Source organism: Heteronotia binoei, chromosome 16 (genome assembly GCF_032191835.1).
Source record: "Heteronotia binoei isolate CCM8104 ecotype False Entrance Well chromosome 16, APGP_CSIRO_Hbin_v1, whole genome shotgun sequence".
Taxonomy (NCBI): Eukaryota; Metazoa; Chordata; class Lepidosauria; order Squamata; family Gekkonidae; genus Heteronotia; species Heteronotia binoei.
The window spans coordinates 26,882,856-27,027,034 of NC_083238.1; the positions used below are offsets into that span (position 1 = coordinate 26,882,856).

At 41.9% G+C, this 144,179-nt stretch overlaps 2 protein-coding genes and 1 non-coding gene across 5 annotated transcripts; all 3 read right to left on the minus strand.

Annotated features, from left to right (window-relative positions):
• Positions 1–1,129: 1,129 nt before the first annotated feature.
• LOC132585515 (sodium channel protein type 2 subunit alpha-like) lies at positions 1,130–80,594 on the minus strand. Of its 3 annotated transcripts, none has more exons than XM_060257459.1 (24): positions 80,505–80,594; positions 76,591–76,719; positions 75,800–75,891; positions 74,538–74,810; positions 73,533–73,596; positions 69,738–69,879; positions 68,818–69,024; positions 67,395–67,664; positions 57,140–57,490; positions 55,061–55,193; positions 46,833–47,071; positions 43,760–43,933; positions 42,583–42,939; positions 38,234–38,719; positions 24,380–24,500; positions 22,757–22,911; positions 22,250–22,423; positions 13,063–13,185; positions 9,698–9,979; positions 8,129–8,182; positions 6,708–6,845; positions 5,081–5,185; positions 4,345–4,615; positions 1,130–2,304 (listed from the first exon to the last, which is right to left on the minus strand). In XM_060257459.1, the coding sequence occupies exons 1-24, from the start codon at positions 80,582–80,584 to the stop codon at positions 1,130–1,132; spliced, it is 5,595 nt and encodes a 1,864-aa protein (XP_060113442.1). In that variant the 5' UTR covers positions 80,585–80,594. The 3 variants fall into 3 exon arrangements, with proteins under 3 accessions (XP_060113442.1, XP_060113443.1, XP_060113444.1); XM_060257460.1 differs by lacking the exon at positions 75,800–75,891 and adding an exon at positions 75,989–76,080; XM_060257461.1 differs by lacking the exons at positions 75,800–75,891; positions 80,505–80,594.
• On the minus strand, positions 14,274–14,345 carry TRNAM-CAU (transfer RNA methionine (anticodon CAU)). The gene has a single exon. It is a non-coding gene; the product is annotated as a tRNA-Met (tRNA).
• Positions 80,595–83,258: 2,664 nt separating the features above from the next.
• LOC132585203 (sodium channel protein type 2 subunit alpha-like) lies at positions 83,259–120,026 on the minus strand. Its single transcript, XM_060257010.1, has 6 exons — positions 119,845–120,026; positions 118,748–118,840; positions 91,984–92,184; positions 90,597–90,914; positions 83,586–83,717; positions 83,259–83,288 (listed from the first exon to the last, which is right to left on the minus strand). The coding sequence occupies exons 4-6, from the start codon at positions 90,861–90,863 to the stop codon at positions 83,259–83,261; spliced, it is 429 nt and encodes a 142-aa protein (XP_060112993.1). The 5' UTR covers positions 90,864–90,914; positions 91,984–92,184; positions 118,748–118,840; positions 119,845–120,026.
• Positions 120,027–144,179: the final 24,153 nt, after the last annotated feature.

Here is a 144,179-nt window from a genome sequence, read left to right on the forward strand (position 1 = left end):
AAGCAGATACATAAGCAGCACTTTAAGACAAAGTAGAAATTTTAAGACCCTACCTTCTGGCCCCTTTTCTTCAGGGCACATTATGTACTAATTTAGTGCCCCACGCCATTTGACCAGTGTCTTGGTTTGCCATTCAGTTCTGGAATGTAGGTCACCTCCTCTGTACTTCTCTTCTGCTTCATGGCTCACTAGAACTGTGCTGCTGTAAATTTAATCTGTTTTGGAAATCAACCTGTGGCATAGGAGATAGCCAGTGCAGAGAAGACCCTACCTTTAGTAAAGGGCTGGATCAAGATGGATCCCTAGGACAACTGGAGTTTTTTACATGCTTGAATTTAGTGATCGGCATAAGAAAAATAACACATTTTGGAATTTTTATAAATTGCAGGCACAAGAAGATTTGCCCATCACAAAGGTGTAAAAATTTCTTTTTTAAAAAAAAGAAAAGAAAAAGAGCCAACTTGACGTACAGAAGTATTGAAAACTCTCGCTGCTTGGCCTGATGATGTCACGCTGTTTCTATGCAGGGCGTATAGGTGCAGCATGCCGTCACGCAAATTGCTTCTCCGTCTGTACGTTATAGAGAATCAGAGAGTAGAACGCCTGGTCCTAATAAATCCCCCCCTCCCTTCCATTGCAACATAAAACCCGTTTACAAAAATAGTCACATATAATAATAAACACCCTGCGAATTTTAAAAAAATGATAAATTCACCAACACTTTTTTTTTTGTAAAAATATGGCAAATGTGGCAGTTGAAATACACACAGTGGATACACTTACTGAACTAAGTGTCTTGCAATATATTAAAACACACCAGTTATAGCCTCACACGACTTACTCCCTGTGATTCAGGCACCCATACTGTCTCTCTTCTACAACATCGGTGGCAGCAAGAGCAGTAATTCGCTGTCAAGGCTGTTACCCTGTTTTATAGAGTTACAGTCCGATGCCAGGGGAACACTGTCGTGTTATAGGCACTGACCTTTAGAGATTTTTTTTAAAATATATATTTGTTAAAAGTGAAAGTTTGGCATAAATCTCCTATCAGAGTCCAGCAGATGAATACATCCTTTCCAAAGGTTGTAAACTCCTGCCCCCACATCAACAGAGTTCAAAAAAGTTTGTTTCACTTGACATCTTTACCTCCGTAGTCTCTCTCTGTGTTGCTTTTTTCATAGCTGTCTGGCTTTGTAACGCTATCATAGGAAGGTGGGGAGGTGGTAGAGGAGCTCTCATCCGTTTTCTCTGGAGTGGTGTTTCCATTAAGCTTATCAGTAATCCTGTCTTTGATGGGCAGGAGATCGCCATCTTTGCACTTACCTTTATTATACAAAGAAGTCACTTTTTTAACTTTTTGTTTTAAGAGGAACCGCCTGAAGGCTCGCTGTATGATGGTAGCAGATACTTCCTCCTGCTTTCGTTTCAATGTGGTTGTAATTGGTTCGTACGAAACTTTTGAAGGATTTGCTTGCATAAACCGATCTTCCATTTGTACTCTAAGCAAATCCATTTCTTCACTTTCTCCCAAAACACGCTTTGTAAAGGCAAACAAGATGTCAAGGCAGTGAATTCTGTCACCACTTACCATGGGCAGATCCATTGCAATAAGCGGAACATGGTTTGGTTTTGGAATCAGAAGAGGAGGATCCAGTGAAGCAGCGAAGTCGGAGAGTTTACTGTATTCTATAAACTGGGATGCAACCGGATCAAACTTTTCCCAGACCTCATAGAACATTTCAAAGTCATCCTCGCTCAAAGGCTCAGCACTTTCTTCCGTTGCAACACTGAAGTTCTCCAGAATAACAGCAATGTACATGTTTACGACAACTAGAAAGGATATGATAATGTAGCTGACAAAGAAAAAAATCCCAACAGAAGGATTGCCGCAGTCTCCTTTGACTGAACTTCCTGGATGATCTATCTCAGGGTCACAGTCTGGAGGCCCACTGTTAAGAATGGGTGCTAGCAAACCATCCCAGCCAGCAGAGGTGGTAATTTGAAAGAGGCAGATCATGCTGTTTCCAAAAGTTTCAAAGTTGAACATGTCATCAATCCCAACTTCTCTCTTGACGTAGGCAAAGTTGGACATTCCAAATATAGCGTAGATGAACATGACGAGGAAAAGCAGGAGACCGATGTTAAACAAGGCAGGGAGAGACATCATCAAGGCGAAAAGCAGAGTGCGGATCCCTTTGGCGCCCTTGATAAGCCGCAGGATTCGACCTATCCTGGCAAGGCGGATAACTCGGAACAAGGTGGGGGACACAAAGTATTTCTCAATAATCTCTGCTAGAAACATACCTGTAAAAGAAAAAAAAAATATTGAAATGCAGCATGAGTTTTACAGCACTGTCATTTATCATTTTTTGGAACGTGATTTGGCCATTAAACTCAGGATTCCATGTACAAGTGTCAGATAGCTAAAGTTAAATTAAGTCTGCACATCGGTGTCAGTGCAATATTCTTGTTCCTTCTGATTAATGTGATGATATACAAGTAATCATTACAAAAAACACTTCATGTACAGGAAACTAAGCAATTAACAAAAACAAGAATGTGCTTGATCAATTTTCAATTATTCTGAGGACATTTTAAAGCTATTGACTGATAGCATAGCAAAATCTGTAAAACACTCTGGTTCTCTGAACTGTAATGGGGTTTGTACACTAGAAAGCACTACAGAAAGTAGTAAAAGAACATTAAAATAAATTGGTTTGAGTGATGTGAGAGTGTCAGTCTACAGCAGAAGGAAAGGGATCACTGACTTCACAGAACTGCAATCACAGTTTGAATGATGCGACAGGATTTTCCTGCATCTTCTTACCTGCTGCAGCTCCCCATCCAATAAAAGCTGCATTGGAGGGTCGAGAGACCCTCTCTTTAGGGCCACTTTACCCCTGACAATTTTTCTACACAAGTAATTAATTGCATGTAGGAATAAAGAGGCCTTCTGGTCATATGCAATGATATATTCATATATTTTGTAGCTGTAGATAGTGGGGGATCCCCTGGATTTGGGGACTTCCCCTGACTGTGGACCAGCTGACCCATCCCTTCCCTAGGGTTGCCAATCTCCAGGTGGGGGCAGGGGATCCCCCGGTTTGGAGCCCCCCCCCCCCGCTTCAGGGTCATCAGAAAGCAGGGGGAGGGGAGGGAAATATCTGCTGGGAACTTTATTATAATGGAGAATGGATCCGCGGGTATCTGGGGCTCTGGGGGGGGGCTGTTTTTTGAGGTAGAGGCCCCAAATTTGCAGCTTGGCATCTGGTGCCTCTCCCCAAAATACCCTCCAAGTTTCCAAAAGATTGGACAAGGGGGTCCAATTCTATGTGCCCCAAAAGAAGGTGCCCCTATCCTTCATTATTTCCTATGGAAGGAAGGCATTTTAAAAGTGTTCAGTTCCTTGAAATATGATGGTCAGAACTCTCTTTGGAGTTCAATTATGCTTGTCACACCCTTGTTCCTGGCTTCGCCCCCAATGTCTCCTGGCTCCACCACCGAAGTCTCCTGTCTCCACCCCCAAAGTCCCCAGATATTTCTTGAATTGGACTTCGCAACCCTACCCTTCCCTCTGCCAGAGACCATTTTTTGAGCTGAAGCCCGGGCTAAGCCAGTCAAAACTGCGTTCCTGTGTGTTCCTGCTCAAAAAAAAAGCCCTGCATGTTATAAAAAGTCTGCAGAAGGATTTTATGAAATCAAATACTTATCAAGAGGCCACTTCCTCACCTTTGTCAATGGAAATTTTATATTTTGTGAAGCTTGCTTGAAGTCATGAGTTTACTAGCCTTTTTCATTGTGCTTCACTGCTAGATAAAACCTCCTTCAAACTAAAGGTATGGCATATCTACAAACGCTTTAAGTTACTATATGGCCCCACAAAATGATAAATGGGGGGGAGGGGAAAAATAAGGACAAAATTATATAAATCAGTGCCTGAGTCCATCAAGGCACATGCATATTTGGATCCCCTTGGTATATTGGGCGGTGGGGGGATACGTGCAGACAGATATGGGCATGCTTCTGCATGGGATGCCTTTAATGTCCTTCTCATTTGCACTAGACAGTCTGGATAAGGATGCACACGGCCAACTGCATTATAACGCACAAGGAAACGTGTGGCTACATCCTGTCTTGGGCAGCACATGTATTTATTTAAAGCATTTGAATCCCGTCTTATTTTCTCAGACTCAAAGCAGCTAACAGTGTAACATTACAAGCCTGCAAGGACGCAAAATTTATATCTTGATCAGGGATCGTACAAGGACTATATAGAGTTTCTCTTCTGTGTAATTCCTTTGAAATGTTTCTTTAAAAAAAATTCTCAGAAACAAACATTCTTACCTACAATTGACAGAATGACAACCACAAAATCAAAAATGTTCCAACCAATGGTGAAGTAATAATGACGGAGGGAAGTCAATTTGAGGACACATTCTCCAGTAAAAAGGATAATGAACACGAAGTTAATTCTATACAAAATGGTTTCCATTTCTTTACTTTGGTCATCTGTTTCCACCATCATGGTGACCATGTTAAGGCAGATAAGAATCATGATGCTGATATCAAAGGCTTGTTTTGTTACAAAATCAAAAACCATGCCTTGGAATTTATTCTGCAAAATCCAAAACAAAATGTTAAGATCATTAAAACTTTTACGAATGTGCCAATGAGCCCACTTTCCTATTACCAAAGTTTCATTCTTTCCCTCTGATGCCCTAGGATCACATCCTTTAAAGATGGCACATTTAAAATCTACTTTCAGTCACCCACTTTTCTGTGAAACTATGATTATTATAGCTATTATTCCACTGCAAAACAATCAAAAACGAAATCAACAATTCCAATCTTGTCTAAGCTGCAGTAGGATTCAGGCAAATCATAAAACTAAAATATCACTATCACTATTATCCGTTATTTCATGTATCTAATTGCCCTGCTATGGGCTATATTAACTATTTGAATTATAATGTTAGGAAATATATGATTTGGGCACATTTAAGTATAAATACAGAGAGCAAGAAGCAAACAGAGAAAGCAATACATTCAAAATACCAAGTAGAAAGGGATTAATTCTTACCCCTGGTCTGGGGATAGGTTTCTGGGGCTTTTTGGAGCCTAACTTTTTCATTGCATTATAGTATTTCTTCTGTTCCTCTGTCATAAAGATGTCTTGCCCTCCAAAGTAAAGGGACAAAACCAAAACCAGTTACAACCATGCTTATGGATGCTCTCTTATATCAGTGGGCGTTTTCGCACTGACCTTCAAGTGGTGCGACCACCCTCCTCACGCCGGCGGATCTGCAGGGATTTCGCACCAGAAGCGCCGGCGCACCCAAAAGAGCCGGCGACTTCCGTCGCGAAACCAGCTCAAATGGAAACCGCCAAGAAGCAGGAAAACGTTCTCACCACTCACCACTTGAAGGTGAGTGCGAAAATGCCCACTATGTTATTATCTGGAAATGTATCAACACTCTGGTAATACATGCAATTTCAGGCCTGCATTCAAGGAAATCGATTGCAGCCATGAAGCAATGTTGCACAAGGGCATGGTTCAGATTATCAATATTCTGGTAAAACGTGCAATTTTAGGTCTGTACCCAAGAAAAGCAATGAAGCAATTTTGCAGAAAACCATGGTTCAGCTGTTCCTCAGACTATGGTTTGGAGGATTAAAGGAAACTGCAGGCTCATATGCTCCTCTGCACCTTTTACACATAGTTTTTACTTTCAGTTTGCACTTTTCTGTAAACCACAGCTTCTCATAATGTCTAAACTGGCCAGCTGTGGATTGGCTTCCTTTAAAATTCCCATTGATGAAAGGATTTCTGCAATGTTGAATTGTATATGAAAAGCTTGTGCGCTCCTCTTCTGCTTTGATTTATATTTGTTCATGCAACATTGTTAGTGTTACCATGCTATTTTGAGAGCTGCTTGCATGCTAGGGTTACCAGCCTCCAGGTGGGGCCTGGAGCTCTCCTGTTTTTACAACTTATCTCCAGCTAGCAGAGATCAGCTCCCTTGGAGAAAATGGCTGCTTTGAAGGTAGACTCTATATAGCTGTTGTATTTGTGCTTAGAATTGTATCTATAAGCTGGAGTTCTTGCCTGGCTCACTGGGGCCTGAAGGACAGAGCTTGGGGGACTCGGGAACAATAGGCAGCTGCTGCCCTGCTCCAATCAAGAGCCCCCGACTGGTTTGAATGGTCCAATCACAGGCAGTGCGGGAAATTTGGGTGTGTATATATAGGGGGCCCTGCGGCCCTAGTTTTCAGCCTTTGTAGGCAGCGCTATACCATGCTGTATTCAATAAAAGAGCTATGTTCACTACCACCTTGCCGCATTAATGTATAGAACCCACTATATATAATAGCATTATACCATGCTGAGGCCCCTCCCATCCCCAAACCCTGCACTCTCCTGGGTATTTTCCAACCCAGACCTGGCAACCCTATTGCATGCCAAAACGTAGGATAACAAGGTAAAAATGAATAACTGAATAACTGATGTTAAAGTTACCACAGGATAAACTCAGGATAAAATGAATGATAACCTTTTGTTTAACTATTTGAAATATATGGAAAATGCATTCAGATTACTATGCTAGACAAAACTTAGATTTGGCAGTTTTAAGGCATATGTAATTTTACTTCTAAAAGCAATCTGAAGAGAAACCAGCAAGGGGGGGGGGAACCCTTCCAATACTTATCTTCTTTTTTTGCTGATTGAAGTTATCTATGATGACACCAATAAAAAGGTTTAAGGTAAAAAACGATCCAAATATGATGAAGATAACAAAATAAAGGTACATGTATAGGTTCTCTTCATACATCGGCTGATCTTCCACCTACAAACCATTTAAAAATGTATAATATTTTAGAATAGACACTAAACACGAAACGATTTGCTTCACAACATAGTCATTTAATTTAAGGGGAGAGGGAGAACCTGGAATGTTTACTCATCTTTACGCAAGCATTTTGTTCTGTTGTAAATGACAAACCAATGGGTTTTCATTCAGTAGCTTAACAAGACTAGGGATGGTTTTTAGAAGGTAGCCTTGTTGGTCTGCAGTGGAACAGTTAGATTCAAGTCCAGTAGCATTTCAGAGACAAAAAAGATTTTCAGGGTATGAAGCTTTTGAGAGTCAAAACTCCCTTTGTCAGACACAGGTAGGAATGGAGATCTGAGGCTTTTTATCCCACTCAGAAGGTGGAAGGGAAGGGAAGAATGTTTGTAAAGGATGCAAAAGTACCATGCATATTGTTATCGGCTTGATTAGAGCACAGGGGAAACGCTTGGGGGAAGAAAATCAGCATCTATAGTGAAATAAGAATCCTATATCCCTATTCAGCCCTGGGGGTCCATTGTTCTGAACTTGTGAATGAAATCACAATCAGCAGTCTCACATCTCCTTTGTTTGAGGATTGCTACTCTTAGGTCAGCAATGTTCACCTATAACTTAACCCAGGGGTGGCCAAACTGTGGCTCTTTCACACATGTTGTGTGGCTCTCGAACGCCTACCATCCTGTCCGCCAGCTTGGGGAATGCAATTAAAGTTGCTTTCTTTCCACCACTTTCTTACTTCTCCCTCCCGCCATTCATTTGCCTGCCTATCTGCCTGCCATCCTTCTGGCTCTCAAACATCTGATGTTCATGTCTTACAGCTCTCAAACAGCTGGTGTTTATTCTACGTGGCTCTTACATTAAGCAGTTTTGGCCACCCTTGACCTAACCTGAAGAAGAAGATGGGATTTACATCTTGCCTTTCACTACCCAAAGGAGTCTTAGAGCGGCTTACAATCTCCTTTCCCTTCCCCACAACAGATACCCTGTGAGGTAGGTGGGACTGAAAGAGCTCTAAGAGAAACTGCTCTTGCTAGGAACAGCTTTGTGAGAACTTGTGACTGACTCAAGGACACATCAGCAGGTACATGTAGAGGAGTGCGGTATCAAACTCAGTTCACCCAGATTAGAGTCTGCACGCTTAACAACTACACCAAAGACGAACTGACCATGACTTGACTATAGGTATTGCTTTGTGGATTCCCCCGTCTCGTAAAAAGCAATCTACAAAAATATACCCAGGCTGTATGGTTCACATCCACAATGTATAAAATGGTACTTACATCCCGTGAATCAACAGCTGCATACATAATATCCATCCAACCTTTAAAAGTGGCCTATGTAGAATGCAAATATTGATTATTGTTGTAGAAGTAATGGTCACAAAGCATTGATAGACACAAAGCATTCAGTGTAGCAAACCTATCTTTATTGCATGCATGCAGGAAATTTTCACGGTAAATTCTGTAAAGAAAGTTGCTTCCAGTGCTTTATAACCCAGGCCTATGCTTCGCTATGTTTTCATCCTGTTTGTACTGCCTCAACTTCAAATTCTTGTTACCCAGTTGCTGCATTGTTTATGGTATGTCTTATAATGTTTTCATTATTCCATTGTTTATTTTAAGGTTGTAATCCACTTTGAGGCTCTACAAAAAGGGCAGACTATAAATACAGGGGAAACAACAGGAATGCAAATACAGTAGGGGACCAAATTCCTACTCTAGTGATGCAGGTCACTTATATTCCTTCCACAAGGGTGGGCTTTTTTTGTAGCAGGAACTCCTTTGCATATCAGTCTATACACCCCTGATGTAGCCAATCCTCCTGGAGCTTACAGCAGGCCTTGTACTAAGAGCCCTCTAAGCTCTTCTTAATTCTTCATACTCATTTAGGAAAATGAGGATTGACTTGGAGGACTGGCTCTATCAGGGGTGTGTGGCCTAATATGCAAAGGAGCTCCTGCTACAAAAAAAGCCCTGGCCACCAGTATCGTTGCAGTAATATATTAGTTCTTCTGGCATGTCACAATGTTTCTGAAGAAAAGGAAAGCAAGAGAGCGCTAGGTGGAATTTTCAGCACTAATGGGTGCATCTTAAAAGTTTTGAGAATAGGCCCAACTTCCTTCCTGTGCCAGCAGCAAATTGCATTAAGCAGCTTCTGGGCTTTTAAAAACTGTAACAGTTGGTCAGCTCAAGCCCACTTACCAAGGGACTGCATGTCTCTTCTAAATAGCCACAACCCTCAAGACAGTAGCACTGGAATAAGCTGCCCTGTCCGCCCCTGTAATGCCCCTCCAATACTTCTGCTGGATGGGCAACAGGACCTGGCAACCTATTTCCTTCTCACCCTTTAACTTCCTGGTTTTAAAAAAGCAGTGTCTAGTCTGTTATAATGCAACAACTATCACACCACATATTTTCATAACATGGCGGACAAAAAGGTTAGTCCACAGGTATTTTTTAATTGCAGAATTTTGGCATGAGCACTGCTAATGTAACATACAACCAGATCCAGATTGACCAAGTGGCCAGAAGGGCTTTCCCACTAACAGCAATCTTGCAGAGAGGAACATTACAGGAGGTGGCGGCGGCCACAAGTATAGCCACCTTCAAGAGGGGTTTAGATAAAGATATGGAGCACAGGTCCATCAGTGGCTATTAGCCACAGTGTGTGTGTATATATAAAAATTTTTGCCACTGTGTGACACAGAGTGTTGGACTGGATGGGCCGTTGGCCTGATCCAACATGGCTTCTCTTATGTTCTTATGTTCTTAACCGACTTTTTTTTTTTTACAGTGGTGTAATTTTCTTGTATTTCCCTAAATGGGAACATAGAATAAAGAATTACTTACAACTTGAAGCAAAGCAAGATAGCCAGCTCCAACATTGTCAAAGTTGACCTTCACATTTTTCCATCGGGCAGGTTGATTGTTTTGTATAAGCTCTTCACACTGGGTTTTATTGTTGACTTCGCTGGCATTAAACATCTCGCCTGTTGTGGTATTAACGCAGTGGTAGAACTTGCCAGCAAAAAGGTTCACACCCATGATGCTAAAGATCAGCCAGAATATGAGACAAACGAGAAGCACGTTCATGATGGAGGGGATTGCACCTATCAGGGCGTTAACAACCACCTAGTGTGCAAATTGAAGAAGAAAAGAAAAGAAAACTTAGCTTTTATAGCTGAAAAACAGAACTTCATAACTGTAATATGCTTCTCTATAATTTGGCATTCAAGATATTTTGATCTCTGTACATGAGAAAACATAATCCACATTCACAGAAAATCTTCTAATTAATGGCAATGCATTAAAAACAGAAAGACTTAAACTCTATAAACAAAGCAAGTAAGTGCAAAAAAGTAAAAGAAAACCTGGTAGTGGTAAGATGGAATCAAAAAACTGTGTGTCCTCTATGAAGGGAAAAGAGAGAAAAAAGTTAAACACAAAGAACAGAAACCAAAGAATAATACAATAAAGCTATGACTTGAAATAAAGAATGACTGCAGAGGTAAGAACCCCAAATGAGCAAAATATGCTTGCACATGAACCAAGTCGCAACCAGGGCTTCAAGATATAAGCTATGCAACAGGAGCAGTTGTAATCATGCCAACAAATTTTCACAAAACAATCAAGAAAAGTATATCTCAATTTCCTACTATAGTCATTTAAAAAAAACCCTCATCCTTAAATATCCTTTAAATCCTTTATAGTTTTATAGGAGGAAGAAAGCAATGACTTTGCCTCTTCTGAAGCAGGTGGCAGGATTTGCCAGCTCCCCCCCACACACACATCTCCTCAAAGGAAGCATGAGGCTGGGGAGAACCAATTGGGGCTCAGCGTGGGAGTGCTGGCCAATGAGAGGTTGGCTCACCAGCCAGGTGGTTTGGCCCAGCGCAAGCTCCCCACCCTCTTTTAAGACCATGTGGGATCAGCTAGTTGCTGGTTTTGGGGGCTGAGCAGGAATTTTTTTGGCCTCACTCAGATTGGCAGAGAGGGAGGTCTTCTTTCGTCTGCTCCGCATGGTTAGAAGGGGTGAGGGATAAATAGGCCTTGCAAAGCTGGTTAGGCCCTAACTGGGAAAGTGAGAAAAGCACAGGTTGAAGGGATTTTGAGTTGGCAAGCACCCGAGATATCAGCAATGGGGGGGTCCTCAAACTGGGTACCTATGGACTTTGCAGTCAGGGTGTCGCAGTTGGGGGCCTCTTCGGGTTGGGGGAGCGTATTACAAGCCTTAAGGCTTGGCAGTCATGGGCCGCCGGAATGTGCACTCCCTCCCCTCTAAGCACTATTGTGTGGGCTGTGATGACGAGTAAGGTCTGGAGGGATCCCAGACCTGGCTCTGAGCTGGGGTGGGTTTGCCCTGTTAGGAAGCTTGCTCTGCAAGTACAATACAACCGGTGCTTTAATGTGTTGCAGATCAGCTTATGTTTAAATAAAATTCCCAGTTTAACCCTTAACCTGTGTCGTGTTTCATTTGAGGGGCAGGCGGGCACAACTTTATGTGTTGATCAACTTTATCTGTTGATCTATTGTTTCTTGGCTGCATCTAATTAATGAAATAACTACACTCCTTTTGTGTAATATCCAAGGTAACTGGTATAATAATTTCAATGCATACACTGCATTAGGTGAGAGTAATCCTGATGGAGAGACATAATACAGCATGCAATGTTTTTGAAAAGAGTACAGCAAAGCCTGGGTGGTTGCTATCTGTTCAATAAAGTTCAGATTTTCCCAGTTCCACCTATATGACATTTATTTCCCTACCCTATCCCAGCAGTGGGCATTTCCTCTCCCCTCCCCCCCACCACAGTGGAGCTTTTGGGTTTTTTGTTTTAACTGATAACCAGGGCTTTTTTTGGTAGAAAAAAAGCTCAGCAGGAACTAATTTGCATATTTGGGAACACCCCCTGATGTCACCATTGTTCCACAAAGGGCTTTTTTGTAGGAAAAAGCTCAGCAGGAACTCATTTGCATATCCGGCCACACCCCCTGATGCCATGCCAGCTGGAACTGCGTTCCTGTGTGTTCCTGCCCAAGAAAAGCCCTTATAACATTGTAACAATCCTTGTTGTATCTGTTTCTCCAAATCCCCAGGTTTCATTTAAAAAAAAAAAGTCTCTTGTGTTTTTTGCTGAAGAGCTATCAGAGGAAACACATATTTGGAGTGAGCTGCAGGTCTCAGCCAAGTTTTTCTTACTGCTGCTCTCTCACTCCTGGGCAAAAGCTTTGTTAGCTAGCATACTCTGTAACTAGCAACCCCCATTTTCCCATTAATGCTGGTTAACAGAGCTTTTACTGCACTCATGTTCACTGGACTATTAAAGTGACCAGGGCTTGGTTTCAGCAGGAACTCACAGGAGTACAGTTCCTGAACCTCCAGCCAGGGTCTCCATGCAGTGCGGAGTTCTCTCTCCAGTGCGCACAGATCCCAGGGATATGCAAACGAGATATGCTACTGAGCTCCTGCACCTTTTTTCCTACAAAATGACCCCTGAAAGTGACACTCTTCACTGGATGAATTGACCTCTTGCTATTTTCGGAGGATACACTGACATCATGCAGCCTGTGAAGAATGTATTTGTACAGTTTGTGCAAAATGTATATATATGAGAATATTGTGCTTCTAAAGGAGCACAGAAAAAAATGCAAAGCATGCCATCCAGCATATAATTAAAAGTCCTGATCTTCCCAAATGAAAGAAAGGAAATTTTTTAGCACTTCTGACTCCAAAATGTCTTTGAAAGCATGGGATGATTTTTGTGCTGAATATGATTCTACTGGGACTTTAGTTCAGATCTTTGCCCCTCCCCTTGTATGACCACCAATAAATTATGCAAAATAGTAAAAAATGGCAATTACATAAGTGAAATTATGCACGACTCAGCTATTTTCAGTGCAAACTTTGGACTGCCAGTCTTCAAAAAATTATACTTCTCAAAATACACAGCCTGTAGCAGGTCTTTCATATCTGTGCAATCCCGAAACCACTTTAACCAACATACATTCAAGGAGCCCAGAAAGTTTAAGAGGTCTGAAGATTAACTGAGAAGGTTTGGATAACTCAACACTTTGTAGGAGACCTGACAACAGTGGCATGCCCTAGAAAAGAAAATGGTGAAATCTTTCAAAATGGACTTCTTATTCCTTAAAGCACACGAACAGCTTCATTTCATGCAGACATTATTCCTGGCTCATTCATCACTGTTGCTCACCCTCATTCCTTCAAATCGTGACAGGGCTCTTAAAGGCCTCAAAGCTCTTAGCGTTCGAAGTGATTTAATGGCACCAAGTTCGGAATAGCCCAGAGCATTGGCTACTAAACTAACCAGTGAAACCTGCAGGGGGGAAAGTAAAACATGTTACTGGTATTTCATTGTAACATAGATGTAAAGAACAATGCCTTGTTATATCTAGGTATTGTGAGCCAATAGATTAAATAGAATTCACCCCAGAATTTGTTGGGGGAGGGAGCTGAGAACAAACATATAAACATATGAAGCTGCCTTATACTGAATCAGACCCTCGGTCCATCAAAGTCAGTATTGTCTTCTCAGACTGGCAGCGGCTCTCCAGGGTCTCAAGCTGAGGTTTTTCACACCTATTTGCCTGGACCCTTTTTTGGAGATGCCGGGGATTGAACCTGGGACCTTCTGCTTCCCAAGCAGATGCTCTACCACTGAGCCACAGCCCCATTCATGGCTCTCTAGGGTCTCAAGCTGAGGATTTTCATGCTTATTTGCCTGGACCCTTTTTTGGAGATGCCGGGGATTGAACCTGGGACCTTCTGCTTCCCAAGCAGATGCTCTACCACTGAGCCACAGCCCCATTCATGGCTCTCCAGGGTCTCAAGCTGAGGTTTTTCACGCCTATTTGCCTGGACCCTTTTTTGGAGATGCCGGGGATTGAACCTGGGACCTTCTGCTTCCCAAGCAGATGCTCTACCACTGAGCCACAGCCCCATTCATGGCTCTCTAGGGTCTCAAGCTGAGGATTTTCACGCTTATTTGCCTGGACCCTTTTTTGGAGATGCCGGGGATTGAACCTGGGACCTTCTGCTTCCCAAGCAGATGCTCTACCACTGAGCCACAGCCCCATTCATGGCTCTCCAGGGTCTCAAGCTGAGGTTTTTCACGCCTATTTGCCTGGACCCTTTTTTGGAGATGCCGGGGATTGAACCTGGGACCTTCTGCTTCCCAAGCAGATGCTCTACCACTGAGCCACAGCCCCATTCATGGCTCTCTAGGGTCTCAAGCTGAGGATTTTCACGCTTATTTGCCTGGACCCTTTTTTGGAGATGCCGGGGATTGAACCTGGGACCTTCTGCTTCCCAAGCAGATGCTCTACCACTGAGCCACAGCCCCATTCATGGCTCTCTAGGGTCTCAAGCTGAGGATTTTCACGCTTATTTGCCTGGACCCTTTTTGGGAGATGCCGGGGATTGAACCTGGGACCTTCTGCTTATGAAGCAGATGCTCTACCACTGAGCCACAGCCCCATTCATGGCTCTCCCGGGTCTCAAGCTGAGGTTTTTCACGCCTATTTGCCTGGACCCTTTTTTGGAGATGCCGGGGATTGAACCTGGGACCTTCTGCTTCCCAAGCAGATGCTCTACCACTGAGCCACAGCCCCATTCATGGCTCTCCAGGGTCTCAAGCTGAGGTTTTTCACGCCTATTTGCCTGGACCCTTTTTTGGAGATGCCGGGGATTGAACCTGGGACCTTCTGCTTCCCAAGCAGATGCTCTACCACTGAGCCACCATCCCTACTCAAATAAATGCAAAACTTATGATACATTAATCATGTGTAGCAGTTTGTCAGGTGCTTGACAACCTTCGTGTTTTAATATTCCTGAGCAGACAGCAAAATCAGAAAGTGTATGGGGTCCCTGGAAGGTCTCTGGACATGGTTAATGGCAGTGCCAGATGAAACCCTCTGGAGGCCTTTAGGCAATCGAAATCTTGAGCCCCTCGCAAATTATCTCACAGTAAGTGCCCACAGCCCCTGTTGCAGCTTGCAGGCACCTTCTCAAAAGCCCCTTTGGCTAAGCTTTGGGGGAGAGGCAGAGAGAGGCAAACTTGGCAACAACCCCCGCCAGCAGCCGCACCAGCCAAGTTGGGCAAAGATAAGCCCAGTTGCTGGCTGTGCGTGCAGACCGGGAGGGCTATCAGAGGGGGAGGGGAAGCTGGCCTGGGGCCCCTAAAGTGGAGGCCCATAGACCAGTGCCTACTTGGCCTAATTGTTAATCCAGCTCTGGTTAATGGGTAGGGATGCCAGTCCCCAGGTTGGGACTGGGGATCCCCCAGTTTCTGGTGCTCCCCCCAGACACCAGCCAGCTGGCTGGTGGCGGGGAAGCCCTGCTCCAACAGTCCTCCATGACTCCACAGAAGCTGTACATGGGAGCTGCATGCACCTGCCCCGCAAGCAGCAAATTCTCTGAGCAGGGGCTACCAGCTCCTGCCTTGCAAGCCTCAATTTCATGCCCGCTCTTTTCAAGTGGAGACCATGTACGCCTGCCCTGCAAGTGGTGAATTTGTGACGAACAGAGCAGGTGCGTGGGGTGCCCACTCCCCCCCTCCAACCATTTAAAGGGAAGAAGAAGAAGATATTGGATTTATATCCCGCCCTCCACTCCGAAGAGTCTCAGAGCGGCTCACAATCTCCTTTACCTTCCTCCCCCACAACAGACACCCTGTGAGGTGGGTGGGGCTGGAGAGGGCTCTCACAGCAGCTGCCCTTTCAAGGACAGCCTCTGCCAGAGCTATGGCTGACCCAAGGCCATGCCAGCAGGTGCAAGTGGAGGAGTGGGGAATCAAACCCGGTTCTCCCAGATAAGAGTCCGCACACTTAACCACTACACCAAACTGGCTCTCTCAGGAAGGTCTCCAGGAAGGTCCTGGAACACCCCCAATGCCCCTCCCCAGTGAGAAGATGGGACTTGGCAACCCTATTTGTGGTGCATGTTTTGGGCATGTTACTTGTCTCCTTGCAGTTTCCTTGCTGTTTTCTTCTAGAAATGAATGCAAAATGCAGAAAATGAGGGAAAATGTTGGGGAAAGTTATACAGCAGGGGTGGCCAATGGTAGCTCTCCAGATGTTTTTGCCTACTACTCCCATCAGCCCCAGCCATTGGCCATGCTGGCTGGGGCTGATGGGAGTTGTAGGCAAAACAACCATCTGAAGAGCTGCCGTTGGCCACCCCTGTTATACAGCACTGAGAGTTGGAGCTTTAAGAGTATTTGCTGACTGTTATACTGATATAGCAAGTGTAAGAAGCTTAAGGTATGTTTGCACCCAAGACAGGGAGCTAAGCTACTTTTTCCTCTTGTACAAACAACACACAGAAGTGGTTGCTTAGCTCCCCAATTGCTCAGGATGAAGCAGTGTGAAAGTTAAGCCTGCCTCTCATCCCTACTGGATAACAGAGATCCCTATTTCATAATATAAATAAATTTCCATTTCAGGTCATCCCAAAATGGCAATCTAAAAACATGAGTTTTTTATTATTACCTGTTTAGCTCAATGAGTCAATCTAAATGAAAAGATGTCATTTAGTCCTACTTTTCAGTTGAACTGAACACATGTAAAGAATTTCCACTTTTTATTCAAATAAAATGAAGCTGCCTTAAAGAACATGCAAGAAACTTTGTCCTATAAGCATATTAAGAAGACAGTCTTATTGCTAACTCTTCAGTAATGTGATTAAGTATTATTATGATACGCAAGGAGGATTTAATTGTCAGGGGAAAAGAATGTTTATACTATATCATGGTTACCAGATTACTCGTGAGACACAATGCCGAAGGCAGAATACTTAAGAGAAACATTCTACAGTCTAAGTCTGTTGACAAATGCTATCAGAATCATGTAAATATATGCTAAGAAATATACAGTTCTTTTGACACAGAATCTTCAAAACGCTCAGAAATATAAAAGGGATGGAATTTATCTGTAGTTTGGAAGACACAAATTTGCAGATTTTCCTATATGCTTAGGTTTGTCAAAAATATTACACTCATCTTTGACTATTCTTTCCTTCATTTGTGTTTCTTCTTTATTTGAAATTGATGTTTTGCATCTATATTCACATGCAAATGAAATTACAGCATTTTAAAGTGCTGCAAAGTACATCTACCTTATATACACTTTTTCTTTTTACCTGCCTCCCTTCATAAGTTAGCTTTGAAGCCAAAGTTACTGCGTAGATTCCAGGCAAAAATTTGCCCATCTCTACAGAACATGGTCCTACTACATCCCCCTGCCACACTTGCTGAAGTCACTGCTTCCAATATGGCAGGATTCACACTCACAACATGAAAACACCACTCCCTCCCAAATTTAAATTCCTCTAAGATTCTGAAAGCCTGTCTTTTTTTTTTTTTCCTAAATTGATGTTTATTTATTTGCCACATTTCCAGGCACTTCAAAGTTAAGTTCTTTTGGTCTTCATCTTTTCTGTCCCTTTCATTCCTCTCTCCTCTTTCCAGATTTGTCCTTTTGTGAAGTGCTTAGTGATTAACAGTTGTGTAAATAATGCTGTATTATTTAGCAACTGCTGCCAAATGGGAAGACACTCATGGCCAAGGTTTACTCTTGTGCCAGTATGCATTCTACTTTCTGTTCATTTGAAGTATAATTTGGAGTATAATCCTGACAACATTTTTGTGGGTGTAAACCATATTGATTAGGCCTACATAGGATTCTCAGCAGGATACAGGTCTCTGTTAAACTGTTTTATGAACTGCTGTGAGCTGCTCTGCATAAAGCTCTTACCACATAATCACAGCAAGCATGTGAAGCCACTTAAAAAGCCTCCACATTGCAGATACAGCATAGTAACATCTGCTCTTGAAAGCTCAAACAAATCCGCTCCAGTGAAGCTTTGATGATTCTGGCAGAGAGCACTAAAGGTATGGAAGGCAGCAGTGCTACAACAGGAGACATTTAGTTAGCCATAATATTTATCAAGTTGTGGAACCTGTTTGGAACTTCTTCTGTAGTGTTTTTTCGAGTAATTAATTTGATTTGAGGAAATCAAGTTGTGGACAATATTGATTATCTAGTGCCTGTACCTTCACATACACTCAGTTCCCACAGTAGTTCTGCAACTGACTAATATTGTTTGTGCAATATTTAAAAAGATCATGGAAAAGAATTTGAATAAATAAGCATATGTAAAATGCTTTAAAAAAAACTGAAAAAAGAAGCCTAGTCACCCAAAGCCTACAGAGGTGGGCAAGTCTGACAGATGAACCAGCATTTGATTTGCTAATACCAGTCTTTACCAGATCTGGAAGGATACTGCCAAACAATAGAAAAGAATCTATTGTGACTGATGTTTTATTTATTTATTTATTTTATTTATTTGGGATTTATATCCCGCCCTTCCCACAAGTGGCTCAGTGGTTTAAATGTTCAGCCTCCCAACTCTACTCCTCATGTTCTCTAATACTGTTGGATACTTAAACTAGTTATTAATATTTTACCTAGATTTAAGGTTTGTTGTACAAAGAAGTTGACAGGATTATGATAACAAAATAGGGTTGCCAGGTCCAATTCAGGAAATTTCTGGGGACTTAGGGGGTGGAGCCGGGAGACTTCCCCATTTCAAATAAATAAAAATACAGCAGTGCATTCTCCCTGAATACAGTCTTCATTTCTTCCTCCTCTTTTTTGCCTTCGAAGGGTTCCCCAGAAGCTGCACTTCCACTAAATGAAAGTGAACACACACACACTCACAAAGCTGCCAAAATAAACAGTTTGCAAACCCACACTTTTGTGATCTCACTGGGGCAATGTCCTCATGAGAGTTGCTGGATTTCAACCAACTTCTTCAAAGTAACACAGAAAAACAAAAGTACTGAAGAGCAGTTTAGGGGTAGAGTTTTCTTCCATCCCATAATCGGGTTCTAGTTAATTATTTACTATCCCTTTTACTACGCAAATTACTTCAAAAAGGAATGCAAAACAAAGAGAGGGACTGGGATCTCTCTCTTCCTTTCTCACACCAGGAAGAGCCACGTGGCTCTGCCTGCTTGCCCCCCCACTGCAGCTTTAGTCTCACTGAGATTTAAAGGCATGCACACCCCTTCCAAAACACAAACGGTTTGCACATTTCTAATCCTGCTGAGATGGAAAGTATGCTTTATTGCATACTACTCTAAAGGATCTCTGCACTACATAATCCTGTGGAAAGCTGATTCCTAGTATTTATAGACCTTCAGTTCTAAAATACTCAACTTCATCTGTAAAGAATTTCTGAAGGCTTGAGCCACTGAACCTTAATCTTAAAGGTATACAGTACTAAAGCTGAGCAATTGAAAGATAGGTACTAAATACAAGTGTGTTCAGTTTCTTTGTTTAGGGAAACAGAACAAGCGAAATGCTTAATAATGACAAGCACTGACAATAAATATATTCAGATAACGTTTCTATTTAGTATCCATACTGCTGTCTTTATGCTTTGTGTTATTTTTAATTAGCCATACCTGACTCTTTAAAGTTAAGTATCTCATAAAGATACATATATCTTGGTTATGGTGGCTGGCTCACACAAGCTCTGCAAGGGCAGCCAGTCTTTCAGGAAACCAAGGGTTCTAGGAAGGGCTACCAAGAGCCATCAGTGGTCAACAGACGAAGATTTGCTCTGGACACCCCTCATATCACTCAGACCCAACCACCAAATCATATGGAAAGAAGCAATATGACTTTTTGTGTGTGTGATAAACCAATTTTTATTGTTTTTGGCAATATATTGAAAAGTATTCATCAAACATATACTTAAAGATATTAACCAATACACTACAAAATTTCCTCCTTCCCCCCACCTCCTCTATTTCATGACCTCCGCCGGTGTTTAAAATAATTTTTTTTAAAGGTAAAATTCACAGGGGGACTTCCGGGGGGGTGGACCTTGGAGGCGGCTGCTTCTTCTCTGCTCTCCGTGAGATTTTATTTTGCCTTTTGTTTTTCTCTCTTTTACTCTCCCTCAAGTCTGTTTTGCCAGTGAGGACTTGTTAAATGTTAAATGGTAAAATTCACAATTATAGAATCTTCACTAAAAGTTATAGTTACCTTAACACAAGATGAACCAAGACTATATAATAATTATTATTATAACTGACCCTCTACTTATCTCATGATCTAACCCTTTGCTAAATTACATATTAAATCAAAAGTCAACGTTTGCAGCTTTATCTTCTCAATAAGAATTCAATTAATCTTATCAAAAATCACTAAGTGTCTCATCACCTTCCATTGTTTTTCAATGTATTTTTGAAATTTCTCCCGATCATCTTTAAATTTTCCTGAATTACAGTCTTTTAAAAGTCTAGTAAGTTTTTTTTTTTTTTTTGGCTTGATGGGTGCCCAAAATAGCAACACCTCCCAGAATTTGGTCCTCCTACTCCCCCAGGCTTTCAGCAAACCTTTTTAAAAAATAGTTTAAACCTCCCCCCCCCCCAAAGTTGTCAGAGATTCCTAAATATAAGGAGAGATCACTGTCATGGGTGCTGGGGGCCCTGCAGAAGAAGCCGAGCCTGCCAAAGAAACTGTGCCCCTGCCACCTGCACCAGTGCCCCTGCCTCCTGCTGGAGAAGATCCAAGCCCCCCTGCCTCGCCCTCTCGGGTGGCTCGTGTGCGTGACCGCCTCTGTCAGGACCTCAGGGATCGGAGGAGGGCGGCACGCTCACGAGCAAGACGCTCCCTGAGCCCTGAGTTTTGAAAGGATTCTGGCCCTCCTAGGAGCGAGGGTGCTTGAGTCTCAGCAGGATCCTGGCCGCCCTCTGAGTCAGCAATTAGCCCAAATGGGCAACAGACAGCAGAGGGCTATATAGCTGTGGGCTTTGGGAGGAGGCTTTGTGGAAGCAACTAGTCACTTACCTGACGTCCTAGCATCCACTTCGGCTTCTGACTTCGGCTTCTGAACCTCTGACCTGCGATACCTGGACGGTGATTCGGTTTTGGCGCTTTGGACCTTCCTTGCTACCCAGCTACAGACCTTGGACTGCCCCTGGACTTCGCCTGGCCTGGCCCCAGCTCGTGACAATCACACACACACACAAACTGCTAGACAACCCAAGATCCCATGCAAAGACATAAAAGGGCAGAATTTCAGTCAGGGAAGAAGAATAGCATGAGGATGAAAAAGGGGGGAAAATGTATTATTTACTCATCTGTATCCCACCACAATGGGGGCCCAAAGCAGCTTGCATCATTCTCCTCTCCTGTTTTATCATCACAGCAACTCTGTGAGGTAGGTTAGTCTGAGAGTGTGTGATCTGCCCAAGATCACTCTGCAAGCATACATGCCAGAGTCAGAATTCGAATCTGGTTCTCCCACATCCCAGTCCAGCATGCTACTACAGCACTATGCTGGCTTGCAGTGAGACTGGGACAGGTTTTGAAGTGGGTGGGGGGGAAGATGACTGGACACATGGCAACTGGGCGGGTAGATAAGGGAGAGAGAAGCAGATCCACAGCAAGAAGGAAACAAGTGGGGCCACAGAAGCTGGATGTCCCCTCCTCAGCAAGTTCTTTCAGTAGGGAATATCTAGACTTGAAAGACAATGGGGAGGGGTGGTGGCTCAGTGGTAGAGCATCTGCTCAGTAAGCAGAAGGTCCCAGGTTCAATCCCCAGCATCTCGAACTAAAAGGGTCCAGGCAAATAGGTGTGAAAAACCTCAGCTTGAGACCCTGGAGAGCCGCTGCCAGTCTGAGTAGACAATACTGACTTTGATGGACCAAGGGTCTAATTCAGTATAAGGCAGCTTCATATGTTCAAACTGTGAAAGCGCTGATGTTTTTTCCCTACCAAAGACACTATTATGGTAAAGACACTATTATGGTCAACCAGCAAGCCATACTCTATATACTCTTCCAGCCTTTTATTTTTGGAAAGTAAAAGTGCAGGTGTGGGGATGGAAAGAAGAGAATGAGGGGGTCCCTGGGCACTGTCTGCCCAGAACCCCCCCCCCCCAAAAAACACCTGGAACTGGCCCTGCTGTGTAAATTAAAGTAATATAACCAGTGTATACAATAGACTAAAGGATCTCTATAAGTAGTGTTCTAGGTTTTCATGTGCAGGGGATGCTCTTCACATGGGCAGAGAAGGACTCTACAATCCCTGGAGGTGGAGCAGGCAGCAGGAACTCATTAGAGGAGAGCACTGCACATTATTTCTTTATAGTTTATATCAGCTATATCAGCACTGTTGTCATCACAGGAGAAAGAACACTGTTGGAAAATAATGATTTCCCATTCTATTTATGCTTAATTCCATTGACGAGACTATATTTATCAGAAAGATGCTTAATAATATCAAATTTTTGTACCCTGGTAAAATACAAAAAAGTGTGAGGGGGGGGGAGGAACCAAAACAAAACATAGGTTTCAAGTACTTACATCAACAATGAGGAAATCCAGCCAGCACCAGGCGTTAGTGAAATATACTTGAAAACCGTAGGCCACCCACTTCAGAAGCATTTCCAGGATGAAGATGTACGTGAAGACCTTGTCAGCATACTCCAGCATGGTCTTAATAGTCTTGCGCTGCTCAATATATATGTCTTCGAAGGCCTGTGAAGGGAGGGGGGGGCGAGAATCACTGTATTCCAATTCAAAAATTTAAATAATATTTTTAAAAGTGCAGAAATTCACTTTTGCTTCATTTCCTGGTAACATATTACCAAAGAATTACAGAGAGAGCGAAACGTTTCATTTTCTGACTCTCCACACACACGTACTATTCTTTTGAACAGTTGGAAATGCCTGTTACTAGAATGATTATTAAGCAAAACATTTTCAAAACTGGAATGATAGTCTATCATATCTAACACAATGTACGTTTTAAAATCTTTTGATGATGTAAAATTTTCCAGAAAATGTTAAAAAACTTTTTGTTTTGCTCACCAGAGCACCACTGCTGAGAAGAATCATAAACACAATGAACGTCTCAAACCAGTTGTGTTCAACTATGCTGTAGCAGGTTTTCCTAAAATTCCACCAGGTTTTTCCTTTGCCATCTTCTATACTTACTTGACAACATGAAAACTTCTGCACACAACCTGTCGATAATGACAACAGATGGTTAAATAATGAAATAATATTTTGTTTTCCTTTGACATTTTTATCTTGCCTTTCCTTCAAAGGTGTCATACAAGGTGTCCAGAAGAGGGAATTACCAACAGTCAGTATGGTATAGTAGTCAGAGTACCAAACTAAGATCTGGGAGACCCAGATTCAAATTCCACACAGTCATAAAGTAGGGTTGCCTGGGAATCTCCTAGAATTACAAATGATCTCGACTATCATGAGGTTCGCTGGGTGACTTTAAACCAGTCCCTCATTCTCAGCCTAACCTGACTCACAGAGTTGCTGTGAGGATACAATGGTGAAGGAGAATAATTGAAGAGATAAAATTGATCTACAAGAGAACTCGCTCTGTTGAGCTGGGAGGTGGGGGACTGAACAGGCAAATGGCAAGAAGGGAAGACTGAACAACATTAAAGAAAAAAAGGAAACTGGTCTGGAGGACTACAGCTGTATATAGGATACTGTGTATTTTTGCTGCTGCTCAGGCTGAAATTTCAACAGCCAAATCTACAATCTGATTAAAATGAAGGACATGTGTTGAGAACTGTATTTCTCAAACACCACCCCCACTCTCTCTCTGTCTTCCTCATGCCTCAATTTTTGGAACTGAGGTGGTTTTCAAAAGCCCTTCACAATATAGCAGGACATTCTGTGTTCAAATTAAAATAAAATTTAAAAAGTAAAAAAACTCCCACCTCACAGGGTATGGCTAAATGTAGAATTTTGTATCCTAGTCTTAATTTTGCATAAAACATTCCTAATTAGGGCCAAACTGCACCATATATGAAAAAGTGGGTTTCCCCAATGTCCTGCAGAGCGTTTATTTTTAATTAAGACAAGCAGCATTGAAGGGTTTACTATCTGAAGCAGAAGAGCAATGAAGCAGGAGCTGTTTCAACTAGTTACTACACCTGAGTTCAAAATTACCACCCCATGCCATTTTCCCACTCATGATTATCCGTGACAGCCACAGAAGACGAGGGGAGGAGAGGGTTACCAGCCTCCAGATGGTGGCTGTTGATCTCATGGGATTACAACTGATCTCCAAGTGACAGAGATCTGCACATATGGAGAAGATGGGCACTTTGGAAGGTGGACTCTACAGCATTATACCCCACTGAAATCCCTCCACTCCCCAAACCCTGCACCCTCAGGCTACACTCTCAAAATCTCCAGATAATTCCCAAATCGGAGCTGACAACCCTAGAGTAGGTGAGATGGGGAAGGAATTTCAGCAGACAGGTGGCAGGAAAGCCAAGGCTTAAACTGCTCCTGCCCCACGTTGATCCTTTGTTCCAGATGGCCACCTCTGTAACTGATTCCAGGCAAAATAGATCAGGAAGCAACATGGAGTTTGGCCCCAAATTGGTCTGACGTTGTAGCATCTGAAAGCATATAATACGTAATTGGTTAAATACCGGTCTTGTCTGTCCCTGTTACCTTCTGTAAAACAGGCTTCTGGTTCAAGAGCCTCTTCAGGTTCAATTTCTGCTTGTTCACCCTCTCCCGGTGGGGCAATATCAACAGTACTGCCTTCAGATGAGCTGGTTGCATTTAGTTTCTGAAAATAAAATCCCACAAAAGAAGGTGTGTTTTTTTTCTTCCTCCTGTACGTATAACACTCAAAAGGAGAGTATTCTTCAGCTTAATATTAGTAATATAGAGCAGTGCGTTGTTTTAACTGTGAATGAAATCATAGCATGAAAAGCACCTGAGGGTTCTTATTATTCTCTTGCTTTTGTTTATTTTCTTTTAACAATGTTGTAGGGAAAAAACGTATTCCTAGTACTCTAGTCCTATCTGTGAGCAGCAGGAAACCTGTATATGCTGTTTAACTCTATTAAATGAAATTTAAAGTCTGCTTTTAATTTTCCTTCCAAGCACTAAATAAACCAAATGAAAAATACATACAAATTGGTATCTTTATATGTTTTCATCTAAATTTATCTGGGGATATGCAGAGAAAATGGTAGAGAATGGCTTGTTGTCCAAATGTTCCTCAGCTAATTTCAGATGGGCCAACAATAAATTAAAAAAATATATTTTTATAGTAAACACTATTATGTACCATAGTGATTTTTACCATCTGTCCTTCTGCATAGCAAGTTGACAGAACTGAAGAATGCAATTCAGAATTATTTTTTTTAATCCAGTAGAGCTGTTGTTGATATTAAGGTACGTGTGTGAAATATCATACCAGATACTTTAAAGGCATGGTTTTGGGACGGAGTGGGAGGGGGGAGCAGTGCAACTGTATTTGTAGTAATATGCCTGGTCTACACATCCAGTGAGATGTGGAAACGAGTTGGTAAAACATCCAGGTGATAAGGATAGATGGACATTTCAGGGCTAGGGTTGCAAACTCCAGTTTGGGAAATTCCTGGAGATTTAGGGGAGGAGCTTGGGGAAAGAGCCCAGTGGATATGTAATTCCATAAAGGTAGTCCTCTAAATCTGCCATTTTCTCCTGGGAAAATGATCTCCGTAGTTTAGAGATCAGTTGGAATTCCTAGAGAACTCCTGGCCCACCTGGAGGGCAGCAGCCCTGCTTCCCACTGCAAATAGAGGCATTTTTAAAAGTTCCTAATGTGTTGGGGATTTTAAAACAATCTTCAAATAGAAAGCTAGCACCACAGGGAGCAGGCTGGGCCATCCTTTTTCTTCCTGATTTGTTAGTGTTTTTACTTGCAGGGAGCTTTTACCTGGGGAAGCATTAAAAAACCAGCAATGTGCTGTGGTGTTGTCTACCATTGAGGATTACAGCACCATCCTCTGTTGCATGAGTACACCAAGCCTAATCAGAGTTGCTGGTTCTTGGAAGACACAAATCTGGCAGGGGTTGAGTCCCACCAAGGGGCAGGCAGGCCCCTGGTCAAGGCTTGGCTATCCACAATGTGGTCAAGGGATGGAGCTCAGTGAAGTCAACGGGCAGACAGCAATAATAAATTATTCATGTTTCTTGGTTTTACTACATACTCTGACATGTATAATTTAATATTACCAATTTTAATAGAGATTGGTATTAGTTTATGAAAATATTTGACAGCAACACTAGAGGTTAATACAGGCGGAAAACTATATATACATTTTTCTGTCATGCTAAAATTTCAGAATTGTTTTAACTGGAAAATGTCAGCATAAAGGAATTATTTGTGTCCTTCTTGAAGGCACTTAGAAGTTAATGGCTCAGCTCCTTGGGTCATAGATAAGAGGATGCAACTTCAGTGGTTTTGTGTTGAGCCAAACTAAACATTTAGTTTTTAAGAGTTGGGTCTGGGTTCCAAAAAAAAAGAGTCCAAACAGATACTCATGCACGATACAGGAGCACTTCGAGGCACTGTTCTGAGCTCCTTGTGCTCCCCTTTTTAAATGAGTTGTTTCCCACAGCTGATGTGTAGCTGTGGAGAACTCAAGGTGAGTCCAAGGAACCCAAACCTAACTCTTTAAAAACTGTAATTTTTACTTTTGCCCAGAGAATCTGAATTAAATTGTCTGAACATTTGAACTTAGTACCTTTATTAACTTTGACACATGTGTCTGTTAGATTAACAAAATGACAAGCAGAAATCTCTAAAAAGAATAAATACAAAATATTAGAATGAAGGACATAGGAAGCAAGATGATGGATTACGTATTTTATGAATGGCTGTATTAGTCAGAACTGCATGCATACAGATATACCACAAATAAGCAAGTACCATATAGCTTTTAAACTCTGTGTCCAGGCCTCAGTATTAATGACTGTATTACTGATGTTTTAAATATATCTTGGTGGAATTTTATGTCTCAGTGCATTTTATTGAAAAGAAAAGAAAAGAAAAGAAAAGAAAAGAAAAGAAAAGAAAAGAAAAGAAAAGAAAAGAAAAGAAAAGAAAAGCAGGCTGTTCTTTTGCAAATCAATGTGTTAGAATTTTTTTTTTTTGCAAGGGAGCAAAAATATGAGGAATATAAGAGGAGAAAGTAAATGAAAGCAATAGTGCACTGCATACTATGCATTAATACCAGTTCTACACTGGTTTTACTGTCACTTGGGATAAGGCCATGACTTAGTGGTAAAACATCTGCTTTGCATGCAGAAGGTCCCAGCCGGGTTCAGTTCCTGACATTTCAAGTTAAAAGCATCAAGTAGTGGGAGATGTGAAAGACCTCCACCTAAGACTTTGGAGAGCTGCTGCCAATTGTAGCCGGTGAGATTGCCATGAGGTCTTAGCTAGAGATAATTCTCCCCACATATAAAATGCCAGAACTACCTAGGAGGAAGAAATGACTCTCAAATTCAGTATGTCAGGAGAATAAATATGCCATGAGAAAGACAGGGAGAGAAAGCAAAAGAGGGGCATATTAAATTGGCTTGTATGACCCAAACAAGATTCTGAGTGATTTTTTAAAAAAATGCTAGTTTCTCTCATCACTTGTGCTCCTGCACTGATATATTTTATCCATGGCCATAAATATTTTACCAAACAACCAACTGAACAGAATTAGAACTGAGTAGTTCAAGCAGGTTACATGGATCAGAGCCATTTTATTCTCAGATAGATGTGGTTTAATACAGAAACAACTCACTGTTTATGCTTACTTTACCATTATCATGTTCCCAGTTCATTATGTTAATCAGGAATGGGGGAACTGTGCAGCACCAAGGTTCACTGTTTCCATCCTAAACTCATATAACCATGTTATAAAGATGTCTTTCTTTTAAGAAGAAGAAGAAGATATTGGATTTCTATCCCGCCCTCCACTCCGAAGAGTCTCAGAGCGGCTCACAATCTCCTTTATCTCCCTCCCCCACAACAGACACCCTGTGAGGTGGGTGGGGCTGGAGAGGGCTCTCACAGCAGCTGCCCTTTCAAGGACAACCTCTGCCAGAGCTATGGCTGACCCAAGGCCATTCCAGCAGGTGCAAGTGGAGGAGTGGGGAATCAAACCCGGTTCTCCCAGATTAGAGTCCACACACTTAACCACTACACCAAATGTACAAGTGTTTATACAACTATGATGAACTAGCATATTACCCAAAATAATCTAGCATTACAGCATAGCATTACATCTTTTAACTGTGAATTATAGCAACAATAGCAGATGGTATTATTTCCTGACATACAGAAAAGAACATACCTTGAGCGCAAGCATACTGACCCGAGTTTATACAAAGAAAGAAGTCTTGGCAGCTTATTTCTTGTTACACTGTATTTTTAATTTTTTTTAAAGGTTTTTAAGATTTCATTCCTTCTTGTCATTACAACATTGAGCTGCGTTTTCAATGAATAAATTTGCCACTTAAACTCTAATGAAGAGATATTTAACTGACCAGAGTAAGGGGTTGGCTCCAAATAAGAATGTAAATATTTGCCTCAAGTGATGTCATTAAAATCAATCAGAATTTAACTACTGACTTGCAGTGATATTTATAACCGCTAAATTCAGTGGGACGTTTCTCACTGGTTTCAGTAAGAAGAGTCTGCACCCTTAACAGCAGCAAAATCAGACCCATGACTACATTCGAACATGAGTATCATGGATTGTAGCCATTTATACAAACCCTAGTACCTTTAAAAATTAAAATCCTTACTAACATATTTTAAAAATGCGGTTTGAAACTCTTAGAAAGTGACTGATTTTTAAAAAAAAAAACTGACGAGTATTCTTATTTCACAAGGAGTGATTTGTTAGGAACAGGGTAGTGTTGTGTCACTTATAGCACCATCTCTCCTTTACAGAAAGAGTTGTTTGACAAACTTTATCAGACCATTTTCTATTAGACACTACTATATACTCATGGGGTTAGATCCCACCAGGTTTTTTTCCCTCTCAATCTTGTCCAATTCCCCTCCTTATTACAGTTGTCATCTCACATTGTCAGGTCTTGAATTATTAGCATAGCTTTTTTTGTGGACAAAGGTGATTCCCTCCTCCCTTTTCCAGTGGCGGAAAAGCTGGTTGGATCCAACCCGTAGAGAACAAATATCTTATTATCTGCAGGGAACACACTGGAAAGCAATTGTTGATGATGCAGCATTCCCAAGGCCTGAATCAGCAAAACAACATGCTTGACTAGAGCAGAAGCCTGTGCAATACCAGTGAAACCACACCAAGGAAAAAAACCCCATCATTATATTTTAAAAAGAAGATCTGGGGGGAGGGGTAATTTGAGTTATAACCATTAAATAGTATAAAATGATAATCTAGATTGGCATAGATGGAAATAGAGTAAGCACCCTCACACGTAGTCTCTTTTTGACCACAGTGCATCTCTTGAATTAGCCAGCATAATAAACAACACAAGCTTTGCCCAACAGCATGTTAATGGGCTCATTTCCATTGTTTAAGCATTCACTTAAGGCCAAGTCTTGCTCTCATTTGATTTTGTGTAACCTTTTCAATGGGAGCAGGAGCAGGCCAAAAATAAAGATGTTAAGCATTACAAACTGCTTCATGATTAAATAAACAAAGGGATTCAGCCATTATAAATTATTGTGAACAACACAGCTTAATATATCTAAGGTTGACCATTCTAAATTGCCTCAGAGCTTGACAAAATCTGAAATAATAATTCCCTTACATGTCTGAATTTAACTGTGACATGTCTGAGTTTAACTGTTAAGCCATATACAGAATAAGGGGGGAAATGTTTCTGCCTTTTCTCAGCTTGTTAAAATTTTGCTCTTCTATTTTGGACCAGTTGGAAAATATCTCTGTTTACAGAACCCCAATATTTACGGACCTTAACAACAGAACCAGCTTAAAATCCATAAACTTAAGGGTTTTAATACAGACAATACTAGCAATTAACATTTTAGATCTTTGAGTAAGAAGAAGAAGAAGAAGATATTGGATTTATATCCCGCCCTCCACTCCGAAGAGTCTCAGAGCGGCTCACAATCTCCTTTACCTTCCTCCCCCACAACAAACACCCTGTGAGGTGGGTGGGGCTGGAGAGGGCTCTCACAGCAGCTGCCCTTTCAAGGACAACTTCTGCCAGAGCTATGGCTGACCCAAGGCCATTCCAGCAGGTGCAAGTGGAGGAGTGGGGAATCAAACCCGGTTCTCCCAGATAAGAGTCCGCACATTTAACCACTACACCAAACTGGCTCTCCTCTGGCAAATTTTTCAACTGTATACTAGCTCACTTAGATATTTCAATAATCACAGAACATACCACACAACCTTCCCACCAAGCCCTTGCACCATCTATTACAACTCAAAAGGTAGATCACAATGTGATAGGCAGCACACAGAAATGTACTCCAGCAACACTGAAGCCAGTCAGAGCAGTACTCTGAATCAGACAATAGGAGCTGGGTACTGGAGAAACATTAAGATCTGATAGGGAAGACTAATGGTGCATTCACACTACACTAAATAATGTGTTTTACATCTGGATTTTTGCTATTCTTCCACAGCAAAAATCCGGATGTAAAATGCCTTATTTAGTGTAGTGTGAACACACCATAAGTCAGTCAAAAGTTAGGCTTCTTGAGGGATGAGAGAGAGGGGTTACCCTAACAGGAGTGTGAATTAAAGATCTGAGGAGATATCAAATCTTTGGTTAAGGTCTGGGGAATTGTATATAAAAAGGTTAAAGTGGGCCAGCAAAGCTTGCTGAGCCTGGTATCCAGGGCTTTTTTTGACCAGGAACGAACAGGAAAGCAGTACCGGCCGGCTTGGTGTCAGAGGTGTATGACTAAACATGCAAATAAGTTCCTGTTGGGCTTTTTCTACAAAAAAGTCCTGTGTGAAACAATGGTGCTGTTAGGGGTGTGACCTAATATGCAAATGAGTTCCTGCTGAGCTTTTTCTACACCCCCCCCCCACCACTGATATTTAACTGAAGTGCAACAAGAGTCCTTTATTTAGTTTTGAGAGGGTTTTTCCTTGGGCATGTACTCCTGGTTAAGTGTTATTATTTGCTTCAGTTTGGTGTCTTTTTTTCTGGATTTCTGAATTTTTAAAACATTGTTTACTTTTAAAAGAAAATCATCTTGGGCATGTCAATTTACCTCAGACATCAGTCCAGGCTTGGGCGGGATTGCAATTCCCAGGCCCAGATTCCATCCCCTAAAATCTTTTTAAAATTCCTGCTGGAAACCCGAGTGTGGTGGAGTAGATGGGAAACTGTGTAGTGGAGGGGAAAATCCTGAGGGCCAGTGTCTAGCTGCCAGGAAATCTATCACATAGAACTATTCTAAAACATATCCAGCTTTTTTCCTCAGTGAAAGGTATGGAGAAGTTCATTTTGTAACATAGGAGGCACACAGAGACATTTTGAGAGATGCTGACCTGTTAGCTGGGGGTTGTGTCAAAGCTGCAGCAACAAAACATTTTACAATGTTTTAATTTCAGGAGGATGCTAACAGACAGCCAGTAGTAAATTTAACATGTAATGATCCAGAGTAGGCTTTTGTGATCAGGCAATGATGTATCTTAACCTTCCCAATGGAAAAAAACCCAACTGTACTACTTTCACATAGGGGGTCAAAGTGACCCCACTTTACAGCAAAAAGCAATAGAAACCTGATAACTTTCTCAGTCATGGGCATTATCTATTAAGAAAAAAACCAGGTCTCAGGAATAATTTCCTTCAGAAATGTAGGACAAAGGAGAGTAAAATTTGGAATTGGGGTCTAAAGTACCCTCATTGAAAATGCCAAAGCTCCACAAAAAATGTAAATGGGGTCAAACTGACCCTACCATTTTTAAAGTAGAAGACACAGCTGACAATCTATAAAACTATTTATTTTTAAGAAAACAATAATTTTAAATGTTACAACATTGAAGCTTAATGTGATAAAATAGTGAACAACAAATAAGGACAAAGGGAAGCAATTAGCTCAGAAAACAGGTGGCTAGGGGTCACAGGTGAACAGGTCAGTGCAGAGATGGCTATGGGTCATCTAGAGTGACTTCCCCCTGTAAAGTTGAGATGATCAGATCAGAGGTTTGGAAAATTTAAAAGTGAACAGTTCAGTGCAATGGTCAGCTCAGTGGACAAGCAGCTGGGGTCATCTGAAGTACTTCCCCCACCCCAGATATGTAAAACTGAGACAATCATTCTGAAAATTTGAAGGACAGGGGAAGCAATTAGCTCAGAAAACCAGTGGCTGGGGTCATTTAGGGTTCCAGGCTTCATGGTTCCTTCAAGTCTGGAAAATGTGAGGTTCAGGGTATGTCTTCAAACATGTCCAGGCTTATCCTGCTGGGGGATAGAACAACCTCATTTCCAAAACTGCAGTACAGTTCAATTTGAGTTTTTCCATGTGGCTACGGGCATGAGGGAAGCTTTGACAGAGCACAAACACAAGACTTTTACTTGCTCCTACCAGGGCTCTTTTTGAGCAGGAACGCACAGGAATGCAGTTCCATCTGGCTTGGCATCGGGGTGTGTCCTAATACGCAAATGAGTTCCTGCTGGGCTTTCTCTACAAAAAAGCCCTGTGTAAAACAATGGTGATGTCAGGGGGTGTGGCCTAATATGCAAAGGAGTTCCTGCTGGGCCTTTTCTATTAAAAAAACCCTGGCTCCTACTATATACTCAAGAATTCAGGTTGCAAAAACTGGTTTCCCTGGGGGTCGTTGCAACTCCCCATTCCAAAAGTGGTGTAAAACCTCAAAGCCAAAAAATGTCTATAGATATAAGTTATGAAAAAAAAATGTTTTTTGTTTTCACTGCTTCTTCCATCTTTCAATAAAATGGAGATAATAGGTGTTGGTCCATCTATTTAAACATGGGGACATTTTTTCGGTATTTGTTGGGGAAAACAGAGACCCCAGTAACAATTATGCATAGTGCTTTCATTTTCAAGCCAAGTCTATTAGGGGCCAGCTGGACCCCTTTTACCATTTTAATAAAAAGTAAAAATTAAAAAAAAAGGGCAGTGGGGAGGGGACAGAGGAACTTCAGGGCACTGCAGTTTATTGAGGAGAAGGCTCAACAGGAGTTTGGTGTCTGTAGAAAGTTATAGATGGGTAAACCAATTCCCCCCATCACTTCCTGGGTCAACCCCCCCCCCCCCAGATTGCTTGGAAGGGTTAACACTGGTTACTCATTTGTGAACATCAAAAGATTAGTAAAGTACTAGTAAAAACGCTCAGTTAAAATTCCTTACAGATTATTTATCATGCCTTTTGTTCCTTATTGCTAAAAGTTAAGACCCAAAGAGCCATAGGTTTGCATCCTATCAGTTTTTCTGCTGATTCATGAGAAAGGTGAAGCCTCTGCAAACAACCCAAAAGGGCTATCTGGGACAAAAAAAGTCATACTGCAGTGAGAAGAATAATCAAGTAAGATTATTCCCCATCTCGTGCCAGTGGAAAAACTCACAGGGTACAACCCAAAGTACAAACCCTAGCTTGCTGTTTTTGCCCAGCAGGTCCCACCAATGAAAGAGTTCCTTTTTGAAACTCCTCAGCTGTGAAAACGTCTGCAACATATTTGACTAGGCTGTAAACAAGTGGTTAGTTTTAAAAATGAAGGTACAAGTACTGGAACTTCTAAAAGCATAACACCAACTAAAGCACATGTTTATACTTGTCAGTTGTTGATACTTCATTTTGACATTCATCCTGGGTAACTACCAGTAATATTCATATTATTTTGGTACATACCCGAACTATCTCAGAGATCCGAAATCTACTCTATAGTACGTTTGTTTGTTTTGGGAATATGATTCTGCACACCAGTCAAATACATTTTTTAAAAAAGAGGATACCCCTCCACCAAATTCATAATATGTGAAAATCCCAAACTACCTATTGTTCAAATGAACAATAGACGAATGGTCCAACATGGGAGAATTTGCACAACACCTCCAAAACATCTGGCAATTTAAAACCTAAGCAAACACAGAAGCATAGAAAGTAACTAAATGTTCAAATTATGTTATCTAAAATTCCTGGAAAGACAACATTCATTCTATTAAACATTGTATACCACATTTATAAGGGCTGAATCAAAAAGGGTTGTTTTTATTACTTTTAAAAACTGTGCATGCTCCCTTTTTCCCCCTTGGCCTTTTGAGTGTTCAACATTCTCATAATTTGATTATCCATCATATAAAACCTATAGGTCATGCAGTAGCTGTTAAGGGATTTGATAATAAAGTATGTATCTAAAAAATTCACTAGCAGAATCAAAATGTATGTTGGGGTTGCCAACCTCGCCTGACCATGCTGTGATGTGAGTCACAGGACTCGGCAGAGAGCAGCTGTGCATGTCTGGACTGTCTTGCAATGGACAGGGAAGGAAACAGCTCAGTAGCATGCAGGCCAGTCAATATCCATTGGAAAGTGATTATATATGTATAATTTGCTTAGGTAACCTGTGTAATAGTGGTGGTGCGTTGAATCTACCTGGTTAAAAAGCACCAGAGCTGCATTTCTTGATTGCTCCAGCTTGATTTTACCCCTGTGAGAAGTAAGAATGGTAGGCAATGAAGTTCATGACACATTATCGCTAGTCTTTTGTGCTCTGGAGACTAGCATTCACACATGATTTCAAAACATTTTCAGAAACAAAAAGAGTTAAAGACACAATTACCTAACTGCCAAAAAAAAGGAAGATACATACTGGTTGATTTTAGAATAGAATACAAATTCCTAACCATCTTTTGCAAGGTCCGTCATAAACCAGAGGTAACAATTATTAGGGCTGTTCACTCATCTACTTTTCTTCTTGTATGGGCTAATGCTGTCAAGGGGGTGTGAGACACAGTATTATCTCCTCCACCTCTTTGTTCTGAAACATTCAAGCCCTCTGAAAGTGGATTAAATGGATTTGTTCCCTAGTAAGTATGCACAGGATTGCACCTGTTAAGTCGAAAATTTCATTCTAGAACATGGAAGACAAATTTTGTTTCAGAAAAACAAACATATTCCTATCACTCTGTTAAAGATCCACATCTCTACCATATTCCCCCTGCTGCCCAAATCATTTTGGCTGTTCTGAACTGCCTAAACTTCCCTTTTAATGGGATTCTACTATCAGCATTTCCCATTTCTTGAATTTTGTTTTGAATTCTGAAATGCCTTCCTATTCTAAATCCCATTAATTATTCAGAATAAACATCCCCAAAATTTTACTGAGATGCAGCTGGTTCTGGTTTGATCATCAATGCCATGCCAGCAATATCCAGTATCAGTACCCCACCCCATTCCAATTTTGATTACTAGCACAATTCTATACAAAGTTACTAAATTCTAAGCCCGTATCAGTGGGTTTAGATTGGGGTAACTCTTGCACTTAACAGCAAACTGTCAGAAGCCTCAACAGTCTACATTTTCCACATCAGCAGAGACTGATTGCAGAGAGAGAGAAATAACTAGAAAGTTTTCTGCTTCTTAGTGGTTTTCTTTTCATTGTGAACAACACACATACAAACAGAAGAAGAAGAAGAAGAAGATATTGGATTTATATCCTGCCCTCCACTCCAAAGAGTCTCAGAGCGGCTCACAATCTCCTTTCCCTTCCTCCCCCACAACAGACACCCTGTGAGGTGGGTGGGGCTGGAGAGGGCTCTCACAGCAGCTGCCCTTTCAAGGACAACCTCTGCCAGAGCTATGGCTGACCCAAGGCCATTCCAGCAGGTGCAAATGGAGGAGTGGGTCTGGAAGAGGATTACCTACACTGTTTAAAACTTTAAGAATTCATTAAGAGTAGCAGGCTTGGACAGAGGCAACAGGGTTATTTGCCCAGATACAATTCTGCAATGACTGACAAATTAATTCGTGCTGTTTTTAGTTTCCGAGTAAAATTAAACATGTTTACTAAAGTGATTGATCATTCAAGGTTAAAATTGGTTAAACATAAATATCATAACTGTGATTCAGAGAAGAAAATCTGATGTCTGACACATAAGCATAATAAAACGTCAATTGCTCCTAAGAAAGAACATTTTAATTTGCAAGGGACACAGTTATGTGCAGAATAAAAATAACTTTATCAACAAAGTAAAAGCCAGACAAAGCTAAATATGAAAACACAATAAATTATACAGGATATGTTCTCTCATTATTTAGTTTCACTGAAATGAATGATCCCGATGGAATGATGTATCAGTGGTTAAAGTGAATGAAGCGAACACTCAACCCAAGAGTGTGCTAATCACAATCTCCTAAACAAAAATATATTAAAAATGTTGGTCCTTTTGAAAAAAATCCCAAAGCAACAGCTAAACGGTTAGGGCCCAACTAAAATATTAATTACAGGGCAGTGAACAAAATTTTAAGTTCAGTAGAGCTCTTCTAGAACAAGATGCAGTTGGGCATCATAAAACAACCTCAGTCTGCCATTGATGAGATAAAGCAGATCAGACATTATGCAAAAGCAGATCAGACATTACCCAAAACCAAGGCCTCTCTCCCTTTGAAAATAACCAAGACCAGCAGTTATTTGGATCTGTCTCCACTATTTGGAACAAAACTCATTACTCCAAAGCCTTAACCTCAAATGTTTCCCAGGTCCTAACAGAAGATAATATAGGGGGTTCCAATAAATGAATCATAGAGATGTTATTCTTACAAAATTAAGCAACTACAGTTTTCCTAGCATCAAAAAAGGGAGAACACTAAGAGCCTACATTATATAGCACACAAATACTAGAAAACATTCTGATTCTTTTAAAGGAGTCCCATAAAAATGTAAAGTGTTTCCAGCCCTCTATAAAGAATGCTGAAGATGCCAAGTCTTCATGTAGGAATCTACTGAATAATGCCAGCCACCAAGTTTATGATAATTTAAACTGGGTAATTTTTTGCCCTGTCTGAATTATAGAAGAATCTTAAAGATCACAAGCAAGAAAGATTATGATGTCAAGATGACTCATGCTAGATACAGTCCTTATGGAAATTTAAAATAAATAGCTGCTCAAAAATAGTGCATGTAGTTAAATAACCAAGTATGAAACCATGTGATATGTAATAAAAGACAAAAAACCCAGATACTAAAATCTAACAAAGTGATTAACAGTAACAAAATTTCTACCTAAATTCCAAAAGGCAAAACATTTTAGGATTACAAATCTTCAAGCTTATGCATACAAAATTAGTTTATAGAAGTGATTTTTACTATCTCCCCTCCACCCAGACATTGCTGAGACTTGATGGCCCCTTGTCTAGAACAACATATCATACAGAACACAGCAGGTTGTAAAAAGAAATGGAAATCAGCTCAAACAGCCCTCGTAATTCTTGTAATTGTGCAAATGCACAGTCTAGTGTTACCCAAGGATTCCCCAACCCTCCCCATTGTTTTATTTAAGGGGTGTAGAGAGCTCCTGTGGGAAGGTTCTATTACTGGTTTCTGCTGCTTCCCATCATTGCAGAGATTTTATCCCTAGATTTGGGTTGATTGCTGCTATTCAGCAGAAGAGGGAGGCAGTCCATAAAATGGAAATTTTGTATACACAGACATAGTTTTGATCAGGGTCATATGGGAAGGGAAGAATAGAGTTATTCCTCCTACCTTCATTTGGTTTTTTAAATCAAGACCAAGTTCTATGTATCGTTATTAGCATGTCCTTTAAGAATGTCTCCTCCCCAATCTTTTCACAGCACAGAGAGAGTTAGGGCTGCCAAGTTCCTGGGCTGGGCGGGGGTTCTCCCACCCTGGAGGTTCCCGGCCCACATTGGGCTGTTGGGGAGGATCCTCCCTCGATGTCATTGGCATGATGATGCCACTCAGAAGTGACATCACCATGCCGGCTGCTCTAGGAGCTTCTGGGGAAACTCTATGGTTTTCCCAGACGCTTTAGCAATTTTGGAGAAAAAGTGGAGGGTGAAGATTAATTCCCAATTCCTTTGTGGCCCCAATCCAAATCATACCTGTGCATACAATTTACCTTCTATAAACTGATGGAGATCTCTGATCTTCAGCATATCTGCTTTGGCCCTCAGCTTCCAGTACTAAAACATGGTATGCCCTTCTGCAAGTGGTAGAAGCCCAAATAGCCTTAATCTATAATGCTGCTGCCACTGTAGCACAATAAATATGAAATATAATGCCATTTACAAGACTCCATGTGAAACAAAAGATTAATAATTCTTATGGATCGTAGGCATTCACCACTCATCCTTTCAAAAGAGCACTCACAAGTATAAATCAAACATTTTAGCAATAAGAAACTAGCTGACACTAAAAAGTTTGCTATTAATAAAAGACAGCCACCCTGCTATCTCCCAGTATGAAGAATGCGAAGAACCATAAGCAACTTTGACATATTATATTCCATATTATATGTTTCAAAAGTAAATAATATTTCAATTTACTTTTATAAATTTATATATTCACATAAAGTCCTACCTGTTTGCTTTCTTCAAGATCGGATTCACTGCTAAATTCTTCTGTGTTAATATTTTCAAAATCTGATTCGCCAGCAGCAATTGGTACAGTCACAGTAAGGCCCGGATTATTTATAAATGACATATAATCATTGCCATCAATAATATATTTTTCCACACTGCTGCCTGTTCCTACACCACTTGTAGTTCCATTCCCATCTCTTAGACAATTAACATCTCTGTTTATATCAACCACAGTATGGTTGAAAATGCAGCTGTCCTTCTTGTTGTTCAGTTCTTCGAGTGCTTTGATATCCTCTATAGCTTTTTGTTCTTTAGCAAAGCCTTTTAGAACAATTTCTCTTAATTTTTTCTTAACATAATCTATTCCCTTCTGAATCCTCGCTACTGCAACCTGAAGATTGTTCATTTCGTTGTCATCATCTGTAGCGGCAAGATTATCTGAACTAAAGGAGCTCAGCAACAAGGCTAGAAAAAGGTTCAATACCTACAAGAAAAAGAAATAGCACAATAAATTAGGTATCTTATATTAAAAGTAGATTAACAACACTTACATACAAAAGAACAGGTCTACCATATCAGTTCAAACACTCCAGCAGCTAGACACAGTGGTTAAGAGGATGTTCCAGTTCTGCCATCCGCTACCAGCCTACTTCTGTTTGATTGATTGGTGATATCCTCGGAATTAAAATGGATAACTTAAACACTATGCTACATACTGTATGTCCTGATGTCCCTATATGCTATGAAGAAAAACTTCACACATTTGATTATTCTCTTAGTGCTGAAGCCCTGACCTGAAAAGCCCAGATTACCCCTATCTAGTCAGATCTTGGAAGCTAAGCAGGGTTTGCCATGGTTAGTACTTCGATGGGAGAACACCAAGGAAGTTTTGATTTTGCGACCCATAACCAATCATATTTAAGCAATCTATTCTAAGGATTTCTAAAGATTTAATTAAGAAAATAAGAAAAGCCCAGCTGAATAAGACCAGTAGTCTACTAGCATCCTGCTCTACACTCAGGTTTGATCCAGATTTTGTGAGCACTCAATCTGCCTGCTTTTTCTGTTTTTAAAAATTTGCGTCACACCTTTTCAAATGAAACATCGTTATCTGTAAATTTTTATTTCTGTATTTGTATCGTTTAGTATGATTCTGGGCTATATTTTTCTTTTAAAACTAGCATTTTGTGGTTCTGTAGGTTGTGCACTAGATGGTGGAGCCTCTGCAATATTCTCCTTAAGCTTGATATGTTTGACAAAACTAACTTTGCCTTAGTTTAAAAGTGACAACTGTTTTAACTCATCAAAAACCTCTACAGATTCTTTCATTGGGTTAAAGATGGGACCATGTCATCACTGAACTGCAATCCCCATACAAATTAAAATTAGAAGCTGGATTGCTATGGAACAGACACTGAGATCTAAATTAACACAACTATCTTACATTTAAAATGCAAACTATGGAGGTTTGGGGAGGAGTTTGGAAACCTGGAGGAAAAGTTCTACAATTAAAACTTAGATCCAGATCTGGAGAAACCTTCAGGCCAAAACAAGTTTTGCGAACCCCAGCACAACAGCAGGGTAAAAGTGGTGTTGGTACACATTTGCACAAACAAATGTAGAAGCTAGAAGAAATCACGAGGCAAGACAGAACTGAAGGCAATATATAATGTAGAAAGTAACTTGGAATGTGCACAAAGAAAGGATCAAATGGCTAGTGTAGAAAAGGCCAATGATTGACTAGTTTCCCTGGAGGGCCAAAAATTAGGGCATTAAAGGCCAAGGCCTGATGTTGCCTGCCAGCGCTGGTATTCAGAGATTAACTTAATGTAGAGTTTCCTGCTAGTTACCAAGGGTAGTAGCCAGTGCTAAAGCTATCTTCCATGAATCTGTCTAGTCTGCTTTTATCTGAATGACTACCTCTCCTGATATGTTCCGCTGTGACAGCTTCACTTATACTTATCAGAGCAAAGCCTCCTGGAGGTACCACCCTGTGAATGGGCAAGATCAACAGCTGCTTGTACAAGGCTTCCATAATTCTGTCTTTCTGCAGACTGTGTAAAGCAGAATTATTCAGGAGGAAATTTTTATTAAGGGAATAGGGCTGTAGTATAATGGACTGGTTCAGAAGGACACACTTTATAAAAGGAATAGAATTCCAAGGTTTATTGTATGTTTCAATTGCTCTGAACTGCATTGTCTTCTGCTTTTATAATTCCAGTTTCTGCAGATGTCATGTCTGATACCTTTTTATTTTTTTCCTTTTTTTGTAACTTGCAATCCTAGACCTACTGCATTGTTTATTGGGTGTCTTTGAGTGGTATGATCACATTGTTTTATATCTTGTGATCCACATTGGCAAGGAAGTTTGGCTATCAATCAATCAATCAATCAATCAATCAATCAATCGTGTTTAAGTCATATGTGGGGTTGCCAATCCCCAGTTGGGGGCAGGGGAATCCCATGGTTTGGAAGCCCTCCTTCTGTTTCATTGTCATCAGAAAATGAGAGGGAGAGAAATGTCTGCTGGGCACTCCATTATACCCTATGGAGACCGATTCCCATAGGATATAATGGAGAATTAATCCACAGGTATCTAGGACTCCAGAAGGAGATCCTCTGGAGACTATGGCAACTTCAGGGGTATCACATCCAGGCTGAGCTTCCTCCCCTTCCCAAATGCCACTGTTCACAGCCTAGGACCTCCAAATCTCCACGAATTTCCCATCACAGAGTTGGTAACCCTATAGTATTTACTTTGGATTTATATGTCGCTCACTCCACGTGGACTCTGGGTGACTAACAGTCATTGTAAAAAACAACCTGAATTACAGTTTTAAAATGATAAAAACATGTGCAAACAATTTAAAAACTAGATATTTGGTGCTATAGAAGGTTCATGGTGCTATATAGTAGGTTCATGAAAAGGCCAGTGGAGCCAGTATTGAATGTTATCAGTTCAGTTCAGCACCTTTAATGGCATATAGAATGTTATCCTTCTATCCATAGTGTTACCCTAAGGGGGTTGTGAGGGTCTCCTGAGTTTGTTGGGGGAAATTAGCTAGGAGGCCCAGACAATGCGAGAGGGGGTAACAAGCAGAATCTCCACCTATGTTTACTGGGATTTTTCCCTCAGTAGAACTCTCAAATGAACCAGGCCTTAATTAATGAAATGATTTGCATTAATAAAAGTTAAAGAAATAAAATAAAAACTTATCAGTTGAAGAGCACTCTAAACACACATACAGGTTCAGAAAATAAATATAGAGACAAAAAGGAACTTATTCTATGGGACTATATTACCTGTTCAGAGAACACAGATCTAAGTAGAAGGATGAGCAAAATGAACTAGCGTTCCACTCAAGTTTACCCAACCTTGTGGCTGAGTGTGTAAGTCAGTGGACGTCCAAACACACACTCGTGGACAGCGGGTGGTTGATATAATTTTGAGCAATAACATGATTGTTCCTAGAACAATGCTGTGATGCTGTGAATGATACAATGTATTTGAATCAGAGAAGCTGCATAGCTTTCCCATGGTTGTGAATGCAATGTAACATTCATGTGAAAATGTCTATTGTGCTGGGTGACCTCTAGAAGACAGGGCAAGAGAACTATTACAAAGGAGTGTTATGAGATTAAAATGGTTTTGACTACAGACTCACATAGGATGAACCAGGTAGGGGGAAATCAGGCAAGGTGAGGGAATAGGTTCGTTGTACTGTCTTTTCTGGAAATTAATCTTTGACACTGTTGGATTTAAAAGAGGGAGAGAACTGCCAAAAGCCAGACTTTTGCACCTTTAGGATCACTTCCCCAAACAAACCTCTGGCCAGTATTTGATGACACATATTCCATGTTATTGTAGGACCTGTTTTGATCCTATTTGCAGACTAGGTAACAGTCTAGAGGAGTGACCCTGTGAGATGTTGAGAAAGAAGGTTGCCTGTGTCACCTTGTCCAAGGTACCAGACTAGCCATTCGAGGGGGAAGGGGGTCCAGGCATAACAATAGAGAGTAAGTTTAGACTAGTATAGTGCCAAGGAATGAGTGCACCCAACCCCCTTGAATAAAGGTCATATGAACAGGGTCCAAAGTAGCACCTTTGACAAAATAGTTCCCCCTTATTTTCTTATGACCAAGAATGATTCCATTTTCCTCAATTATTAATTTATCCTTCCAAGAACTGAACATGCAAAACCCCTCCACATTAAATTGTAGAGTTTGTAGTAATGATTCCAAGTCAAACTTTAACCATTTTTCTACAAAATAATAATTTAAACACCTTCAATTGACATTATAATAGGAAAAATTGTAATGTATTTTTCAAAAATACTGATTACATACCACTAGATTTCCAATCACCATGACCAACATGAAAACAATAAGGCACATGGCTTGGCCAGCGACCTCCATACAATCCCACATGGTTTCTATCCATTCCCCACAAAGCACTCGGAACACGATCAAGAAGGAGTGGAAAAAGTCATGCATGTGCCAGCGTGGAAGTATACAATCTGTGGCAATTTTGCAGACACATTCCCTATAGCTTTTACCAAACAGCTGCATGCCAACCACGGCAAAGATGAAGACAATGATGGCCAGCACCAAGGTCAAATTTCCCAAAGCGCCAACTGAGTTGCCAATAATTTTGATCAGCATATTTAATGTCGGCCATGATTTTGCTAACTTGAAAACTCTGAGCTGGAAAAAAAAATAGCAAGGATATATTATTACTGTTCACAATTATTATTAAAGTATACTGCACTCTTATTTAGAACATTATTTGTTCAGATTAGATGTACATTCTGTGAAATGTATAATAATGTCAAGAACAAGCAATGTTTTAATTATGTAAATATATTATAGGCAAAATTCACATAGTACAATTCACATCTGTATGGGGGGCATTAGAACATACCTAGTAGATGTCAAACATGGGTGCAGTCAGGGCTGTAGCCCGGATTTCATGTTTGGTGAGGCCTGCAGCAGCATTTTTTGTTGGGGAAGGACCAGGAGGCCACCCGGTTTGACCCTAAACATTTTCTCTGCTTCTCAAGTAAAGCTACAGGACCTCCCCCCTCATTTGTCTAACTCAGTAAACCTTCCAGGGGGATCTGACTGCAAGTAGGCTTCTCCCTCCCTCTCCCCACCCCCCGTGCCAATCTGAAGCCCCTACAGTAGCAACGCTGCACTTGTTCAGAGCAGTAGCAAGTGGTGGCGAGCAAAGGAGGCAGATTGGATGGCCTCCAATGAAGGGGCCATACAGATGGAAGGGGGGGTGGGGTTGAATGGAGTGGCCTGTGCCCCCTGGGCCTCACTGTAGCTATGGGCCTTGGTGGGGGGGGGGGTTGATGCTGACTAGGAACATAAACTCTCAGATCAGTGTAGGCTTACCAATTAAATAATTTCTCAGTAAATACTTATTCAACAATGCAAATGTTTGCACTAATATATAGAAGCAGCTTTTATAACAAATATACAACCCCGCCCCAAAACATTTTTCCAGATTTCTTATATTTACCAATCTGAAGGATCTTAGAACTGACAATCCTTCCACATTTGCCAGACCCAGCTCCATTAAACTGAGGCTGACGATAATGCCATCAAAAATATTCCATCCTTCTTGGAAATAATAATAAGGATCCATAGCTATTATCTTGAGCACCATTTCGGCAGTGAAGATCCCAGTGAAGACCTACATGCAAGTATAATTGAATTAATTTTATTTAGGTTCGCTGACATTGAAAAATTCTAACAAATTTTCAGGGATCCAATTCAAGGTCTCCTATCTTTCTCGAGATATGTCAGTTTCTTAAGGGCAAAATATAGACAGGATATAGGGAAACGGTATGTTTAAGGCATAATATGTACACTTTTAAACTTGCAGTCATCAGAGGATAGTGCATTGTTACCTTCAAACTGTGTAATTCCTTTAAAAAGTATAAGTTTTTTTTAAAGGAGTTCATTATTTTAATGTGGAAATTTTGGAGGTGGCTTTTTATCACCCTGCCATTCTGTGGAATCAATACCATGACACTATTCATTTTCAGGGTACATAATGGCTCCCTACTCCTTTAACATTCTAAAATTTTTGAAACAAAAATCAGTGCAGATTTTTTCAGATAATGTAGTATATGTTTTCCACCTTCATGCGTATCACTTTAACAGTTTTTTCAGGGACTTTAATTTCTGCAGAGATGTACTTTTATTTCTGATGCTGAAGTAATTTCTCTTTTTTGAGTTAAAAATATACTTAATTTGATATGACTAATATGTAGAACTGAATCATTGCTTTTCATCATAATTTCCCTTTGACTCAAAAAGAAAGCTTCTTATTGCTAGATCATAATCAATTCTGAAGCAACAAAATATGTCAGAAAAATAGCATATTAACTTTCTTTGAGTAGAAACCAACGAAATGAGGTTAACAAATTAAGAGGGTAAAAGACCTGGAGTCTTAAATTATTACCAGCAGGGAAGACATTATGAACCTGCCCTCATAATTAAAGCTAATATGGTATGAAGACTACTTCATATATTATACTGAGCAAACAATAATATGTTCATTTCTCCAGTGCTCTGCAGGAAGCTAAAGCCAGTCTCTGCGTGTGTACCTGTCTTGCAAATGTATTTTAATAAAACCAGAAACTGGAAACAAAAATATTAGTTTTAATATGATATAAATATAACACATGCTGAAAGCATAATGGGATGAATCCTTCCAGCAATGGCATAAGAAATTTGGAGAAACAGATTTTCTGTTTTCCCCTTAGTCCAGCAACCTCCCCTGCACAGCTGATGCTGAAGGACCTGCAAAATAACAGGGTGTCAACAAGGAGGGGAAATAGAACAAAACTGTATCCTTCCTCTTGCACTGCTAGAGAACTTGATATTGTTCTGCTATTGCAACTGGGAGCTGGGCAATTTCACCCAGTTCTCCCTTGCTACAGCCCCCTGTACGTCACAGAACTTTTCCTACACAAGTCTTCCAACACTTAACATTAGCCTTTGGGAGGTCACTGGAAGTTTCAGGAGGAGGGAAATGACCCCCTACTGTAGGAGTTAACCTGCTGTACAAAAAAACCCACCACTAAATGTTTATGAATCACAGTAACCATGTGTAGACTCCCCAAGTATTGACTGATAACAAACCGTACATGTGGAATCATATCCTGAACATGAACTCAGTATGTGGAGTCTTTGGCTACTGTAAACTGGTCCTAGAAAAGGTGGGGGAAAGAATGCTTGCTGGATTGAAGACATACTTCTCATGTTTTATCATGGTCTCATTGTACCCATCATTGTACTGAGGGGTACAACTTATTTAAAAGGGACAGACAGATAAGAAAGAGTGGAGGTGCAGCATTATATGTGAAGGAGGTATATACTTGTGAGAAAATTTGTGAATCTGAACATGGAAGTTTAATTGAGAGTCTCTGGGTAAAAATAAAAGGACAACCAAGTCAGGCAGATAACATATTCCTACAACAGATTGCAGAATTCTCAAAGAGAAGGGACACAGCGGTCATGGGAGATTTCAATTACCCAGACATCTGTTGGAAGTCCAACTCTGCTAAAAATGAAACATCAAAAAAATTCCTAACTTGCCTTGCTGATAACTTCATTTTCCAGAAAGAGGAGAAAGAAACAAGGAGATCTGCCATCTTGGACTTGATTCTTACCAACAAGGAAGAATTAGTTGATGAGGCAGAAGTAATGGGCACCCTGGGTTGCAGTGAATATGTGATTTTAGAATTTAAAGTCTTACTTCAGGAAAGCAAATTTTGACAAACTTAGAGTCATGCTGTGTTAGAAATGGTCCCATGGTCAGAAATACTGAAGAAGCTAAAGAGGGGTGGAAATTCCTTAGAAGCAAAATATTGAAGACACAATCACAAATGATTCCTATGAGAAGGAAAAATGGAAGGAGCTTAAAGAAGCCAAGGTGGCTCCATAAACAGCTCTCTAAAGATTTGAGAAATTAAAAAAAAGACTACTTTAGGAAATGGAATGAGGGTCCAGAATGTGAGACAGTGGGTGGGATCAGATGAGCCAGTTACTGCTGCAGCCTCTCGGCTTTAAAAAAAGCTGATCCAGGTTGAGGTGCACTGTGGTAATCAGATGACACCTGCCCAGTGGCCAAGACAGGCATGGGTTGCACCCACACAGGGCAGAGCATCCACACGGTTCCTACATGCGCATGCTGTCCCTGGGCCAATCACATGGCTGGAAATGTACCATGGAGGCACAGCAAGGGAAGTTCTCAGTAGCTCTTTAACACATGTGTGAACCATCCTACCATGAGGTAAGAATGAGAGGACCAAAGGGAACAAATGTGTGTGTGTGTGTGATTGCACACATTAAATCTGGGGATGGAGATTTCTATGGCAAGCCAAAACGACTCTCTGATTACAAACCAGTGTTGTGTCTGTGGGCTGGGAATGTTCTACTATTGAAATTGTATTGGCTTCTAATTTTAATGGTTTTAAACAATAAAAATCTGTGACATTTTTCACCACACATTAAATTAAAAAGATGACCCATATTTTTTTTAAAAAAATAAGTAAATAAGTTATTACTTGCCACATACATACCAGGTTTCCAACCAAAAGCACGTGGTTGAAATAGGGAGTCATCGGATAATGCTCCATGGCCATAAATAGTGTATTTAAAACAATGCAGATAGTAATAGCAAGATCAACAAATGGATCCATCACTATTAAGCTGACAACGCGTTTTACTTTTAACCAAGGAGGCCAGCAGTCCCAGATCAAGAAAACATTTGCAAATCTATACCAACATGGTGGACATTTCTGCCTGGATTCTTCAAGTTCTGGAGGAAAACAAAAGTAAGATATCAGAGGCAATAACATCATAACTGCAGATCCTAAAAGTTCATCATCAGTATTTAACGATAGGATTGAGAAATGAGTATTGTACAAATGCCTATTTAAAATAAATATATGTTCATAAGCACCACACTCTTGTGCATGGGATACCTCTAGTTTTTATTGGACACTTCATTACACCTCATACATTTATTTTTTTTATGTGTTATCGTTAAAAAACCAGTATAGTCCAATGTATCTGCTTCAGCTTTAGGGTACAAAAAAGAGCCATCCATGTTGTAATTCATCTGATGGACAGCTTTCCTACTCTTTTCCTACTCTTTTCCCCATGCCTATATAAAGCTATTAGCACCATCCCCAGTTACCAGTGCCTGCTGTCCTGATGATAGACCAAACCAGATATGCACTAGATATTGGCCAAGTTGGAAAGAATGGTTTCATCTGGTGTGTTAGAAAGAACTGCCACTATGGCAGGTTGGCTGATAAAGCTGATGATAGTGTCATAGGATATATAGGTCTCTGTTGGTTGGATTAAAAACAACCAGAACCTTGGTTGGATCTTCTTGGTCTAATGCTGATCATCATAACAGAGCTGTGCCCACTATCATTCAGCACTGCTCTCAGTGTAATAAGAGATGTAACAAAAATTACTTAGGTACGCTATATGAAGTATTTTCAGCATTTAGGAAAAATACCCTATATACTCGAGTATAAGCCTAGTTTTTCTGCCCAAATTTTGGGCAGAAAAAACCCCTCCTCGGCTTATACTCGAGTCACTATTCCGCCCGCATCCCCGGAATTCCAAGGACAGCTAAAGCTGCCCCCTGCTCTCCTCTCCTCAGTGAAGGGGGAGGGGTCGTGCTGGGACTGGTGTTTTCAGTCTGACCAGAAATGACTTCTGCCTTGGTATTGTTGATTTGTGTTCTGCACCACCATTCTCCTCATCTTTCATTGCAAGCAGCATTGTGGCCTTACCTGCCACAGGAATAGTAACTGCTGCGTTTCCCACCCTCGGCTTATACTCGAGTCAATAAGTTTTCCCAGATTTTTGGGGTAAAATTAGAAGCCTCGGCTTATATTCGGGTCGACTTATACTCGAGTATATACGGTACCACAGAAATATATTAACTGTCTTTCAATGTTTCAGCCATGGAATATTAAATGTAAGTTATGTACATTAGAAGCCAATGATCTTCTGTTCGTTGTCTCTCTCCAGAATTACTTAGGACAAATAGTTATTCTAAAGCAAGGGTGTCAAACATGTGACCTGGGAGCTAAATCAGACCCCCAGAGGGCTTCTATCAGGCCCACGAGCAAGTCTACTTCCTTCTCCCTCTCTCTTGCTTCCTTCAGTTATCAGAGATTGTTAAATCAAATATTGCAAGATTGCTAATCTTTTAAGCATGTTTTATTTAGAGCTTTTTTTAAAAAAAATCTTTAATTGTGTTTGTCTAAGTCCTTTTATAAAGTTTATGTCTCTCCTTACATTTTACGACACACGTGGCCCAGCCCGACAAGGTCTCATTTAAGTCAGATCCAGTCCTCATAACAAATGAGTTTGACACCCCCTGCTCTAAAGGCATCAGCTAATCTAGTAAGAAAACACTATTAATAAAACAGTTAATATGATTATTTGCTTCAATTTGTTCAATACATAAGAATCTGAAGCAAGCATTTGCTTAATAACTTGACTGTATCCACCCTCTTATGGATTGCTGCCTTGTCGTGGTGAGAGGGCTTGCGCGGTTCAATGAGGTTGTGGGCTATGCCATGCAGGGCCACCCCAGATGGACAGGCCACAGCTGAGAATCCAGACTAAATGTGATCCACTGGAGAAGGAAATGGCAAACCACCCCAGTATCCTTGCCAAGAAAACCCCATGAACAGAAACAAAAGGCTAAAAGATATGGCACTGGAAGATGAGCCCCTCAGGTCAGAAGGTGCCCAATATGCTATTGGAGAAGAGCGTTCAAGTAATCACAGAAAGAGTGAAGTGGCTGGGCCAAAGCCGAAAGGACGCTCAGCTGTGGATGTGTCTGATGGTGAAAGAACAGTCTGATGCTGCAAAGAACAATACTGCATCGGAATGTGGAATGTAAGATCTATGAATCAAGGTAAGCTAGATGTGGTCAAACAAGAGATGGCAAGACTGAACATCGACATTTTGGGAATCAGTGAACTAAAATGGACAGGAATGGGTGAATTTAACTCAGAGGATCACTACATCTATTATTGTGGGCAAGAGTCCCGTAGAAGAAATGGTGTGGCCTTTATAGTTAACAAGAGAGTGAGGAAGGCAGTAATGGGATACAATATCAAAAATGACAGAATGATCTCAGTCTGTATCCAAGGCAAACCATTCAATATCACAGTAATACAAGTCTATGCCCCAACCACTGATGCAGAAGAGGCTGAAGTGGACCAGTTCTATGGAGATCTACAATACCAAAAAAAGATGTCCTCCTCATCATAGGGAACTGGAATGCCAAAGCAGGAAGTCAAAAGGTGACCAGAATAACTGACAAGTTTGGCCTTGGAGAACAAAATGAAGCCGGGCAAAGGCTAATAGAGTTTTGTCAAGAGAACAAGCTGGTCATAGCGAGCACCCTCTTCCAACAACCTAAAAGGCAACTCTACACATGGACATCACCTTATGGGCAACACAGAAATCAGATTGATTATATACTCTGCAGTCAAAGATGGAGAAACTCCTTACAGTCAGCAAAAACAAACCTGAAGCTGACTGCGGCTCAGATCATGAGCTACTCATCGCAAAATTGAGGCTTTAACTGAAGAAAACTGGGGAAGCCATTAGGCCATTCAGGTTTGACCTTGATCACATCCCTTATGAATATACAGTGGAGGTGAAGAATAGGTTTAAGGAATTAGAGTGCCTGAAGAACTATGGATGGAGGTTCATGACATTGTACAGAAGGCAGCAATCAGCACCATCCCAAATAAAAAGAAATGCAAGAAAGCGAAGTGGCTGTCTGATGAAGCTTTACAAATAACTGAGGAAAGAAGGAAAGCAAAAGGCAAAGGTAAAAAGGAAAGATTCACCCAACTGAATGCAGATTTCCAGAGAACAGCAAGGAGAGATAAGGAGGCCTTCCTGAAGGGACAATGCAAAGCAATAGAGGAAAATAATAGAATGAGAAGGACAAGAGATGTCTTCAAGAAAATTGGAGAAATCAAGGGAACGTTTCGTGCAAAGATGGCCATGATAAAGGACAAAAATGGTAGGGATCTAACAGAAGCAGAAGAGATCAGAAAGAGGTGGCAAGAATACACAGAAGAATTATACAAGAAGGATCTCAACGTCCTGGACAACCATGACAGTGAAATCGATGACCTTGAGCCAGACATCCTGGAGAGTGAAGTCAAATGCACTTTAGAAAGCATTACTAACAACAAAGCAAGCGGAGATGATGGTATCCCAGTTGAGCTATTCAAAGTCCTAAAAGATGATGCTGTTAAAGTGATGCACACATTATGTCAACAAATTTGGAAAACACAACAGTGGCCACAAGATTGGAAAAGATCAGTTTATATTCCAGTCTCAAAGAAGGGTAATACCACGGAATGTTCAAACTATCGCACCAAGGTCATTTTAAAGGTCCTACAAGCTAGGCTTCAGCAGTATGTAGATCGGGAACTACCAGAAGTTCAAGCTGGGTTTCGGAGAGGTAGAGGAACTAGAGATCAAATTGCCAACATTCAATGGATTATGGAGAAAGCATGGGAGTATCAGAAAAATGCCTATTTCTGCTTCATTGACTATGCTAAAGCCTTTGATTGTGTGGATCACAACAAACTGTGGCAAGTCCTTAAAGAGATGGGAGTACCACCACTTCACATGTCTCCTGAGAAGCCTGTATAAGGGTCAAGAAGCAACTGTCAGAATGGCATATGGAATGACAGATTGGTTTAGAATAGGAAAAGGAGTTCAACAAGGATGTATAGGCACCCTGCTTATTTAATTTATATGCAGAGTACATCATGTGGAATGCTAGCCTGGAAGAAGCACAAGCCGTAATTAAGATTGCCAGGAAAAACATCAACAACCTCAGATATGCAGATGACACTACTCTAATGGCAGAAAATGAGGAGGACCTAAAGAACCTCTTGTTGAGGGTGAAAGAGGAGAGCACAAAAGTAGGCTTGAAACTCAACATCAAAAATACTAAGATCATGGCATCTGGCCCCATCACACCTTGGCAAATAGAAGGGGAAGACATGGAAGTAGTGACAGACGTCACATTTCTAGGATCCAAGATCGCTGCAGATGGTGACTGTAGCCATGAAATTAAAAGACGTTTACTCCTTGGAAGGACAGCTGTGGCAAACCTGGCCAGTATAATAAAAAGTAGAGACATCACTCTGCCAATAAAAGTCCATATAGTTAAAGCGATAGTATTCCCAGTAGTAATGTATGGCTGTGAGAGCTGGACCATAAGGAAGGCCGAGTGCAGAAGAATAGATGCTTTTGAGCTGTGGTGCTGGAGAAGACTCTCAAGAGTCCCTTGGACTGCAAGAAGATCAAATCAGTCAGTCCTAAGGGAAATCAACCCAGACTGTTCACTGGAAGGTCAGATGCTGAAGCTGAAGCTCAAATACTTTGGCCACCAAATGAGAAGGGAGCACTCCCTGGAGAAGATCCTGATGCTAGGAAATACAGAAGGCAAAAGAAGAAGGGGATGGCAAAAGATGAGATGGCCGGACAGTGTTACTGATGTAACAAACACGAATTTGAGCAGACTTTGGAGGATGGTGGAAGACAGGAGGGCCTGGCGTGTCTTTGTCCACGGGGTTGCAAAGAGTCGGACTCGACTGTGCGACTGAACAACAACAGTCCACCAGACCACAGGCACAGAACCACCCAATCAGGAATCCTGCCTTTTCATGATTCCTGATTGCACAGAGAATCCTACACACTTTCCCTTCTGTACTCTTTTTTATTTTATTTATTTATTTATTTATGATTTATATTCCGCCCTTCCCACAAAAGTGGCTCAGGGCGGCTCACAACAGATAATAAGACATAAAATTAGATTAGCGTTTAAATATATAAGCAGTTAAAACAATCAAAACATTTAAAACCTTAAAACCTTAAAACATCAAACCTTATAACAATATAAATAGCAAGAATCTGATAAAGCTACATTAGTTCCGGTATCAGTTAGGTGTAGGCTAACCGGAAGAGGGTTGTCTTACAGGCCCTGCGGAACTGAGTAAGGTCCCGCAGGGCCCTCGCCTCCTCCGGTAGCTGGTTCCACCATATAGGGGCCATAACAGAGAAGGCCTTATCCCTAGTAGACTTAAGGCGGGCTTCTTTTGGCCCAGGGATAGCGAGAAGGTTTTGGCGAGAAGGTTTATGCATACTATGTGTATATAGGCTAGAGGTGGAACTTGCCAGCCATGATCCTATTCCCACCCCCCACCTCCCCCACAATACACATGGAAAACAGGATTCCTGACTGCATGGAGAGAGCGATATTCACTCAAGTTCTATGCCTGTGGTTCAATGAACACGCATAGACTGATGGATTAACTTGCTGCCATGGTTCTGCAGTACTGTCGTCCCATGAAGATAGATCCAGGTGGGCAGCCATGTTAGTCTGAAGCAATAGAACAAAGTTGGAGTCCAGTAGCACCTCTAAAACCAACAAAGTTTAATTCAAAACATAAGCTTTTGTTTGCTAAAAACGCACTTCATCAGACAAGCTTAAATTCTAAATAAAACACTGTTGGTCTTAAAGGTGCTTCCGGGCTCCAACTTTGTCCTTCCATGAATTCACTGTAGATGGTTAGAAAGAGACTAATCGTCTTTATCTTAATGGATATACTGAGGGAAGCGGGGGAAGGTACTAATATCTTCCATGTGGAGAGCCAGTTTGGTGTAGTGGATAAGTGTGCGGACTCTTATCTGGGAGAACCGGGTTTGGTTCCCCACTCCTCCACTTGCACCTGCTGGAATGGCCTTGGGTCAGCCATAGCTCTGGCAGAGGCTGTCCTTGAAAGGGCAGCTGCTGTGAGAGCCCTCTCCAGCCCCACCCACCTCACAGGGTGTCTGTTGTGGGAGAGGAAGGTAAAGGAGATTGTGAGCCGCTCTGAGACTCTTCCGAGTGGAGGGTGGGATATAAATCCAATATCTTCTTCTTCATTGTAAAGACAAAATGATTCATTCCCAGTAATTATTTATACCGGGATATTCTTTGTCTGATTTCCGAGAGCTAGTGACTTATATCCTATCACCCTGCTCCGCAAAGTCTGAAGCCTTCACCAATATAAGGAGCCTTCTTTTGGCAGAAGTGGGTTGTATTCCAGCAGAAGAGCCACTTTCACTGGATAAGGTTTCTTAGGCCACAAGAAGGCTTCCTATTTTGCTGAGTGGAATGGCAGGATATACATCAGTGTGGCGTAGTGTCAAAATCCCTATACTGCCTTGAAGCGCACACAGTCACTTTGAGCCAATCACAGAGGAACAGGAAAACCATGTACCCTACACCCTTTGCTCCTTAGGGAAACACCAGGATAAAAATAAGCTAAAATAAACCAACAACCCTCTTAAACCTTTCTGAAGGCTGTAGTTATGTGCCATTCTGCACAGGACATTTGTTAAAAATCCTTGAAGATCTATAGTATTAAGTTGAAAACTACCAGCTAAATGTTAGAAATGTGCAACAGAAGAAGAAGGGAGTCATAGCTCAGTGTCAGAACATTTACTTTGCGTGCAGAGGGTCCCAGTTTCAATCCCTGGCATCTCCAGCTAAAAGTGTAGTAGGAAGTAAAATGAAAGAGCCATACATGAGATACTGAAGAGCCACTGACCTTGATGGACCAATGAGACTTCACGCACACATGTGTGTGACACTGTCGGGTGCGAAGAGAGGAACTAAGCCACCAGATGCCCCTAGCCCTGTATATATGACCTCTCCACATGCTGACTGCACATATGGAGATGCAGAATTGGCACAAGCCCTGTAGCCTGCCACCCACCTCTGCATGATCACCAGCTCATGAGTATGGTACTTACATATAGAAGCAGTGTGCACATGCATGTTCCTTCACTGTGATCATGTGGGGAGGAAGAATACATGTGGGCACTGACCCTGGATGGTGGCACCATGTGCACATTCCAGATCATGCAGAAGCAAGGTAAGTGCAGTCATGCCCACACTCTGTCTGCATGTTTAGTCCACACATGGAGGGGTCATGTGTATGCTGTTGATCAAGCATCGCTTAGTGTCAGCACAGAAGGGCCACTTCACACAGTATTTGAAATTAAAAATAACAACAAAACATTCCTCCCCCTCCCCCAATATATAGTACAAGTACATGATGCAAGCAGTAAGAGCCAATCACAGCTCCTCATAGCATATAAGCAAAACATACATGTGGATAAGAAAAAAAAAAAAGCCTGGTTCTTCCTATATGACCTCTACTAAGACATTTGTAAATGACTTGTAAATCAGCCAGAAATACCACCATCAGGAACTTCATAGAGATCCAGTTGAAAACTGCTTAAAGCCAAAAAGGTTGAGGAATTTTGCACAATAGCTATATATATATTGGGGGGGGGGGCACACAGAATAATGGTCTGGGTCTGACTCGGGTGGATCCCACCAATTTTTCAAGCTCCTCCAATTCACTTTCTTTTTACAGATTCCATCCTGTATGGTTTTCGTCCATGCGGGTTGCATGATCTCCAGCACAGCCCTTTTGATTGTCAAATGGTATCCCCTCTTTCCTTTTTCTCCAGAGAAAAGTTGTGGGTGAGTATAAAGAGTTCGGGGTGTGGTGGTTTCTCTGGCTTCCCTCCTGCTGCATCTGAAACTCCTTATATTTGCAGAGGTTGGGCCTTAGTCAGTGCATCGGTATCAAGAATTTTTACATCTTAGAAAACAAAGCGACAATATCTTAGAACAGAACTTCACATAACATGTGGTGAAACAAGTTGTACCGCGTTATACCTTCCATTGTGTTTGTGAGTATGCTGGCAATACTCATGGCCCTTTGTCTTGCTGCAGATTCTTCCATTAATTCCAGAGAAATCTGGTAAGAGCTCAATCTCCTCTTTCTTATTTCTGTTTCAGTGGTTGTACCCTGCAAATACAAGGATGTTGAATAATTCCTAAAACTTATCATAAAGTACAAGATAGATCTTACTGCTAATTTTTTCACTGGTTGTTTAGTTTTTACTAAGCATTTGTAAATTTTATAGGTGATGGATTAATGCATTTGAAAACCCACTTGACTTTTTGTTTGTTTAAAAGGCTGTCTATGTCAGTTGGGGACCTGCTATTCAAACACACAACCTTCTTTGTATGCACAATTAGTTGCAAGATTCTTCAGATCCACTCAATGTTATGTTGAACAAAACTAATAATTAGCAATATGACGATCTCTAGTGAAAGAAGAAATCCTCCAAAAGGATATCAAGAAAGAGGTTTCACTTTCCTCCTCTTGTAATCAGCCCAGCCCGCTTTCTATATGAGTCAATGGACTACAAATATTAGGAATTAGAATACCCAGAACTATAACACTTGTAATTATTAATAATTTTTCTAAATATATTACTTGGTGCTTCCAAATATTTCTGAATCCAACTTGCATATCCCTAAGTTCCATAATGGAAGGTACTTCTGTTAGTGGAACAGAAAGTCTATAGTAGGAAGGGTGAAATTTATTTTCCCTCCTTCATTAGCAAAAATTATTCTCAGGATCCAGCCCACACATTTGTTAAATTCACATTTATATTCTGCATACATTCTCTTAACATTTTAAGGGTCCTCTTAAAAATGTAATGTGTTATGTGAATCTCAACAACTATAGGAATGCAAGAAAACAATGCCACAATAAAGATACTTGGATATAGCCAGGGTGTTAAATAACAAAGTCACAAGGTAAAAATAGAACAGACAAATAGATCACACGGAAGGGCAAAGAACAAACAGAAGGTAAAGGAAAGTTCTCTCTCGAAAAAAGATCTTTGTCACTGTGTTGTAGGTTTGCTACTTGGTTTTGTCACTTCAGTTAAATTTATTGGGTGTTAATATACACTTGAAAACTACTTTAACAGCCTACATGAGTTAGAAATGTACAAATAAAGGAAGATGAACTGCAGCATAATTCTATGAATGTTTATTCATAAATGACACCACATTCTACTGGGCTTACCCCCAGGTAAGCAAGTAGCTTTAATGTAGCAACTCTGTCCACAAGATGAACAGAATGGCAAAGGATCAGTGTTCTTCTACTCAGACTTGTGCTCCTCAAGTGTGAGCCAAAAGAGAAAATAGTATGGGTGCATACAACACAGTAGGTTAGATCCGGTATAATATTTCTTTGGGCATATGCCCTTAGAGTGTGATTTTTCCTGCCTCTTTCCTCCAGCAGCCCAGCATGCCCCCTGAAATATTGGAAAGGATTTTAGGAGCTGCCACAAGAAGGGGTGAGGCAGAAAAACTGCGCTCTGCAGGTGGAAGTCCTAGAGCTTGTGAAAACTTTAGTCTGCTTCTAAGTTGTTAAGAGCACTTTCAAGAATGGCTTTATCCTTTAAACGCTGCGCACACACACTTATTCTATTGCTTGTTCTTTTGAAATTACAGCACCTTTCCCTTACTATATCCTGTACCAAAAATAAGCACATAAGCAGAACTGACATGTAAGCATTTAAGCAGAACGGCTTGGTAAACTTGAGATTTCTCTCCAGATATTAAACACACACACACACACAGGGGTAGGATTGCCATCCTCCAGGCGGCACATGGAGATCTCTCGCTATTACAATTGATCTCCAGATAACCAAGATCACCTTCCCTGGAGAAAATGGCTGCTTCGGAGGGTGGGTTCTGTGGCATCATACCCTGCCGAGCCCCCTCCCATTCCCAAACCCTGCCGTCCCCAGGCTCCACCCCCAAATTTTCAGGTATTTCCCCACCCAGAGCTGGCAGCCATGGGGACAGTCACAAAGATCAAGGACTTCACTGTAAAACTTATGACAATCGTGGCCACACATGTGATCTGTAAAAAAGAGGACCATTTATCACCTCTGGTAGAAACTGTCCAGGGAGTGAGGTGAGTGTAGGAGGCCCGCCAACTAAGGAGACCACCCCATTGCAATCCACCGTGCTGTGCATCTTCCCATTTGCTGGAAGCGGTGGTATCATCCTTGATGATAAACTCGTCTGACTGACAGTACTGTTGCGGCGGTCACTGTTGTGTCTGTTTGGCACAAAGAGAGAATCCCTCCTGCTTTCGTTGTCCTCAAGGGTGCTGTGCTCATCGTCAGCAAAGTCATTTTCTGATCCTATATCCTTTGCTCTTCCTCTGAAGCTGAAGATACTCGCTCTGCTGCTGCGCCTTGGGGAAAACAGGGAGCCGTGAAGGCTCAGCAAAGACTGGGCAGGGAAAGGAAAACAAGAATAGTTAGCATTCAGGGGTTTGGGGTTTTTTTTAAAGTTAATGATTCATGTCAGATATGGCCAAAAATATAGGAGAACCAGGGCTTTTTTTTGTAGCAGGAACTCCTTTGCATAGTAGGCCACACTCCCCTGATGTAGCCAATCCTCCTGGAACTTATAGTATGCCCTGTACTAAGAGCCCTGTAAGTTCTTGGACGATTGGCTACATCCGGGGTGTGTGGCCTAATATGCAAAGGAGTTCCTGCTACAAAAAAAGCCCTGAGGGGAATAGTTGTTGGCAGGGCTTTTTTTTTTGTAGAAAAAGCCAGCATGGACTCATTTGCATATTAGGCCACACACCCTGATGCCACCATTGATTCACACAGGGTTGGTTTTTTGTAGAAAAAGCCCTGCATACCCTCATTTGCATATTAGGCCACACCTCCTGACTCCAAGCCAGTCGGAACTGTGTTCCTGTGCGTTCCTGCTAAAAAAAAAAGTCCTGGTTGCTGAACACAGCCAAAAAGATCTCAGAGAATGCTGCTGCACACATAAATGGAATAAGCCTGGCCACTCAGGGAAGTCTGCCAAGAAGGGAGTCTAGAGATCCCGAATAGAATAGCCTTGAGGATAAGTACAGAGCAGCAACAATTATATGGTCTAGTGTAGATTAAAAGCCATCTAACTCCTTATCAATTGATGCACTTTATTTAGGCCCAGGAGTAGAAGCATCTGAGAACTGCAAGAATGTCCAGCTTCACATAAGTGAAGATATGATTCAAGGATAGGAGTTTTGATTGAAGGCCAGAAGATATTTATATGTATGAGAAACCTGTAATCATTATTTTTAAATAAAGTTTGTTAAGATTAAAAACTAGCAAGAATGAACTAATATTTTTATATATTCTAAAAAGTCTTTTTTAAAAAATTAAAGATAACCTTGTATGATTTTTGAAGTTATAAGCCAAGAATGTGTGCCCTTATAGTTAGCTATCGTTAGGAGATGATTCTGAAATCCTATAAATAGGGGAAGTTGTATTGATCAAGAGCTTCTTCTCAGAGGGGGATTCTTGCCTGTGACCTACCTACTTTGGGGTATAAGAAATCTTTATGGAATTATGTAATCACTCTCCTTTAATTAGCTATGTAACGATGATGGATGGATGATATAATGCTTTGTTGATTTAGCTTGTATTAAGAATGCAATGGTTATGCTTTCATAAACAAGCTTAGAATGGAAGCAGAGACTCTCTGACAGTCATTACTTGTGTACTATACCCAGTGCCAGTGTCCAGTGATATCAAATTATTCATTTACAGTTGCAAGCATAGTGTCTCTTGCTTGACATTGTTCTGCAAGACCTGGTGCAAACCTTATGCAATACAGAATTAAAAGTCTCAGTACACAATGTCAGTTCAGTTTATTGACCCAAACTCTGTCTGGAAGTTCATGAAACCACTTTGTATCTTCATGATATTCCAGCAGTTTCCATTGTGGGGGGTTGGTGGGGAATGAAGGGTATTATGCTGCTAACTTCATAGTCCAGTTTAGAGAATTGCACAACTCAAGATGCTTCATTCTTTTCTTACCCTTCCAACAAGACAACATCCTCTGGAAATGAATGACACTTTTGCAAAATATCCCTTAACTACCTATCCATAGTCCCATGACCACCCTACAGTACCCTCACGGGGAATGCTTCCAAAATAGGGGATGGCGGAGGTGCATCCTGAGACAACAAGGGGGCAAAAAATCTAGCCAACTGTTGCAGTCATTGGTCAAAAGCCCAATGCTAGATCCATTTAACTAAAAGTTGTATCATTAATCTGCCATCTATCAATCAATTTGTTTCATCAATTAATGCTTTCACCAATATTCACTCTCAGGAGACTGAAAGATGTTGATTTTGCCATTGAGAAAAATAGGGGGGGGGGTCAATTTGTTGTTTTTCTAATCTTGCATGACCAAGAAACTCCTTAATGGAATTCTTTCCTCCCTCTCTGCATATTTCATTAGCAGCGCTCATGAATAAGTAAAGCTATCACCAGAGCTGGAGGAAACAACTCTTACATTACATTTTACTAACTTCTGCCTTTTGCAATTCTTAGCTTTCAGATCAGGATACTTTAAACCTGCAATACTCACTCTCTATTCTTTTCTTTTTTAAAAAAACACGTAAGTATATTTTAAAAATTCCAAGTTATACAGAACTTTGATGGATGAAGTAGTATCAAGTAGATTAATTCCACACATAAAAAAATTCTACTGTGCATAAAGTACTATGATATATATAACTTTGTAGAACATCTCATTTAGCAGTTCACCAATCGATCAATCAATCAATCAATATATAAATAAATGCATATATAAATAAATATTAAGGATAAATTAACTGATAATTGGGCTATAATTTTTCTCTTAAGCTAAGAATAATACCTTGATTTTCTTTTCTTTTCTTTTTTTTAGCTTAAGAAACAAAGTAGTTTACTTTACTAATGAGGAAAAGGTATGACTGGGATCTAGAAAACAAAGAAGGACTCAATATCCTATCTAGCGTCTAGGCTACATCTTGACTCTCCCGAGTCCTAACTTCAACTGCACAGAGATCTAAGGGCTTAACACAAAGGGCAATAAAACTGACCAAATGCTTTCCCCTAGACCACCACCCAAATATATGAATTAGCCTATTAGGGCTCTCCCTCAGTGGTTACTATGCATATTGACACCTAGCCTTGGCGGGAAGTACGTGCAAACATTCTCATTGGCTCTACCTACTCATTGGCTAAACGAGCATGCATATACAAACAATAAATACATATATAAATAAATATTAAGGATAAATTAACTGATAATTGGGCTATAATTTTTCTCTTAAGCTAAGAATAATACCTTGATTTTCTATTGGTTCAAAAGGATTTTCAGTTTAACCCAGCCTTGCCAGCAATAGAGCAATTAACAGACTGCATTTATTGCCTTATGACACTCTCACCATCATTCTCCCATTCTGACATGCTATTATTTGGTGTAGTGCTAGTTTGGTGTAGTGGTTAAGTGTGCGGACTCTTATCTGGGAGAACCGGGTTTGATTCCCCACTCCTCCACTTGCACCTGCTGGAATGGCCTTGGGTCAGCCATAGCTCTGACAGAGGTTGTCCTTGAAAGGGCAGCTGCTGTGAGAGCCCTCTCCAGCCCCACCCACCTCACAGGGTGTCTGTTGTGGGGGAGGAAGGTAAAGGAGATTGTGAGCCGCTCTGAGACTCTTCGGAGTGGAGGGCGGGATATAAATCCAATTTCTTCTTCTTCTTCTTCTTCTTCTTCTTCTTCTTCTTCTTCTTCTTCTTCTTCTTCTTCTTCTTCTTCTTCTTCTTCTTCTTCTTCTTCTTCTATTTTATTGGTTTCCCACACAAATGCTATCCAGACTAAATGTTCTTTCAATTTGTTAATTTCACTATTTTGCCATTGGATTCTAACTTTGCATTCTTAGCCACTGCCCACCAGCTATATGTAGCTCTGCTTACTGTACTTCATTCCTCATCTGAAGAAGTATGCATGCATATGAAAGCTTACATTCTGAATAAAACCTTGTTGGTCTTAAATGTGGTACTGGACTCTTACTTTGCTCTATTGCTTCAGACTAACACGGCTGCCCACCTGGATCTATTCAAATTATATCAGTTTTTTCTCAGCCTCATAGGGTTATATGTTAGACACATTGACATGTAATTCATGTAATCAGAATTACAATAACAGTCTAAGCTCTCTATTTATTTACACAATGCAGTTATAAGATGCCTGTTCTAGAGATCTGCTCAAGGCAGCTTGCAATAAAATCACAATTAAAAGGCTCAGCATAGTAATACTTGATAAAAATTATGTAGAATATAACAAAAACTAACATCCCTAGAGCTGGTTTGGTGTAGTGGTTAAGTGTGCAAACTCTTATCTGGGAGAACCGGGTTTGATTCTCCACTCCTCCACTTGCACCTGCTGGGATGGCCTTGGGTCAGCCATAGCTCTCGCAGAGGTTGTCCTTGAAAGGGCAGCTGCTGTGAGAGCCCTCTCCAGCCCCACCCACCTCACAGGGTGTTTGTTGTGGGGGAGGAAGGTAAAGGAGATTGTGAGCCGCTCTGAGACTCTTCGGAATGGAGGGCGGGATATAAATCCAATATCTTCTTCTATCTTCTTCTTCTTCCACTATATTTTAATGCACCCTGTTTTTCTAATGGCTAACTAATATGTATCTTTTAGAACAGTGCATCAGAATATTGGGGGGGGGGGTTGTTTTAGTTTTTTGGGGGTTTTGTATTGACATATCAAATAAGGGATATTGGCTGCTTATCTTATTACATATACTAACCCATCCTCCACTGTATTTTAATGTATTCCTTTTTTTCTAATGGCAAATTATAATAGATGTTATAACCTCTTGAGGAACCATAAAGGTAAAGGTAGTCCCCTGTGCAAGCACCAGTTATTTTCGACTCCGGGGTGACGTTGCTTTCACAACGTTTTCACGGCAGACTTTTTACGTGCTGGTTTGCCATTTCCTTCCCCAGTCATCTACACTTTCCCCCCAGCAAGCTAGGTACTCATTTTACCGACCTCGGAAGGATGGAAGGCTGAGTCAACTTGGAGCTGGCTACCTGAACCAGCTTCCGCTGGGATCGAACTCAGGTCGTGAGCAGAGGGCTCCGACTGTAGTATTGAAGCTTTACCACTCTGTGCCATGGGGCTCATGTCCTTTATTTAAACTAACAAAGCCAGAACGTTATCCAGATTTATGGCAATTCACACCTACGGCATCAGTCTGCTTTTTATCACCCTCCAATGTTGTTTCAGCCCTGCTTTGTTCTAACACTAACTAACAAACACAGACCCCAATTTGTGATTCTTTTAATCTGCTAAAAACATTCCCATGATTCTATATACCAGCTCACTCCCCACTTATATTAAGAATTGCTGCTTGCCATTCCCATTTTGTCTGATGAAGTCTGCTTAGAGCAGGGGTCCTCAACCTTTTTAAATAGGGGGCCAGTTCACTGTCCCTCAGACTGTTGGAGGGCCGGACTGCCATTACTGTACAAGGCCGCGGGCCGTCAGTTCTCCGTCTTCTGCATCTCTCTCCCTTCCCCACACCACACACCCTGGCCTGGGAACTCCCCTCACCTCGGTATCGCCTCACACTCTGTCTCCGCCGCCTCAGCCCAGTGCCGGAAGTGTGCGTTGCTAACGCGAGTTTAGGTCGAACGTCACTTCCGGTCTGATTTTGCCATAACCCGGAGGGCCGGATAAACGTCCTCAGCGGGCCGCATCTGGCCCGCGGGCCGTAGGTTGAGGACCCCTGGCTTAGAGCATCCGAAACCTTACATTCTGAATAAAACTTAGTTGGTCTTAAAGGTGCAACGTGTCTACTGCTTTGTTCTATCCCTAGACTTAAAAAACCCTAGCTCAGTTTAGCATTTATAAAAGCATGAAAAAGCTACAGCAGAACAGAACAATCCTAAAAGTATAATAAAGCACCAATGAGGCCATAACATATTGCCACCAATGGGATAACAGTTCAGTTAAAAGTCTGGGGTAAGACTGCATCACCTAGCCTGGCAGCCAATGGTGGGGCAGGGACATGGTGGGGCATGCGACATTGCCAACGTCACTATGACACTTCCAGGATGTGACAACAGATTGCTTTAGGAATTGCTAGGAAATACAGTTTCTGGGGACTCCTAGAGCTAACTGTTGTAACTTCTGGGTTGTACTTGGAAGTGATGTGCTAGCAGCATTAGACCAGCAGCATTTTTATGGTTCTCCCAGTATTGCTTAGATCTGGGGTGTCAAACATGCGGCCCGGGGGGCAAAATCAGGCCCCCAGAGGGTTCCTATCAGGCCCCTGAGCAACTGACTGTCATCTGCTTCCTTCTCCCTCTCTCTTGCTTCCTTCTGCATAACAGCTTGCAAGGTTTGCTCAATTGCACAGGAGCTACAGAGTGAAGCCTCTGTTTTCTCCACTGGCTGAGACTCCTCCCTTGGGGAGAAAGTGGGGGAAGGAGAGCTAGCTTTGCCAGGCTCTCTCAATTGCACAGCAGAGCTACTGAGCCAAGCCTCCCTTCCTTCCCTTGGCTGAGGCTCCTCCCCCTTCTGGCTCCCTGGGGAAAGAAGGAAAGAGTCAGAGCTTCCTTTGTCCAGTTCCCTGGATCGCATGGGAGAGATACAAAGAAAGCACCTTTAAGACCAACGAGTGCTAATGTTTTAAGCATGTTTTAAGGTTTTTTTTTTAAAGAAAATCTTTAATTGTGTTTGTCTGTGTCCTTTATAAAGTATATATCTCTGCTACCTAATCTTAAATAGGTACACACATGGCCCGGCCTGACATGATCTGGTCCAACAAGAACATGGTCCAACATAAATGTCAGATCCAGTCCTCATAACAAATGAGTTTGACACTCCAGGCTTAGAGTGACCAGGGCTATTTTTGTAGCAGGAACTCCTTTGCATATTAGGACACACATCCCTGATGTAGCCAATCCTCCTGGAGCTTACAGTAGGCCCTGTACCAACAGCCCTGTAAACTCCAGGAGGATTGGCTACATCAGGGGTGTGTGACCTAATATTCAAAGGAGTGCCTGCTACAAAAAAAAGAGTGACAGTGGGAAGCTAGTAATTAGCAGGAGGCCAACCCTAGCTTGAGTTAACATTTTAGTTCAAAAGTTCTCACAGTCCCACAACTGTTAAAAATAAAGGTTGTGTCATGCACATACTGGTGGCAACTCATTCCAAACCCACAGATAGGGATCCCTGACATATCATGCAGATTTTAAATCACATGGAAAGACAAGGTCAATCCCTTGAACATATATTGAACATATGAAGCTGCCTTACACTGAATCAGACCCTCGGTCCATCAAAGTCAGTATTGTCTTCTCAGACTGGCAGCGGCTCTCCAGGGTCTCAAGCTGAGGTTTTTCACACCTATTTGCCTGGACCTGTTTTTGTGAGATGCCGGGGGATCCCTATGGGAACCCATGGTATAGATGCCACATAAAGGAGAAGCAATATGTCTGTAGCCCTAACTATAATCAATTCTGACAAAGACTGCTGGAAAGCATCTGGATTGTGCCTACATTTTGCTGCATTTTCTGATAATACATTATGTTCCTAGCATTTGTTTTATATAAATAATACGCTTTAGTGGTTAAAAAAAATCATTTCAAATGAATTTGGCATTGTTCGGAAGTGGGGTTCATTTTTTATTATGCTGTAGTGGAAATACACATAATCAGTCCATTTATTAGATGTTTTGACAGTTTTGGAACACTGACAAAAGTGAAGTTTTTTTAGGAGTTACTTTTTATCCATTACCATTGTTTCAGATGCACACTCATTTCACTGGGATTAAATCCATACATCATGAGGATTGATGCAAATCACTGCTGTTTTTTCAAAAGTATCCATTTTGTGTTTCTGTATCGCAATAGTCTTGATGCAACTTGTAACCTGTTTTGTACAGAACTCCAAATAATTGACTTTTTTCTACAGCAGCTCTGAACTCCATTTTAAGGTTGCTATAAATAGCAGATATGCTTGGGACATTTTATCATGCCTTGAAACATTTTTTCTTCCCTTCCCCCTTCCTTCTTTTCTATACTGAACCTCCACACAACCTGGAGAAGAATTTGGGGAGCTGAATTAGTGTGAGCTAGCTCACTGTTTTTTTTACCTCTGGCTCACACGTTTTTTGTCTTAGCTCAAGAAAGATGGCCCCAGAGCAAGCTAATTTATGCAGTAGCTCACAACTTTAATGCCAGTAGCTCTTGAAGTAAAATTTTGCTCACACAGCTCCATAGCTTAGAGGGGATATTGGAGGGAATGTGATAAAACCTTTCTTACTGCTTTCTAAAATTTTAGTTGGTCCTAATAAAAAGGAGGACCTCTAGATCTCCAAAACTAGAGTCCCAATGGATGAAGCAGTTCTAATATTCTGCCTGTCTCTCAAGTTTCTTCCCCTACACTTCAGTGTCTCTGGTCGTTTTCGCACTTACCTTATTCCGGAGCGACGTCCCTCTTCACCGCGCAGCGTCTGCGCGGATTTCGCACTACTTGCTCCGCAGAAGGCAGAAGTCCCGTGGCTTTTGTGTCGCAAATGTAAACCGCCAAAAACCAGTTTACATTTGCAATGCAAAAGCCACGGAACTTCCAGCTTCTGCGGAGCAAGTAGTGCGAAATTCGCGCAGACGCTGCGCGGTGAAGAGGGACGTCGCTCCGGAATAAGGTAAGTGCAAAAACGACCTCTGTTTTCACTAAGCATGCTTTTGCTTTAGGTCAGCATAAAACATTATGCCATATCTAGAAGAGGCATTTGGTACAAGACTCTAGTGGCTATAAACCTGAGCTCCTGCAGAGGGGCTAGGGTCAAAGGCCATGCCACAGTCCTATTTAAAGGAGAAGGAAGAGGAGGAGGAGGAATTGGTTTTATACTCCATCCTTTACCACTTCTAGTAGTCTCAATGTGGCTTACAATCACCTTCCCTTCCTCTCCCTACAAAAGACACCCTGTGAGATAGGTGGGGCTGTGAGAGTTCTGAGAGAACTGTGACTGGCCCAAGATCACCCAGCTGACTTCTTGTGGAGGAGTGGGGAATCAAATCTGGTCCTCCAGATTAGAGTCAGCCACTCTTAACCACTACACCAAACTGGCCAAAGGGGATGGAAGGCATGGAAAAGCTGTGACACAGCAAGAACCATTTAAGAACCATAAGCCTGCAAAAACTTGCATTTAATGAACTACAGGCTCCCATACTTCATGACAACTAATGACAGGAGGGGTTTGTTGTTGTTGTTTTTATAAAAATTATGATGTGCCACAAAATCTTCACAGAGAAGGGAAAAAGTAAATACTTTTACCCCAAATGAGCTGCATGTTAAACTAGCTTACCAACCATCATGTGGAGCCTGGAAGTCTCTCAGAATTATAACTAAATTCTAGACAACAGAGATCAGTTCCCCTAAAGAAAAAAGAGGTTTTGGAGGGTGGACTCTATGCCATCACATCCCTGTTGAGGTACCTCCCTCTCCAAACTCCACTCTCCCCTGACTCTGCTCCCAAATCTGCAAGAATTTCCGAACCTAGAACAGGCAACTCTAGTCGTTGGGTGGGAGAACCTGCAGCTCCCACCAACACCACTGATGTCACTGCATCAGACAGAACAAAGGTGAGGCCAAGGTCACTCTGTCAAACTTCATTCTACCTCTAGCCAAGCTTTCAAGACAAATCTGGTCTCCACACCATGAGAAGGAAAGGAAAGTTTATTAACCTTCCCACCATCTTCATTAAATGCGGGAACACAGCAGAAGCACTAAGACACAAACCTTGAGTTGCACTAACGAGGGGAGGAATGACATTGCTTCTCCAACAGAGCCACTGAGAGCAAAGGGACTTTGCCCTCCACCACCATATGGACCCCAGATTCAATCATTCATTCCCCATCTATAGTCAAGAATGGCAGCAGTTCATGTACAGGAGAAAATAAAAGGTGTGCACTCAGGGACACCACTGGGGTTTATGCTAAACTTGTGGTCTCCCTGTCATTGCTCATCTCATAGACTGAAGCAAAAAGGTACATTTTGTTCTCTCTCAAAAGTATCTTAAGTCACACAAATAATTGACATCAACTACAAACGAAGCCAAACTCTGTGTGGCTCCATAAGAAACACCTCATTAGTTTTCTAAAAGTCTGTAAGAACATGGCTTAGCAGGCTTTTAGCAGAAGACAATTCCACAGATATGCAATCAGTAAACATACAAACGTCCCATTTCTTGCAACATACATTATCTAGCTATAGTAACCTGCAGTGAAGTCTACCACTACACTAGAACACTACAGCTGAAACTGGAATTGTACTGTACCTGGTGAGGTGAAGTCCTCTTTTCATAGGAGAGGCGACTTCTTCGGATACTGTCTTCTGATTCAGACTTAGGAAATTTGTCAACATCTTCTCTGTCTTCGGCTTCTGAGAGCTCTTTCTGCCGCCTTTTTTTCCTTTTGTTTCTTCTTTCTTTAGCACTCTTGGAGCTTAATTTAGATGCCTCTGAAGAACTTTCCAAGAGCTCCCCCAATCCGCCCACGCCGCTGAAATCTCTTGAGGCAACTGATGCTGCAGCCACAGCTGCTGTTGTCTGTTGTGTTACAGTGTCAGGGAATTAGCATTAGTGAGATTACCACATTAATAATCTCAAAGAAATTCATCATTACTTTCCAAAATTACATAACCGTAAAGTCAAGAAGTACAAATGCCAATGATTAGTGCACTCTCATTTAGTGTCAACAAACAGGTAAGTATAGTTCCTTGAAAATAGGTCCCCAGATTTAATAGCAAGGTTGTCAACAATGGAATTTTGCTTTTTTTCTTTTGGGACTTGCCTGCATGTCCTACACTCTGACCTAGAGGATACCTCCTCTCTGACATCTTGCAAAGCATCGCCCTTAACAGCCAAATGGTTCCTAAGATGCACTAACCAATTCAAGCTTACTGTGTAGAAATCACTGGGGTGACAGTATGCAGCTCCATAGAGCTTTCATTGAGTTCTTTTTTAGAAATGCTCACATGCTTACAGATATCATGGTACAAAAGTAAGAGTTAATACTTGGGACAGTTTTAAAGACACAGAAACAGTCTCATGTCTTTCTGGTAGACTACCTAAAAAAAAAAGTAGGGAAGGCAAGTGACTTGTGGCTCGTCCACCCAGGCGACAGAACTCTAGGCGGACTGTCAGACCAATGGAGCTCCCCTTGGTGAGGAACAAACACCAATGCCTCAATCAGTCTGAGCTTTTTTCAAGTATACAAGGGACCAGTGTAACCCTCCATGGTAAGGGAGAGACACCAACATCTCAATCAGTCTGAGCTTTCTTCAAGTATACAAGGGACCAGTGTAACCCTCCATGGTGAGGGAGAGACACCAACATCTCAATCAGTCTGAGCTTTCTTCAGGTATACAAGGGTCCAGTGTAACCCTCCATGGTGAGGGAGAGACACCAGCATCTCAATCAGTTTGAGCTTTCTTCAAGTATCCAAGAGAAGAGGAGCCATGAAGGAGAACTGCATGCTGAAATATGCCCCATGACCAGCCCACATTTGGTGATTAATAAATATTTAAAACACTAGCAATAGAAGCTCCTCCTCCATCTGTTGTTTTTTGTTAGCTTTACAGAAGTTTTAATTGTGTTTATTTTGCTTGGGGCAACGTATAGCAAATACGATTTAGTAAGGCGTAACTTACGGCAGTGCATTTTAGCAAAGTCGCAGCTACGCTTTCTAAAAGAAAGCTACCTGAGCGTCTTCTTGTTGTTTTTTCAACTGCTCAAGCATCTGCTGGAACTCTGCCTCTTTCCGCTCTGCTTCTTCTATGGTGGCTTGATTCTGTTCTTCGTAGGCCATGGCGACGACAGCCAGGATCAAGTTGATCAGATAGAAAGAGCCCAGGAAGATCACCAGAACAAAAAAGATCATGTACGTTTTGCCAGCCGCTCGCAATGTCTGGTGGGGGAGGGAGACAAAACAACAAGGTCTCATCCATTTGATTTCCATTAGCTGTTGATCTTTGCCAGTTCATCATTTTTAGAGTTCAGCAACACAGCAAATCTGAATTATTGTATAAAGTTTTTAGCAGAAAATAGAAAAGGCAAATTTTAAAAGGACTTATAAACAAACTGCTTATAGCAACAGAAAATAACAAGAAACATCTAACGGATTATGGATGACAATGGTCCCTCTTGAAATAATCCATAAAACAATAACCAGAACATCAGGAAAACCTTTCTCTTTAACTAATTTATGTTTGTTTTAAAAAATCCATAGTCATCTATACTTTTTCTCCCAGACTACGAGTTTGCACTCAGAACCAGAGACGAGTGTGACAGAGTTGTTAAAGTGTTGGCAGCAGACCCAGGAGACCAGGATCAAATCCCCAATTAACCTTGAAGCTCCACATGTAACCTTGAGCCAAGCACTTTCTTTCAGCTTAAGCTTTTCACAGGATTACTGTGAGGACAAAAGGTGTGTGGTGGGGGGAGAACCATAAAAGCTCCAAGAGTGGGTTAAAATGTACTGAATAACACATTGGGCATCTTAATGTTTGCAGTTCCTTAAATAAACTATTCACAGCATCTTTGAGTCAGCTGCCTCTGGACAAAAAGTGTACCTCTGTTTTACTATGACAAGACTAAGCTTGCCTCACAACACAGCCTTACCAACTGATAAAGATTCTCCCAGTAGTCCTGAGTCATCAGCCGAAAGAGAGACAAGAAGGCCCAGCTGAAGGTATCAAAGCTTGTGTAGCCATAGTTGGGATTTCTTCCAGCTTTTACACACATAAATCCTTCTGGGCATTGGCTATGGAATAGAAGAGCATATTAAACATAATTCTACATCACTTTTCACTTGGATTTTGGGATTTTTTCAAATTTATATGTTTTGGTCAGAGCTGTTACCCCCCCCCCCCCAAGCAATTATGTTTCAATTGTTGTCTACAAAATTAGAATAATAATACAACAATAAAACGTTGTTTGCATTGAATGCACTGTACCAACCCACTAGAGCTGTGACAGAAACATTGGCCTACTGTTCATCCTAGTTATTACAGTGGTTATTTTGTGTGCAGAAAAATGGAGCCAGTTAAAAAAAACCCTCACAAAGTAGTTTATTTAGAAAGTAAGGGATTAGTAAGCAACCTATCTACATGGCTGGTGAGAAGAGAGAACAAAAACTGAGACGCATGAAATGAGATTGAAAATTGCATTTGGGGGACAAACAAGAAAGTGACATTTAGCACAAGAAACGAACAACCCGCACCCCTATCTGATCCGCTTTTCCATATGTTGCCCCCTGTAGTAGCATCTCTTGTACACAAGACGTCACATATGCCAACACATCTCTGGGAGCCTATTCCACTAGAAACCTGTGATTGGGAACAGCTGATCTAACAGTCTTGGATGGATGAACAACAGGAAGAGACTGCTGGGGGAATCAAAGTTGGCACACAGGTCCATTTTGCAGCTAGAACTATGTTTTGTAAGGCCACTTCAAAACTAGAAGTTGCTTTTATGTTTTTGGAGGTAGTTTACGAGTGACCAAAAATGTCTGAGTTCTTTACACATTCAATTAGCTTGCAAGAATAATCTGTATTTCTGCTTAAAGAGAACAGTCGAACTGTAAGGGTGGATTCCAAACAACATTTTCAAAGGTGAAAAGGGGCAGCACAAATCCAAAAAGACTATACTGGCAATCATGGAACTTGCCTAGACAAATGCCATGTGGGATGGGGGTTGCAATATTCAAGGGAATTGCGTGAGATTACGTAAAAAACTGGCCAGAACCATCCCATAATATTCCAGCTGTAATCTAGATTCACACATGAGGAGCACATTGCCAATTTATGCCATAGGGCAGGGGTGGCCAACAGTAGCTCTCCAGATGTTTTTTTTGCTTACAACTCCCATCAGCCCCAGCCACCATGGCTGATGGCTGGGGCTGATGGGAGTTGTAGGCAAAGAACATCTGGAGAGCTACCGTTGACCACCCCCTACCATAGGGTTTATTAGCCCGGAAGGCACCATATGAGTTTTCAGGGCTGGCTCTGCCACTAGGCAAACCAGGCAATTGCCTAGGGTATCAGCCATCTGGGGGCACCAGATTGGGTGCCCCCAAGTGACTTGGTGACATTATCAGTGCGGGGGGGGGGTGCCAGGCAGTCTAGACCTGGCCCAGTGAGTCTCAGTCTCACTAACACTGCTACACTTCCAGACTAATAATAAGACAGGATAGCATTCAAAGCTAAATATGCATGAAACAATTAAATGCAAAGCAAATATTGGTTAGAAGGCAAATATTGTTTACTTGAGAATAATTACTCCATTATTTCCAACTGGCCCTGGCACAAATATTTTGTTACACCGATGATTTTTCACAAAGGTAAAGGACAAACTTAACTGAGGATTCAAATTTGACCATGGTGCTTCTGCAATAGCTTCCTGCAGTGTATGCCATTTTCATCCTTCGTCCTCACAATGTAATCCTTAACAGAGTTACAAGTCCACAGAAATCAATGGACTTAGAAGGGAGCAACTATACTGGCTTGCTGGCTCTGAGTATCAGGTGCCAGAAGTCAGGCAAGGCAGAATTGTTCAGTCCAAGATGAGGGGTCCAGAAGTTAGGCAAGGTAGAGTCAGTGGCTTAGCATCTATCATACTCATTGCATCTACACCTAACAGCCTCTCTTGTCTGGTTTTTATAGCCCCATGCCTAAGGGTCATGCTTGTGACCTAGATAGCCCCAGGATAGCTGAACAGGGCCAACATGGAGGCAGATTTCAGAAGCTAAACAGGGCCAACATGGAGGCAGGCAATAGCAAACCACCTCTGAATGTTTCTTGGCTTGAAAACCCTACAGCATCACCATAACTCAGCTGTGACTTGAAGGGAGAAAAAATCCATCACACCGCTTGTGTTCTTAGGAGGTACTTGGGAGGGCTTCTGTTCTCCATTTTGAAGCTCAAGAGCTGACCACTCCAAACATCTACAAGACATTTTTGAGAACTAGTAGTCTGCCTCTGTACTAACTTTTACTAACACTAGCCAAAGCTTCACCAGACAGGATGTTAAGAAACACACTACCCCCCAATGAAGCTGCCCTCATCCTCCATTATTTCCAAAGGACTAAAGTCGAACCAGAGAATCTCTGCTGAAGAAACTGAAGGGGCATTTTTGCAAGCCCAACAGAACCAGTGCAATGTACAGTGTACTCAGCAGTACCAACGCAACCACAAAGTGCCCAGCAGAACACAGTGCCATTGTGGCAATGCCAACTGATGCCAAGCACCAAATCACAGTCTAAGCAAGGGGGGAAAGGTGGAAGTCCAACAGAACCAGTGCAATGTAAGGTGCCTAGTAAATCCAGTGCCTTCTGTTCATAATAGTAAAAAAGATTTGCTACTATACTATTCTTAAATACATTCTGTCCCCAAGCAGGATAAGGATGAGAAGGTCTTTAGACCAGTAAGTGAAAATAAGAAGGGGGGCCGAGCAGGGAGACACAGAAGAATAGGTGAATGGAGACAGAAATGAATGAGAAATGTGTGGGGAAAAGGGAGAGAAACTAAGAAAGGGAAAAGTTGTTTTATCTTGCAGCAGCATCCTAACTAGGAGTCCCGTAGTACAAAGTGGTAACCTGCAGTACTGCAGTCCAAGCTGTGCTCATGACCTGAGTTTGATCCCAGCAAAAGCTGGGTTCAGGTAGCTGACTCAAGGTTGACTCAGCCTTCCATCCTTCTGAGGTCAGTAAAATGAGTACCCAGCTTGCTGGGGGTAAAGTGTAAATGACAGGGAATGGGAGGCAATGGCAAACCACCCCGTAAAAAGTCTGCCATTAAAATGTTGTGATGCGACGTCACCCTAGAGTTGGAAACAACTGGTGCTCGCACAGAGGACTACCTTTACCTTTAGCATCCTAACTACTGCTCTGCCAGATTGGGCTGAGCTGGGTGCAAGGTAAGGAAGAGAGAAAGGCTAGACTATTGGAGAAAATGACCTGCAGGCTGACAATTACTAACCGCTATCAGAGTGCTAGCTTGGTTATGCAATCTGTTAAGCAAGTCTAGGAGAAAAAGAAGTTTAGAGTGCTTTTTGCTATGCTCAGACTTCTCCGCACCCTTAAGTGGCTGCAGTCAGAACTGCATTTTAAATATATATATATATATATATATATATATATATATATATTAAAAAAGATGTTCTGCTGGATGCAGCATGACACTGGATTCAAGGACCCTTCTTCAAGGACCTTCCTCAGGCTACGCCCTTGCCCGTGGCACATCACTGCCCAGTAGTCATGCAAAGGAATATACAGGTGGAGCTGAGGCTGCAGAATTGCACGAAAGAGTCATGCACACATGAAAGATTGTGTAATTGCACTTGCGCTGAAGAGTCATGTGAACATGAAAGCTTTTATGGGATATATGCAGAATACGGTGGGTTAATAAAAATGTTTACCCAGCATCTGAACTGTTGCCACAAAGAAGAGCATCTCGTTGCCCATCCAAAATGTAAAAATGACCTAATTGTGGAAAGAAAAGAAGAAATCATTGTAGCTAACCATAACCAAGCACTATCCAGGCAATATTATATTAATATGTTATAGTTAGATTACATTGGGGAGGGACGGTGGCTCAGTGGTAGAGCATCTGCTTGGGAAGCAGAAGGTCCCAGGTTCAATCCCTGGCATCTCCAAAAAAGGGTCCAGGCAAATAGGTGTGAAAAACCTCAGCTTGAGACCCTGGAGAGCCGCTGCCAGTCTGAGAAGACAATACTGACTTTGATGGACCAAAGGTCTGATTCAGTATAAGGCAGCTTCATATGTTCATATGTTCATATAATTATAATATTATACTACTACCATATTAGTATTATATAATATACAATATCCCAGAACTGCAAAAAATGAAAAGAATGGATATTGCGAATAATTATTATCCTGTTTATTTAAATCACATTTAGCCTAGCTGGTGGCGATTGATTAATATAGAATAATATTAATTTGAGTGGGAAGACAATGAAAGAAATCTTAGACAATTCATTCAAACCCTCCTGTTCATGGATGTGCAGTGTACATTCATAGCTGATGGAATCTGCATATATTTGCATATGAATAAACACAGTTCTGAAGGAAAAAATATTTTATTTGTAGATGATGAATGTACTTGTCATAGCAGGTATGGATTCAGAAGTGATATTCCCTCCTGAGTGTGAGAACTTTTCTGACAGAACTTGTTGCTCATGGATTTTGAAGGAAATTTAATTAAAACAATATGAAATTAGCAAAAAAGAACCTGTTACTTTATTAGCTACATAACTTTTTCAACTGAGCAAATCAACAGATTACTTGAGTTAAAGACTGCAGTGTTGACTTAATGCTCTTTTAACTGGATGCATTTATCCCAACATGACAAACTCATGTAACAACTTTTTGAACATACTGGTTATATCACTTGTTCTTACTTTCATCCTCAACGTACTCCTCCCAGTCAAATGTGGTCACAGTTGTATTAACAAATGAACCATTTTCTCCCATTGTGCTATTGAAGTAGGAGGTAACATTTATCTGAAAAGTAGAATTGTCTGGAGGCCAAAGCAAACATTTATGCCTCAAGTTGCCCATGAACAGCTGCAACCCTATTAGTGCAAATACACTCAGACAAAATACTGTCAGGATCATTACGTCCGAGAGCTTCTTCACTGACTGAATTAGGGCTCCCACAATAGTCTTCAGGCCTGCAAACAGAGGTGACCCAAAGAGGTATTTAAAGGTATCAGGTATTCTTTCAAACATTTTTAAAAGACTGCATGCAGAAAACACATTTTACTGTAGAACACCCAAGCTTCATGAACAACACTTGTGAAAATGCACGAGGAGCAAAAACCCGCCTGTTCATGAATGTGCAGTGTACATTTCACTAAATATACATACTTTATCTTAAAACAGTAAGCTTTATCAGTCATCAGTTGCTTGTACTGTTTGGTAAGATTTTCCTATACTTATTTTCTCTTAATTTAAAAACTGAATTTTCATTGATCACAATGTATTGGTTTAGGATGATTTTCAAGAAGGCTTTCAGGTAGTTACATATTTGTTACAAATATGTATTTAAACATATGTTGAATATGTTTATTGTGATACTGTGTTCTATTATTCTTTATTTGTAATTCACCTACAGGTCATTTTATAGTCAAAACCAGAACACAACCGTCTAAATTAAAAAAAACCAAAACAGTTTACTTAAAATAGCTGGAGAAGAAAAGCTACGTAAATAGTATGATGTTCATCTGGACATTCATCAATATGCTCCCAAGCAATAATAGCTTTCAAAACTTAATTCAAAATTGAGCTGAAGCAGTAAAGTGCTAAAATATATGTTGACAAATAAAAGCCATAGTAACAAAAGCTTTTCAGGACAAAAGTGAAAAAACCTGCCACCTTTAAATGCGAAACACAAAAAAGAATAGGAAAAAAGCAACCCCCCCCCCAAACAAGATATAATGCATAGACTGCACATTCTGTAGATATCTCATGCAATCTTTTTGTTAAACTCAAAGGCTGAATTTGCAAAATAAAAAATAATGTTACATTTGAAAAGACAAGGAATCTCCTGATGTTTTTGATTCCTGCCTTTTAGTAACATAAGCGATGACAGACAAGGCTTAAGCTTGTGAACTCAACTTCAATGGAACTAGTCAGCCTTCGTGTTTAACCTAGCTCTCACCTGGAATGACTGATATTGTTTTCAATGCCCGGAGAACTCTGAATGTTCTCAACGCTGAGACATTACCCAGGTCCACAAACTCTGTCACATATCTGTAATAGGGGAGTTCACACACAAACACAATGACAGCACGCAAAGAACAGTTGGAGATACAAAGGGGCCTAGCGCTTCATACCGCTCACTTCTTACCTGGGATTACAGAAATAGTTTTCAAAGCTCTCAATACTCTGAAAGTTCGAAGAGCTGAAACATTGCCTAGGTTTACAAATTCTGTTACATACCTGTAGAATTAAATCACAGTTATTCAGAATTGAGGCAGAACTTAGGCTAACTATCTGGGGGCGGGGGGTCTTTCATTAAGACCATTTCGGCGATTTCGCTTTTGTGACAGTTCACCTCATCTCAGAGGCTTACATTTATGAACCGTCATCTACATTTTAAGTTTCATTGAAGTGAAACTCACATTTTGTATTGGAAAAGCTAAGCTAAAATAATTTAATAAAGTGGCATGAAGTCAAAATGATAAGTTTCCATTCTAGTATGCAAAAAGAACACAGGACATGAAATTAGCATCTCTAAAAAGCAAGTCAATAATGGATCACACACCTTAAATGCTTCTGTGGGGTTCTTTCGTAAAGTGAACTAAAAATAGGATAACACATAGTGAAGCGACTTCACTGCTGGCAGGACTTTTGCCTAAGTTAATGCATGCAAGCCTTCTGGTATGGTACATGCTGACACTAATTTCATGCCCTTAGAAGTTGGGTTTTTTCAACTGGCAAACCACTTACGCCATCACAATGACACTGAAGTCGAGCCAATTCCATGGGTCTCGAAGAAAAGTGAAGCCTTCTAAACAGAAGCCCCTTGCGAGAATTTTTATAAGTGATTCAAAGGTATAAATTCCAGTGAATGTGTACCTAGCAAGAAAAAAAAATATGGCATGGCTAATGTGAGACACTCAGTATGGGTCTTCCCCACAGGTTCAAAATGTAACAACAAATACATCTTTTCATATGCTAGATCTTCTACTGCTACTTGGAGCACAATGTGGTTCAAATAATCACTCAGATAAATAATCGTTTTCTACTGGGCCCCAAGATGTTTTACTAAGCAATTTTGTTTTCATTGAACACTACTGTGAATTCATTTTATCCTCTACAATAAATGAATGATCAATGTAGGACCTTCAGACAGGGCTTTTTTTTGTAGCAGGAACTCCTTTGCATATTAGGCCACATACCCCTGATGTAGCCAATACTCCAAGAGCTTACAGAGCTCTTAGTACAGGGCCTACTTTAAGCTCCAGAAGGATTGGCTACATCAGGGGTGTGTGGCCTAATATGCAAAGGAGTTCCTGCTACAAAAAAAGCCCTGTCTGAAGGTCCTACATTGATCATTCATTTATTGTAGAGGATAAAATGGATTGGCTACATCAGGGGTGTGTGGCCTAATATGCAAAGGAGTTCCTGCTACAAAAAAAGCCCTGCCTTCAGATATACTAGATGCCTCCCTTCAGTGTCTTTTATAATTGGATCTCCTGCTATCCAGCTTTCTCTTCCCTGCTTCTCATACTGTCTCCCTCTTTCGCAACAAGACACTGAGACAATGAGACAATGAGAACCAATTGTGCAGACAGATTCATTAAGCAATGCATGAGAACTGTTGCCTGAGTATGGGTTCCCAGATACGTTTTTTGTGGCCAGAGGAAGTAGTGTATGAAACACAAGCTATACCTAGGAATCGTGTAGCCATACCGGTTGAATAGAGGTCTGCTGCCTCAAGATTAAGTCAAGTTCTGTTTCGGTACTGCCTGCCTCTGCCAGTAGAGGACATCCAGATTCAGCAGAATTACTGTACCAACATGTATTTTCAACATCTAGGATATGGACTTTTGCTTTAAGTCGTTTACATAAGATGGATATTGGACTTTGAGAAGCAGTATAAATAATGTATTTTATGAATGCAAATGAGCAAGTGTATAAGAAATATATTTGCATGATTATTTGAAGCGTATATCACACAGTGTAATTTGTATTTGTATCTTAGCTACCTCCAGGTGGTGGCTGGAGATCTCCTGCTATTGTGATCTCTAGGCAACAGAGATCAGCTCACCTGGAGAAAGCAGACGCTTTGGAAGGTGGACCCTATGCATTATAGCCTACCAAAATCCTTTCCCTCCCCAAACCCAACCCTCCTCAGTCTCCACCCCCCCAAATCTCCAAGTATTTCCCAACTTAGAGCAGGCAACCCCACCAATGTATCCACTGCCCATCCCACTTAACGCAGAATGGAAGCTCCTTTGGGAACGGAATGCATGATTATGGAACTGCCTCCCCTGGAAAGTTTGCCTGGTTCCCTCACTCTCTATTTTTAGGAGGCAGCTGAAGGCAGTTTTATTTATTTATGATGGCATTTGATTAATTCTTCTGCCTACCAGAAGCTTTAAATTACTTGTTTTACTAGCATTTTAACTTAACATTGCGGGGTTTTTTATTAAGGATTATTATTTACATTGGAAGTCACCTTGATTCCCTGTAAGAAAGAAAGATGGCTAATTAATGTTTTAAATAAATCAATAAAATAACTTTCATGTTTTGTTCAGTGCCGCTAAAAGTCTCCTTCCCATGTATGTTACTTGGAATAAACTGCACTTAGTGTTGTGTTTAAAAAAACTCTTGTTGCCTCTAAGGTTTACGAACGACCTTCTTAAATAAGGAAGGCTGGAAAGAAAATGGATACCCTGACAGAGTGGGTAGACTAAAACAAGTACAAATAGCCTGTTAATCATGAATTGCAGGGTCAGAGCAGTCAAGATGCTAGGAATTCCCTGATTGCAATTAAAAGGACACAGGGAGGGTGCAATTATAGCCATGTGGGAGCCTGATTCAGATTGGAGATGTGTGGAGGAGGGGGTTTAGCCAAAGCGCGCAAGAGTGGGAGGGTTAATCAAAGTCACACTTTCCTCCCTCCACGTGGCCCCAGCTTGAACAGGACTGTCATTTCCCTTTAAAAAAGCTCTGTGATCTCTATTAGGTCAAGTTTGACCTTCAGACTGAATCATCCTCTCCTCTCACTATTCCAGACAGCACACTATAGTAAACTGCCAAACAATTTAGCCAGAAACAAATCCAGATTTCAGCTGTGCCACATATTACAGGGGGATTGGAAACATATAGAAGAAGAAGAAGATATTGGATTTATATCCCGCCCTCCCCTCCGAAGAGTCTCAGAGCGGCTCACAATCTCCTTTACCTTCCTCCCCCACAAGAGACACCCTGTGAGGTGGGTGGGGCTGGAGAGGGCTCTCACAGCAGATGCCCTTTCAAGGACAACCTCTGCGAGAGCTATGGCTGACCCAAGGCCATTCCAGCAGGTGCAAGTGGAGGAGTGGGGAATCAAACCCGGTTCTCCCAGATAAGAGTCTGCACACTTCACCACTACACCAAACTGGCTCTCTATACTGGCTATAGTTGTTAGAGTGATATCAGGATTGGAAAGCCTGGGTTCAAATTTCCTATTGTGCCATGAAGCTCCTTGTTGGCTTTGGGCCAGTCCCTACATCTCAGCGTAACTTACATTGCAGGGTTGTTATGAGGCAAAAGGGGGGGTGTGGACTCAACCATGTATGCTGCCCTGAACTTCTTCAACAAAAAGCAAAATGAAAATTTAGAAGGGGAGGATTTTGAGTCAGTTAACTCATAGGGTTGGTTCTGATGGAAGAGACGGAAAAAAAAAAAAGGCTATCTCACCCCTTTCCGCTCCCCACTGAACACTCTCAAGGCCAGGGCTTTTTTTGTAGCAAGAACTCATTTGCATATTAGGCCAGACTAGGGTTGCCAATCCCCAGGTGGGGGCAGGGGATCCCCCGATTTAGAGGCCCTCCCCCCGCTTCAGGGTCATCAGAAAGCGGGGGGAGGGAAGGGAAATGTCTGCTGGGAACTCTGTTATTCCCTATGGAGATTTATTCCCATAGAAAATAATGGGGAATTGATCTGCGGGTATCTGGGGCTCTGGGGGGGGCTGTTTTTTGAGGTAGAGGCACCAAATTTTCAGTACAGCATCTAGTGCCTCTCCCCAAAATACCCTCAAAATTTCAAAACGATTGGACCAGGGGGTCCAATTCTATGAGCCCCCAAAGAAGGTGTCCTTATCCTTCATTATTACCTATGGAAGGAAGGCATTGAAAAAGGTGTGCTGTCCCTTTAAATGTGATGGCCAGAACTCACTTGGAGTTCAATTATGCTTGTCACACCCTTGTTCCTGGCTCCACCCCTAATGTCTCCTGGCTCCACCCCCAAAGTCCCCAGATATTTCTAGAATTGGATTTGGCAACCCTAGGCCAGACACCCCTGATGTAGCTAATCCTCCTTGAGCTTACAATAGGCCCTATACTAAGAGCCCTGTAAGCTCTTGGATGATTGGCTACCTCAGGGGTGTGTGGCCTAATATGCAAAGGATTTCCTGCTACAAAAAAAGGCCACACAAATCTTGCAGCCTCTGAAATAAACCTTCCCATGACTAGAAGGTACTACCAGGCAAGGAGAATTCAGGAAAGATCCACAACCACTGGAGTCTTCTGCTGATGGATCATGAGATCCAACCCATATTTGTGGAAAATATTATGGAGACAATTGGAAAAAATTCACAACTCCAACAACATCAAACCACGATAGATTACAACTTGTCAAAGGTAATGACTTACTCTACATTCTTTGTCCAGTCCGGAGGGTTACTCATCGTCATAAATACACAATTGGTCAAAATAGTGCACATAATGAGCATGCTGAATAATGTAAAATGCAGTCAAGGAAGACTGTCATTAAATGCGACGCCCTGTAGCACAAAGTGAAATCACAGCACCCACCCGAATAAGTCCTACATACGTTGGGTTCTAATACAATAATTGAACATAAGAATGCTGAAGGACAGCTGTATTATATCTATTGCAGCAAGACAGGCAAAGATTTGTGGTACTGTTAACAGCAAATTTATTGTAGCATGAACTAGAAATGATCCTGTGGAAACTGTGGAAGTTGCTGCCAGGTCTCTGTGGCTCTAGAAGTCAAAAGGTTATGCCAGACCTTTTTTTTTCTGGAAAAGGAGGTGCGAAAACGCTCAAGTGGAAAAACACATGGGTGCCCCTCATGAACTTTTAAACATTTTTTGTGAATTTTGTTTCCACAAAGAGGTTCTGGAACTAGGCTTGCCAATCCTCAGGTCCCAGCGGGGGTTCTCCCACTTTCCCAGGCTCCTTCCCACCCCCGCCCCTACAGCCATCATGTGCCTTTCCTCCTTCAGAGGCTTCAGTCTCTACTTGAGAAAGCCTTCCTCTTTGGATGGTGTGTCTGCGTCTTTAAGGCTGAAGGGGAGGGGGGGAGGAGGCAGAACAACATGGCTGTGAAAGGAGCCCAGACCCTCCATTTGTTGCGCAATCCTTGCAGAGGTTATTTGCATAGTGTGAAGGTAAACTTGAACCTTTGGTTGCCTTGTGTTACTGTGAAAAGCTTGAAAGTTCAGCAACTTGTGAGTAGAGGTGCCAATCCCCAGGTGGAGGCAAGGGAGCCCCAGTTTGGAGGCCCTCTGGAGCTTCAAGGTCATCAGAAACCGGCTGGGAGGGAGAGAGAGATATGTCTGCTGGACCATAGGGTATAATGGAGAATTAATCCCAGGGTATCTGGGGCTCTGGAAGGGCGTTTTTTTGAAGTAGAGGTACCAAATTTTCAGCGTAGCATCTGATGAGTCTCCTCAAAATGGTCTCCAAGTTTCAAAAAGATTGGACCAGGAGGTCCAATTCTATGAACCCCAAAAGAAGGTGCCCCTATCTTTCATTATTTCTAATGTAGGGAAGGCATTAAAAAGGTATGGGGTCCCCTTAAATGCGATGGTCAGAACTTCCTTTGGAGTTCAATTGTGCTTGTCACAACTTTGCTTATGGCTCCACCCCCAAAGTCTCCTGGCTCTGCCCTCAAAGTCCCGAGATATTTCTTGAATTGGACTTGGCAACCCTATCTGGAACTCTGTTCCACGGTGTTCCCCTGGATTATGCTTTCCACATGCCTGTAAATGCATACAATTGAATTGAAGATAACTTAGTATACCTTGTGTGCAGACTAGTCCTGACTTTGTAACAGAAGTATTTCCCCAAAAAAAATATCAGTTAGACACACAAGTTTGTTTGTTTGTTTGAAGTCAAGTTGCAGCTGACTTTTGGTGACCCTGTAGGGTTTTCAGTGCAAGAGACATTCAGAGGTGGTTTCTCATTGCCCATTTCTGTATAGCACCCCTGGTATCCCTTGGTGGTTTCCCATGCAAATATTGCTCTATTCTCTCAAGAGCCATTCTCTGAGAGCTCTCTCAGCCCCAGCTACCTCACAGAGTGTCTGTTGTAGGGAGAGGAAGGAAAAGGAGATTGTAAACCACTCTGAGACCTCAAGTGAAGGGCGGGATATAAATCTAATCACTTTCCTCTTCTTCTTCTTAACCAGGGCCAACTCTGCTTATCTTCTGAGATCTGACAAGACCCAGATCAAGGCAAATCAGGGCAAATTTTTCTTACATTCTTTGGGCTTCTTACAGGATTATTATGGATTATTGCAGAGGTATTGGCTTCCTATGCTTTAGTCAATCTTTTATTTTTCCAGACACTTTTGTCATCCATATTCACAACAGAATAACACAAAGAGCCATGTTATGTATTGGCTAAAGCAATGAACTAATATCTGGGAGACGCAGGTTTAAATTTCAACTCTGTCACGAAGCTTGCTGGGTGACTTTGGGCCAACCACTCAGCCTAACCTACCTCAAAGGGTAGTAATGAGAATAAAACCAGGAAGGATCATATAAGCTATCCTTAGGATCTTTATGAGGAAGGCCAGGATTTTAAAAAATGTACCAATAAAAGAAAAAACATTGACATTAACAAGCATAGTGTGCATAACAAATTTCCCCACTTAACTTTACTGTTTCCTTCATGGTTTCCACTTCCACAACCTTCCCTCATATACTCCACACCAACAATCATAGGCCGTTTTCCCCCTGACCTTACTCCGGAGCGACGTCCCTCTTCACCGCGCAGCGTCTGTGCGGATTTCCCACCAACATCTGCACACAACCAGGAAGAGCCACGGCTTTTGCGTCGCAGATGTAAACTGGTTTTTAGCGGTTTACATCTGCAACACAAAAGCCGCGGCACTTCCTGGTTGTGCGCAGCAGTTGGTGGGAAATCCACGCAGACGCTGCGCGGTGAAGAGGGACGTCGCTCCGGAGTAAGGTCAGTGGGAAAACGGCCATAGTGTTTTCACATCTGGCTGCAACATTTCTATGCGATTCAAGTACCACAGAGATAAGACTCTAATTATATCCATGGCCATTACTCTAAAGACATGCACAATGAAGTTCAAAATTTTATTTATCTACCCATGGGCATTGCTGTGAATACGTACATTAAGATTCTAGGTCATAAATCTAGAATTACCATTCGACAATACTAAAAAAAAATAAATACGATTAGGAAAGGAACACACAATGTATTAAGTGGGTGTTTCTCAGTTGCATATAATTTGTTAGAGCATTAATGTCATCAAACTACTAACAAGGATAATTAGACACTTAAAGTGACATCCTAAACAGAGTTACACCTTTTTAAATCCACTGAAGTCAAAGGGTTTAGAACAGTGTAACTCTGCTTAGGACAACATTGTTATTTTTACACTTCATGCTCCTTAAAAAAAAAAAAGGATGAAAAGCATTTCAAATTCATTTTCAAACATGTGATATAAACTACTTCAAAAGGATATGAATGTACCAAAACTTTAATAGCAATTTTTCTGAGGGGATTGAAAGGAGTTAAAATGTACAAGGCAGATGTGGCGCTGAATCGGAAAATTGCCTTTCCTTTATTCAATACTATGAAGGTCTGGAAAATAAAAAGAACATATAATTGAAAAACTTCGTTATGTATCACATGCAAATAACTATTCTGTACAGTTTGTTGTCCCACTGTGATTTCAGTGGAAGAAAAGATTCTTGGTGATCAGTAGTACTGTTTCTATGGAAAGTGAACTCACTTCTGTGTCACATGCAAGTTAATGGGAATTATTTGTAACAACAGAACTTATAGTTACATATTTGTTGATGGGAAAGAAGGTACAGGAACATCTCTTGCTGAAGAATTTAAATACCATTAGAAAGACCAGTGGGATTTATGCATGCTTAACTACTCACATGTATAGATCATGGATATTACATATTCACAAATTTTCTAAAATAGATTGAGCCAAAGTGTGAGTAGGAACCACAGTCTGAAAGATGGTGAACCATACAGCTATTACACTGGGAAACTGATGAAGCATTAAAAAAAAACACAGAAGTCCAGACTGTGACTTGTCTGAATTTACTCATTGTTACATCTCCATGTGTGACAAAAGTCCCAGCAATTCAGCAGTATCAATTAACATTTCCATTCACTGAATAAATACTAGAGACTTGTCACTAAATATTTATTCCACTATACAAATTTCAGCCTTCCCTCTGAGGGTTCTAATCTCACCCATTTTTTCAGCTTCCTTTCACATTCCTCCCTGTAGCTTTCTCATTTTTGCTCCACTCTCTGTAGAAATCCTACTTTCTTAGCTTCTCCTCATCTGTTACTTCAGGTCACTGCCAGTTTTCCAAAACCCCTACTGTGTATATGCCTTTTCTCTCAAAGTTCTTCTGCCTCTCTGTAACAGCTCAACCTGTGGCATGCAGAGGTTATAGAATGAAAGCAGGTTAGCCAATGGCAAGCAGCAAGAAGCCTTCTGACTGGGACAAAGAGGCCAGGTAGGCAGACTATCTCATTAATGAAACAGTGGCAGTGTTACTGGTACTGCCCACATTTTGACCAATTTCACACTAGACCTTTAATCCTGGTTTAACTCTGTTCCCAAACTGACATTGGATTTATATTGGATTCTACACTAGAATCACAGAATCACAGAAACTGACTCTATGATTCTATTGCTTTCGAGTAGAATATCAGCTTGGGGACAGCGCTAAACCAGGATTAAAAGTCTAGTGCGAAACTGGTCTAGGTTAGGGCGGTACCAGTAACACTACCACTGTTTCAGAACAAAGCAGTAGCCAAGTGCACCTTTGACCAACTAAGTTTTATTCAGAATGTAAGCTTTCATATGCTCTTAAGCAGACTTCATCAGACAAAATGGGAATGGCAAGAAGCAATTCTTAATATAAGTGGGCAGTGAGTTGGTATGTGGAATCATGGGAATGTTTTTAGCAGATTAAGAGTCACAAATAGGGATCTGGGTTTGTTAGTGTTAGAACAAAGCAGGGCTGAAACAACACTGGAGGGTGATAAAAAGCAGACTGCTATTGTAGGTGTGAAGTGCCATCATGAACACATCAGACTACATCAAGGAGGCTCAAAGGCAACTCTCAAATACTTCATTTTACAAACCACTGGACTCAGACCCCACACAGGAATATTAAAAAGAACTAAACAAGATTACAAAGGAATTAGAAGATGAAGATGAAGAAGATATTGGATTTATATCCCGCCCTCCACTCCGAAGAGTCTCAGAGCGGCTCACAATCTCCTTTACCTTCCTCCCCCACAACAGACACCCTGTGAGGTGGGTGGGGCTGGAGAGGGCTCTCACAGCAGCCGCCCTTTCAAGGACAACCTCTGCCAGAGCTATGGCTGACCCAAGGCCATGCCAGTAGGTGCAAGTGGAGGAGTGGGGAATCAAACCCGGTTCTCCCAGATAAGAGTCCGCACACTTAACCACTACACCAAACCGGCACCAAATTACCACTGAGCATTCAGGAACAGATTCTGTCAGACACATCACAGGAACCTCGACAAGGTACTTTATATCTTCTACCCAAAATACACAAACCAGGCAACCCGGGATGTCCCATTGTGTCATGGATAGGCACTATCACTGAGGGGGTATCTGGATATACTCTAAGACCCTATGTCACCAGTGCCCATAGTTATGTTCGTGACACTACAGATTTTCTGAGGAAAATATAATCTTTGAACAACCTTCCAGAGAACACTATTTTAGCTACCATGGATGTGGAATCTTTATATACCAACATCCCACACCAAGATGGATTACAAACTGTAAATAATATAATATCTGAAAAAAACACAGCTGACTTTGCCACAAAACTATGCCATTTTGTTCTCACCCATAACTACTTCAGGTTTGGCAATGAACTTTTCCTACAGATAAATGGTACAGCTGTGGGCACCCCGCATGGCCTCACAATATGCTAACATCTTTATGGCTGACTTGGAGCAATGCTTCCTAGAGACTCATACCTACCTTATACCTGTGTCATATTGCTGATATCTTTATGGTCTGGACACATGGTAAAGAAGCCCTGGATGCATTCCACCAAGCATTCAATGACTTTCATCCTACCATCAACCTGACAATGAACCAGTCTATGCAAGAAATACATTTTCTGGACACCACTGTAAAAATACATGATGAACGCATAGACACTACCTTATACAGGAAACCTATTGACTGACAAACATATCTGCATGCCTCCAGCTACCTTCCCAAACATACCAAACGATTCATTGTATACAGCCAGGCTCTATGCTACAGCCGCATTTGCTCCACTCTTACTGACAGAGATTCTCACCTGAAGGATCTACAACAAACCTTTTTGGAACTAAACTACCCACCTGATGAAGTCAAGAAACAGATTAACAAAGCCAGAATGATACCCAGAGAAAACCTGTTACAAGACAGGCCCCAAAGAGACAATAACAAAACACCACTAGTGGTCACACACTGAAAACAGTTCAACATATCATCAACAACTTTCTATTGGACAGTAACAACTTACTTTTAGACAACTTACTATTGGACAGTGACAGCTCTCTTTCAAAAGTACTGGGGGGGGGGGGTGTAAACCTTTCCTTGCACACAGACAGTCCCCCAATCTCAAACAACTCCTCACCCACAACAATACAACATTGCATCTGAGCAGGAACACTGGTACCAGAGCTTGCAATAAACCCAAGTGCCAACTTTGCTGCCACATACACCCAGACAACACAGTCACTGGGCTTAACAGCATTAACTATACCATCTCAGGCTCATTCACTTGTTTATCTTCCAACATTATATATGCCATTAAATGCCAACAATGCTCTTTAGTTCTCTACACAGGGCAAACAGGACAAACCCTATGCCAAAGGATAAATGGACACAAATCTGACATCAGGAATTACAGAACTGAGAAACCTGTTGGAGAACTCTTTAACCTTCCTGAGCATTCAATGGGTGACCTCAAAGTAGCTGTTTTACTGCAAAGGAACTTCAAGAACAGAATGGAGAGAGAAATTGCTGAATTACAAATTATCATGAAACTTGGAACAAACACCTCCCCAGGACTGAACTGGGATATTGGTGTGTTTTTTTATCTCATTACATATGCTAAACCAACTCTCATTGAGTATATCTGTGCATCCAGTGTTCCAATTTCTCATTTAGAACAGTGTATCAGAATAATGGGGGTTTTTGTGCTGACATGCTCAAATGAGGGATGTGGGCTGTTTGTCTCATTACATATACTAACCCACCTTCCACTATATTTTAATGCACCCTGATTTTCTAATGGCTAACATATTATTTCTCTTTTAGAACAGTGTATCAGAATATTTTGGGGGTTTGTTTTTGTTTTATGTTTTTTTTGTATTGACATACTCAAATGGGGGATATTGGCTGTTTGTCTTATTGTATATACTTACTGCATATTGCATATACCCATCCTCCACTGTATTTTAATGTCTTCCTTTTTTCTAATGGCAAACTATAATGGATGTTATAACCTCTTGAGAAACCATGCCCTCTATTTAAACTAACAAACCTAGATTTATGGCACTTGGAACCTACAACAGCAGTCTGCTTTTTATCACCCTCCAGTGTTGTTTCAGCCCTGCTTTGTTCTAACACTAACAAACACAGATCCCTATTTGTGATTCTTTTAAACACAGATCCCTATTTGTGATTCTAAAAACATTCCCGTGATTCCACATACCAACTCACTGCCCGTTTATATTAAGAATTGCTGCTTGCCATTCCCATTTTGTCTGATGAAGTCTGCTTAAGAGCATAAAAAAGCTTACATTCTGAATAAAACTTAGTTGGTCTTAAAGGTGCACTTGTCTACTGCTTTGCTCTATTGCTTCAGACCAACACGGCTGCCTACTGGGATCTACCACTGTTTCAATTTGCTTTCTTTTAAAATGGAAATAGAGGGCTTTCCTCGCACAAGTTTGTCATTGATTCTTGCTCTATACTGTTTTTATTTATCCCCTGAATTCTGCTATCATTTTTGTGCCTTTAGTTTTCACTTTGTTTCCCCCCACCCCCCCGCTCTTTTGAGACCACTTTTACCCTGATGTTTTTCTAGGAGCTGATTTTGAAGCAGCTTTTTCCTAGTGCATTATTTTTCTATTGATTTTCTTTGTCCCAGCTATCTACAGCACACTTTTCAATGATTGGACTATAGTCATTGTTAAACCAGGGACAGAGCTCATTCTGATTTCTTTCCGGCATTATCACTCATTATACTATCCCAGATGATTTGCTTCAGCTACTGGGGAATAATTTGGACCTACGGGAATGGGTATTTAAAGAGGACTCCAGAATTGATAATTCTACCATTTTCCATCAGAAGTTTGTCCCATGGAATAAGACCATAAAGAATAATCATTCCATTGCTTCCTGCTTGGTCAATTTAACAGCCCATAACTTAAGAATGGCATTTACAGCATTGTGCTTCCAAACTGAGTTACTACAAGGTCACTATGCGAATATTTCAATTGACCAACGTATCTGTCTCTGAGGCAGCTCAGTGGAAGATCTGCCACATGATATTTTGTCTTGCCTCTGTATTTGGGTCCTAGGAATAAATTCCTGGCTAAGATTCTGGTTGATCTACAGTTTTTCTCAGATTCTGAAAAACTAGCTTTTATGCTGTCTGATGTGGAGCCTTCTGCCACCTACAAACTGACTCCAGGAAGACTGGAGCTAATTGTGCCTTTTAGAATGTCTCCAACTATAATGCTCTTGTTGTATTGAGCTGAATGTGAGCTGAGGTTTTAGAATTTTAACTTTGTTTGTAAATATGTTTTAAATGTTTTAATGTTTCGCATGTGTTTTAAGACCAATGGCCAGGGAAAATAAACTTGGAACTGAACTAAATTTGTTAAACCACTTCCCTATCCTCCTGCCCAACATGAGTGATTTTAGTTAAGGCCCTGTGGCACAGAGTGGTAAAGCTGCAGTACTGCAGTCAGAGCCCTCTGCTCATGACCTGAGTTCAATCCCAGTGAAAGCTGGTTCAGGTAGCCGGCTCCAGGTTGACTCAGCCTTCCATCCTTCCAAGGTCGGTAAAATGAGTACCCAGCTTGCTGCCGGGAAAGTGTAGATGATGGGGAAGGCAATGGCAAACCACCTCATAAAAAGTCTGCCGTGAAAACATTGCGAAAGCAACGTCACCCTAGCGTCGAAAATGACTGGGGCTTGCACAGGGGACTACCTTTACTTTTTTTTAAAAAAAAAAATGCCAATATTCCACTGCAGTATTGTAATGAGATACAGGGAGAGAAGCATATCTCCTCAAAGGCAGGAACTAGAGACTAACTTTTTGAAAAACAAACAAACCGTGAATTCAGAGAATCTGCTTAAGCAAACATTACAGCGCTACAGCATTTTATTGACATTTTAGGACCATTTTTTTTTTTTAAATAAGGGGTTTTTGATACAACCAATAACAGCTCTGTCCTTTGAAAATCCACATTATTTAAACTGGATCTACAACTGTAAAAATTCACAGGGAGGGCAAACATGCAGAAGAACCCTGCCTAAACTGATTCTAATGCTTGTGGGTCAACTCCCAGGAAAATCAGGAGTGACTTAATGTGCAGAAAAGGCCAAGAGAGATAGGGTGACCAAATGAAAGAAATGTCAAACACCCTCTGTTTTCCATAGCTATGTAGATATTTTAGCAGTGTGACTTTTCATTCCTACATGACAAGCTGCCCCAGCAAAACATTTCTCTTTATATAACTATTAAATAGTTAAAAATATTAAATATTGTATAGTTTTTCTGTAACTATTTAATAGTCATGTAACTGGAACTATTAAAATATATAATAGACCTCCTTCACACTTGTCACCATGAACAGAGAAGGTATATAAGAGCTGAAGCATGGAACCAGATTGCAACTTGGGTTCTCTACTGGAGTTCACCATTTCATTCACTAGAGCTGTAATGAAGCTGTAACAAGGACAAGGCAAGTCCACAAAGCTGAAAAGTGCAGAAAAAAGTATAACTACAATAAATGTGTTATTGTTACTCGTGTTATCTTTCTACCAAAAAAACCGCTTTGAAAGGACAAGGGGCACAATTTTATACCCTTGGCTTGGGTGCAAATTTATCTAGTTGTAGCTCTGGTGGTGGTGGAAAGTGCCATCAAGTCACACGTGACTTTTGGCAACCTGTGAGGTTTTCAAGGCAAGATACGTTACTTCAGCATAAATTGTGATTATCAAGCAACTAAAGCTCCTCCTCTGTACAATAACTCTACAAACAGGAAAACTTCATTGAAGGTCTTTGTGAAACTCCAGATGTTTTACAGAATACAGAATTACCGAAGTCAAGCATAAGCAGAGAGAAATGTACTGATACTAGTAAACATAGATAAGCTCTCAGAAATTAACAGAAAAGTTAGAGAAAACATCCAGTATTAATAAGCACTCACTTTTTTATTGCTATAATAAGGGTCCAGATCCTCCAAAGGTTCGGACACCATTCCCGCAGGAATGTCTCCATATATAAATGGAAGCGGTTTTCCTGCTTCCAAGTCACTATTTGGCTTGGGGCCATTTTCATCATCATCATCTGCGTGATCTTGTTTGGGCTTCGTAGCTTTCTCCTCTGCACAACGTTTTTCAATAGCTGCAAGAGATTCTCTAGTAAAATAACGGAAGCTGTCAGGTCCTGGTGGTACCAGCCGTGCCTGTGCCATTTTTTCATCCTGCACATTTAAGTTACTTTTAGTCTATTGCATAAGAATGACCTGCAAAACAAAAAGAAAACAAACATGTACATAAATCACTAGTTGTTAATTCAACCATCTCCTACTTTTGCAAGTCTAAAATTTACCTTGTTATTAAAGTACATGGCAAAAAGATATGTTTATGGTACAAGTTAAGAGGACATATAGGAGCTGCTGTGTCATTGGTCAAGGTTCTATTCCAGAAGTTTAATATGTCATCCATTGAGCAGCTGCTGCTGACATCAATGGATAAATCCCTTCCTAAATTCTGGAAATCAAGTAGAATTGAAGGTGAGTTGTCCTAACTTGGCCTCCCATACCTAAAATGACTGGAATATCTAGGCTGCAATCCTAAGAACCCTGAACTCCGAGCAAATCCCACTGAATAAAATGAGACTTACTTCTGAGTAGACGTGCATAGGATTACACTGATATACAGCAGAACTATGGCCACATTACCATGATTCTGTTTTGAGTAGTCACAGCTGGAATCTTACTGTTTTTGCAATGACAGAGTCTCAGTTATTGCCAGCCACCTGGCGTTTGATACAGCAATAGAAAGAGTGACTTCCCACCATGGGGCATACACTTTTGCCACTCAAGAATGCCATTAAGAAAGAAAGAGAACAGATAAACCACTAGTGGAGGCTGGGAATACAAAATGTTTGAAAATGTAAGAGGAAGGAAGAGTCAGTTAATTGGAAGTTAGGAGACATAGGTAAGGAGGAGGTCAGGTGTACAGTGATGAGGGGAGTAAAGACAGCAAGAATCAAGATTACAAGAGAAGATTTTGATAAGTTTAGTGGTTTTATTGATTGCTAATTTTCATAGCTACCGTATTTTGATTTCATGTGGTGTTATAGTTGATGCGATTTGTTGTCAATTATGTTTTTAGACTGCTTTTAAACTAGTTCTGTATATATTTTAACTATTGTAAGCCATACAGAGCACCACTTTATTTTATTATTGTGTTTAGTTAGGAAATAAATACAAGATGGCTTGTGCTGTTGTAGGAGCGGAAAGGCTGAAGCAATATCTCCAAGGAAAAATGAAACACAATGGAACAGCTGGACATGAAAACATATCCTACCTTTATATTTATGAGCTATGTCAGATCTTGAAACAGAGTCACCAATCCTGCAGGTATATTTCTTCAGGTGGAATATGTTTTAGTTGCAAACTACAAAACTGTCTCTTCATCCCACAAACTGAAGTCAAAACATCCCATCCTTAAGACTTGTACAGAATGTTTCTTCTGTCAGCAAATTCTGGCCATTGTGGTATACATGAACTAAACAAAAAAAAGAAGAGTTAAACTGTTTTTAGCTTCTAGGCACAGTGTAATGTATTTCTCCAAACTAAGATGGAATGAAAAAAATAGAATGGAAAAAAAGCGACTGATTTCATTCCAAGTTGCCAAGTTGCCAAGTCCAATTCAAGAAATATCGGGGACTTTGGGGGTGGAGCCAGGAGACTTTGGGGGTGAGGCCAGGAGACATTGAGCATGGAGACATGAGCAAGGTTGGAACAAGTACAGTTGAACTCCCAAGGGAGTTCTGGCCATCACATTGAAAAGAATTGCACACCTTTTCAATGCCTTCCTTCCATAAGAAATAATGAAGGATAGGGGTACCTTCTTTGGGGGCTCATAGAATTGCCACCCCCCCCGGTCCAATCCTTTTGAAACTTGGAGGGTGTTTTGAGGAAAGGCATCAGATCCTATGCTGCAAATTTAGTGCCTCTACCTCAAATAGCATTCCCCCCCAGAGCCCCAGATACCCATGGATCAATTCCCCATTTTTCCCTATGGGAATAATTCTCCATAGGGAATAATAGAGTGCCAAGTAGACATTTCCCTCCCCCCCCCTGCTTTCTACAGCAGGGGGGAGGGCCTCCAAACCAGGGAATTCCCTGCCTCCTCCCTCTCACACACACACACACACTTACTGGGTCTGGGTCCTCTACAACTTTACTTGCTCTGAAAATGAAAGCAAAACAAACGGAGGGTCTGTGCTCTGGTGAAACTGCTGCTGACCCTTCCCCATGAAGTGCTTCCTGTTTCCTGCTTCCTGCTCAACTTTAAAGGCACACATTTTAAAAACGGACCTGTTTGCAGGTTTCTAAACCTGCCTGAGATACATGGTGACTGGGGGGGGGGGCTTCCCCCTGCTGGCCAGTTGGCCAGGGGCGGGGGAAGCCTGTAAAACCGGGGGATCCCCTGCTGGGACCTGGGGATTAGGAAGCCTATTCATGGTATCCTTTGTTACTGTCGTAGATTTCTGAAGGTTCTCTTGATAAATTGGTCAGTTTACTCAAGCTGTTGACAGGATCTAAAGACATTTTCAGAATCACAGAATTTGTACATTGCAGGAATGTTCAGGCATGATTTGTGGTATACAAAAGTATTTTTCTCTTTAAGTAAGCATGAGCAGTAAGACAACTGAATAAGGGCTCTCTATATACAGCACTGAAAACATTTCCACACTAAAATACATCTATAGCCAGATCTGACTGTTTCAAATTAAAGTGTGAACTTCAGCCTCTCTACCTTCTGCAGTTCCTGATCACACATCTCCTTTGTACGCATTCTCTTTTTTTATTTGCCCATGTCCCCATTAATCTAGAACAGGGGTGGCCAAACTGTGGCTCTGGAGCCACATGCAGCTTTCACACATAATGTGTGGCTCCCAGAGGTCAAGGAGGAATTTAATGGGGCTTATTCTCAAGCAAGCATGCTTAGCACCCGTACCTCAGTCAGCCTCTGAGCATGACTGACCCATAGGTAGGCAACTATTTCCATCATGAGTGAAGCAGGGAAGGAGGGGGAAATAGGCAGACTTGCAAGCTCCTCTTCTCCACTACAGAGGTCGCCCAGACATCTAGAGCTGGGGGAAAGAGTGCAAGAGATGAGGGAGCCACTGCAACGAGGGACAGAATTTAAGAGGGCAGCTCAGGGTTACCCCTTAGTTTCATAGCCCTTGTAGGAGCTGTATTTACCAACCTTGGTATCAAGGCAAAGAAAGATACATAATGAGGCAAATTATTTATATGTGCATGTGTTTTATATGGTGATTTATATGGTGCATGTGTTTCCTTCTCCCACTGGTGCCAAAAAAAATAATTCCCCAGCCTTTCCCTATGCTGGTCATATGGGGACTATTATTCCCAGTTTTTGTTTTTTAAAATTCTCCTCTTAGCCTGGTTGTGTTGTAAAGTGCATATGTATGTATTTTATCTTTCTGTGCAAAGAAAGTATTAGGAGTTTTAATAAAGGCAGTGTGGATTCCTCGCATACAGTCTGCAGAGCGGATCTGCAGGGGTGGGCTTTCCGAAAGGCCAGAGCACACAGGAGTCTCTTCCACCTATCTTTACAACCGCACAACGCGTGCCTTACGATCTGCCCTTACAGAGGCTTCCTGCAATCTTGGGAAACAAACTCTTGACTATTAGGCATCTAAGGGATCTGCTTAAAGGTACAAAGCAGCCCTTGGATCTTACCAAGTTGGAAATGTTGAACTCCTCTAAGCATTATCAAAGAATTATGCTTTCATTTGGCAGCTCAACTTTCCCTTCCATGATTTTAGCCCAGAAATCTTATTTATGTGCTAAAGGAATTCTACCTACCAGAGTTTTTGTCAACACTGCTCCTCCCGAATTTACATTCCCCTCAGACGGCAATAGAGGGACATTCCAACAAAACACTTGAAACGATTCAACAGGACCCATCCTTTTCGGGTGATGAGCCTGAATTGATTACTTTGGATGAGACGTCAGCCAGCCTATTAAATGATGAGGAGCCCCGTCAGCTTGACAACACAATGGAGGATGACCTGTTAAGCTCCTTTAGGGGACTTACTTCGGAGGCCCAACAGCTGATTACTGATAGACTGGAAGATGTCAGAACAAGACTGCTGAAAACAATGTTTCCACATGGGGCTGATGATAAGGAGACTTCCCCTGTGGCTAAGGAGCCCCCTATATGCACTGTCCCTCTGAGTAAAAGGCCACCAACCACTAATACATTGGATGATGGGCATATTGGGCAGGAGGAGATCCCCAGGTGCCAATGGAGATCAGATGGCAAAGAGTCCTGCCCTACTATAGTCACTCAAAATAAAGAGGGAAATAATGTACTCCCACAGCACAGAGGGGAAGGGAATAAGGGATGCATCTTTTCAGATGCTGAGGGGACCCTGAATATTATTTCATCCCTACCATGACTGGCTATGTCACCTGCATCCAAGCCTTCTATCAGTCAAACTTTATCACTGATATCTTGGAATTTAAGGGGATGGCACTGTAGAACGAAGGAACCTAGTGCAATTGATTTTATGTGCAAGTTTGATATAATTCTTGGTCAGGAAACTTGGAATTTAGAGGAGCCATCATTGAATGGGTATAGGACTTTTGCTCTACCTGCAGAGGCCACAGAGCATGGCAGAGTCGAAGGAGGGCTCTGTATTTTAATATCCATCTTGCTCCAATTAAAAGTAATAGTACTCCCTCACTATAATAATTTTGCCTTAGTCCTTTTGCTTAACTCCCAAGATTTTTATTGCATAGTTGTAAATGTGTACTTACCCCCTAACAGGACAAATGATCAAGCTCAGGCAATTTTTTTAGGGTTGGAATCCTATATATGTCACCTGATTTCCACTTATCCAGCAGCGTATGTTATTGTGGGTGGTGATTTTAATGCCCGAATTGGATCCGATGATCTCTGCTCCAATGCTAAGACTAGGCATTACCCATTAAGGGGAAATTGTATTGCTATGCCTTTTAAAAGGTGCTCAAAAGATACTAAGGTTAACTATGCAGGCGTCCCCCTTAACCAGCTAATAAATAGAGTTAACCACAAAATCTTAAATGGGTCCCTGCCTAGCGATCATCCAGCAGAGTTCACATATTGGTCGGGCATTAGAATAAGAACATAAGAACATAAGAGAAGCCATGTTGGATCAGGCCAACGGCCCATCAAGTCCAACCCTCTGTGTCACACAGTGGCAAAAAATGTTATATACACGCATACACTGTGGCTAATAGCCACTGATGGACCTGTGCTCCATATTTTTATCTAAACCCCTCTTGAAGGTGGCTATACTTGTGGCCGCCACCACCTCCTGTGGCAGTGAATTCCACATGTTAATCACCCTTTGGGTGAAGAAGTACTTCCTTTTATCCGTTTTAACCTGTCTGCTCAGCAATTTCATCGAATGCCCACGAGTTCTTGTATTGTGAAAAAGGGAGAAAAGTACTTCTTTCTCTACTTTCTCCATTCCATGCATTATCTTGTAAACCTCTATCATGTCACCCCGCAGTCGACGTTTCTCCAAGCTAAAGAGTCCCAAGCGTTTCAACCTTTCTTCATAGGGAAAGTGCTCCAGCCCTTTAATCATTCTAGTTGCCCTTCTCTGCACCTTCTCTAATGCTATAATATCCTTTTTGAGGTGAGTGTCATTGATTACATCATGGTATCAGAGAAGGTGGTTCCCCACATACAGCATTTTGAAATTGCTCCATATTGTGATAGCAACCATTTGCCTCTAGTCCTAAAAGTTGATTTACAAGACTAGTCATGCATTACGGTAAATCCCATAACACTAGGCTAAAACCAACAGATGACCCTAGCTATAATCACCCTAGGTGGACATCCTCGTTGGAAAGGAGGATGGGTCTTTTTTTGTCCTCCGAGTCCGTTAATAACACCCTTCACCGATTGGTGAATGCAGTCAATATTGATACCTGCCTAGAGAAATATAATCTAATTTCAAGGGAGATACAGAAGGAATTGAAAAGAGCTAAGTCGGAGCTCTTAACTGGAGCACACAAACCATGGTTTGATGCAGAATGTAAAAGAGCAAAGTATACCCTTAATGTTAACTATGCAAAATATAGAACTAACCCTGAAGCAACATCCATAATAGCTTTAAAACACCAAAAAGCCCAATATTAAGGCCCTCATTTGAAGGAACAGGAAGACATTATGGCTTCTTGGGAGGAACTCTGGAAGGCAGTTAAAGAAAAAAACTCAGTATTACTCTGGAAACTAGTCTCTGATCCATCAAGCAGGTCACCAAATATATTTAGTAACCCTAATTTGCCAGATGCCTGGTTACATCATTATAAGATGGTATATAGGGAAACAATTACAAGCCCACTTAATTTAGATATCATCCATAACTTACCAACTTGGCCTCCAGTGGGTTGTACAGAAGTAAAGCAGCTCATTGATACTCTGAAACCAGAGAAAGCCCCAGGCATTGACCTAATTCCACCAGAGCTATTTAAAATGAATGCAGAATTGTGGGCCCCAGTTTTGGCAGCTTTGTTTTCACAAATTGATCAATCAGGGAAAATTCCCAAGGACTGGGGAGCAGCTATCATCTTCCCCATATATAAAAAAGGTAACAAAGGACATCCAAACAACTATAGGCCAATCAGCCTCTTAAGCGTAACAAGCAAGCTATACGCTAGACACTTACCGTGGAAATTTAGAGACTGGCTTGAGAACAATTTTTGCCTAGGTAAGGAACAGGTTGGCTTCAGAGAAGGTTGTGCCTTATTAAACCACTGCATGCTGTTGGATCACTTGATTGTAAAACATTCCTCAAACTCATGTGTGTCATTATATGCTGCATTTCTAGACCTGAAGTCAGCCTTTGATTCTATCTCTAGGACCATCCTATGCGATAAATTAAGAGCCACCAACATTGATAGATGGCTGTTATTTCTTATTCAGGTCCTTTATGATCAAACAACCATCTGGGTCAAATATTCTCATCAAGGCTATTCGACAGACCCCATTTCTACCAACAAAGGGGTTAAGCAAGGATGCCTCCTGGCATCTAACTTCTATATCAATGATTTGGCGTCGCATATAAATAAACCAGAAGGCCACCCACCAAAGCTAGGTAACAAATATGTAGGGGTGCTCCTTTATGCTGATGATGCTGTTTTACTTTCAAGGACTCCCTTAGGCCTCAGAAGAGCCTTGAAAGCTTTCGCTCAATATTGCCCGGAAAACAATTTAGAGGTAAATTACACTAAAACCAAAGTAATGGCCTTTGGCAAAAAGACACCCAGATCACATCATTGGTACTTAGATTCTACTCCAATTGAACAAGTTTCATGCTTTAAGTACCTGGGGGGTCATGTTTCAAGCGAATGGAAGAAGAACCACCAATATATAGACATGATTACCTCAAATGTCAAAAAGAGTGCGGGGGCTATCCAAAAATTCTACTGGGGCAAAGGGGGGTAAATGCATAATTGTGGCCCTTAGATTGTTTAAGGCTAAATCCCTCTGCCAGCTAACATTTGATGCCTCAATCAACATCAATAGAAACTACAAAAAACTGGAGAGTGTTCAATCAAAATTTTTAAGAACAGTTCTTCAGGTACCCAAGGGCATTCCGAATGCATTAATTAGGATAGAAACTGGCATGATTGCAGTAGAAGGCTTTGGATTTTGGCCATCCAGTTCTGGTTGAAACTTATGGTTTTTTTCCTAAGGGCTTGATCAGTTTAATTCTGCAAGATACCTTGGTCCGAAGATGGATTAGGGCCATAGAGGACAGAATTTATTATTACGGCCTTTCCAAACAATATCTCAGTTCTCTCACTTATGATAATGCTAGGGAGATAGTGAAACAGGATATTGGACGTTGTCAGACAAAACGACCTCAATAGCACAACCAAATGGCGAGCTCTGACAGAACCAATCAACAGGGTGACCCCGATGCCCTACCTATACCGCTTAACAAACAATGAATACAGGGGAACGTTTACTCTTATGAGGTGGGACATTCTCCCTTCAGCGGTGATCGAGGGGAGATACAAATAGGTGCCGTTCCAAGAACGATTATGTCCCTGCTGCAATGATGGTATTGAATCTCTAGTCCATGTCATATTTGACTGTGAGGCTTATAATGATCATCGAGAAGTACCTCCATTTTCCACGGCCATGCCTTTTACCAGTAGCCAAAAATTGCAACTCCTTAAGAATCTTCTTAGCGATAGGAACCCTGAGGTTACATACAAATTAGCAAAATTTGGCTGGCTTGCTACAAGAATAAGGAAAACTCTAATAATTCAGTCAGGAAATGGCTAAACACCTTTGCCAATCTGTTTGCCGTAACTGCCATGTTTTGTTATATTTGTAGTTTTATAACAGTATTTTATGCCTTTCATGTGTGATTTTATGGACAATCAGTTTTAATTTTGTATGATTTTACTGTTTTAAATGCTGGCTTAGGCAGTGTATAAACAATTTATTTATTAAGGGAAGAAACAAAGAGGTTTAGACAGGGTTTTTAGTTTATCCTTGGTTTTAACACTAATTTTACATCTTCCATGTCAGTGTCTTAAAGTCTGTATTTGTATTTTATGTACATTTTAGGTGGTATCATATTTTAGTGTATAATAATTATTGTATATTTATATCACCTTTTATTATATCACCTTATTGTATATCTATATCACCTTTTATTGGTTATGAATTGGACTTTTATGAATTGTTTGCTGGTCTATTACCATTATAAATAAATAAATAAAAATGTAATAAAGGCATGTGTGTAATATTTGTTCATGTCTTGTGGCTCTCAAACAACTGATGTTTACTCTGTGTGGCTTTTACATTAAGCAAGTTTGGCCACCCTTCATCTAGAAGAATCCTTGATTCAACATTCTTTATGTTATATCATGAGGAGATGTGAAGTTGGTGATGCTCCCTTATTGTACTGTATAGTTTTCCTTTATATAATAAAAGCCCTTTCATCTTGGCAAAACGGAGCACCCTGATTGACTGGGACTGTGCATCAACCTTTGGCCCTCTCCCAACGACTCCCTCAACCTCCAAAATGGCCCTGGAGATGCCACTGCCACCGTTCTCCCACATTCTCCTGAGCCCAGTGAAAGGGCTGAGGAGCTGTTACAGGAACTCTCTCCTGGCCTCTGGAACAGCCAGAAACACAGCACCCCCTCCACTCTCTCCTGCACTCATAAACAGCTGAGGAGACAACAATGATGCCCTGCAAACCCTCCAGTGCCCTCTGAGAGGCCATGGGAGCTGTGGCGCCCCAGAGTCTGCTGCGCATTGGACCCTCCTGAGGTCTCTGCAAAGCACCAGGAGCTGCAAATGCCCTGGAAAATCTCTAGTGGCCTCAGTGAGGCCCTGGAAGCCACTGGCAACCCAGAGATCAGCAATCTGACACTACCCATTGGACCCTCCCAAGGCCTCTGCAAGGCACCAGGAGCCTCTCTCACCCCTAAGGACCTCCCGCCCCTTCCCTGGGCTTCATGCAGGCCTTGGGATAGCAGTATGTGTGAGTGAGTGTGTGTGTGTTTACTACATATGTATGCTGTAAGTTTTTTCTTACTACAAACTTTGAGTAAAACCTTGTCTTTAGGAAGCATTTCACTTATTCCAAATGAGAAATTATTTCATAGATTTTTTTCCCCTGTGCTCCCCCAAATTTCCCTATTTTTCTACTGATGAAATTGGAAAATAAAAACTCAGACTTCTTTATGCAATACATTTTGAGTGGAAAAAATCCCCATCTTAAAGTGTTTCACTCAGGGTGATTAACATATGGAATTCACTGCCACAGGACTGCATAGACTGCATAGACAGCTTCAAGAGGGGGTTAATAAAAATATGTATATAATTTTTTGGCCACTGTGTGACACAGAGTGTTGGACCGGATGGGCTGTTGGCCTGATCCAACATGGCTTCTCTTATGTTCTTATATCCAAAAGAGATTTCATTAAGAGGTTTGTTTGTAGTGCACCCCCAAGTTTCTTAATTTTTCCATTAGAAAAAATTGGAAAAAAAAAAGACTATCTGCCATTTCCCCAGTTGGAGTACTTCTGAGTGACATCATCACATTGCACACACATTGCACAGAAGACAGAACATCCTGGAATGGACCCAGGAGCCTTCTGCTGGAAGCCAGATAAGACCCGGCAACCCAAAAAAGTACACAAAAGTGGGGGATAGTTTTAAATGACTTTATCTGGTTTTCCTCAAGGCCTGGGAGGACTGAACAGGGATATTGGTTTTTTTTATCTCATTACAGATGCTAAACCCACTCTCACTGAGTATAGGTATACATCCACAGTATTCCAATGTGTTTCTGTTTTAGAATAGTATCAGAATAATTTTTGTATTGACATACTCAAAATAGGGATATTGGCTGTTTATCTCATTACATATGCTTTACCCATTTTCACTATATTTTATTGTATTCTTTTTTTTTTTCTGTGGCAAACCAGAATGATGTTTTCATGTTAAAAAGTAAATTAGGTGGACAAGAACATCACCACCCAATGTATTTCTCTTTTAGCTGTATTGACACACTCAAACAGGGATATTGGTTGTTTATCCCATTACATATTGAACCCATCTCCCACTATGTTTTAATGTATTTTTCTCCTAATGTCATATATGTTGCATGTTAAAATGTAAATTAGTTGGATGGAGAAACTTCTGAGATAGAAATTCCTTCCTTTTGGCCCAGGTTTATAACAATAGAGTCCTGGATGGTTTCAATGCTCTCAGTCTGGAGGAAGTTGACAGGATTCTCGCATCTGCTCGCCCTACAACCTGTAATCTGGACCCCTGCCCCTCCTGGCTTATTAAATCTTGCCAGAGGGAGCTTAGATATCCTGTATGGGATATCATAAACAGATCCCTGATGGAAGGGCATTTTCCAGCACCTCTGAAAGAGGCTGTGGTCCGCCCTCTATTGAAAAAACCAACGTTAGATCCGGCCGAATTGACACACTATCGGCCGGTCTCGAATTTACCCTTTCTGGGTAAACTCACTGAGAGGGCAGTGGCGTTGCAGTTGCAGAGTTTTCTGGAGGATGCTTCCATTCTCGATCCCCATCAGTCCGGTTTCCGTCCAGGTCACAGGACAGAGACAGTGCTGGTCGTTCTGATGGATGACCTCCAGCGGCATCTGGATTGAGGCGGCTCAGCGGTGCTGGTGTTGCTAGACCTGTCAGCAGCGTTTGATACGGTTGACCACCAGCTGCTGACTTGCCGTCTCGCCGACGCAGGGATTCAGGGGTTGGCCTTACAGTGGCTCTCCTCGTTCCTTGATGGTCGAGGACAAAGGGTGGCAATAGGGGGTGAGTTGTCCCAGAGGCACACGCTTGATTGTGGGGTGCCTCAGGGAGCAATTCTTTCCCCAATGTTGTTTAACATCTACATGCGCCCCCTTGCCCAGATTGCCCGGAGGTATGGGCTGGGTTGCCACCAGTACACTGATGACACCCAGCTCTATCTATTCATGGATGGCCGGCCTGACTGTGTCCCAGAAAACCTGGACCGGGCATTACAAGCTGTGGCTAGATGGCTCAGGCTGAGTAGGCTGAAACTAAATCCAGCGAAGACAGAGGTCCTTTGCTTGGGCCGCCGTGGTCGGGGGGGGGGGGAATTCCCCTTCCAGCTCTTGACGGTGTGCCACTGACAATGGCGCACAGGGTCAAGAGCTTAGGGGTACTACTTGAGCCTGCCTTAACTATGGAGGCGCAGGTAGCAGCCACTGCAAAGTCCGCATTTTTTCATCTTAGGCAGGCGAGGCAGTTGGCTCCCTTCCTGGAGCAGGACGATCTGGCAACAGTGATCCATGCAACGGTCACCTCAAGGCTGGATTACTGTAATGCCCTCTACATAGGGCTGCCCCTGTGCCGAACCCGGAAGTTGCAGCTAGTGCAGAACGCCGCCGCTCGGCTGTTATTAGGACTCCCTAGATGGGAGTACATTCAGCCGGGCCTCCTGGGACTGCACTGGCTGCCAATAATATTCTTAGTCCGGTACAAGGTGCTGGTTATTACCTTTAAAGCCCTATATGGCCTAGGACCTGCCTACCTTAGGGACTGTCTCTTCCCATATGTTCCCCAGAGAGTACTGCGATCTGGCTCTCAAAATCTCCTTGTAATCCCCGGGCTAAAGGACGCCCGGTTGAAGTCAACCAGGGACAGGGCCTTTTCAATCACAGCCCCTTGCTGATGAAACCAGTTACCAGAAGAGGTCAGGGCCCTGTGGGATATTGGACAGTTCCGCAGGGCCTGTAAGACAGTCCTCTTCCGGTTGGCCTATAACTGACCGGCACCAAAATACTGAAGGAAGTCTATAGATAGCACACTGTTGGATTGATGTATTGATTTTAATGTTTAATTATGTAAATTGCTATTGTATTTTAATAATTTGAATTTCACTGTTAGAACTTTTATGTTGTGAGCCGCCCTGAGCCCGCTTCGGTGGGGTAGGGCGGGATATAAATCAAATCAAAATGAATAAAAAAAATAAAAAAAATTAACAGACACTCTAACATTTTGACATACTACTGTTTTGTTGCTTTCGCATGCTCATGCTACTCAGATCAAAGGTTTGCTCGATTTGTTAATTTTACTATTTTGTCATTGGATCTTATATTTGTACCATTTTACATTCTAAACCCCTGCCTACCAGATAATTTTACTATTCTCATATTTTGCCTCATGTAAATCTCAATGAAACACATTTTTCATGTAGTTCACATGTCAGAATGACTTGGTGTTTGCACAACTTTAAGCCTGAAATCAAAACTATACTTATTTGTAAGTAGGTTTCATTCAACACTGTAAGACTTAATTCTGGTATCCAACAAAGGGAGTTTTGTTGCTCTACTGCAGACCTACCTGACTGCCTTCTGAAATTTGTTTGAGGCATTATCAGGGCTTTTTTTTGTAGCAGGAACTCCTTTGCATATTATGCCATACACCCCTAATGTAGCCAATCCTCATGGAGCTTACAGTAGGCCCTGTACTAAGACCCCTGTAAGCTCTTGGAGGATTGGCTACATCAGGGCTATGTGGCCTAATATGCAAAGGAGTTCCTGCTACAAAAAAAGCACTGGGTGTTATTGGTTACTGATCATCACTTGATGAAATACTGTGGGCAAATGACTTTTTAAAAACAGTTTTTACACTACAAACATCATGGTCTGATGCAACATCAAACAAAAAATTATGAATGCTAAAATCAGGATGCATCAACCAAAAGAGAAAACAACAAATTATGGAATCTAATTCAGAATCAACCAGATTTTAATTCCCAGACAGTTTTTCCATGGAAACCTTAACAGTAAATGTTAATGAAATTCCTCCTGGGGTCTTCACAGCTAACATAAATCCTTATTTGCAATGGAAACCATGGATCCATCCACTGGACAACTTGCATTTGAGGGGGGTAGCATGCAAAACATAACTTCAATAGCAAAGTATCTGCTTATAGGAATAAGAATAATTGCATAAATTTCAGCTCCCCACTTTCACCTCAATCATTAAGCAATGTGCAATTCCCCTTTCCTGCTTTAATTAAAAAGAAACAGCAATAATGAGTGCATGTGATCAGATTCTGTACTGCAGAAGATGAAATCACTTTATTTACATTATTTAGATAGTCATCATGAGAAGGTGTGTGTGTGAGGAAATGGTGCTTAGGTTCACAGAAAATTCCTGCTTAACTGAATTGCTGCTATTCAGCACAGGCAGCCTGAATATTTTTTATACACCACGTTAAACCCATCACATAACCCTTCTTTGGCCACAGCATAACCAGATCTGGATGTTACATTATGTGGCCAAGGGTGCTGGATCTCATATTCTTGCAAGGGTGACATGATAGAGGTTTACAAGATTATGCATGGGATGGAGAAAGTAGAGAAAGAAGTCCTTTGCTCCCTTTCTCACAATACAAGAACTCGTGGGCATTCAATGAAATTGCTGAGCAGTCAGGTTAGAACTGATAAAAGGAAGTACTTCTTCACCCAAAGAGTGATTAACACATGGAATGCACTGCCACATGAGGTGGTGACAGCTGCCAGCATAGCCAGCTTCAAGAGGGGACTGGGTAAACATATGGAGCAGAGTTCCATCAGTAGATATTAGCCACGGCGTATTGTTGGAACTCTCTGTCTGGGGCAGTGATGTTCTGTATTCTTGGTGCCTGTGGGGGCACAGTGGGAGGGCTTCTAGCGCCCTAACCCAACTGATGGACCTCCTGATGGCACCTGGTGCTTTGCCCACTGTGTGACACAGAGTGTTGGACTGGATGGACCATTGGCCTGATCCAATATGGCTTCTCTTGTGTTCTTATGTTCTTAAGCCCCTCATCACAATAGTTAATGACAAAAGGGTGGCTATGCAGGTAGCAAAATCAGTGCAGCCACAATAAATAATAAGGGGTCTTCAGCATAAACCTAGAGAACTCCAGCACCTTCAGCAAAATTTACAAGTATAAAAAATGGGTAAGCTAACCCTGCCCCTTCTGGATATTCTGTGTAGTGCCTTGCAGGTGGCAGTGGTCAGGAGTAGAAGACACTGAGTAAAAGTCAACAGAGGGGGAGAGTGCAATGGGAAAATAGGATTTCCCCTCACCCCTGTGAATTTCCCTCCTGTAATATTGGAATAGGCTATATCAGTGGCTCCCAACCTTTTTGGCACCAGGGACCAGTTTTGTAGAAGACAATTTTTCCATGGACCAGTGGGGGACAGTGGTGGGTTTTTTTGCCGTCCCAGGCTGCCCCCCCCCCCCGCCTGTGCCCCATCCCTGTCCCTATGGGGGGTCTTTAAATGGGGGGGGGGAACTGGGGCTGTTTCTGCTGCCTCCCCACTAGGTGGCCAGGCAGCAGAAGGCTAATCTGCCTCCCCCTCCTATTTAAAGACCCCCCCCCAGTCAGTTGATTGGGTCCTGGGCGAGCGGAAGGGGTGGTAGGGCTGCTCTGCCTCACTCTGAGGCAGCATGGAGGAAGGTCATGCTGTCTCTTTTGTCCATCTGGATCTTGGGCAAGCGGGGGCACTGCGGCACCCCTGCCTCACACTGCAGCCCGGTTGCTAACAGGCCACGGACAGGTACTGGTCCACGGGGTTGGGGACCCCTGGGCTTTATAATTGGAGGAAGTAGCAAGGGAAACCTCTGACTTTCCAGTTCTCATTTATTTCCAGATACGATCTGTTGGACCAGTGTGGTGTAGTGGTTAGTTCAGGCTATGGTATGGGAAACCCAAGTTGAAATCTTGCTGAGTGTCCTTGGGCTAGTTACTTTCTCCCACCCTAGCCTATTGTAGGGGCAGTTGTGGTCATAGTTCCCTCTAAAATGCACAAAATTTTAACAGTCAGCTCAAGGGATTTCAGCTTCAGCTCACAACGTCCATTGGAAATAATGGAGGATGGGGCACATCCTTCTGAGGCCCATAGTATTGGACCCCATGATCCAATCTTTTCAAAAATTGGAGAGGTTTTTGAGGAGAGGCGCAAGTAGCTATGCTGCAAATTTGGTGACTCTCCCTAAAAAACCAACTCCAATCCTGCCGAGCCCCAGATGCCACCAGATCGATTCTCCATTATAACCTATGGGGCCATTGACTATAATCTTGGACAGTCAATTGAAGCAGTTATTTTTGTTTTAACGATTTATTGATAGCATATGGTTACAAAACTTAATTATTTCTTAATTATTTCAGTACTAACCCATATGACATTTCAATCCGCCCTCCCTCCAATGTTGACTTCCCCGAGGTTATAAATTCAAGTTCAATACTAAAGGTACTACTAACTGATCAAAATTCAATATATATACTCTTTTCTTTTCTTTTTCTTCTTCTTTTCTTTTTCCCTCAATAATGCTAAAAAATTGTCCAATGTCTTTTTACTTTCCACTCTTTCTCCATATATCCTTTAAATTTCCTCCACTCCTTTTTGAATATCTCCAAATCATAGTCTCTTAGTGTTCTAGTTAGTTTGTCCATTTCACTCCACGATAAAACTTTCATAGTCCAGTCCCATTTCTCCGGTATTTTTTCTTGCTTCCAAAGCTGCGCGTACACTGTCCTAGCAGCTGATAGTAAGTACCGAATTAGAGTCCTGTCTTCCTTTGGAAATTTTTCTAATTGTAATCCAAGCAAAAACGTCTCTGCAGTTTTCTTGAAGTCATAGCCCAGAATTTTGGAGATTTCTTGTTGTATCATCTTCCAGTATTCTTTCGCTTTTTCACAAGTTCACCACATATGGAAGAAAGACCCTTCATGTTTTTTACATTTCCAACATCTATCCGACATTTTCTTGCTCATCTTAGCCAGTTTTTTCGGAGTCATATACCACCTATACATCATCTTAAAACAGTTCTCTTTTATACTCTGACAAGTTGATATCTTCATTGAGTTCTTCCAAAGGTGTTCCCATGCATCCATTTGTATTTCTCTATTCACATTGATTGCCCATTTGACCATTTGAGACTTTACTACTTCTTCTTCTGTAGACCATTTCAATAATAACTTATATACTTTTGATATCAGTTTTTCATTATCACCAAGCAGGACCCTTTCCAGTTCTGTTTGTTCTCGTCTAATTCCCTCCGATTTAATATCATATTCCATCAAGCTTTTAATTTGTTGCATTTGAAACCAGTCATACTTATTATTTAGCTCTTCCGAGGATTTTAATTCAATTTTGTCTCCTTGAATCTTGAGCAGTTGATTATATGACATTTCTCTTTCTTCATCGGATTCAGCTGTTATTTTTATTACTTCTGCTGGCACTATCCACAGCAGTTTTCTCTCGTCCCCGTATTTCTTATATTTTATCCAAGTACTTAGTAAAGTATTTCTAACATAGTGGTGAGAGAGAAAAACGTCCATTTTATTCTTCCCATAATACATGTACGCGTGCCAGCCGAATTTATTTCCGTGGGCTTCTAACCATAAAGGTTTTTTATCTAACAGCATTATCCAATCTTTGATCCATGTCAAACAAACTGCGTCATGATACAATCTTAAATCAGGAAGTTGAAAACCCCCTCTCTCTTTGGCATCCGTTAAGATCTTCATCTTAATCCTTGGTTTCTTTCCGGCTCAAATAAAGTCAGAAATTTTCCTTTGCCATTTGTTAAATTGTTTGGCATCTTTTACAATCGGGATGGTTTGAAACAAATACATTATTCTTGGCAAAATATTCATCTTGATTGCAGCTATTATTGAAGCAGTTATTTTTGAATAGAGCTAAGTGGGTATCTTATACCCAGAATTTAATTTTGTTGGTCTTAAAGTTGCTACTGGACTCAAACTTCGTTTTAATAAAGGTTAAGAGTTTAGACTGGCCTTCTTATCATTCTTATCTTGTTATCAGATGTAACTCATATGCACAGGGCTTTTTTTGAGCAGGAACCCACTGGAATGCAGTTCCGGCTGGCTTGGTGTAGGGGTGTGGCCTAATATGCAAATGACTTCCTGCTGGGCTTTTTCTACAAAAAAAGCCCTGTGCAAAACAATGGTGATGTCAGGGGTGTGTGGCCTAATATGCAAATGAGTTCCTGCTGGGCTTTTTCTACAAAAAAAAGCCCTGTGCAAAAACAATGGTGATGTCAGGGTGTGTGGCCTAATATGCAAATGAGTTCCTGCTGGGCTTTTTCCTATTAAAAAAACCCTGCACGTGCACATACTGATTGGCTTATTTGCACATGCTGATTATCTCATATTTAGTTATGAGCAACCAGTTATCTAGATAATAATCACATGATTATGATAGAACTTGGGTGTGTAACTTGGACTTTTTGATAATCCCTAAAAGCAGTGAGACAAAAAGTTTAAACTTGATTTGCTTTTTAATCTCTTACTTGCTATAATATGGTTAAGCAATCCTAGGAACTTTGATAGTTTTAGCATTCATCTTTGCAGTAACTGTAGGGTTAATTTTCATTTTGTTTGTGTTTTCTTCTGTCTTGTTTAATAAAGAAAACACTTTAATTCATTAAAGATAAACATTTCAACAGAGTTTCTATTTAGTTTGCCGTTAAAAGTTCAACAAACCAAAATTACTCCTTTACTCTTCTGTATTATCAGAATTAAAGGTTGATAATAATCTTTTAATAGATAAATCCTGGAGAACTCGGTTGCTAAACGGTTTACAGAGGCAAAATCTTTGGAGGTTCAGTCTATAATTGGATGCGGGAAGAAATCTCTCGTTATACTATCTCACAGGGTCGTTGCTGAGAGGATAAAATAGAAGAAGGGAGAATTATGCAATAAATTACTTTGGGTCCTCATTGGAGGAGAAATGGGGTATAAAGATCGGAATAAATAATTACTGATATAGTCAACAGTAAGATTCTGTCTCTTTGCAAGGCATATAGATTAAGCATAATTCTGTATTTTGCACAAGCCCAGGGTAACTCGGGGGCTTTGATTGGCTGCATGGCTGCCACGGCAACATCCAGCAGGGCTCCCAGGCTGCACAGCTGCCACCAGGCCTAGTGCAACTTTTAAAGGTTGTGCAGCTGTGATGACCTGCCCAGCAGGGCTCTTCAGCTACACAACAGCAGCTACCAGGTCCAGTAAGATCCCTGGCTGCGCCTCCGCTGTTGAACCCAGCACCACTCCCGTTTTCCACCAATGAAAGATGGAGGTAAGTGCCTTCCCTCCCGAATGGCTTTTAAAAAAAGATTTCAGATTTTTCTGCAAACCTAGGGAATCCCCCAAGTTTGCTGGAAATCTGTTTAGTGTCCTGTTCCATGGATTTAGCTATCAATAGGTGGGGGCCTAGGGTTGCCAAGTCCAATTCAAGAAATATCTGGGGACTTTGGGGGTGGAGCCAGGAGACTTTGGGGGTGGAGCCAGGAGACATTGGGGTGGAGCCAAGATCAAGGCTGTGACAAGCATAATTGAACTCCAAAGGGAGTTCTGGCCATCACATCACCTTTTCAATGCCTTCCTTCCACAGGAAATAATGGATAGGGGCACCTTCTTTTGGGGCTCATAGAATTGGACCCCCTGGTCCAATCGTTTTGAAACTTGGGGGATACTTTGGGGAGAGGCACTAGAAGCTGTACTGAAAATTTGGTGCCTCTATCGCAAAAAACAGCCCTCCCCAGAGCCCCAGATACCTGCGGATCAATTCTCCATGATTTTCTATGGGAATAAATCTCCATAGGGAATAACAGAGTTCCTAGCAGACATTTCCCTCCCCTCCCCCCGCTTTCTGACGACCCTGAAGTGGGGGGAGGGCTTCCAAACCGGGGGATCCTCTGCCCCCACCTGGGGATCGGCAACCCTATGGGGGCCACACCTCCCTAACAGTACATAGATGCTGCAAGATTTATTTCATATCAGAAAGAAGTCCTTCCAAGTAAAAACCCTAACAAGGAGTTATGATAGGATTGCGAAGTCTGGGTTGGAAAATACCTAGAGGCTTTGGGGGTGGATCCAGGAGAGGGCGGGGTTTGGAGAGGGGAGGGGCCTCAGCATGGTACTATGCCATAGAGTCCTCTCTTCAAAGCAGCCGTTTTCTTCAGGGGAGCTGATCTCTGCCAACTGGAGATCAGTTGTAAAAGCAGGAGATCTCCAGGTCCCCACCTGGAGGCTGGCAACCCTACGTTATTATCATTGTACTTTGAAGTACCATCCACTGTGGGTTTGTGTTGCTCTTATGAGACTAACTTGGGTAGCCTAAAATGAATGACACCAAAAGAAGCCATTTGACCCTTAGCTGGTTAGATGAAAACCCAGTGGCTACCATGGCTGTCCATCTGTAGAAAGTCTTCCCATTCTATTCCTTTCCCCATACATGGTCTGAAGACTTCCATGCTACGTCATTGTTGAAGCTAAGCAAGTGTTCATGATCGATGCCTGGATGGAAGACCAGGGACAGTCACATGTAAACTGCTCTCAAAGCAAGAGTGCCAATGTAAGTATAGATAAGTAGAACCAAACTATCAGAACAAGGGCAGTGCTTACAGGCTGTTTTATACTTGGGTTCTGGGTATGGAAAGTATATAAATAGTAACTTTCCGTTTCAAAATGTACCCGGGTTGGGACCCCCATTCCTTTCTCTGTTATTGCTCACTTTTATTTTGCAGAAGAGAGGCATCATTTACTTGCATATGTGGTTTCTGTGATTTACTCAATGATTTTATAAAATTAAATGCCCCACAATGGATGCCAGAATCACGTTCCCATTTGCTTTCAACTTCTGGGTTGGCTGTGCACCAGGAGAGTGCTCCAGCTGAAGCCAGGAGAACCTCAAGGCATTTATAATTCATACCAGCCACTAATAGTTCCCAGAGAGTTATTGCTGAAGCAAAGACTTGCCAGTCACCTCTGCTTTTCACTGGCAGCTTGAATAGCCATCTTAGCACAATGTAACAGAGTCTATAACCCCCCAGAGCAAAGTTTGATGCCCTCCTCCAGACTCTCGTAGGTTCCATGCCGATACCTACACCAGTTTGGTGTAGTGGTTAAGTGTGCAGATTCTTATCTGGGAGAACTGGGTTTGATTCCCCACTCCTCCACTTGCAGCTGCTGGGATGGCCTTGGGCCAGCCATAGCTCTTGCAGAGTTGTCCTTGAAAGGGCAGCTTCTGTGAGAGCTCTCTCATTCCCACCCACCTCACAGGGTGTGGGGGAGGAAGATAAAGGAGATTGTGAGCTGCTCTGAGATTCGGAGTGGAGGATGGGATATAAATCCAGTATCATCATCATCATCATCATCTTCTTCTTCTTCTTCAGGATGTCTTGCAGTAGTATTATTAATACACTGATGCCAGCTATGGTGGATGCAGCATAACATATTTTATTTCCTTAATTTATACCCCCACCCAAGTGGTTTATATCATTCTCCTCTCATCCATTTTCTCTTCTCATCTGCTTCCTCCTCACTACAATGCCGTGAGGGAGTTTCAGCTCAGAGCATGTGACTGGCCCAAGGTCACCCAGCAAACTTCTGTGCTGGAGTGGCAATTTGAACCTGGGTCTCCCAGATCCTTGTCCAGTACTCTAACCACTACCCCATGCTGCTGCATTAATGCACACTAATGCAAAATATTGTTCATTTATTAAATTTATATCCTGTCTCTCTTCCATCACAGATCAATAATAATAATAATAATTGTTGTTATTGTTGTGATGATGATGGTGATGATGATGCGTGGTGTGTAGAATAGCCAGGACACTCTAAGATTATCTGGCAGCCGGAAGTTCCAGCTCTTTTTGTGTTATACACCATTCAGTGGTGAGCTAGACTTGTTTTTAAAGCAAGAGACGTTTCAGAGGAAGTTTGTCATTGCCTGGGTCTGCACCACAACAAACCCTGCTGTTGCTTGGAGGTCACCCTTCAATACTAGCCAAGGCCAATCCTGCTTAGCTTCTGAGATCTGATGAGATCAGGCTAGCCTGGGCTATCTAGGTCAGGGATGTCACATATCTAAAAGGAGATATAGATAGATATATAGATACAGATTCACACACACACCCCAAAAGATCTTCCATCCAAGCACTGACCAGAACTGCACTTCCTTAGTTCAGCAAGAATCCTGTATCCGGGGCCTCCAGACTGTATGAGGGGAACAAATTTTGAAATATTCATTGCATGTTTGTAATTTGTGCACGCTTCTCTTGTCCCACTATCTCCAGGGCTTTTTTGTTGTAGAAAAAGCCCGCAGGAAGTCATTTGCATATTAGACCACACCCCCTGACATCACCATTGATTCACACAGGGCTTTTTAAAAGAAAAAGCCCAGTAGGAACTTATTTGCATATTAGGCCATACCCCTGACACCAAGCCAGCAGGAACTGCGTTCCTGTGCGTTCCTACTTAAAAAAAAAATACCCTATCTCTATTGGCTTGTGCAAGGATTGTCATCAACAGGAGATATTCAGCAACAAGCAACAGTCTGATCTTTTTTTTGTATGCATCAGTTTCACTAAAGCAGAGTTGCACTGGCTTAAACTAAAATGTTCTTGATTCATAGTGCTGAAAGACCCACAACTTGTCAGCTGAGGGCACAGAAGAAACATAATGCTGATGATTAGACTTGTCTCAACCCAAGAAGCACTTTGCCATACCTTTTACCACCAAATGTCGCTCTTTGGCACATGTAACTTTAGATTGGGTAGATTCATTGAAAGCTCTGCCCTCTTGAGAGACAGATAAATTTCAGCCATATGTGAACACTGGGGACATTAAAAAAAAAATGAACAGTTTTCCTGTAATGTCCTAGTAAGCTGAGCCTGGGAAAGGTTAACTAAAGCTAGGGGCCAAATACATGCACCAGAAACTGATCCTTTCCTCTGTTCTCAGAGCTTACTGACCAAATCATCCACCGTTAAATATAAAACGTAAATCTCACCCAGCACCGCTGATAACACTACAGTAGGTATCCATGTGCAAATACTGTAAAAGATAACTTCCTCCCCTATTAGGAATGCTATTTTTCCTACTACTTTTAGCAACTGTGGGACAGGTTCATATTCAACAGGTATTGCGTTATCTGGCATGGAGAATGCAGTAGAGGAGAAGGTTTCGCATACTGAATGTCTGCCTGCCAAGCAGAGGGACAATTGACACATAAGGAAAGAGGCAATCCTTCCTAATAAACTTCTTGATCATCCACATGGGAACAATTGCCTCTGACAATTAAAGGCTCCATAGATCCCAAAGAGTAAACCTATAACATGTATAAATATGTATACTGCTCTTCATAGACATAAGAGACAGTCACTGCCTCTTAAATAACATTGTGTTTTATCATAATCAGGCGTCAGATTCAGCAGGAACTCACAGGAGCACAGCTTCTGAACCTTTCTGAGAGTTCCACCTCCTCCTTCCCACCTTGTCCATTGAACAGTAGGTGCAGCTGCATAACAATCCCTGGATGAGCTCCACCACCTATTTTTCTACTAAACGGCCCCTAATCATAATAATACAAAATTATTTATTACGTTAATTAATATTTAAATTTTTTCCAATTAATATTCATTTTCATCCTGTTTTTCTTTCTAGGAAAAAAAAAGATAATAAAATAATATTCATGTTTACATCCAAACCTAACTCCTGTCACAGCCATTTCTGGTCTGTAAGCTTCTCCTACAGAAATGTATCCTGTTTAACCTGGAGAGAATATCAAGGATGGCTAGATAGGCAGGGATAATGGCTTGATCCAGGAATGAGGCAATGCAAACAGCCTTAGCACAGTGAAATACCCTGTGCAATACCTGGTGCTTTCCTCCCTGTATAGTATAATGCCCAGGAACTGCTTGAGAAAAAGGAGGAAAAGGAGGAGGAGATTGGGTTTATACCCTGCCCTTCACTCAGAGTCTCAGAATGGCTTACAATCTCCTTCCCCCACAGGCACCCTGTGAGGTGGGTGGGGCTAAGAGAGAGGACTGCTCCTGAGAGATCAGTTTTTTCGAGAACTGGCTGGCCCAAGGTCACCCAGCAGCTGACTGTGGAGAAGTGGAGAATCAAATTCAGTCCTCCAAGAAGACAGTGTGCGTTTGCAATAAAAAAGGCCAACGCCATGCTGGGAATTATTAGGAAGGGAATTGAAAACAAATCAGCCAGTATCATAATGCCCCTGTATAAATCGATGGTGCAGTCTCATTTGGAAGACTGTGTACAATTTTGGTCACCGCACCTCAAAAAGGATATTATAGCATTGGAGAAAGTCCAGAGAAGGGCAACTAGAATGATTAAAGGGCTGGAGCACTTTCCCTATGAAGAAAGGTTGAAACGCTTGGGACTCTTTAGCTTGGAGAAATGTCGACTGCGGGGTGACATGATAGAGGTTTACAAGATAATGCATGGGATGGAGAAAGTAGAGAAATAAGTACTTTTCTCCCTTTCTCACAATACAAGAACTCGTGGGCATTCGATGAAATTGCTGAGCAGACAGGTTAAAACAGATAAAAGGAAGTACTTCTTCACCCAAAGGGTGATTAACATGTGGAATTCACTGCCACAGGAGGTGGTGGCGGCCACAAGTATAGCCACCTTCAAGAAGGGTTTAGATAAAAATATGGAGCACAGGTCCATCAGTGGCTATTAGCCACAGTGTATGTGTGTATATAAAATTTTTTGCCACTGTGTGACACAGAGTGTTGGACTTGATGGGCCGTTGGCCTGATCCAACATGGCTTCTCTTATGTTCTTAACACAGTCTGTGCTCTTAACCACTACACTAAACCGGCTCTTGCCAAGTAGAATGGCAGCTCAGAATATGCTATATTTAAATTAGCACAGGAAAAAGGAAAGGTCCCCTGTGCAAGCACCAGTCGTTTCCGACTCTGGGGTGACGTTGCTTTCACAACGTTTTCACGGCAGACTTTTTACATTGCCTTCCCCAGTCTTTTACACTTCCCCCCCCCCCCCCTGCGCCCCAGCAAGCTGGGTATTCATTTTACCAACCTCGGAAGGATGGAAGGCTGAGTCAACCTTGGGCCGGCTACCTGAATCCAGCTTCCACCGGAATTGAACTCAGGTGGTGAGCAGAGACTTCAGAAAACAGTCCTGAAGTACTGCTGCTTTACCACTCTGCGCGACGGGGCCGCTAAATTAGCACAAGGTGCTAGCAAAAGGGTTTCCCCACCACACTTCTACTTATGCAATGATCCTAGTGCATACGGAAATTTTCTAAGCCATCGTGTAATGAACCACATAATTAGTGAATACATTAGTAGGAGTCAAGTTGTACCTTTAAGACAAGCAAAGTTTTATTCAGAATGTAAGCTTTCGTATGCTCTAAGCACACTTCATCAGATGAGGAATCTTGACAAATCCAAAGCAAGGAAATGTTTGGCTCTCAAACACGGTTACACTTCAGATACTTTCTATTGTATTCTGCTTGTGAAAGTGTGTCCTTCCCAGGAATCACACAGGAATCCTGCTTGGGAGACATGCAGCACACAAGAAGCGCAATTTGGTTACAGCTCAATCCATTGTGTGTTTGCTCAGAAATAAGTCTCTTTGAGTTCAATGGGGCTTACTGCTTATAACTGTACATAATACGTTTATGACCTTCACCTGCCTTGTGCGCTCTCCCTCTCCAGGAGGAAAAAGAACATACCACTGTGCCCTCTCTCGCACTCGCACACACACACCCCATCTGGTACTCATCTGTTGCAACTATCTTTGCAAAGAAACTGTTTTTCATTTTCTCTGATAACAGCCACCTTGGGAAATGGACCAGACAGAAAGACTACAATGAGGATAAACAAGTAAGACTGTGTTCGTATACATTTGATGAAACTCTACTGAATCCAGTAGGACTCTCTTCTTAGTAAACATACATAGGATCTGGCTCAATGCCTCGCTTGTGGCATGTGCAAACGAGAGGCAGAAGACATTTAGCAACCAAAACATTGACTGCAGGACGTTAGTCATTTAATGATAACATCCCACATGTCTGCAAGTCTTTTCTCTGTCCACCTGCTTCTGAACCATTTCAGTGGTGTGTGAAGTACAGATACCCCTGAAAAGTTAGAAGCGAGGGAAAGGAGACAAGGACCCCACCATCTTGCACCTGAGAGATCTCTAAATGCCCTTCCCCAAGAAATAGGGTTGCCAGATCCAGGTTGAGAAACTCTAGGAGATTTGGGGATGGAGCCTGAAGGCAACAGGGAGTTCTGCGGGATACAATGCCATAGAGTCCACCCTCCAAAGCATCCGTTTTCTCCAGGGGAACTGATCTCTGTAGCCTGGAGATGAACTGTAATTCCTGGGGATCCTCAGGTCTCAACTTGGTGACTAGCATCCCTACAAAGAAACTACACAGGGGAATAACATTATTTTTTCTCCTTGATTTACAGAGTCAACAGTTCCATCAAAACTATATAAATCCCCACCTTCGTGCCTAGCAACAGACATAATAAGGAAAGGGACAGAATGCAATAGAGACCCGGAAGCATAAAACCAGAGAAGAATGTGGGCACATCTATAGCAAAGAAATACAACCAAACGTGACAGCCACATAGCCTGAGGACGCTAGATCAACATGCCCCACAATTTGGGACAAATGATACCAAGTTCTACTTATGTTGCATGGATTCCCATGCCTAGGCCATCATTCCGCACAAGTTCCTACCATCTGCTGAGTATCTCTAATATATACAACTATAGGAAAGACATTTGTTTCCCAAAAATGAGTTCTATGTTAACTTGCTTTTCAAAATGGCAAAGGCATAAGTGGCATTACACCATGAGCAATCAGTTTGCTCCTGTTTATTTATGCTGGGAAACTAACAACACTGCCTATATCTACACAAAGCTATTAGCCTGTCTACTTACCAGCACCTCTCAAAATGTACAATTTAAGCTCATATAAAAGTGTTAGTCTGCATCATCTACCAAAAATGGAGAGGAGACTTTTACCACACCTGTTCTTCACTAGATTTTTGGGGAAATGAAGATGTATGGTAACAATTCCCCTGCAATTTCATAGGATGACAGAGGAGGCTGGTGGGAAATTATCTTGACGAACTGCTGTCCTATTCACCCATTGCCTTGAGACTCTTCATTTCCAGCTCTTGAACCAATCCTTCCCTCGCTGCCTCACTGGTGTTCTGTGGCACATCATATCCCCTTAGCAAGATTACCCTCTCCTTTCTAGAAGCTAGGGTTACCAGCTTGCAAGACTTTAGCTACTGCACTTGGTTAGTGCCTTGAAGCCTTCTTGCCATGTCTTGATTGTGGAAAAATTCAGCTAGAGAAGAAGCAATTGTGAAACGGGGACAATGGAGTACTATCCCATCCACTAACTATCTCCTGTGCATAGCTGCGTGGAAATTTTCTGCTTCAGTGCATTTGAAAATATCATTGGAAGATCTGTCATCGCTGTTATTGGACTGGAAATTCTTAGATTTACACCCTTCATTGGACTTTTATGAACTTTATTGAAAGGTGGTTCATCCCACTATGTGAAGCTCCCTCTTCTGTTATTAGTTTGATGTGGCTTACTTTCTATTATCTGTGGCTTAATTTCCAATGTTAAAATGTAGCTTTATTTCATATTATACAAGGCTTAATTTTCTGCTTTATTATATATAAATGTTCTGTAGTCTTGTTTCTTTATTGAGGCTGGTTACATGAAACCTTTGGAGGTTGGCAACTCTAAAGAAGGACAGACGTAAAAGCACAAGAGCTAATGGTGTGATCCTAAGCAGAACTGTACCTTTCTAAGTCCTTTGATTTCAATGCATTTAGAAGGGTATCACTCTGTTTAGGATTAGCTGAGGGTTTATGTAGGACTTCAATTGGCTTCAGAAGGGTATAACTGCTTAGTGTAAATATCACACTGCTACCTTTGAAACAGGACTTACAGGAAAGATAAGTGTCACTGGGCCATGCCTTGAGCTGATCATCTGGATAAACCCTATGAATTAGCCTAGGAGGAATAATCCTCACTCAGGATGAGACAGAGAGCAGACATAACTAATTAACGATAGACTCCCATAAATGATCCATGCTGTTTATGACACATTAGCTTATACTTGCCCTTGGCTGAAAAAGAAATTGAAGGCAACTCACACAAACAAGAAGATCTGTAGAGATTCACAGGCCACAACCTCCAGAGCGTGGCACCAAAGTCAACTAGAGAGACTGATCTGAAATAAATCTCTAGAAAACTGCAGCCACAGTATTTGCATGTGAGGGCAACAAAAGTATGCGGCATTCAAAGAGCATCACCTTTGTAACAGAAAGAAGGCCCAGAAGGCAGATTTTTCAAGAGAAAAACGACATTTTCCGTACTGTCATTTCTTGTTCTTCATAAGTCATGGTTATCCATATTAAGCAAATGTGCAGAAGTTCCAATGCAAAAAAAAACAAAAAAAACCCAGTAGAAATATTTTAACCCTTTTAAATTTTTGGAAGCATTTTAAAATACATATATATATAAACAATCCACAGTCTCATATTATTTACAGCAATCAAGAAATATCTATGGGTAAGATTTAGGCAGCGATTGCAAAAGTACTACATGCATTAAAAGCATGAATTTCAATTCATCCATTCCACACAACCCTATTTTCTATGGGAACTAACCTTCAGGGCAACTCTCCCAGCCTCTAAAATCCAGGCCATAATTCTGAAGACTCCTGTTGCTTACACAGCATGGCACTCTATTTTGACAATCATCTGTAACACACAATGTATTCCAAAAAATGAATCTGAAAAAAATAATGATTTCTATCTTACAATCTTCCAGCAGGAAAACACAATAATATATATTTCCCTGTAACTAATAAGCCCACACATTCAAATAGGTAGTTGATTCTGTATTATTGATTCTATGATCCAGTACATCAAAAACCACTGAGAATTGAAACCAATTTAGATCCAGCATACAATTAGAAAGCAGACCTATTCATGCAGATTAATAGGAAAGACATAGTGAAAATACCTGTAATGTCTTCCTTTCCTTATGGGCCTTTGGAGGAATGGGAGTTACATGATGGATTGATATGGGCCTCTCTTTTATCACCACTCATCTGAATCTCTCATGCCCTTCCCTATGACACAGTGGTAAAATAAAACATTCCGCACATAATTCCGCAATATTCTAATAACCTAGGAAATTGGATTCCTCTTCTGAAAACGGGCTGGCTGCAAATGGTATAGAAAAGATGAATTCTGTATACATCTCCTCCCTGTGGCACTTGAATGTGATAGCTTTGAGGCTGTACTAAAACTGATTTTTCTCCTCCCAACGCTAAGCACAAAGTACACTCATATTTTTCCCCCCTAGGAGCAACATGACCTCCATTGAAGATGTAAACCAATCCCTGTGTCTCTGTATTGTCAATAAAATTTCTATTTTACAATTTGATCCAATCTTCAGGAAAACACACACACATACACGAAAGAACGATATCATATGAATATTCATAGGCCACCATAAGGTTTCAGGGAAAAGTAGAAAACAGAAGAGAAAGAGAGAAAAAAAAGGAAGAAGGAAAAACCCAGGAGCCCAGCATCATTACAATCAGGCAATTCAAAATGGCTTTAAATTTTTCCAGTTCCTTTTTACATTTCTCTATACCGCTTCCAGAAGCTAAAACCTGAGCAATAATTTCCTGTGAAGATGTCAGGTTGCTAAGATCCATCGTCTGCATGAGGAAAAGGCTTGCCAGCCAGCTTACCTGGTAAAGAAGGGAGGGACATATCAAAGCACAGCATCCAGCCAAGAGGACCACGTTTTAAAAATGCCTCCTATTGTAATTCTCCAGGTTTCTAACCATAAAGCTTTAAAAATTCATGCAATTTTCAGTGGAAAAGGAGGGGGGGGGACACAGAGACCTTTCCAGAATCCTCTTTGCTTCTGTCTCTGCTTCCTGTTCTCAAGCTCACTCTATGGTACCCAACATATATCAGAAAACAGCTCATTAGGAGGCTGGGAGGGGGAGAGGTGGGGAGGAGGAAAGATGGGGGGGGGAGGCAGGCGGCACCCTCGGTGGCAGCGCCATCTGCTGGTAAAGAGAATGAATAAATGAGAACTACCAGCTTTTTAAAGCCTAATCTTGAATCAACAGATTCAGAGCTGTGTTCCTCCAGGCAAGGGAGATGTACACATGCAGAGATAGCCACCCGATGCCAAGAGATACTGTCAAATGCCCAAATATACATTTCATTTTATTTCGTTTCAAATACTGCTCCTGTCAGCACAATGCATTTTTTTTCCTCTTTTTTGACCAGCAATGGCATGGCTTCCTGCTTTAGAAACCAACAGGAAACAGGGAAATAGAATGTGTGTGTATGTCACGAAATGAAATGGTAGGATGGCGATTGGGCAGAGTGGACTGTCCCACTTAAGACTGCAATTGGGAATAGCTGCTTCTGAATTTAACCATGGAAGGAAACCATTACACACCAGGAAGAAAGATTCTGTTATAGCCTGCAGCTTCCTCTGCTGCTTCCATAACATGCAGTCTGCGGTGGAGCAGTCCAGTCTGTCAGCTCAGAATTTCATCATTACTTGGGGGTTATTTGTTCTTCACATTTACCCACCCATTCTTTTTGACGGAATGTTCTTACCTGTTCTGTTTCCCTGCCTGCTGCCTCTAATCTGGAGAGCCGGGTTTGATTCCCTGCTCCTCCACATGAAGCCTGCTGAGTGCTCTTGGGCCACCCAAAGTTCTCTTAGAACTCTCTCAGCCCCACCTTCCTCACATAGGGTTGCCAGGTCTTCCCTGGCTCCAGGTGGGGGATTTTCCTCACACGCACAAAGCATGCACAGCACAATGAAGTCACCCAGAAGTGATGTAGTCACATCAAACACATCACACAGCAATGCTCTTATCACTTGGAAAATATGTTATCATAGAGTTTTTTCCAAATGCTAGAGTGTCCCCCCCCCCATGACATGCCCAGCATGATTATGTCACTTCCAGGTGATGTCTTCACACTGGCACTCTTCAGGAGTGGGGCTCCCCCACCAGCCAGTTCTGTGGCAGTGGGTTGGAGGCCCCAAACTGAGGGAAACCCGTACCTGGTGGGAGGCTGGGAACCCTAACCTCACAAGGTGCCCGTTGTGGGAGGCAAAAGGAATGCAAATGTAAGCTGCTTTCAGATTCCTTAAGGTAGAGGAAAGTAGGATATAAAAACCTATTACTTTTACTTCTCAGTAGATCCCTTACTCACCTCAGCTAAAGAAGTATGTTATGTTGTTCCAGTGCCATGAGATAATCATTGCTGGGCTTCCTGTAGGGTTGCCAATTTCCAGGTGGGGGCAGGGAATCCCCCAGTTTGGAGGCCCTCCCCCTGCTTCAGGGTTATCAGAAAGTGGGGGGGGGCGCTAAGGAAATGTCTGCGGGCACTCCAATTCCCATAGGGTATAATGGAGGATTTATTTGTAAGTATCGGGCTCCGTGGATAGTGGCCCCGTGGCGCAGAGTGGTAAAGCAGCAGTACTGCAGTACTGTAGTCTGAACTCTCTGCTCACGACCTGAGTTCGATTCCAGCGGAAGCTGGATTCAGGTAGCCGGCCCAAGGTTGACTCAGCCTTCCATCCTTCTGAGGTTGGTAAAATGAGTACCCAGCTTGCTGGGGGGAAAGTGTAAAAGACTGGGGAAGACAATGACAAACCACCCTGTAAAAAGTCTGCCGTGAAAATGATGTGAAAGCGACAATACCCCAAAGTCGGAAACGACTGGTGCTTGCACAGGGGACCTTTCCTTTTTCCCATCGTGCTCTAGGGGGCTGTTTTTTAAGGTAGAGGCACCAAATTTTCACCATAACATCCAGTGCCACTCCTCAAAACAACTTCCAAGTTTCAAAAAAGGGGGTCCAATTCTATGAGCCCCAGAAGAAGATGCCCCTATCCTTCCCTTCATTATTTCCAAATAGAGGGAAGGCATTTTAAAGGCATGCAGTCCCTTTAAATGTTATTGCCAGAACTCCCTTTGGAGTTCAATTGTGTCACACCCTTGCTCCTGGCTCCACCCCAAAGTCTCCTGGCTCCACCCCCAAAGTCCCCAGATATTTGTTTGAGTTGGACTTGGCAACCCTAGCTTCCTGTCAGTCACCCCTCTAATCCACAAGCATAACCTTTGGCCTACGCATGCCATGAAACGAAGTGGCAGAATGCTGAGGCAGTAGAATGGAGTGTTTGCACTCAGGCTGCTGAAAGGATTCCTTTTTTTCAAAGTTCTCTTCCATTAATAATTGTCTTAGAGGAGGAGTATAGCATACGAAGAGTGAGGCAGCTAAAAAGTTTCTCCTTTATGTGCTATTTTATTATTATTTGTAGGAAGTTTTGAACACGAGAGAACCATAAAAATGTAACTCCCACACCTGCCATGTAGCCCATTCTACCACCTCATCCCGCTGCTGGTCTAGGCCACCTCAGTGCCTACCAGCGAGGCCTGTGGGTTTTTAGCCAAGCCACATAGCTGAGGCAATGGAAAGGCCCATCTCCTTTGTTTTGTCACTCCTCTCATGCTGGCTGGCAATGCCAGCATGAGGCAGTAATGGGCCTTCACAAGGAGAGGGTGCCTCCCATTTCTACCATCTGAGGGCAGAGAGGGCATTAGCCAAGGATCACATGCAGCTCCTGTTTGCACAGGAGGCATGCTCAGTCAGAGCTACAGCTGGGCCCACCATTTAGCTGGAGCACCAAGCCTGGGGATCTCCTAGAATTACAGCTCTTCTCCAGACTGGAGAGATCTGTTCCTTTAGGGAAAATAAATATTTTGGAGGGTGGACTCTATGGCATTGTACCCCACTGAGATCCCTGTCCTCCCAGGGCTCCACCCAATAAATCTTCAGGAGTTTCCAAGCCTAGATGTAGCAACCTTACTCCCAAATCACCTGTCAAGGGGAAGCAGGGACTTGTCCATCATGTGACCTGCCTGCACCTCACCTGCAAGGGAGGCTCTCAGGTGAGCACATAGCCCAGCCACCACCCCTTTACTCCTCACTTACTTACTTGGGAAATTTACTTAATTAGAAGATGCCAGACAATTATATTTCCAGTCATTTCTCAATTTATTTCAGAGACAGAAAGAGCAAATATAGAGCCATCTGGTTCAAAATGGGGCACCTGGCAACTCTAAGAGTAACTATGCATAGGATTCCATTATAAGCAACCAACAAGCATTAGTACCTGAGTAATAGGAAGCAGAGAGTGAGTATAAATGGGCAGTCTTCGCAGTGGAGGACGGTAAGCAGTGGGGTGCCGCAGGGCTCGGTACTGGTCCCATGCTCTTTAACTTGTTCATAAATGATTTAGAGTTGGGAGTGAGCAGTGAAGTGGCCAAGTTTGCGGATGACACTAAATTGTTCAGGGTGGTGAGAACCAGAGAGGATTGTGAGGAACTCCAAAGGGAACTGTTGAGGCTGGGTGAGTGGGCATCTACGTGGCAGATGCAGTTCAATGTGGCCAAGTGCAAAGTAATGCACATTGGGGCCAAAAATCCCAGCTACAAATACAAGTTGATGGGGTGTGAACTGGCAGAGACTGACCAAGAGAAAGATCTTGGGGTCGTGGTAGATAACTCACTGAAAATGTCAAGAAAGTGTGCGTTTACAATAAAAAAGGCCAATGCCATGCTGGGAATTATTAGGAAGGGAATTGAAAACAAATCAGCCAGTATCATAATGCCCCTGTATAAATCGATGGTGCGGTCTCATTTGGAGTACTGTGTGCAGTTCTGGTCGCCGCACCTCAAAAAGAATATTATAGCATTGGAGAAAGTCCAGAGAAGGGCAACTAGAATGATTAAAGGGCTGGAACACTTTCCCTATGAAGAAAGGTTGAAACACTTGGGACTCTTTAGCTTGGAGAAACGTCGACTGCAGGGTGACATGATAGAAGTTTACAAGATAATGCATGGGATGGAGAAAGTAGGGAAAGAGGTACTTTTCTCCCTTTCTCACAATACAAGAACTCGTGGGCATTCGATGAAATTGCTGAGCAGACAGGTTAAAACGGATAAAAGCAAGTACTTCTTCACCCAAAGGGTGATTAACATGTGGAATTCACAGCCACAGGAGGTGGCGGCGGCGGCCACACGCATGGCCACCTTCAAGAGGGGTTTAGATAAAAATATGGAGCAGAGGTCCATCAGTGGCTATTAGCCACAGTGTGTGTGTGTGTGTGTATAAAATTTTGGCCACTGTGTGACACAGAGTGTTGGACTGGATGGGCCATTGGCCTGATCCAACATGGCTTCTCTTATGTTCCTTATGTACCCATTGCCACTACCACTACATATTGTCTTCCCCTGTATAATGAACAGGGAGGCAGCTTTGTCTTCTGATAAATGCCATCACTTCATGCATCTTGTCAAAGATCCTGTCCCCCTGCAAGTGGAGCCTTCAAGAAAGCAAGGATTCTGGGAAGCTTCATTACTTCATCATTTTGTGAACAGAATCACAAAGGGAAGGACTTCGTTTACTTCATGATGCAGACATGTGGACCACATATATTATACAACTGAATGTTTTCCAAATTTAGTGGGAACTTTGGAGACCTTAATTTCAACTTCTGTGCAGTCACTAGAGTTGCCAATCTCCAGGTGGTGGCTGGAGATCTCCAGGAATTATAGCTGGTCTCCAGATTATGGAGATCATTTCCTCTGGAGAAGATGGTTGCTTTGGAAGGTGGACTCTATGGCATTATATCTCATTGAGATCCCTCAATAAAGTAGTATACAACTCCTTATGGGATTGTGACTCTATGGTGTTTGGAACTTTCCTACATTATCTTCTGGTCCCTGCCCCCACCACACACTGTTGTGGTCACAATCACAGTAATAACAAGGATCCCCCCCGAACATGTAAACATGATAACCAGGGCCTTTTTTTAGCAGGAATGAACAGAAATGCATTTTTCCATTTTTTTCCAAATTCCACACCATTGTCTATATAACAGCCTTTCAAGTACTTGAAGATGGTGATCATATTACCTCTCAGCTGCCTCCTCTCCCACCTCACAGAGTGTCTGTTGTGGGGGAGGAAGGTAAAGGAGATTGTGAGCCGCTCTGAGACTCTTCGGAGTGGAGAGTGGGATATAAATCCAATATCTTCTTCTTCTTAAACATACCCAGCTCCTTCAACTTTTCTTCATAGGACTTGGTCTCCAGACCCTTCACCATCTTTGTCACCCTCCTCTGGACCCATTCCAGATTGTCTATATTCTTCTTAAAATGTGGTGCCCAAAACTGAACACAATACGCCAGGTGAGGTCTTACCAGAGCAAAGTGATGCCATGTGATCTGGACACTACACTTCTGTTAGCACAGTCCAAGATTGCATTTGCCTTTTTAACCACCACATCACATTGTTGACTCATGTTCAGCATATGCTCCACTAAGACCCCTAGATCCTTTTCGCACGTAGTGCTGCCAAGACAACTCTGTCCCATCCTATAAACTATGCATTGGATTTTTCCTACCTAAATGCAGAACTTTACATTTATCCCTGTTAAAATTCATTATATTGGTTTCAGCCCAATTTTCCAGAAGAAATATTAAGTTGCCTAATGTCTCTTCTGCCCTGACCTGAACTCCTAGGAAGCTAAGCAGGGTTGGTCCTGGTTAGTATGTGGATAAGAGACCACCAAAGAAGCCTAGCGCAGATGCAGACAATAGCAAACCACCTCTTCCTTCAAATCTCTATGGAATTATTGTAAGTCAGTTGTGATTTGATGGCACTTTCCACCATCAATGTCTCTTCTGAGGCAATCAAGAAGGTGGAAGGATGAGAAATCCTTATGATCCTGGCCCTGGATTGCTGAAAATAGTAGGAAGCAAGTATCTCTTCTTCCCAAATGTAGTGCTGCTGCAGAATTTGGCTACCACCTCTTCTGACTCCCAATTTCCTTTCTATCCCAAATAGCTACCACCCTCAGCTTTACCTTACTGTCAGTGTAAATGTCATGGGTGCTGGGGGCCCTGCAGAAGAAGCCGAGCCTGCAGAAGAAACTGTGCCCCTGCCACCTGCACCAGTGCCCCTGCCTCCTGCTGGAGAAGATCCAAGCCCCCCTGCCTCGCCCTCTCGGGTGGCTAGTGTGCGTGACCGCCTTCGTCAGGACCTCAGGGATCGGAGGAGGGCGGCACGCTCACGAGCAAGACGCTCCCTGAGCCCTGAGTTTTGAAAGGATTCTGGCCCTTCTAGGAGTGAGGGTGCTTGAGTCTCAGCAGGATCCTGGCTGCCCTCTGAGTCAGCAATTAGCCCAAATGGGCAACAGACAGCAGAGGGCTATATAGCTGTGGGCTTTGAGAGAAGGCTTTGTGGAAGCAACTAGTCACTTACCTGACGTTCTAGCATCCACTTCGGCTTCTGGACCCCCTGACTCTGGCATTGACTTCTGGACCCCCTGACTTCGGCTTCTGAACCTCTGACCTGTGATACCTGGACGGTGATTCGGTTTTGGCGCTTTGGACCTTCCTTGCTACCCAGCTACAGACCTTGGACTGCCCCTGGACTTCGCCTGGCCTGGCCCCAGCTCGTGACAGAAAATTGGATTATAGTGTCTCAGGATCCTTCTTGAGCTCACAAAATGGACACTGCTATCCATCTACCTATGATCTTTTCTATCAAAAAATGACAACACAGAGACATGGGAAGGAGAGAAAAAAGGCAGTGCCTGCCAAGAGACGCTCCCTTCATCAGATGTCTCAGACCGGAGGCTCCCAGTGTGGGCAACATGGCACCAATTGAAATCTTTCCTGGCACTCACCAACTGTTTTTAGAAAGTTTCTGTAATCTTCCTAGAGTCTCAGTGAGAAAGATGAACTACAAATTAAGTAAACAAACAAATCTTTAACTTACTCTCAGTGGGAAGGAGCATAACTTTTATTCCATTCTTTCCATTTTTGTGGATAAGAGGATTACTGTCAAGCAACTTGTTCTTTTCCCGACTGGCACAGGAAACCAAAATATCCAGTATCTTCCATGAGGAGCTGGAGGATATAAAGTGAATCACTAGATGTTCAGAGAACAAGCAGAGGTTAAGCTTGCAGTAAAAAGGATCAAACACAGGCAAAAGCATGCATCTGTTTAGCTTTATTATTACAGTTCACAACCAGATCCAACTGACAGAGCGTGAATCTGTAACTACTCAGTGGCAGCAGCAAAACAGTGTGCTTCATCACCACCAATGTTTCTTGACACAGTCATCCTGTTGAACTGTTCTGGGTTGTAAGCAGCCTTCTAAGTGTTGTGTTCCTGATGATCCTATGATAGATAATTCGGAAGCTCACTGTGACTTGTTTGCTTACCATTTCACAGAAACTAATAATTTGGTTCTACCGAGAACTGAACATCACCTAGCTTGATAAATCAATATGAACATATTGTAAAGAAAGAGAAAACCATGAAGAAAACTGAATGTACCCTAGAACCGTGAGTACATTAAGTGTATTGATTATTTGTAGCAGCCTTCACTTTATAATGCTTATTTTTTGAGCCCTCCTGCCGTCAGTATCAGAATATCAACAGAATTCTGTATAAAATTGCAGTTTTGTTGAATTGTTGTTATGTCACAGCAAAATTAGGATTGCTGAGAATGGAAGAGCAATGATAAAATATCTTAGACTTGCAGATGATCTGGTTCGAAAATTATATAACTTTCTGTGGTTTTGAGAAAGAGGACAATGTGAGAAATCCTGAGTACCTTCCATGTATTTCTCTCAAAAGTTTAGTACAAACAAAAACTCAGATTGCCCCCCCCCCCAAACCGGAATGAAGAGTCAGACACAATGTATTGGTATAACTAAGGGCCACTTTATTAAGTATAATAATAAATGGCAAGGGCAACAAAAACTGCGGCCTGGTCAGGGCCAGGGGTCTCAAAAGACCACTCCACTGCCATTAGCGGGTGAGAGACCCAGCCCCCCAGCTGGAGCTGTGTGGCACAGCTCCCGCTAGGCCAGCCCAGCAAGGAGGCAAGCCACAGAGGGCCCGACCACCAGACGCATGTCTCAATGGAAGGCACCCTCTAGCCAAGCCTCCAGGACAGTCTGCATCCTCCCACCCAAGGGCATCAAACTCAAGGGCCAATTCTGCCAGACCCCTAAATCCCCAAAAGGGGGATGCTTTCTGGTCCTCCCTTAGCTGCATAGAACCATAAACCCATTAACAACCTGCCACTACTAAGGCCAAGTCTCTTCTTAGGGCTTAGCACCCACCAGGAGGCCCAAGGCCACCCGCAGCCCTTGCCGGAGATCTCTCAAGAAAAGCATGTTACCTTTTTCAGAGAGATGCACCCCATCCCCTCTGGAGAGGTCTGTAAACTTTGTAGAAATATCCGGGTGGGGTAGATAGTGGCCCAACCCCCCTTCCAATGCCTTCCAAATTTTTTAATTAGCTTTGTAACGGGCCCTCTCTACACCTGCAGGATCCCAAGCACTGCGCCAAACAAGGCAGGGAAGCATGGCTGACCAAATTATAGTGGTCCTGGGCCATCTCTCCCTAATGTGCCAAAAATCCTCACGGGCCTGCAAGACCAAAGCCTTGTCTTTTACTAGCCCAAGATCATTCCCTCCCAGGTGGATGATTAAAACATCAGGAGGAGGGCCCGCATTCCCATGAAATAACAATGGCAACAGGCCGGGCCACTGAAGACCCTGGCGGCCACACCATTCAACAATAACATATTGGCTGAGTCCCAGCTGAGAGCCGACCGAAGTTCTCCGAGCCTGATGTGTGGCCCAAAACACATACCTGTGTCCACAGATGAGAACTCGGCTCCTCTGGCCAGGAACAACAGCATCTAAAAATAAAAAAAACCCAGTCAAACTAAAAACAAGAACCATAACATCTCAATTACAAACAATGAAGCTAAGAACTGAGCAGAGGGCAAACATAAGATTTATAGGCCAATGAGCACCAATGGCCAGGTGCTAAATAGAGGAAGAAGGATATCCCAGGGCAGCGGCCATAGAGGCTGCCTCAATTCTAAAGGAGTGAGTACCAAACCACACCCCGGACAACCCCAGCTTAGCTAAAGCCCGAGAAGTCACGGCCCAAAACTGATGCTTTGTCAGTGGGCTCCCGCTAATAGCTGTATTAACCTCCTCATTGGAAGAAGATGAAAGGGGGGCTGGCCTTTTTGGCGGAGCCTTAGGGGCCTTGGGTGCCGGCTGCTTGCCTTTAGGCTTCCCAAACCCTTTTTGCCCAGGCATTTTGCAAACCGAGGTAAGAATAAAAACGAACAAAATGCCCTTAAAAATTTGTTGCCCTTAAAATCACTGAAACTGACCTAAAATGGCTGCCGTTGGGCACCACTTAAAATGGCTGCCTACACCTTCACAAAGAACAACCACTGGAAGCTGATACTGAATGCCCATATGATAGGGTTGCCAAGTCCAATTAAAGAAAAATCTGGGGACTTTGGGGGTGGAGCCAGGAGACATTGGGGGTGGAGCCAGGAACAGGGATGTGACAAGCATAATTGAACTCCAAGGGAGTTCTGGCCATCACATTTAAAGGGACAGCACGCCTTTTTAAATGCCTTTCTTCCATAGGAAATAATTAAGGATAGGGGCACCATCTTTTGGGGCTCATAGAATTGGACCCTCTGGTCCAATCATTTTGAAACTTGGGGGGGGGTGGTATTTTGGGGAGAGGCACTAGATGCTATACTAAAAATCTGGTGCCTCTACCTCAAAAAATAGCCCCCCCAGAGCCCCCAATAACTGCAGATCAATTCCCCATTATTCCCTATGGGAATCGTTCTCCATAGGGAATAATAGAGTGCCCAGTAGACATTTCCCTCCCCCCATGCTTTCAAAAGTGGGGGGAGGGCCTCCAAACCAGGGAATTCCCTGCCCCCTCCCTCTCTCTCACACACAAATACTTACTGGATCTTCTTCCTGCTGAACTTTGCTTGCTGTGAAAACAAAAGCAAAAGAAAGGGAGAGGCCGTTCTCCATGGAATCTTACTGACCCTTTCCAATGAAGCCCTTTGTTTCCTGTGCAGCCTTAAAGGGACCTTACTCAGTTCCGCAGGGCCTGTAAGACAACCCTCTTCCGGCTAGCTTACACCTAAACTGAGATGGGAAACAAATGTAGCTTAGTAGATTCTTGCTATTTATACTGTTATAAGATTTGATGTTTTAAGGTTTTAAATGTTTTGACTATTTTAACTGTTTATATATGTAAATGTTAATTTAAATTTTGTTTTATTATCTGTTGTGAGCTGCCCTGAGCCATCTTTGTGGGAAGGGCGGGATACAAATAATAAAATAAATAAATAAATAAATAAATAAAATAAAGGGGCACACATTTTACAAACGGATCAGAAGCTCTACGACAACATGATGCCTACAGGTATGTTCTCTCCCCCCCCCCCCGCTTCCAGATTTTTTGAGAGCGGGGGAGGAGGCTGCAAATTCGGGGGTCCCCCGCCAGGGCAGGGGGGTTGAGAAGCCTACCATATGAAGCTGCCTTATACTGAAACAGACCCCCAAAATGGCCTCCGCTCCACTGCCTCAAAATGGTCGCTGTCCTTATGTAGAAGAAGCAAATATGGCTGACCCTGCCTGAAGCAGCCCAGAAAACAAAATTCTTAGCCCCTGAACAAAATCCCCTTCAGCTTAGCCAAACTGAAAGGGAAAGGTGCGCAGAAAAACTCCACCACCCTGAGTACCCTCAAATGCTTAGTTGGGGGGGGGGGGATGGGAAGAAATAACAGGCCGTGAAAATGGAGCTCCTCTTCCTAAATGCCAGCAGTCCAACGTTGCGAAACAGCCAGCCGTGGGGCCTTATCAGAGGCCCGATTGCAGCAGCTGAACTGAATACAAGCTCCTACAGCCTCCATCCAGGCCGCTCTTCAGGAGCGCACCTTATCTATGCTCCGATCAGGTGGCAGAGGAGCAAGCGAACACGCTGCCTCCCAGCCTGAAATTAACAAACATGGCAGAGCAGCCCACAGAGCTCCGTCTGCCCTGATCTCAGCCTGGAGACTGAGGCAAGGGGCAGATGGTGCTCCTGCTATCACAGCAAGCCCCGCCCCTTCAAAAACACACCCAAATGGGCCGTGAAAGTCCTCTCTTTACTCCCAGGGAGGCAAAGACGTTCTAGCAACCTAGCAGCATGCTGCTGGCTGCTAGAAACGAATTCTCACTGGACTTTTCACAATAACGCCATATTTTATAATAATTATATAGAGTTAATAAATAGATTTTTTTTAAAAAACAGTATGTGGAAGAAGTTGGGATTATCAGCAATAGACATGGCCGGTGCATGGGGGTACACCAAGTAGGCAGTCACCTAGGGTGCCACCTGGCCTAGGGGGCACCATCAGGTGCCTCCTCACCCCACGTGCAGCGTGTGTGCAGCTTGGAGTCTGCCTTCCCCAATGGAAATCAAGCTACATGGAGTGCAGGTGCTGCCCAGCTGGTTTCACATTTCTTGAGTCTAGAACAAAATAGGAGTCAATTGCTCCTTTAAGAACAACTTAGTTTTATTCAGAACGTAAGCTTTCGTGTTCCTGCACACTTCTTCAGATGAGGAATGAGGTACAGTAAGCAGAGCAACATATAGCTGGTGGGGTTTGGAATGCCAAGTGTACAGAGTTAAAAACCAATAGCAGAATAGTAAAATTAACAAATTCAGAAAACCTTTGATCTGGGTTGAATTAGCGTGGGAAACCATAAAACGGTAACATGTCAGAATGTGAGAATGCCTGTTAATTATTCTATTGCTAACAAACCTGGGTCAAAAAGAAGGTATTTCTTTCCCAGAAATTTTTCCTGTCCAACTAATTTACGTTACAACATGTGACATAAATATATACATCAGGGATGGCCAACGGTAGCTCTCCAGATGTTTTTTGCCTACAACTCCCATCAGTCCCAGCCATTGGCCATGCTGGCTGGGGCTGATGAGAGTTGTAGGCAAAAAACATCTGGAGAGCTACCATTGGCCACCCCTGATATACCGTACATCATTTTAGTTTGCTATTAGGAAAAAATAAATTAAAATATAGTGGAAGATGGGTTTAGTATATGTAATGAGATAAACAGCCAATATCCCTTGTTTGAGTACGTTAATACAAAAGCATTATTCTAATACACTATCCTAAAAGAGAAATACATAGGAATACTGTGGATATATCGCCATACTTGGTGAAAGTGGGTTTAGCATATGTAATAAGATAAAAAAAAACAACAACATCTCTGTTCAGTCCTGGAGAGGTGTTTGTTCCAAGTTTCATAATAGTTTGTAATTCAGCAATTCCCCTTTCCATTCTGTTCTTGAAGTTCCTTTGCAGTAAAACAGCTACCTTGAGGTCACCCATTGAATGCTTTGGAAGGTTAAAGTGTTCCCCTACAGGTTTCTCAGTTCTGTAATTCCTGATGTCAGATTTGTGTCCAGTTATCCTTTGGCGGAGGGTTTGTCCTGTTTGCCCTATGTAGAGAATTGAAGGGCATTGTTGGCATTTAATGGTATATATAATGTTGCAAGATGAGCAAGTGAATGAGCCTGAGATGGTGTAGTTAATGCTGTTAGGTCCAGTGATTGTGTTGACTGGGTGTATGTGGCAGCAAAGTTGGCACTTGGGTTTATTGTAAGCTCTGGTACCGGTGTCCATGCTCCGATGAGATGCTGTATTGTTGTGGGTGAGGAGTTGTTTGAGATTAGGGGGCTGTCTGTGTGCAAGAAAAGGTTTACCCCCCAGTACTTTTGAAAGACAGCTGTCACTATTCAATAGAGGTTGTAAGTTGTTGATGATACATTGAACTGTTTTCAGTTGAGAGTTGTGTGTGACCACTAGTGGTGTTCTGTTATTGTCTTTTTGGGGTTTGTCTTGTAACAGGTTTTCTCTGGGTATCATTCTGGTTTTGTTAATCTGTTTCCTGATTTCATCAGGTGGGTACTTTAGTTCCAAAAAGGTTTGTTGTAGATCCCTCAGGTGAGAATCTCTGTCAGCAGGATTGGAGCAAATGTGGCTGTAGCGTAGAGCCTGGCTGTATAAAAATGGATCGTTTGGGATGGTAGCTGGAGGCATGCAGGTATGTTTGTCGGTCAGTAGGTTTTCGGTATAAGGTAGTGTCTATGCATCCATTGTGTATTTTAACAGTGGTGTCCAGAAAATGTATTTCTTGCGTAGACTGGTTCATTGTCAGGTTGATGGTGGGATGGAAGTCATTGAATGCCTGGTGAAATGTATCCAGAGCTTCTTTACCATGTGTCCAGACCATAAAAATGTCATCAATATAACACAGGTATAAGGTAAGTAGGAATGGGTGGGAGTCTAGGAAGCATTGCTCCAAGTCAGCCATGAAGATGTTAGCATATTGTGGGGCCATGCAGGTGCCCATGGCTGTACCATTGATCTGTAGGAAAAGCTCATTGCCAAATCTGAAGTAGTTATGGGTGAGAACAAAATGGCACAGTTTGGTGGCAAAGTCAGCTGTGTTTTTTATCAGAGATTTTATTACTTACAGTTTGTAATCCATCTTGGTGTGGGAAGTTGATATATAAAGATTCCAAATCCATGGTGGCTAAGACAGTGTTCTCTGGAAGGTTGTTCAAAGTTCTGGGAAATGCAAAAGTAGACGGTGCCTGAGCAGTGTGCTTCTCAAAGTCTGGCAAGGATAAATTAACTAATTGTAAAAGATGAAGAAGAGCCAATTACAGTTTCTAAAAATTGGCTCCTGTTGAAGTTGTAAGCTGCCACTCATCCTTCCTACTCTACTTTAACAGAGCCATGGGGTGGAAGCCATAGCTCAGTGGTAGAGCATCTTTCTTGCATGCACAATGTCTTGTCACTGGCACCTCTAGCTAAAAGAATCAACTAGAAATGGTCATGTGAAGGTCTTGTCTGTGGCACCTCCAGCTAAAAGGATCAGGTAGTATTCTCACAATTTTTATTGCTTATTCTCACAATTTTTTTAAAAAAAATTAAAATTTAAAATAAAAACTGTAAATTAAAAATGTGAATAGTTTCAAGTTTCTTCATTTCTCCTAAATTCTCTGTTTTTTAATGTTTTTAGATGGGGTGCTAGTGGGCAGCTCACCTATGGCACCAATAACCCTAGCATCGGCCCTGGCAAATAGATAATGTATTCTGTATCCATCAGATATTATCATTGGATAAAGTGCTTGCAGAGCCCCTGCTTTGTACTCCTCCAAAGAAGAGGTGTATGGTCACTAGAAGCATCTTCTTTTTGGTACCTTAATGGTACCCTGACTACACAATGCCCTCCTCTTCATTGTGTACATCGTAAACACCTTGTGTAGCTTTAGGCAAAAAGGTGAAAACATTATTGTTTTTCTATGTATTTGGTAGATTTGTGGTTATGTATATGCTTTTCCCATTCCACCTGTTGTTTTACGACTTTTTGCAGTTTATAATAACAAAATAGAATAGAATCATAGAATTAGAAGGGGTCATATAGGCCATCTAGTCCAATCCACTGCTCAGTGTTTGCTGATGTTTATGCTGATGTTTTATGAATTTACACATCAGTTTATACTGACGTTTCATTGATTGCTGCTTTTCATACTTTTTGTTAACTGTTTTATTATTAGTGTTTGAAGAAGCTAAATGGTCAGTCCAACCCAATGTCAATACTGAATTTTGTCAAGCATAAGCAAGATGAAATAGAAAGCCATACATCACCTGATCCTTGCACAGTTATCACCAACCAGACTCTATGTGTTATTTATCCAACACTGCACAAAATCTACTTCGAAAGCATACTGTAGCCAAGTCACAAGCGGTAATCCCTTTAAATCTGACATGAGGTAATTCCTGTTGCATATTATAAAATTAATTAACCTATATGGCTTATTACTAGATGTAAATTAATCCATGGGTTTAGTAAGTCTTTTTTTAAAAAAGCATTAGTAATTTACATGAGAACTGGAATAGACAGTTGTAGTTCAAGGTTAGGACTGAGATTCAAGAAATCTTGCTTTGCTTCAGCTTTCAGTGTGAACATGGGCAATTGTGTGTGTGTGTGTGTACACAACAGCATGTATCTGTACCAGAAATGTATTCACTTTATATGCATGGAAAATGAGAACAGATATATATGTGTCCCCATTTTCCATGAATATAAAGTGAGTACATTCCTGATACATGCTGGTGGGGTAGACAGCAAGGCAGTCGAGATGAGGCATCTGGACTAAGAAAACAAAATATCGGGTTGAGAGGCAAGCCTAGATCAGAAAGAATGTAGTGAAGGCAGGTAGGTGGGCCAGGAGAGTGTGAGTGACATGACTGGGGAAGATTAAAGGGAGACATGCAATACTGAGAAGAGGAACCATAACAAGGAAAGATTAAATTGTCAGTGAGCTGCATGCTGCATTTGGCTTGTTCTGCAGATAAAGAATCCCTAAGAAGAATAAACTGATATAGGGAAAGGAAGCAGAAAGAATCAGTCATGATCCAGAAGGGCTAGTAGGGTTCAATTACACATTCCAGTTTGGTGTAGTGGTTAAGTGTGCGGACTCTTATCTGGGAGAACCGGGTTTGATTCCCCACTCCTCCACTTGCACCTGCTGGCATGGCCTTGGGTCAGCCATAGCTCTGGCAGAGGTTGTCCTTGAAAGGGCAGCTGCTGTGAGAGCCCTCTCCAGCCCCACCCACCTCACAGGGTGTTTGTTGTGGGGGAGGAAGGTAAAGGAGATTGTGAGCCGCTCTGAGACTCTTCGGAGTGGAGGGCGGGATATAAATCCAATATCTTCTTCTTCTTCTTCCTCTCATCCCAAGTGGCAATAAGTTCTATAAATAGTGTTACTGGGTATGCAGCACAAGCCCCACTATATTCAATGATACTTACGTCTATCCCAGGCAAGTGTGTAGAGGATTGCCCCTTTGGTTTCCTTTGGATGAAAGACAATATGGAAGAATCATGGCATTTTGTAATACTCTCTGATGGAATTTGTGAAGGGAAGGTGGTTTCTGCTCTCTGTGGAGAAGCTGTAGGGGAAGAGAGAAAAAGGAATTTTCTGAGGGAAAAGAGATTGCTAAAGAGAAGGAATGTCTAGTAGAAAACAGTATTGTATAATGAGGCACCTAAAGTATTGATGTAGCCCTTTGAGAGCCTAAAGTATAGCTGTAGCCCCTTGAGGAATGCAACAGTAGCAAAAGCCCCAAGAGCAGTCAGTAGTAGTTACCTCATCAGTATGCCAGTCAAACCACAGGAAAGAACAAGTGTAAGAGACTTTCAGAAAGCCTCAAAGAGAGAGTGTGACTATAAGAAGTAGTCTAGTTTTGGAGCTAGTCTAAACAGGTCTACTCAGAAATAGGACCCTAAGATTCAGTGGGATTTACTCCCAAGAAAGTATATTTAACAACAACAACAACAAAATTTTATTTGTATCCTGCCCTCCCCGCCGGAGCAGGCTCAGGCTTTAGAACTGCAACCACTATTATCTCTGTAATCCCCCCTTTAAATTGCACTGCCTAAGTTTGAGGTTTTAAGCATGTTGTACCATACTCTGATTTGCCATCCTTCTTTGCTGAAGAAGCACTCTGTATTTTTAAATTCTGGTTTTGAAGGGTAAATTGTGATTAGAGGGTTTGTGCTGAAATTGTGTGGGTTTTTTTCCTTTGCCTCCTGATTTCAAGATGTAGAAGTCAGGGGGCTGTTTTCTTGTTTTCACATATACTTCCTCAATCTACCAACCCAGGTCCCATCATTTATACCTTCAGCTGGGGTTGATTGGAGAAAATGGAGTTGTGTTTGCTTGATTTAGAAGTATACAAGCAAAGCACATTGGAACAAATAAACACCCCTCCTATAGTTAGCAGATTCCCGAGGGTTGCCAACAGGCCTGAAGAAAAAATGTCCTTTGTGAAGGGAAGGTAGTTTCTGGTTTCTGAGGAGAAGCTTTAGGGAAAGAGAGAAAAAGGAATTTTCTTAGGGAAATGAGAGATTTCTAAAGAGAAGAAATGTCTGTTAGAGGACAGTGTTATATGATGTTACGTCAGCCTAAAGTACCGATGTAGCCCTTCGAGACGCTAAAGTAGAACTGTAGCCCTTGGAGGTATGCAACAGTAGCAAAAGCCCCAACAGCAACAGTAGTGCCTCCTCAGAAAGCCAGTTTGGTGTAGTGTTTAAGTGTGCGGACTCTTATCTGGGAGAACCGGGTTTGATTCCCCTCTCCTCCACTTGCACCTGCTGGAATGGCCTTGGGTCAGCCATAGCTCTTGCAGAGGTTGTCCTTGAAAGGGCAGCTTCTGTGAGAGCACTCTCAGTCCCACCCACCTCACAGAGTGTCTGTTGTGGGGGGAGAAGATATAGGAGATTGTAAGCCGCGCTGAGTCTCTGATTCAGAGAGAAGGGCGGGGTATAAATCTGCAGTCTACTTCTTCTAGAGAGCCAACCAGAGGCTTAATGGGTGGAAATGGGCAGCTGAAGCTTTTTCTCCAGGCATCTGACAACCCTACAGCAGAACCCCCAGTCTGTTCACTCCCTCCACCAAACTTTGGTTTTCCTCCCTCTTTATCCACCTGTCTTTCAGTGAAAGCTACTTTTCTCATATGCATTCTTTTTTTTCTCTGTACAACTTCCCCTCAGTGGCAGGGATGTTACTTTTTCTATACTGTAGATAGATCCAGGTGGGCAGCAATTGTAATGGGTAGGGTTGTAATGCATGTTACATTTTAAAAAGTAAATTAGGTGGACAAGAACATCTTTAAGAAAAAAATGTATCCTTAGTTTAACCCTGCTTGCTAGCAATAGGGCAATTAACAGACAGCTTTTATTACCTTTTATTGGTTTCCCATGCAAATGCTATCCAGACCAAATGTTCTTTCAATTTATTAAATTCGCTATTCTAACTTCGCACCGCTTTGCATTCTTAACTGCCCACCAGCTATATGTAGCTTTGCTCACTGTATCTCGTTCCTTGTCTGAAGAAGTATGCGTGCATAGCTTACATTCTGAATAAAACTTTGTTGGTCTTAAAGGTGCTACTCGACTCCTACTTTGTTCTTTTTATATACTGTAGTGAGTGTTGCATTTCAAAACCATTCCCAGTCATGGCAGACGACCTCCCATCATAAAATCTCATTTAAGGAACGTGAACTGATCATCTTAGGCCCAGGGGCCAACAATCAGCCCACAATGAATTTGGCAGCCAATAATCATGGTTAGGATTGCCTGCTGGCCAGAAGGAAAATATGCAGACCCTGTAATAGAGGCTTCATTGTATGTTATTTACCAGATGGTTTGATTTACCTTCATGCCACACACACAAAAAAAGCTTCAGATGCTCCTTTCCATACATTAAGCTTTTGTTAAAAGGGCAGGATATTTTCCTCCAGGCTTGTTGGTGACCCTAAATTACTGATTCTTGGGCCCCATCCAAGAAGGAGTACAGGAACAGTGACTGTGTTCCAGTTTTCTTCTGAGAAGGACTAGGGTTCAAGTGTGCCTCTGATACCGATTCTGACAATTAAGTACATTCTCTTATAGATGTGTGGAGAAGGTGACTTCATTTGGGCTTGCGATGGTATCACACCAAGCATAAGTGGAGTTGACAGTGGGATGGATGATACAAGTCATTCCAGTTAGAGCTTACTGAACTTCTATTCCATATATTGCCTCAGAATTATGTGATCCACAGTGTAAGCCTAAACAGAGTTGCCTGTTGACTTCTGCAGGCTGGTTAGGCAAAGAGTAAGTCACCAATCCTCAGCAGTGTGCCCTCTAAGCTGAGTTAGTGTGAGCTAGCTCACAGATTTTTAGCCTCTGGCTCACAGAGTTTTGCCTTAACTCAGGAAGGATGGCCCCAGCGCAAACTAATTTATGCAGTAGTCAAATCACTCACTCACAACTTTAATGCCAGTATCTCATGAAGCAGAATTTTTGCTCACAAGACTCCCCAGCTTAGAGGTAGCATTGGTCCTTAGGACTCAGGTGATGTTGACTTATGCAAACCACTGATGTTGTGATTCTACAATATTCTCTCTCATCCAAAGGAAACGAAAAGTTCCCTCCCATGCAAACCTTTAAAACAGCAAAGTCAGGTGACCCCATTGTACTGTTATTAGGGTGTTTTTTTACTGGCAGTTTGTGACTCTCTATCTCCGCATTGTAAACTCACCTTTTACATTATATAACGTTCTCATAACTGTTTCGCATCATTGCTTCCCGAGGCATTTACATTTGTTTCAGTGAGATGGGTCTCGATGCTGCCACAAAAGCGTTTTTCTCGAGACTAGTTTTGGTCTGGTCTTTTCTCTATGGGTGTTTCAAACTTTTTTCCTGCGTTTTAAAATACTGCTCCAAAAGCCACCACAAGGTGCAGCAATTTGCATGAGAACTGACAGCACTTGACATTTTTACATATCATTGCTTGCCTCATCTAGTGATTTAAATTTGTATTGTTTTTGCAGTGTTGACACGATTTCCAAGCAATCGTATACATTTAACTAAGCACTGGTATTCCGGCTGCCCTCTGATCAGAGACACACACCCCACCCCAAATTGAAATGCTTAAATGGAAAATAATTAAAGCGGAAAAGTGGCAGGCGATTTGAAGACTCTAAAACTCTGGATCAAACTGAATGTAAAAACACCCTTAGTCAATGAGGCTTGTGAGCATGTTCCCTCTCATTTCCCACCCTACTCAGTGGAGCTGTCCACATCCTTAGCAGAATATAACTGCTGCAATCTTCAAATAGGCCATGCTCAGTGCAAGATCCTGTGCGGCCCCAGATTGCTGCTGAGTGGGGTGCCCTGTGTTTATGTGCAGCCACTCATGCACACAGCTTAGAGGGAACACTGCTTTGAAGACGTGGCTATGAAGGTTCTGAACAGCAAGGTAAATAATTCCTAACAAGGAGACCAGTTTGTAGTGGAGTGGTTTGAACATTGGACAAGGATCTGGGAAACCTGGATTCAAATCCCTACTCTGCCGTGGATGCTTGCTGGGTGATCTTGGACTAGTCACTTTCTCTCAGCCTAACCTACCTCTCAGGGTTGTTGTGAGGATAAAATGGAGGACAGAAGAAGGATGTAAACTACTATGGGGGAAGGGGTGGGTTATAAATGAAGTAAATAAAGTAAATCAGGGCATGGAGCAAGGGTCACTGGTGGTGTGGGGGAGAGGTATTTGTGAATTTCCTGCATGGTGCAGGGGGTTGGACTAGATGACCCTGGAGTAAATGTATAAATCATAGAATGCTATGATTCTATGAAATATAGAAATAAATTCTAGAATTTAAAAATATATCAAGCTAAGGTAATGTAAACAAACAAAGAACACCTTTACCCATTCAGATCTCAGAAGCAATTCTTCAATTTTGGCCATAGAACACAAATGGACAAGGCAGAACTCCTAAGCAAGTCTACTCAGAAGTAAGTCACATTTATTTTCTTATGCTCACTCCAGGAATATGTCCTCAGGACTGAAAAACTGGCTTTTCTTTATCTGGTGAAGGCAGTAGGCATAACAGATTTCATTAACAGTTTTCAAGACAAGCGCTATTAAAGCATACAATTTCAGCCATTCTACACGTTTCACTCTGAAATAATGTATTTTAGTGATCCATACGTATTGAGTTTTCGGGTAACTTATTTGCAATTTGAGTCAAGAATGGACAATAAAAAAACTAAAGCTGTATTTTGATGAACAGGGTGAATCTTACAATATAACAGAAGGCTAGTAGAATTTGTCTGTAAGGACTTCTGATATACAAGACATATTTAACAAACTCTAGTTCTTTGTTCCATGCTTCCTTCCGTAGTTCCAGGCCCTCCCATAACCTGCAGTTCAAATGTCTCAATTAAGAAGCCTTACAGAACCAGAAAGTTCTGAGGAGTGACAGGGAGAAAACACAAATTTTTCACAAATTTTGGCACATTTTTTTCATTATTAAGAATGGCAAAATGTCATGTTCTCAGGACCATTAAGAACAACCACAGTCCCCAAGACAAAGATCCCTCCTCTACTACATCCAGATCCAACTAGGGATGCCAGCCAGCCCCACATGGGGCCTGGGGATCCCCCAGAATTACAGTTCATCTCTAGATCATAGAGATCAGTTTTCCTGGAGAAAATGGATGCTTTGAAGGTTGGACTCAGTGACATTGCAGCCCCCCACACAAGGTCTCTGTCCTCCCTAGGCTCCATCCCCAAATCTCCAAGAGTTTTCTAACTAGAAGGTGGCAATCTTAACCCTACCCCAGTGGCCAGGAAGAGCATGGCAACTGTAGCTCCAACCCAAATGTTCTATTCTGTTGCAACAAATGACATTACTTGGCTGGCTTCACAGGATCTTGGAATTTTGTTCTCCTCAAGCCTTGACCTCACATGGACCAGAAGCAGTTATGGTAATCTCCCCTTATATATATACCTCCAGTTCACGTTGTGTGTAAATCAAATAGCTTAGTGATAAATGTTGGGGGCTGGGGACAGCCTGAGATATTTGGTTAATGGAAATCCATTGATCCTCACACATTTGTACTCATAAACTGACTTACAAGCAGGGCTTTTTTTGTAGCAGGAACTCCTTTGCATATTAGGCTACACCCCCCAATGTAGCCAATCCTTCAAGAGCTTACAGAGCTCTTCTTACAGGACCAATTGTAAGCTCTTGGAGGATTGGTTACATCGGGGGGGGGTGTAGCCTAATATGCAAAGGAGCTCCTGCTACAAAAAAAGCACCCTACTTACAAGGTATGAAGACCAATTCCCAACAGGGCAATTCTAAGAACACTTTCCTGGGAGCAAGCCCCATTGAATAGACCTGACTGGCATTTGGAATAGACCTGCTTAAGGTTGATTGCTGAACCACCTGCAATATGAACTGAGCCTGCTTGTAGGAAAGGGTGGGCTATAAATCTATTTTTTTTTAAAAAAAAATAAACTATGTAATAGAACTCAAGTTTGGAATTTTAAAAAAAAGAAAAAAAAACTTGCCTTCTCAGGCAAGTAATTGCAATTTAGGGATGGCTAATATTGTTCTGCCATCGTGGCCTCAAAGAGTGGCCTAAAATGAACAATTAATTCTTTCAAAGTATACAGATGGAATAATAATGGAGGAAACTCTCTAAAATATAGATGAGTCAGAAACACACGTTCATTTAAGTGATGTTAAAATAGCTTCACAAAGAAAAGTTTAATGCCCACTTTCTCCCTTTGCTGACATTGGTGTAATAAGACGATACTTGTTGGTCCTAACAGCTGCTTGCTTGTTCCTTGGGATCCAGATGTCTAGATATTTAATGGGTTTAAAATGCCATTTTAAAAGGTCAGTTTCTACAATGGAGCTTAGAAGGAGATTTGCTCAGTCCTAATGGTATCCGCCTCCCCAGAGAGATGGGGCAGCCAAAAAATTTTTCCAGAAGGCCCCAGTTTTATTTTAAATTCATATCCTGACTTTTGCCAAGAGCACAAGGAAGTTCAAAATCAAAACAATAAAATACAGGTGACACTGATTATGAAATTATTAACTTTGCAATGATCCACTAAAACTTTTAACTCTAGCAATGCACCCATAAATGCCAACAAATAGCTACATTTTAGAGAGACTGAGGCAAGAAGTCTTGATGGAATGTGCTATTTCAAGGGTGGCCAAACTTGCTTAACATAAGAGCCACATAGAATAAATGTCAGATGTTTAAGAGCCACAAGACATGAACATCAGATGTTTGAAAGCCGCAACACAAGGAAAGAAAAAGGTGAAAAGGTGAAAAAAAGGTGGAAAGAAAGCATATAGATGGGGGGAGGTGGAAAGAAAGCAACTTGAACTTTAAATGCATTTTCTAAATCGCTGGCTGGCTTGGTTTGGAGAGGGATTTAAAGAAATAAATGCCTTCTACAAGCTAGCTGATGGGGCGGGTAGGGGCTTCAAGAGCGACACAATAGTTGTGGAAGAGCCACAGTTTGGCCAGCCCTGTGCTATTTTCTAAATGAGTTAGCGTATCTCTTTTGAGAGGGAGTGTACAATGGCAGTACCACTAACTGTTAAACCTAGGCTTGGTGCTAACCAAGCTAATTTTAGAAATCGTCATTGCCAGAAATTGTCATCAGCCTTATATAAGTTTGGGTGGGGTCACATGAACTGTGAAGAATTTGATTACATTGTCCATTATTTCTAAGGGTTGGCCAGGTTGAGATTATTGGCTTCCTTCTTTTAAAAGTGCCCAAATTTGATTGGAGAGCCAGTAAAACTTGCAAATCAGCCTAGATAGATAGATAGATAGATAGATAGATAGATATGCATGCGTGTTTAATTTCCTTTGTCTAATTTCCTGTCATTCACTGGGAATAATTTTGTAGATTTTGCTTATCTCTTTGCCTTCATGTTTTTCCCAATCCAAATGCTAATAAGTTTGGTACCTAACGCAGGTATGGTTATCTTATTGGCCCAGGATTTGGTGGTATGGAGCTGTGATTGTGTAATTAAAGTGCAGCGAATGGCACACATCCAACTATTTGTGCATGAATTCCTCTTCATTCCTGGAGGAACAGATGTGTCAATTGGTGGGCTGGAGTGACAAGGGATGAAATCATCCTCCTTCCTCAATGAAACCCCCTTGTAAAGGAGGAAGGAAGTAAGATCCTACCCAGTTGTCCTTCCTTACTCCAGCTCCCTGCCACAGTCTGTAGAGGTGTTTCTCCATGAGAGTCCCGTGACCCTGGGAAGAACTTCCTAAACTTTGGATGGAGCTGCAGAAATGGAGGATGCAGAAAAATTCCACATTCTGTACATAGAGTGGTAGAACACATGATTTTGAGTTTTAAAAAGAGACTGGACCAGTAGTGCACTCTCATCCTCATTTTACACTCATTTTATCTAATGTCTGCTTTAGAAGTGGCTCCAACTCAGAAGTGGCCTAAAAACTAAAGGGTCAATATTATGCTGGGTGGTGTGAAATGACCAGAACAACAGTATGTCATGAATCCTGTTTGATAATTAAAGCTTGAGGTTATAAGCTGTCTAAAAGGGTAGCTTTGTGTCCACATTTTATCAAAGAACTTGACTGTATTGGCTGGTTATACATTTTCTTATCAAGGACTTCATGTCTAAATTAGTAAGGAGAAATTAGAACCTTGGTCT

Excerpts from the sequence above, each read along its gene's own strand:
- LOC132585203 (XM_060257010.1), bottom strand. The coding sequence starts at position 90,863 with ATGGCACAGGCACGGCTGGTACCACCAGGACCTGACAGCTTCCGTTAT. Across the intron at positions 83,718-90,596 it reads CTTATTATAGCAATAAAAAA|ACCTTCATAGTATTGAATAA; the intron begins GTGAGTGCTTAT and ends TTTATTTTCCAG. Across the intron at positions 83,289-83,585 it reads TACATTCATATCCTTTTGAA|TATTGTCGAATGGTAATTCT; the intron begins GTAGTTTATATC and ends ATTTTTTTTTAG.
- LOC132585515 (XM_060257459.1), bottom strand. The coding sequence starts at position 80,584 with ATGCTCATTATGTGCACTATTTTGACCAATTGTGTATTTATGACGATG. Across the intron at positions 67,665-68,817 it reads AACAACAAGAAGACGCTCAG|ACAACAGCAGCTGTGGCTGC; the intron begins GTAGCTTTCTTT and ends GTAACACAACAG. Across the intron at positions 13,186-22,249 it reads TGGATTTCCTCATTGTTGAT|GTTTCACTGGTTAGTTTAGT; the intron begins GTAAGTACTTGA and ends TCCCCCCTGCAG.